The sequence below is a fragment of the Tinamus guttatus genome, unplaced genomic scaffold, assembly GCF_059628265.1.
Source record: "Tinamus guttatus ecotype Peru unplaced genomic scaffold, ASM5962826v1 Tinamus_guttatus_pri_ptg000383l, whole genome shotgun sequence".
Taxonomy (NCBI): Eukaryota; Metazoa; Chordata; class Aves; order Tinamiformes; family Tinamidae; genus Tinamus; species Tinamus guttatus.
In genome coordinates this window covers 6735638-6879816 of record NW_028288917.1, presented here as the reverse complement: position 1 = coordinate 6879816, position 144179 = coordinate 6735638, and the positions used below count along the sequence as shown (strand labels likewise).

General features: G+C 38.1%; 2 protein-coding genes across 3 annotated transcripts; both read right to left on the bottom strand.

Moving 5' to 3' along the window:
* Positions 1–5375: 5375 nt before the first annotated feature.
* Positions 5376–48376, bottom strand: TINAG (tubulointerstitial nephritis antigen). Of its 2 annotated transcripts, none has more exons than XM_010217338.2 (11): positions 47917–48376; positions 44195–44258; positions 43329–43418; positions 41614–41728; positions 32768–32891; positions 31915–32065; positions 24344–24524; positions 23841–23886; positions 20136–20241; positions 6633–6678; positions 5376–5597 (listed from the first exon to the last, which is right to left on the bottom strand). In XM_010217338.2, exons 1-11 carry the CDS (start codon positions 48284–48286, stop codon positions 5487–5489), a joined length of 1404 nt encoding a protein of 467 aa, XP_010215640.1. In that variant the 5' UTR covers positions 48287–48376; the 3' UTR covers positions 5376–5486. The 2 variants fall into 2 exon arrangements, with proteins under 2 accessions (XP_010215640.1, XP_088386740.1); XM_088530614.1 differs by having other exon boundaries at positions 47949–48205.
* A 14459-nt stretch (positions 48377–62835) lies between these two features.
* MLIP (muscular LMNA interacting protein) lies at positions 62836–119386 on the bottom strand. Its single transcript, XM_088530544.1, has 14 exons — positions 119372–119386; positions 118912–118995; positions 112935–113093; positions 110542–110880; positions 103351–104976; positions 98584–98655; positions 91228–91290; positions 91053–91136; positions 90899–90958; positions 90040–90084; positions 88287–88331; positions 80828–80944; positions 75553–75726; positions 62836–63031 (listed from the first exon to the last, which is right to left on the bottom strand). The coding sequence occupies exons 1-14, from the start codon at positions 119384–119386 to the stop codon at positions 62966–62968; spliced, it is 2949 nt and encodes a 982-aa protein (XP_088386670.1). The 3' UTR covers positions 62836–62965.
* Positions 119387–144179: the final 24793 nt, after the last annotated feature.

The window sequence follows — 144179 nt, the reverse complement described above, 5'->3', positions numbered from 1 at the left end:
TGCTGCCCAAAACATGTGTGTGGTAGTAAGGAAAAGCTAATACGCAAAATAAATAGGTAAAAAGGTGAAAAGGTAAAAGGCAAATGCAAGCACATTTAAAGGTGGCACAGCATGAAGAGGCAGAGAAACATCAGAGGAATGAATGAAAATCTATGTTAAAAATAGTCAATTAGTGAAAAGCCATCTGCTCAGACAAACTTCACTCAGATGCAGTAAATTTAGATATGCGATGGAATTAATAACTGTTCAGGGTTTAGAAAAAATAAGAGATTAGTTTCACTTCCTCCTCCCTCCCGTTGCCTCATCTGGGCTTTTTTATTGGATGAACCACCATAGAGTTATTAGCTTGAAAATGCCACAGGGGCAGAATCCCCTGTGGTGATCAGTTATTTTTGTCTAGCAGTGTTGTATGAAACCTTGGTGAATCTACTCACTGGACATGAAACAAGCTTTTTAAAATTCTTTTTTAAAACCTTTTTAAACCCTTCTTCATTGCAGCTGCATCCATCTGCTGTTCATCATAGCTTTGTATTAGAGCCAACAAGGAAATCAAAGTGGAACAGCAGTGAGTTCCAAGCAAGGGCTGGTTATGCAGGAAAACCATTAAAAGAGGATGTTTAATACAATTCCCACCAGTAACACACACTTGCTTGGTGCTTGCTTAAAGCTTGGTCTGGACTTAATAAAGATGCTGTAAACATGGTCCAAATTTTTGTTTCATGTTGAACTGATACACAAAAAAACTTTCTGAGTTTTGCTTCCAAGACAAAAAGTACAGTCTCTTTTTGCTTGCAGGTATAGCATAAATGAGAGATATTCGAGATACTCTTTCTCCCCATTCCTCTCCTTCATTTCCAGCCCTTTTGCCTTCTTCCTAATGCTGGGACTTTTGCAAATTTTGGCAATTTGGCTTCTCTTGTGGTTGCATACTTTTAATTCAGTTTTCCGTAGGCTGTGGATCAAGACAGTACAGATTAGCTGTTTGTTTGTTTGTTGTTGTTTTTTAACTGCCTGTGTAGATGAAATGAATAAAATAAATAAAAAGGAAATATGCAAGTTTTAAAACCACAAAAAACAGTTTCCCTGTTTGCAAGGTTCTTATTGATGAACAGACTGATACCACCTCTGTGAGAATGGTAGCACCGTCACAGTCAATATAATACGACCAATGAATGTGGGTCTTCAGTAAAGTCCTTAACTCTGTGTCAGCCCAGTGCACCAGGACAAAATATCTGTATCTTAAACACAATTTCTCTAGAAAATTTTCTGTGATAAAACATACTGTATTGTATACCAGAATTTGACAGATGCAATGCACAGAATCAGGAGCTTTATGCTGTTTACGCCACAGAGAGAAAAATGTGATAGTCTTCGGAGTTTTGCAATGGAAATGCAATTATGCACAGATTAAGGGAGTAGTTTAAATTCATGAGTTCCTGTCTTTGTGTTTATATGGCTGTCACTGTTGGCACAGATGAGTGAAACCTCCAGATAACCCTAAATTGATTCATATGCAGCCTGAGGCAGTCTATGGCTTTGAGTACCCCAGAAAACTTTATATGACTGAGGATTTCAGCAGAGAGCAGAGTCTGACCTCCTGCTTCAGGATTTTCCCTCTGCTATACTCTGCGAGATTAGCTTTACATGGTGCTGCTCAAGATTTCTAGACACAGAGAGGGGAGTGTCATAGAGGAAGCAGTAACAATCATTGAAGTCATTATTACTGTATGCATATTTGACAGTTATACCGTTATAAAGAAAAATCAGAATTGATCCCTTCCGCTGCATTCATTTTACCTCTAACATGCTCTAACAGGAAGGGACTGCTATATTAAGCAGAGGTTCAGGCTAAACAATCTTCACTCATTGACCTCTGCTAGGCTTCTTGGCTCCAAGTGACTGCTGAATCACGTACGGTGCCTGGATTAAAAAAAACAATAAAATCCCAGAGTAGAAAAAGGGAACAGCTGGAAGTCCCTAGACTGAAGCTCCCTGAAAATAAACAAGGTAACCACGTACTGGCACATCTTAGCTGCAGGGAAATAGGAGCATTTCAGAATAAAGCACCATTGCAAACAGCTTGCTGACAGCTCAGACAACGACTCGGCCTCTGCACTGCCAATAGTTTAGTCCTTGCAGAGGTTGATGGGGACTGGTGCAGTTATGTGGGCAAGTTGTTCAAATAGGGAAATCCTGCCACAGGACAGGTGTGGCATTGATTGCTCTGGTACGGCATCCTATCATATGTCTAGTAAAACATTAAACTAGAAGGGCCTACAAGGAAATCTCCCTGTGTGTTTTTGAAGTGCAGCTCCTTTTCTCTGTGTTTGCTCTCACATCAGCAATTTTCCCTGACCCCTGGGACAACAAGAAAAAACAAACATCTCCTCTTTCTCTCCTCCTGCTGCAAGCTCCTTTTATCTCAGAACTTTCTGTCTCTGCTTGCTTTTTGTTGCATTCCTCCACAATATTTTACCTATCTGTAAAGCTAAGTACTCACAGCTTTGAGTCCCTGTGCTAGCAAGAGGACCCCTTGTCCAGCCTGAAACTCAGAATTTCCCTGAGCTAAGCTTGTTTCTAGAGGGAGTTCAGTCCCATGCATCCAGGACAAACATTTCTCGCCAAACCATAGCCTGCTAACTGAGCATTACAGGCATGAGTACCATACACACAAAAAAGCCTCGTAAAATCCAAGCCACATACAACAGCTTCCAGCTGGAAGCAGGGAGAAGAGTTATGCAGAAGCAGGGAAAAACTCCGGCAGAAGTGTTATGGGGATGGCCCACAGTCTCTACTTCTCCCATAATTTGAAGAGGAAAGAAAGCCTCCGTCTGTGTAACTACCACACTGGCTTAACCTTTCCCTTTGCTCCAAAATCTTTACACAGCCTGGGTGAGTTTAGCTTTTTGTTCTCAAGCAATTGTCCTTACCAGGTGAGATGATCAAGTGATTCTCCTTCCCCCATTAATTTTAATGGGAATACTTACATACTATATTTTAATAATAATGCATGGCTTTGTAAAACTGTCCTCCTCACACATGGGATTCTGAAACAGTTACATTAAATTAAAGACACTATTATGGCACATATCATTGATTTGCACATTTCCTAAAGATAATGAGAGCTGGGGAAATCTGGCCTTGCTAAGTTGTGTGCAGTGATTCCTAGTGAGATAGCTGTGCAAAGGAGCCTTGTATGCCTCCGAGCCCCAGAGAAACCTGGCTGGAACCAGGTGCTCCCCATGACCCAGCCATCTGCATGTGACTCAGATCCCTTCCCTGAGTACTGCCCTCAAGAATTCAATGTTTGCTGGAATTCCCTGTGGAAGCAAAACCACTCACACACCGAATATAAGGAGACTTGATAGAGCTTTCTTTCCATAGAATAGGAAGCAACCTTCACAGCCAGATTTGCTATCGTTCAATAGATAAGAAGTGCTTGTATCACAATGGGATGGAAAAAAAATGGGTAGCAATAGAGTGTTGGCCAAGTTTCTTTATTGGCTTATTAGCTGTTTTTAAAAAGTCTTTCCATTTAAAGCCATCAGAAAAGACAACATTCATTCATCTGCAAGATATCGGCAGTAATATTTAGCAACTGACTGCGGAATATTCTGAAGTCGATGTAAACTGAAAAGGATCTTGTTCTGTCCAGTTAATGTGTGGGAATTTAAACAAGAATCTTTGCATCAGCTCAGGTCCTAAAGCATATACATGTTCATGTAGCTACTTCTGTAACCACCATTAAAGTTTCACAGTTAAAGTGACAGCTCATGAGAATCTCACATACCACATCACCAAAAAGGAATATTAAAATGTGTAATTTGAGTAGATTTTTTTTTTTTGCCTAAATAATGTTACCTAGCTTCTTTTAGTGGAAAAGGAAAGATATGGCATGTCACAGACACAAAGTATGCTTCTGCATTGCCTTGCCTTTCTGGCAGCAATCCTTCTGCTATTTCCACGGACCATTAGTAACACACGTTATTTAAAGCCGATAAGCTCTCTATTGAGTTAGCCTGAGCTATAGCTTGCTTATAGTCTCTTTCTATTCACATGCCCAGGTAACTTCATAGCAAAAATGCCACACAAGAAACTTTCCTATCAGAATTTGAGCAGCTAACCAAAAGTTGCTCTCACTGTTTTGAAAAAGGACTGATATCAGATCACTAAACCATATAGTTTTGGAAATGACTTTTTATGTTCACTGAGCAGGACACAGAAGAAGAGGCCAAGAAGACAGTCAGATATACTGTAAGACATGATCTAGTTTACAGACTGAGGTCTCCAATGGCAAAGTTCCTGCTGCAAAGTTCATTTTGCACTTTCATTCTGGACTGCCTACAATAAAAAAAAAAATTACTCCACTTTTAAGTTATTTATATGAAGTAAGGTGTTCATAGCATTTCGACAGACAGCAACTTTATGATCTTGAGAATGAAAGAGTACATAGATCCTCTCAGAGTACCAAAGAATAACTACCAGGATTTCATCTCAAAATGTGGGGTAGGACAGTACCACTTTGCAAAACAATAAATAGATTTTACATAGTGACATGGAAACACCCATGTTCAGTTTGCTTATACTGATTTATTCAAACCAGGCTTGAGCAGAGTAATGGACTAGTCTGAGCTTTCTCTTCACTGAAGACACTCAAAATGAATGACCATGCCAAGATTTTGGACAAATTTGGCAAGTGAAGCAGAGTCAGCAATGGCCATTGGTGGAAACGAGGACTATAACAACACAACACAACTTGAAGTAAAGATACTGCTTTCAAAGTATCATCCACTTCAGAGCTAAATCTTCCTTTTTCGGAATTTTGAAGATTATGGAATCCATGCACATGAAGTACTTAAGAAGTGGCTCAGTACATTTTCCTCACAAAAGCTGAATTAACTCACTAAACCTAAGAAATGTACTTCTTCTGTCAGAGGAATTTGCTTTTCAAATTACTTGTGTTACAATTTCTATACTTCCAAGTGATGAAGGTTTTTGTGTCTAAATTCAGCATGCTGTGTGACACTAGAGGCCACAGAAAAGCTTGTTCCGGAGCAATGTGATACTAGCATTTTAATAACAGCTCTTTCAGAAGTGCTCTATATAACTTGTAACCCAAGTTTAGTGGCAAGGACATCTGTGGTATACTACCTCCATGCATGCCTCTTGGAGAAAAACCTATTACTCTTTTGCAGATTATACTAGAAGTCAAGTTCTTCATTTCCTAGAGAGAAAGAATGAGGAATAGGCTAAAAAAGAGTCTGAAGCTGTCACTAAAAATTCTCTATTCACTGGAATTTCATGACAGTTTTGTTTCTTCTACCTATGTAATGTAGTAGGGCTGTTTCTCTTTTAGACAAGTTTAGGACCAGTGATTCTTATCGGCGTCTGATATTTTATTTCTTCTAGAAAGACTGGAAATGGAATAGAAAGAATAGATAAATGAAGCAACATACAGTATAATACATTAAGATAGAAGAGTATGGCTATCCCAAAGTGGTTATAATCAGCTTCTCAATATCACATTCATTTTGTCCTCGTAGAATCCTAAAATAACCATTTTCTCCCCAGGATTTTCCCCAGGAATTTGCAGCAATCTAAAGAAAAACAAAGAGAAAAAATACTAATTAGTGATTTTATGTAGTATTTAATAATGCAAGGTGTAAAAAATTAAAATGAATTTTATGTGTTGGTCTTCATTAAAGAGAATAAGAATATATCTATTTTTTAGGATTTCTAAAGATTTGTTTCTTTCTATTGTGATTAAGATTTCAGTTCCAAAACCATTATGAATAAAAATAGAATGCTATTTCTACTAGGTAGTTTGATATGTTTTAGCAGAAATCATTACATAATACAACTGTTGGCTGGAGGAAGTCGCCATTTAAACAGTAATGATCAAAACTCCAATTACAATTTATATGTTAAAGAGAGACCTAAGATATTAAAAAGCTGACTTTTAGTGAATTATATTTCATTCAGGTAGCCATTGACATTTTGAGCAATTTAGTTTCTAATGAAGTCAGTAGGAGTTTTGCCCTAGATGTCAGTAAAACTAAGCTATTATAGCATGAGTCCTGCCATCAGCTATGTAAACTCCAAATTACCTTTTGCTGAACACAGGAATAATGGAATGAACTGTTAATCATAATCAAAGTGATAGAATCTGACTTATTCTAAGTGGATAAAAGCCAATGCTTATTTTTTTCTGATAGCGGGTTGGCCTTTGTGGATGTACTTTAAATAGACAGTTTGGGGTTTTTTAATGGTTTAGCCAATAATAGTGATAAATGTTATTGAGTCTTCTTTGCAGGCACTGAAAAAAGTGGATATTCATGGAAAATTTGAATAAGGAGAGAGTTTCTTTGAAACAGAAAGGATGGCATGGGGAAACAGATAAAAGTGGAAGATCAAGACAAGTGGAAGAGGCAGACTTTGAAATTATAGATGATATTGCAGTTCAAGGGTCATCATCATAAAAGGTTGGCAGAAAAGAGGTAGGAGGAGACTTTATCATGATGGGTATAAAAGTAGATATAGCACGAGAGAATGAAAGGATAGAATTGTCTGATCATCTGTAAGTCGGAGATTTTGTCCTCTGTCTCAAAACACAATGGTAAGGATTCACTTACCCAGAACTTTTGTTTCTGTCCATTTTTGTCATTTAGTACTCCCCACCTGTTATAAGAGATGATATAGGTGATGCATATGTTCACATTTTTTTTGCTTAAAATTAGCAAACAGACAGAAACACTTCTGATATTGGGATGTTCTGATAGTTACTTTTCTAACAGCGAAACTAGGAGGAAAAGAAAGCATGTCTAATAAATATTTCCATGTCTTAAATACTGTCAGCAAACTCTGCAGCAGATGGAAATGAAGATGTATGTCTACTAGCCACAAGCCAAGTTACTGCCAGGGACTACAAAAAATTACCAACATAAGTGTAGCTTTAGTTTGTTACTGCAATAACCTAATGTTTCCCTCCTCTGGAGATCTTGCCAGCTGAACTGAACTGCACAGGAGATTTAAGTTAATGTGAGTGCAGTTTTGCAACTTGAAGACCCCTAGGAACATTTCTGCTAAAGATCGCATCCAACACCTTTACAAAAATAACTGGCAGAGCTGAGACTAAGAGTGTCCCCAGCTGATCCCAGCTCAAATTAAATTGCTGACAGCCTAATCTGTTTTCCTGTGCAGTGTGGGAAATGACCCATAAGCTTACTTGACGTTTCTTTGACCTCCTTTGACATACAGGGCCTCCTTTGAGGACACGCTAGATGTTGTGGCAATCTCCTACATGAAACCACACAGGAGAGGTGCCCCACCTGCTGGGCAATAGCTCTTTGCTGGCTGTGTCCTTGCTCTGTGCTCTGTGCTCTGGATTGCTCAGCCTTTCTATTGGACATACATACGCAGAGTAGATAAAGCTCTGAAGCCTCTTTGCCTTTCTCTTTCTTTCTTTCTCTCTCTCCCTTTCTCTAAGAGAAAGTTGCACTATGCACCTGTATAGAGGTATACATACTAGTGACTTAAAAGTGCTTTGTCTCATTTTGCAGCAATACAATGAATGCATCTTCCCTTATTGTTCATGGGCCATGATGCCTGGGTGCCTGTACAAGGAGACAAATAAATGTAAAATGGAAGATATGACCTGTTATTGTCATTTTGCCATGGTATAAAGATAATCCTACAGTGTATGAAATGCTATTGATAAAGTATTTATCACACACACAGTACTGACACCACGTGATTGGGTTGTATTTGTAATGTTCCATACTCAGAGAGGTGGGCGAGCAGGAGAGGTATCCTGGGAAACCCCATTAGTGTGGATGGGGAAACTGGATGTTCATGGTATCTGGGTAAAAAATCTGAACAGCCATGGTGGCGTTAGCTTGCCTTGGTATGTGGTAGGCTATAATGTTAATTGAGTATTTGACTTCCAGAAGGAAAAAGCAGGAAAGGCAAATTTAGAACACAAGGCGTAGCTTTTTCCAAATCTTTCAGCATAAAAGTTGATATGAAGAGATGCAGAACAGGATAAGTGCACAGTTATGTTTTGTTTTGTTTCTCTGTTTCTACACTGAGAACTGGAGATGTTTCCTGCCTTTTAGGTCTGGAAATTTGCCTACCAGGCATCCCACTGAGGGTGGGACAACCCTGTCATTCCTCTTGTCAGAGCATTTGTGGGGAAAAGGCATACTGCAGTATAATCTATCTTCTTATTTATATTCATTCTAGTTTTCCTGATTAATCTTTCCCGCTTTGGTTTCTTTCAGACTCAAGTGAGTGGTAAAGGTTAGAGTTAAAAACAATATGGCACAACATATTTCTGTTTGTTTTCTGGATACTGCCCACATGCTCTCAATATTACCTGCCAAGAAGAGCGGGAATACAGAATAATTAGATAGAAATGTCCCCTTTGAAAATAAAACTTTCTTAAAGACATGAAGTTTGGACTACAGTTTCAAGGACAAATTGTAGTTATAGCTCTTTGCACTGTCACATGAATGTTCTGTGATTATTAAATTCACCCTTTCTTTGCCAAATATATCTTGGATATAGTTCCTCATGATCATTAATAAAAAACATACAATATTTATAAGCTATTTAATTTCACATAAGAAATTGAGATTTATTTTTTCCTGCTGTTTTTTTTTTCAAAAAATTCATTCAGTTGAGACAGTTTCAGTGTACAAGTCCAATATTTGCATCAGTTTTAAAGGTATATGAAAACTTCCTTGAATTTATATTCATGTATTCCTTCATTTAGCAGTACAGATTATCTCCCCCATGTGCCTGAACAGGATGATGACCATTTTTTGCAGGCTCATGTTGTCACTATACATTTTCCTAATGTTAGTGTTTTCTAAAAAGCTCTTTTTTTGATTGTTTGTTTCATGCATTGATGGGAATTAACTGATACTTAGGAATGTTTCTAATTAGGAAAAAAAAAAAAACTCACAGAGCAAAATGGACAAGGATCCTTTAATATCCTTAGAGCATCTGAATTTAATTTCCTGGGTTTTATTGCTACTTAATCACATGCAGGCAGGAATACTTAACATATGCATTTTATCTTACAATTTAGAGCAGCTCAGTCAGTAATCCATTCCCATATTCATTAATTCAAATACTATTGATTAAAATACAGCAAATTGAAGTACCCAAGACTACAGCCAGCAGGTCACTAAATGTGACTGTTTCCATTTCTGCAGCACCTAGCATTCTGCCTCTGGAGCAGTGTGTAGTTTTGGGCTCCCGCCTCCAGGAACGGCATGAAGAGCCTGGAGCAAGCCCAGGAGGAGTCTCAAGATATGTTCAGGGCTCTGGAGCACACTATGAATGGGGAGGCTGAGGGAAATGGGGTTGTCCAGCCCACAGAAGAGGCAGCTCATAGGAGATATAGTTGCTGTCTTCCGCCTTGTAAAGTGAGGATGGAGAGACGACAGAGCCAGACTTGCCTGGGAGGGGAACAGTGGATTCACAGGAGACCACAGTCACAGAGGGAAATTGTAACTGGAGTTAAGGACAAAAAAATGTATTTACAGAATATCTTTCCTTGAAGATATTCTCTCAACTGGATGAGACCCCAAGCATCCTAAGCTAACTTTGCAGCTAGCCTTGACCCGAACTGGGGGACAGAACCTTCAGAGAGCCTTCTCACCTAAATTAGTTTATAATCAAAGCTACTTCATTTAAATTCTCCCTGCTTTGGGTCTGGAGGATTGGGCCAGATGACCTGCAGCCTAAGTTAGTCTGTGGTTCTACGAATTATTAAATTATTTTGTATTCATTGCATGGACTTGCATGTCAGGTGAATACCCAAATGTGATTGCCATGTGCCAAGCCATTTTGCCATTTTTAATGGCTGCAGCCTAAAGAGCAGATAAGTGCTTACTGAGCAAAACCGCTCTTAAAGACTGAATTGGGATGAAGGCTTAGCAGAAAGAGGGGAACAGACTGACATCTCCAAAGGTGCTGACCCATATGAGCAGTAAGTGTAACCTGAAATCCCAGGCTTTTTATCCAAGCCTTTCCTAGAACTTGGCCTTGCTCTGAAGATTGTCTGAAATTCCATTTCTCTCTCTCTGAGTTTTCATTTCTCTCAGGCTAACCTGCTTCTCTCAATCAGAAACCCACTCAGCTGTAATGGAAACTGCTGTTGTTTTGTGAATTGCTGGATATATATTGTTCAACAATGTAGTGTTTGTGGCCACATGCCAGCTTAATTTGACATCTTGCCTCTGGGAATGAACGCCAGCTCCAGCTGATACCGTTTCTGGAGATTTCTTGGTTCATACTAGCATGCCTTCTAAAGAGGAAGCAATTCTTTCCTAAAGCTCCTGAGTGAAAAGTACTTCTGAGGTAGTATCTTTAGAAAAAGAATATATATTTTGTAAAATAGATTTCTCAGCATAAATATTACACTTTCTTTTTTTTTGCTTTCCCTGCCTATATAGTTAATACTTCATCAGTTTCCATTATTTCAACCTGACTGATAAAATAAATTCATTCTGCACTGTATCCCTCAGTTGTGCCTCTCAAAGATAAGCTACAGCACCCAAGCACAGCACTTTAACTTAATCTTAAATTCATCAGAGAATCAATCCCTAAATATCCTTTAGTCTGCCAAAGCCAAGCATCTGAGGATGAATTTTCTGGTTGTAAAGGAACATATCCTATAAATCAATAATATTAAATTAAGCTTGTGTTCTGACTTCTGTTGCACTTGCTGCTGTAGGTATTGCTTCTTGAAGTATGAACAGGAACCCACTGAGAGGATTGTATCAGAATAATCAGATAATATTCAGTGGTCTGAAAACAAATTAAGGGGAAATATGAATCATCTGAAATTCATAGCCATCCAACAGGCTGACAGAAAACTATAAGGTGTGTTATTTCAACAGCTCAGAGAAATAGTCTCATTTCAACAAAACTCAAGTCCTGTGTTTTTTCCTAAATAGGCAAGAGTCTATGCAAGTACTTTTTCCTGGATCAGGGTCATCTGTGTGATTTGACTTATTTCTTCATTATTTTAAAGTAGATGCTATTGCAAAGGCTTATTGATTAATAAATTAAAAATAGCTCCTCATGGAAGACATAATAGGAGTAAAAAACAAAACTTGTAATAGTGATAAATCATAATATTCCAGATATTTTTTCCTGGAGAAAAACTGCTCAGAGAAGGTACTGGATGGTCCTTTGAGATCTTCAAAAACAGAATGTTTAAAAATTACATTTTAAAAGCAAAAACCAACAAAGATATAGATAGGCAACTGGGATATGAAAACGAAGCCCAAACTATCCATTTTTATTCCTGAAAAGTGAAATGGAAGGCAACAGTAATACGAAGATATTGTTTAACAGTACATGAGAAAAAAAAGGCAGTATAAACTATTAAAAACACAGTTAATACACTCAGCTCTACTGATCTCTTCTGAGATTCTAAAAACTGGTGTTATTAGCCTAATGTAAATGCTAATAGCAGAACTGAAATTAGAATTTGTCTTTTCCCTGATAGGAAAGCACTGAGGAATTTAGTTCAAGATTAAGACATCTAAATGGGTTCACAAGTGTGCTGCGTTTCTACAGTCCCATGGTCACAGCGTACGTGCCTATGGTGTCTAGGGCTAAATGAGAAGTCTTGAGGTGCCTGAGGCATCCACATGTTTCTGACAGAAGACCCATAAGAGATTTGTGCCCTTTCAGAGAAGCAGCCAGGTGGGATGCTCTAGAGCATTTCCCATAGCACCAAATAGCTGTGTGATGGCAAGTAATTGATCCACTAGCATCTGCCTGGTGATTTGCTCCCCAGGCTCCACTACCCGTCTTGACTAGATCTTCATTTCTATAGTGGTAACTTAGATATCCACATATCACAACTAGTTGCAGGCATGTAAGTATCTTAATCTCAAACTGGGTCCTAGCATGACTGAAGCAAAGGAGAAAAAGGGAAACTCTTAGGAAATATATGGCGAATAGAGTATCGGAGTGGGAATTGGCAGACAACATCTGTTCGTGGCCACTAATGGGCTGTAATTATATACATAACTGATTTTGAATCTCCATATGAATACACAAAAGAAAAGAAAATGAAAAACAGCAGCTACAAGAAAAAATATTATTTATAAAAGAAAATGTGGATCTAAGCACTGGCATACATTTTTGTATGACTGCGTGTAAACATGGTAACTAAAGTATGAAATTATAAGGAATTATAATTTTTATATGAGAAAATTAAGGAGAACTGGAGTGATATTTTACTGGAACTACAAAAATCTACCGAAAAATAATTCAATCTCAATCTTGAGTAAACAGATTATTATTTTTTTTTAACCTTACAGTCAGATTTCATCCTGGAATTCTGGAAACCATCAGAATTGATCTACTTCTTAAAATAGAGCTTTACCCAGTCTTTGGAGAAATAAGAAGTATTAGCTGCCAAAAATACACAACTGTAATGTACTGTAATATATATATATATATATCTGTAATATGAAAGATGAGGAGTATTAAGAAACTGCAGACTGAAGAAGATAGATGCTGTATATCTTACATCATCAAGGATAAAATTAAAGAATTTATTTTAAAAGGAAGAGGGAAAGAATGAACATCATAACATGGGAATGATATATATTGTTTCTTCACAATACAACACAAAATAATACATGGTACATTCTAGTCTGAACAAAATTTAATCAGGAGTGATTTGTACTAAAAAGGTTGTTAAACTAATTTGGGTTGCATTTTGTGTTTCATTAGGAGTGGATCAAGAGATGTTTGAGGAACTCGCAACAGGAGGGAAAAGGGATAATATCACTTTAGTTTAATGTTCATTTTTGACAGCTGTAACTTGAGTCTTAGTCGTGCAACAAATCTTTTGTGTGGGCATTTTATGTGGAAAATGATTTAGTTCAGGAGTAATGCTGTTGCCACTATCTACGTTCAGAAAGCAATCTTTCAAAAAAGAAAAGAACTAGCAATTCATTAATAAGCCTGAGAGGTACTGATACTTGGAGTATGGGTAAAAATTATTGGGAATTAATAAATGATTGACAATGCTTTATAAAAAAAACTATGACACCTTCACAGTTGTTAGCTGATTGTATTTCTCTAATACAGTCCATATTATGTTTCCTCCTCCAGTCCTTTTACTTTTTGTGGCAGTTCTGATTCTGTGGTTGCGCTAATTCCAATTTTTCCTAAAGTAAATCTATCCAAAACTACATACTACATCTCCAGGGAAGTCAAGATAGTGGAAGCTGGAGGAAAACTGCTAAGAGACATATTAGCAGGAAATTAGATGTATCTGCTTTGAGTATGTTAACAGCATGAGAAGAAAATCTCAAAAATAGGGATTATAAGTAAGCAAGATCATAGACATTTAGACCATGCAGTATATGACTGGAGTGTTACACTAAATCTGTGAAGCCATTGCCAGGAATAAGCAGAGCAACAAAAACATATTTGTGGGTGGAAATGATAACAGAATAAATTAAAATATTTAGATGTTAACTAACTTCTTATATGTGTGCAGGGCTTAAATATCAAGAAAAAAAGAGAGAATTAAGAGAGAATTTAGTTTCTATATTTAGAATAATGAGAAGAAGTCCAAGAAAGAAAATATTAGGAAAAAATATTCCAACAGCAAAGCAATTTAACTCCCAGGGGAATAGTACCCTCTAATGGAAATGACAGAGACTTTTAAAAGTGAGTTGGCAATTTTTTGGACCACTTCCATTGAAGAACAGTATTTCATTTTCTGGAAGATGATTAAAATAATCTAATAGCACTCTTTTGTTTCTTGCTTTTTAATTATTCTACCTTGATATTTACTTCCAAGGCAAGACATTTCAAAAGCAAACAGATGCTGGACCTCATTATTTGCAGAGATAGGGAACTTATTACGGATATTTTTACACAGTTTTGGATCACCAGTATTCTCAGTATGTATGATCAAACAAAATTTGAGAAGTTCAAACTAATCCCACTTAATATTATGGAACTGAAACATTTGAAATAGGAAAAGACCCGCTTTCTACAATCAAGAGAGGGGGAGGTCCTCTGAAGACAGTTGCTTCATCCTACCTCAACTGACTCTAACAAACTTATTATCATTTGTACAATACTATGTTTTATATGTTAGACATTGTTATTTTATGTCACCTCCCTGACTAAACAATATTTCAGGGAATACAGCTGTGCTCTCATAGACTATATATACACAGAAACAATATGAAGATTAATGAATTCCTCTCACCTTGACCTGGATTATTTTCATATGCAACTTTTGCTTTTGTAAGAGGCTCAGAGAACCTCCTTCTCCAGGTAAAAGGAGATGAGGCAGTAATACACATAGTTTAAGACTTTTCATCTCCCTTTCTTCCTTTGACTTAATCATACAGGTGTTATAATGCTGTATATTCTATATGCTGCATATAATAATAATAATATGCTGTATATTATAATAAGGCAAAAAGAGAGAAAAAAAAGGCATAACTACTGCAGTTTAAATTGTACACAGTACTTTCCTAAGGAGTAGGATTTTCATCTACTAAATTAGACAAAAGTTGAGGTTTTAGTCTTTTACAAAAGGAAAAGTTAGAGCCACTCAGTAGTGTTCTCCACCAGGCTAATCTTAGAAAATAGTTACAGGAGTTTGATATTGTGATTTCACCTGGATTTTTTAGTATATAAAAGATAAATAAAACTATTACTTACTAAGCAGTTACATCATGCCCACAGACCTCCCATGCTAGATTATATTGAAGAGAGTCTTGTGAATTTAACTGTCTGAATCGCCAAACACCCTACAACAGGGTATCTTTTCCCCATGGTCTTCCAATGTATTTCTCTGCTCTGTAAAATTGTTTTTGAGTGCTGATGTTTAATTTTGTAATAATTAAGTCTGACAATGAGGTGGACTTTCTTCCCTCATCAAAGCAAAAAGGAAGTAATTTCAAGGTTTCTTTAGCCAGGAAGAAAATGACTTCTCTTGTTAAAGATGCTGTTTAATTGTAGTTATTCTGAATCTGAGCTGGAGCAAGGGTTAGCAAGGAGGACAGTGTCTTCAAAGGCAAAAACCAGAACATCATTAATATTAGTTACCAATAAGAACTTTTTTTAAGCCTCTGGGCATTGCCGAGGTGAGTCATTTATTTGTATATTAAATCTTAAAGCACTGCAACTCTATCTGGCCATCCCCTCAACAAGAAAACATGGGTTTTTGCTTCACATATCAATTTTATCTCCATTAGTGTGGCTTTTTGTGTTAAGAAGCAAAGAATTCAATCTATGCTTTTTCAGGGCATAGTTATTTGAATGCCATTTAATCTGCTGCATTATTGAATTTAAAATTTCCAGTGAATCATTCATAAAAATAGAAGGGAAATATGTTTCTGGTTGATGTACATGCCTCAAACTCCTTTTATGAAAGTCCTTTTATTATTCTGATCACCTTTTAAATCTCTGAAAAACAATCTTTTTCTTGTGAAACACTATCTAAGGCTTTTAATAAAATGATTCTTGTGCCCTCTATGCCTTAGGGCTACAGTCTATGGATTTAGTTGTAGACCAAGACTTGACCTTTTGAGGACTTTCTGAAATTTTCTGTGCCAAGGGTACAGCAGATAGATACAGCTCTTTGGCTGGAGTTATAGATCAGATACTGTACCTTGGTACCAGTGCTAAGCAGAACGGAAGAATAAGTTTGAGAGAAAAATCTATCCAAGTAGGCTGCAAAAATTAGTGCTGGCTTTTTACCTAATTATGTCCAACTTCAGAAAAGGGATATATTTAAACTAGAACCCTAGCTATTCAAGCCAATATATTTCCTCTAAGTTTAACAGACTTAGACATGATTACACACAAAAATTTGCCTCACTGATTTTTTTTACCTATAAAAACTGCTTTTCTCTCCTGTCATCTTCTCCTACACAGGACTAAGAAAGACAGAGGACTAGAAGGAGAAGGAGGAGGATTAAAAAGGCAAGCACCAATTTCACAGAAAACCTGCTAAAATAGACTTAACATGTATGCTCAGAAATTCTGGCCTAACTGCATAACCTGGAAAGCAAATCTGCTACAAAAACACTTATGATGTGAATTCGATCTGCTTTTATTATTAGAAAATTTAAGATAAAAAGTAGAATTTAACATCTTTTTTTTTTTTGTCAGTTACCATAGTGGTGTGCAGCTGAAAATGTAGAAATCCTCAGTCCCTTTTAGTATTTGCAGTTCATAGTGCCTGGTTAGGTTATTTTTAAGTAAGTGCCTCATTAGTTATTTTTATTCTTATATAACTATCAGTGTTAATTTTGTGCATGTGTACAAATAAATTCATATACATACATATATGGCTTAAGGTCATCGTGTGCATAGTGACCATGAAATGATACAGGTTTCAATTCTTGGTGAAGTCAGGAGAGGCATCAGCAAAATCACTATGTTGGACTTCCGGAGGGCAGACTTTGGACTGTTTAAGACACTGATTCTCTGATTCTATATATGTATGAATTCTATATATGTATGAATATACATATATACATGCAAGGCATCCTTAAGTTATTACCTTGTATGCACTTGTAGGACAATTAGTTGTTTTTTAAGGTATTGCTGTTTAACGTATTTTTCCTAAGCCGCTTTCCATCATCTTGGAGAGGTCATGCAGACTGGGGGAGCTGCTGGAGGACTGGAAGAAAGCCAGCATCACTCCAGTCTTCAAAAAAGGTGAGAGAGAGGACCTGGGAAACTACAGGCTGGTCAGCCTCACCTCGTCCCAGGGAAGGAGATGAAGCAGCTCATTCTAGTGACCATCTCTAGGCATATGAAGGAAAAGAAGGTGATCAGGAGTAGTCAGCATGGATTCACCAAGGAGAAGTTGTATTTGATGAATCTGATAGCCTTCTATAATGGGATGACTGGCTGGATGGATGATGGGAGAGCTGTGGATGTTGTCTACCTTGACTTCAGCAAGGCTTTCGACACCACATCCCATAACATCCTCATGGATATTAGACGAGTGTGGGTTAGATGAGTGGATAGTGAGGTGAATTCAGGACTGACTGGATGGCAGAGCTCAGAGGGTCATGATAAATAGGGCCAAGTCTAGTTGGGGCCAGTGGTGTCCCCCAGGAGTCAGTACTGTGTGCAACTTGGAGAGTTGGGCAAGAGAGGAACCCTATGAGGTTCAACCAGGGATCCTGCACCTGGGGAGGAATAATCCCAGGCACCAGTACAGATTAGCAGTTGACCTGCTGGAAAGCAGCTCCACAGAGAGGGATTTTTTAGTCCTGGTTGGCAACAAGTTAACCATGAGGCAGTAATGTGCCCTTGTGTCCAATAAGGCCAATGGGATCCTGGCCTGCATCAGGAGCACTGTTGCCAGCAGGTCGAGGGAGGTGATCCTGCCCCTCTCCTCAGCTCTGGTGAGGCCACACTTGGAGTACTGTGTGCATTTCAAGGCTTCCCAGTACAAGAGGGACGAGGAATTCTAGAGAGGGTCCAGGGTAGAATGACAGAGATAATTAAGAGACTGGAGCATCTATCATATGCCTAAGAAAGATAGAGAGAGTTAGGCCTCTTCAGTCTGGAAAAGAAAAGATTGAGAAGGGATCTGATCAATATGTATAAATATCTGAAAGGAGAGTGTAAAGAAGCTGGGGCCAAACTCTCCTTGGTGGTGGCCAGCGACAGAACAAGGGATAATGGATACAAACTCTAAAATAGGAAACTTCATCTGCATCTAAGGAAGAACTGTTTTACCATTAGGGTGCCAGAGCCCTGGAACAGGCTGCCCAGAGAAGCTGTGGAGTCTCCTTCTCTGGAGATCTTCCAAACCCACCTGGACACCACCCTATGCCACGTGCTCTAGGTGTCCCTGCTGGAGCAGGGTGGGTTGGACTAGATGATCTCCAGAGGTCTCTTCCAACCTCAACCGTTCTGTGATTCTGTGATAAGGCCTTTGTAAGCAGGGTTCATCTACTCTAATATAGACAAATTAGTGCTAGCTACTACAATTTGATATTAACCATGGATTATTTATAGCCAAGATAGAGAAATAAGGGCTGATTAGGCAATTTAATACTTTAAGATAGATACGTGGGATAGAGCAGGTGAATATCCATAGATTACGGGAAGGGGAAGCATGACAGCCAAGCAGAAGCCTGACATTTAGTCCTGAAGACTTATCTATTGTGAATCTCTGTCTCTGTAATTCATCTTTTTATGCCTGCTTCCCTGCTCTGAATCAAAAACACAGGAAGGTCTGAAGAGACCCTGCTCTTTCTAAATGTCAGTGGAGATCAATGCACTCTACTTTCAGCTTGTAGAAAGTGCTTCTTCACTGTCCACAAAGATTGCTATCATCACATCCAAAATCTTTGCAACCCACATCAGCCTGGTTTGTCCATTCTCATCTCATGCTTCCAGGCAGTTCTCTGTCTTTTCCCACTCACTCCTCAAGCCTGAAACCCCATGGTACCTGCTTGGAGACAGATTTATAATCCAACCAGATGTGGGTTTATAAACAAAAAGCCCTCAGATGCTAGAAAATACCTAGCAATCTCAGCTTGCAGAGCATAAGAATTCAGTTATTGGATTTACAATCCAAGAAATTTCATATGGACATTTTTCTTTCAGTACAAACTGCTTTGGAAAGTTTTTCTGACAATTACCAAGATTTTGTAAGACTCCATTGCCTTATACTCAGTATAATGCATGGCCTGTTTGAAGCGTTTTCAGAAATGTTTTTGAGAGATTACAAATATGGATTCAATACGGCATTCATTATTATGGTTTTCTTCTACAAATACTGAATCTCTTTTAGAGCAATGGTTTGAAACCAAAAATCAGGTTACCGTAAACATCAAACTGCACAAAGCTGTTTTTTTTTGCCCTACGTGCCCCCAACATGATTTTGCCCCCTTTTTTCTTTCCAAATACTACTCCACTAAGCATAATGCACATAATTAACACTTTTATAGCAACTCTAACTTTCATGAGATCTTCTTTTTTTTATTTTAAGTCAAGCAGTTCACATTATTCTTTGCTCAAAAACAACAAGCTATGTATGGGTGCTGAAGGGCTTTTACCCAAGTCACATATTTTATATTCAAATTAATTCAACGATAAAATGATCTAACAAAGTGTCAGCTTGTTCCTGGACACATTAAAATCTATAATAACTTGGCTGCTATGCCATTTTCATGCACATTCCTGTTACACATAGCTTGCAGATTTAATAGTCCTGTCCAAGGACAATCTTCACTAAGATTGCAGTTCAAGAAAACTCCATTTTTTGTTTCACTATATTGTTTTCCTGGACTACGTGTTGAAGACTTTTTCAATAATCTTCCTATCACAAGCCTAAATTTATTTAGTTGATATTCCAAGTCTCCTATAAAATATTTGAGATTTCTCTCCATCTTTCTCTGTGGAACCGTTCAGTTCCTTTAATAAAGGCATCCTCCCCTAGACATTTCAGAGCAGAGCCCAGGGGTGTCTACTGTGGCTTGACTATAGACAGTATTAGACACTTCTCATCTTAATATAGTGTACCTGATAAACATTTGAGAGAAAATCTACTTTTGTATTTCATGTAATCATCTACAGTGTCTTCATTCCTGGGGTGCACATTCCTTGTACATCCCAAACAAAATCAGCAGCATCCCAACAGCAGGTATTTTCTGTTCAGAGTGTAAAGAGCCCAGGGTGCAGCATCAGGAAGCTCTGTTACTTAATACAGGAGGCTGCTAGCAATGTTTATATTCCAATTTGCATTCTGCTTGGTGACATGTTTACATAGAACTGTGTCAATTTGGTTCCTAAGCCGGTGTACACACAGAATGCTTTGTAATTGCTTAGCAAAACATTTTGTTCTATAAACCAGTATATTGGAAGCTTTAGAGTAAATGTTAGAGTGGATTAAAAAGCCATGGATTTATAGCTCTTTCCAGTCCCTCTAAAATTCTTAGATTGTAAAGAAAACTTAAAATAAAAATAATTTAATGTTGGGACCTAACAGTGCTCCACCTCTGACAGTAAAAGTCATTGGGTTCCAGAGTGTATACCAATGTTTTAATAAGCTTACAACCACCAAAAGAAAAGGGTAAAGAAATGTTTTTTTTACTTACCCAAGGAGTTTAACTGAATGAATTTTCCATTGAGATCCTGCATTGTAAGAATGTTTATAGATCCCCTCCTTGTAAAGGAAAAAATCTTCATATACTTTCATTATAGCTAAAAAAGCAATAGGGAAAAAAAAAAGCATAATCAGCAAATACTGCTTCTATTTTAATTTGTTCACTGCATATTGCCAGTAAGATTTTTGTTGTGTGCCAAACTTCGTAAGTGTACTTTGTAATTATAATGGACTCTCTAATGCACAGAAGTTCCCTGTTGGCAGTAAACACAGGGAAATATTCAAAGAGATTTCTCTCTGAAGTCTCTTGTCAAATTAGTTTGTTTCTCTATCATGGAAACTCCTTATCAGGAACTTCTTCCAATACAATAGGTCTTCCAGGTAGGAAGAAAGGTGACCTTCTGTAGGCATGCATAACTTTTTTCAGTCATAGCAAAGGAAAGCCGAGTTCAATGAGAGAAATCTCCTCAAAGTTCCTTCATAAGATCTACTGTTCTGATAAGCATCTGACATACATATATTCAGTTATACCATTTATCTGTATATCCATTTATATAATAACTTTTAAGATATGGCACAGTGATAGGGCTTTGGTGATTGGCATGTCTTTATCTGAACATTACATAGACTTCAGTAATTAGATTGGAATTTCTTTAAGTAAAACTAGGTTTTCCAGATATGTATTTTCAACCTGACTGTCAGCTGAAAGTATTGTGCAGAAGGGGGAAAAAAGATGGTATGTAAAGCCAAAGAACTCATGGAGAGAATAAAAATCAAAATTTGCATTTTAGGTATATACATCAATTAATGGGAATAGCCGTATCTTTATTTTTAAAGAAAATGCTTTATTTTGTTTTGTTTTGTTTTCCACGTTTCTTCTATCACCTTATTACCATTGCTTTGCTATACGGCAGGCTATCAATATCAGAAAAATGAAAACATCTCCAGGTCTACATTACCTTTAAATTCTAATGAATGAGAAAGATAAATACAAGCCCAACTTTAGCTTATATTTAGCTTATGATTTTAACATTATTAGACACCCACACACGATGGAGCAGGAAAATTAATGAAGCTCCATTTCCTAGGGGCTTGTGCCTTTTGAGTCTAATAAAGCTCAAGTTTCGGTGATTTTTTTTTTTATGTGGTCGGAGTGTTTCTAACGTATGTACCTGGAACAGATCTGGGACACCCAGTAAGGTGAACTCATGGTGCAGATTTTTCTTTGTTTGGAGCATTTCCAAATTTCTTTCCCCTGCTTGAGTATTTTCATAAAGTTGAAGGAAATATTATTTATCTTTACAACCTCTTGGCCTCTATTAAATTTGGTTGAAACAGAAAATGTTCATATATTTAATGGGAGGAAGGGGAAGGGAGGAAAAGAACAGCCCAAGACACAACCAAATGAGCTCATTTGCCTAGAAAACATAGCTTAAAATACTCTTTGTTAATGGGGGTCACTCACTTTCAAAATCTATGCATATAGGCACACATGGGGAATAGCAACCCTCATATGACCTGACCATAAGTCTGTGGGAGAGCTAATCAGATAAACAGGAAAGATAGTTAAGTTTAGGTAAGCAGTAATGCTACGATTTTTGACAGAGGTTTCTGCAGGACCAGAGCTAACAGATATTGAGAGCAATAGACCAAGTGGAAAATAATACAAACTCTATTTTTGCTTTCTGTCCACAAGCTCAGGATTTCACTAGAGCTCTCTGGATTTTTTTTCTCTCTTTTTTGTTTTTCTTTTTTCCAGACTCAGTAGCGTAGAATCAGCCAGGATTACATATTTTGCCTATGTATATTGTGTATACATATGTACATATATATATACATATATGTGTGTGTGTATATATATATCCTATATATTGATCATATCCTATATATTGATCATATAAATATAGTAGTATCTTACATTATTCCAGTGTTTCATCATTTGCACCTGAAATGGCTAATTGTTCACTCCATGTACCATGAAACACGAAAAAGTTTGCATTAGAGAAATTGTTGTTTGATTTTTGAAAGATGCATAACAGAAAATTTTCAATTAAAATCCTACCTCTGCAGTTTCAGAATGGTAAGAAAATAAGTGGTTTTCCTAGCTATGAATATGCTAAAAAACGCAGATATATTTCTCATCATATAAGATGACTATCTACATCATAAGCTTGAAGTGGTTTTGAACATTTTCCAACTATTAAAATTTTATTCATACTTTAGATAGGATTGGCTGTAAACACTTTGTAAATTCTGGAGGAATGACGAATGGAGTAATCCTGGAAAATTATTTTCAGTGACTGAAGATCATTTGCAATATATTTTCAAGAAAAACTATATATAGTATATGGTTTAAAAGACAGAGCTGTGCCATGATTGTATTTGTATTGCAGGCAGATAGAATAGAAAACCAGTGAGAAATTATTGGGTGATAACTATGGCATTATTAAAAATATCATAATAGCAAGAAAAATATGGAAAGGGATTTCAGTCTGCGATATGCACTCTCTATTGTATACTTAGCTTCACGTTTTGATTTTCCACAAACAACATTACCTTCACCTGATACAACCATCTTCTCAGTTGACCTTTCAGGAAATTATAGGAATTATTGAATGGTTAAAACTTAACAAATGGCTGAATATAGATTGTTTTTTGAGGGGGCGGATTTAGTATTGATAGTTTAATCCAACAAACTGTGCATACATATCTGAGGAATGCAATATTGGAAAATGGTCTAAGATTTTATCTTCAGGATCCTAACTCCCTCATTTTCTTAAAACAGATAGATCAAAATAGATCAAATGAAACATAGGGAAGAATATTTTCCTTTAGCAAACAAACTTGGGAAGATTACAGAAGACTGCTAGCATTAATCTTGTTAAGGCCAAGCTTCAAATTAATTGCAACTACCCACATAAAATATTCAAGAAAAAAAATTCAACACCGTGATGTATTGAAATGAATTCAAGTTCCCACCAAATGCACCCAAAATTCAATCATCCAGCTCTGGCATCTCAGGAGACCCAGAGGGTGGAGGCAACAGGAGCACCGTCTCTGCCGCCAGCCAGATAGGGGCTGGGCACCCCACGCGTTCTCCCCTCTCTTCCTACCAAGTTCCTTTATTTTCCTGAGAGAGCTGGATTCTTCACCGCAGGTGTCAGATAAAAAATCCAAATCTTGTGAGCCTTTTGTGGCAAATAAAGGTGTACAGGCTATGAAAGAGGAAATTCTGGGGTTATTTCAGCACTGACTGACTCTGTAAACGGTGCAAATGCTCCAACGTTGTCTTTGGGGAGCTTTGGGATCAGCCCAGGCCCAGGTGGCAGAGTTCTGCTAGCATTAAACTTCACCTGCACAGCCCCAAATTGCTATTTCTTCAGTCAATGAAAAACTGTCATGGATAAAAAGTTATATTTTCGGAACATAGATTTTGCCCAAGTTTGCAACAAACCCAGAGGTCTTTTTGCTCATTATACCATTTTTGCCCATTATGGTCCTGATCTAGTACAGCTGGCTCTAGGTGAACTACTTGCACATCAAACATTACATAAATGCCAGAGTCCCTTGATGAACTACATCCTTTGCATCTGTTTTATTCACTGTGGAATCTATAATTTCTAATATTTTGATACAATGTCACTGCACACTTTAATTATTTTAATAAAATATTTATCATCTTTCAAATTTACCATACCTTGCACTGGTCCTTTGTCCTTGATTTCTTTCATTATATCAGTTTCCTGAGCAGAGGAAATAGTAAGAGTGGAGAAGATATCTGCTAAATAAAATATACTATACACATAAATATACATATATATATACACACACTAATTTACTATTGTGTATGTGCACATGTGGTATGAACACAGCACTGTTCCTCTATTTCTGCTACAGATTGTTATGTTTACCAAATGAGCAAAACCTTCAGAAATGTATTTAAGAAGCTGTTAGGTGCAGTTATGATGACATAATTCCTCTTCTACATCTAATTTTTGTAGGACCGCAAAGCAACAATTTAAGGAGATAATGTAGGACTGAGGAACTATGTAGAATTTAAAACATTCTGAAAATAATAGGGCAAAAGGCTTTATAGCAGCCTTAGTTCTCAAGTGAACATTTTCACATGCCACACAATTTTTAAACCCCAAAAGACAAAAAATAAATACAAGAGAGGATGAATACTCAGTTTGAACTTACTCGTGAGGAGACCCGGTAGTGAGGGGCACATCGATACAGCCGATTGGATTGCTCTAAAGAGTTGGGACATGATCCCGTTGTATAGTTTTTCCCAAGTTCACTTGACACATAACAGCGATTTACTCCTGACGGCTCCAGATGCTGATTCCAAAATGATGGATAACAAGCATAAGACACAATCCTGTTCAGATTAACAAACAAACAAACAAAAAGGTTGTTTAAACATTTCTGCAGTTTTATTTCACACTATTTAAACTCTGCAAACATATCAAGTAAGTTTCCATTGTACATTTAGGTATAGGTATGAATATGAATATGAAGTATGAATATGTTCACTGTATTTAGCAGCCTAGTGTTTGATTTGGCTCATATGCATGATGCTTATGACTTAGTTTCAGTTGTAACAGTGTGCTCCCTCCCCTCCCTCAAGGAAAGGTATGGAAGAAAATGTGTTTTAGTACCTTGTTGCTTAGCACATTCATCTCATAATGATCATGATCATCCACACTGGATGAGATAAACAAATTGCCAATGTAGTCAACAGAATCCATTTAGTAAAAACTGCTTGTGGAATATAGATATTTGCAGCAGAAAAAAAAATTAAGCAGAAATTAGGATTTGCTCAGAAAAAAAAAAAAAAAAAAGAGAGAAGCAGATTTTTTTTTCTTTTAGCTGAAAAGTCTCTGGCCTTCCTCTTTTTCCTAAAAAAAATAAAGGGAACATTTGTTCTCCCTCTCTGTAAGAATACTTGTTGAGATAAAAATCCTGTATGCATTTTTTAAAGATTTGAGTGAAAGTGTTTGCTCTCCTGCTGGCACATGAGCAAATTTTCTGGTTCTTCCTAAGAAAGATATAACCTTGAGTGGTTAACACCAACAGCATGTGTTTCTGAATGCAGAGCACTTACTTCCTTGCAAGAGAACTCAAATATCTTGGAGATAAGCAGAAAAAGAAAAGACCAGGGGAGAGGACCAGCCACAGTATTCCCTCTGTCAGCTCCTAGTCATTGACAGTGATGAGGCTCTCTAGAATAAGTGCACGTAAGGATGAAGGGGCAATGAAAATAAGAGATCTCTATGAAAAATAAGGAGGTGTTCTATTTCTTTACCTTGTCAGTACATCAAAAATTAATTATAATCAACTGCTTCTTCACACAGTAAGTTTGCTTCTTTCAAGTACCTCATCTTGAATTATTCAGCAACTCTGATTTTGTCTACATGCCCTTTTAGCTCAATAAATAAACCAAATAGAGCATATATTTAGAATGCACTTACTGATGATCTGAAATATATATAAAAAGGCATCCTGAGTCTTGCAGTTGTTATTTTAACCAAGTTATTAGATATTAGCTCCTCCTAGCTTTTACATTACAGTACTAGATGTTTCCAAAATAGTTTTATAAATTTTTGTTGTGATGTCCTGGAACACATAGGAGGGATTCTTTTAACAATAGACCTAAATAGTTCAATACAGTTAACTGAGGCAGAATATATTAAAATAGATGTGCTTATAAAAAAGAACATCTATTTTAGTACATCAGCAATTATACTGAATTTTATGAATCTGAAGAACTGCAAACTGTATTTCCATGTAATCTGGAGAACAATTATGTTTACCTGGTTTCTTAGTTAGCAGAACCTTTACAAGATGAACACAGATATGTTTCAATTATTCTAGATAAAATGTTGCTTTTTTCCTATCAAGCATTTGGTAGTAGAGCAATTGACCTTGAGGAGAATATTTCAAAATCTCTTTTTTCTTCTTAGCAATTTTTTTCTGGCCAAGCTAGACCAAAACAACCAGGAGCTGGAAAAAAACATAATTCTGCCTAGACACACACACACACAAAAAAAAGACCATCCATCTCAGGTCCATTAGCTCATTTTACTTAGGTCTCCTTTTGCTTAGGTTTTCAATCTACTGTCTGGCAACTCCTTTAAATCCCTGCCAAATCCACAAATATTTTATGTATGCCCAGGCTTCCACTGGGGAATGGTGATTATTTGGGCCAAATATGCATAGGTTGCTATTGCTGTTATAAAAATTTATTGGGCTTTCAATCTATTCCTGGATTGAAACAAAACTTCACAGTTTATATGTATATATACATCTATATGCATGTATGTATGCAGAATGCATCTATTTATATATAATTTCTCTAGTCACGCCGGGTCACAGATTTCCTAAAGAAACAAAGTACTGCTGATAAATGCAATCAGGCCTGCAAGGCAGCTAAGGTGCATAAAAAGAGCTCTTACAGCATAATCCAGTATAAGAGGGGCAGAAGCATGTGATTCCATCCCAGCTTAAGGAACAGGATGGCATCTGACAACTATTTTTCATGTGTCTTAGAAACATTCCAGAGGGAAAAAAAAAAAACAGAAGAGCAATCCCTTCCTGGGATAGGGATTTTTCTTCCCTGCTATCAGCTAGATGGTCCTGAGTCTTCTACAGCAAAAGAAGTGAAGGACTAAGGGATGAGCTGGTATACTGGAGGTACATGGCAATCTGGACAATATAATTCTGAAATAACCCTTACACTTAAATTCTTTCGTTAAACACAGTTTTCACAATATTTTTAACATAATTTAACATAAAGATACGTATCAGTTCTTTGTATTAATTTGCACATTCTGAAGCATATTTCACATTTCAGGAATAACAACAGAAAAGACGCTGCCCGAAGAGGCATAGAAGAATGGCTGAAACAAATATAAATGTGTCTGTGTGTACACGTACACATGCATATGCACATATAATATCAAACAATACCCAGTGAGAAACACGAAAAGTTTATGTTACATTCATAAAACCTTGGTAGAATTTATATGAAATCATTTATGGTTTTTTTTGTTCTGTCCTATGACAGCCTTTCATTTTTATTGCATTTACATGTCTTAATTGAGAGATAAGGACCTAACTTAAAATATTAGCTTATATTATTAGCAAGATGGCCAAAATTAATAACAATAAAACCTTTATAATGCCCTAAAATCTCTGAGAGGCTAAACTATACAGGCCAGGCCCTGACTAAAAGGAGTATTTCCATTCAAGGGAATTAACCTTTTACTACCTGGATCTGATTTTTTCCTCCATTTTTAAAGACTACAAGCTTTTAATTTCCTTTACCAGATAAAGCAGATATTTTCAAACTACATTGATTCCACCCAATTTAACTAAGAGGCTTAAAATTAATAATAATCTGCTGGATTTATTATTTAATTAACTGAGAGAGAAATGGAAAGGAAGTATCAGGCAGTGATTCAGTTTAACCTACAGCAGATTTCACTGTTAATTGGGCACTCAGCATTTCTGAAAGGTCAGATCTCAGCACTGCCCTAACTTCCCTCACTTAGCTCTATGGAAATCTCCTATTGACTTCATCAGGGACAGTTTAGGCCAGCACTTGGTTTTCCTGAAAATCTATCAAACATTTGAGATAAGAACACTTCAGAAAGCAGAAAGCCAGAAGCTTTAAAACAACATTGAAAACCTGCTGTGAAAATTTACACAAGCCCAGAGAAAATCAATGTGCCTTCTCCTTATTGCTGTCTATGGAGATAATGAAAAAAAGAATGATTGCGATATATTGGCTCATAAAATAAAATTTACCTGAAAATGTGAGGAAACAAGTAGTGTTTCACAACGTTAATTCAAGATATACTTCAGACTTTTATCCCATAAATTTCCATTTTTCTGTAGTCAAAAGTAAAGGATTATGGATTACAGTGTATCAGCAATTAAAAAGGTTTAAATATCAGGGCCAGAGAAATAAAAAGGTTAATTTCTTTTTAAATAAACAAGATATCATTTCCTCTTGGTTCTATCAGAGACAAAAGATTGGGATATATTTACTCTGACCATTCCTATGATCTTATGCCCTCTCCCTTTGGATCTTTATCTTAAGGTGTTTATATGTGATTAGGATCCATGGAGGATAAATTGAGATATCTTCTGGATTTGTGAAATAAAATGAGTACTTTGAAGTCTTGTTTATTAAGCAGGGTAAGTAGATATATCTTCATGGGTGATACTTCAGTAGTGAATCAATAATCATGGATAAATATGGATGACAGTTAAAGGTCTTAGGAGTGCAGTGACACCATCCATGTTGGAACTGGCACCATTAGAACAATAGAACTGGATGATTGGACTAGAAGGTCTTGTGTTACAGAAATCTCATAGAGATTCTTCACAAATTCATGCGAGTTCTTACAACTGCCTCATTCTTTATTCAGTGAATCTGCTGCAAGAGTCTGGTGAAGGTGACCAAAAAATAACGCATGTATTTGGGAATTCAGAAACCAAAAGGTCTAATTCTAGGGGTTCTGAGGACCACAGATGCCCTACCTCAATGCTTTCAAACTGATGCCATAAGGCGTGCTCTATACACTTTTCCAAGCTAATACGATATGGTCGGTCATGGAGTATTCTTCTCATTGCCATATCTATATTAGCACAAGCTCTAATGTGGATACAATTAAACAGATAATTAAGTAGATACAGTTTGATACAGTTTCAGCCCACCAAGTTTTCCTTATGGGAACAAACTAATTTCTACATGCTTTTACTGCCTCTGCAGTACACAGCACATCACCAAAAACGTTGCTTTCTAGTATATAAAGAGTTTTATCATTAGGTATTATGGTAGTTACATATGTACGGATGTAACAGCGGAAACAGAAACTTGGGGGATTGTGCTATATCTGCATTCTTGTTTTGAGTTTTTTCTTCCCTCTAAAGAAGGAATTTGAACTGTTATGGAGAGAATACCCATTCAAATGGATCTTTTATCTCATCTACTCTGGCAATTCTTGTATTGCTATACCTAATATAGTAAGCAAGTGAACTTTAGAAGTTTTATTTACTTTCTTAAGAGCTTGACCTGTTGGTTAAAAGAAGACTGCTCTTCAAGCTACAGAAAAACATTGCTTGGAATATTAAACTATAACTTTCATTGCATCATAAAGACATTTGGTTTTATATGAATGATATGCTAAGAGGCTTTTTCTAGGGTAAAATTCATTAGTGACCCCATGTGATTGTTTATATAAAGCATCTACACCTCAAAACCTAGATCATAATTGGTGTCCTTGTATATTTAAACCCTAAGGTAGGAAAACAGAGATGCTTCTGTAAAATCTCCTCATAACAATACAAAATCCTTGCCAGAGCAGAAATAAACTCACTACGCTTGAAGACAACCAGCATGATTGCACTGTGTATGTGTCCATGTGAATGACAGCACTTTGGTCTTAACCTGTAACCTCAAGCTGCCATGACAACTATGATGTCTGATGAGTCATGTCTGACATTCTCTCTCATCTGTTCATAGGTTTTTTTTTTCTTTAACAAACATTAAAAGTTGGCAGACTGCAGACTGAGATCTCTCCTCCTGCAAGCATCAGGAATAGAGGAGTAAGGTATATGTAACTGCAGAAGTGAGAGAGCAGGTTAGTTTTGCTATGGAATGGGAAGTACAAGCTAATTCTCATGAGAAACAGCTGAATTTGATTATGGAATATATAAAATATTGCAATTTCTCATGGAAGCCATTTCCAGACACATGGAGGTCAAGAAGTAAATGGAAAGCAGTTTTACTAAGGAAGAAGATGCCTAACCAACATGATTCCTCTCTTTTTGGCTCCTCAGACAAAAGAACAGGGCATATCATTTAGCAACATTTTAAACACAATCTCCTGTAGTATTCTTCCAAATCAATTGGAAAGATTTAGCCTGGATGGGCAGATTACAAGGTCTGCAGAAACTGAACTGGATTGCCATGCTCAAAGATGGATGGTTCAAAGTGACCATTCAGTAGTGACATGAACAACCTGGGCAGTGGGACATAAGGAACTTTCAGCTAATTTGTGCAGGAGTCTAAATTGGCGGGAAGCAGTCCAGAAGTTGTAGGGGTGGATTCCCATTTAGAAGGATGCACACAGCCTGGGGAAATTAGCTGACTTCATGAAGTTCAATGGTATTACAGCTACTGACATCATCTGGGTATAATGAGGTAAAAATGGGAGACAACTGTTTGAAGTGAACTCAGTGAATGAGAACTCAGCAAGAGTTCTCCTTTCATAGGGTTCACCTATTTTGGGGGGAGTGCTTCACAGTCTCTGAGCTTCCAAGAAGGTCACAGAATCACAAAGTGGTTGAGGTTGGAAGGGACCTCTAGAGATCATCCAGTCCAACGCTTCTGCTCAAGCAGGGACACCTAGAGCATGTGGCACAGGGTGGTGTCCAGGTTGGTGCGGAAGATCACCAGAGAAGGAGACTCCACAGCCTCTCTGGGCAGCCTGTTCCATGGCACCCTAACAGTAAAGTTCTTCCTCATATGGAGATGAAACTTCCTGTGTTTCAATTTACACCTTGTCCTGTCACTGGACACCACCGAGAAGAGTCTGACACCATCCTGTTTACCTTCTCCCCTTAGATATTTGTACGTGTTGATAAGACCCCATTTCAATCTTCTCCAGGCTAATCTGGTCCAGTTCTCTTTGTCTTTCCTTTTACGACGACTCCAGTCCCTTAATCATGTTTATGACTCTACCCTGCACCCTCTCTAGTAGTTCCACATTCCTCTTGTACTGGGAAGCCTAGAACGGCACACAATAGGGCAGGATCACCTCCCTTGACCTTCTGGCAACACTCCTCCTGATGCAGGCCACAATCCCTTTGGCCTTCTTGGCCATGAGGACACATTGCTGGCTCATGGTTAACTTGTTGTCCAACAGGACTCCCAAATCCCTCTCCATGGAGCTGCTTTCCAGCAGATCAACCCCTAATCTGTACTGGTGCCTGAGGTTATTCCTCCCCAGGTGCAGGACTCTGCATTTGTCCTTGTTGAATCTCAGGAGGTTTCTCTCTGCTCAACTCCTCAACCTGTGCAGATTCCTCTGAATGGCAGCACAGCCTGCCAGAGTGTTGACCACTCCACCCAGCTTTGTATCATCTGCGAACTTGCTCAGGTTGCACTGTGTGCCCTCCTCCAAGTCACTGATGAACAAGTTGAACCGCACCAGACTTAGTACTGACCCCTGCAGGACACCACTGGCCACAAGTCTCCAACTAGACTAGGCCCCTTTTATCACCACCCTCTGGGCCCTACCATCCAGCCAGTTATCAATCCACCTCACTGTCCACACGTCCAGTCCACACTTCCTGAACTTTCCTACGAGGATGTAATGGGAGACGGTCTCAAAAGCCTTGCTGAAATCAAGGTAGACAACATCCATGGCTCTCCCATCATCCATCCAGCCAATCACCTCATCGTAGAAGACTATCAAGTTCATCAAACATGACTTTCCTTCTTGCCCTTTTTGAAGACTGGAGTGACATTAGCTTTCTTCCAGTCCTCAGGCACCTACCCCGCTCTTTAAAGAGTGGTTATTTAAAGAAAATGTAAATAAGAGATATTGATAATCCTGACCAAGTAATACAGTTAATCTGACTTAAAATGGAGCTAAATTTTCTATACTGAAAGGTCAGAAGTTATCACTGTAAAATATGTACCTTAATCAAACGCTTCAAGTTAAAATAATCTAAACAAATAGTTAAATATTTACCCATGTGTTTTCAGATATCTCCAAGCACCATCAATGCTTCCACCATTACATCCATTTTGATTCCTGGTATTGCAAGAGATCAAATTCTGTACGGAAAGGTTGTCTGTGATCAGACCTTTGGAACGAATTGCTATTCTGTCTGCTGCAACACCTATTTTGAAAGATTTTTTTTGTTATTAAAAATTAATAATTATTCATGAAAGTATTCTGGTCATTGTTAAAGGTAGCCTGAAACATAATTTCAATATTTTTGATTTATGTAGACATCTTTAAAAAAAAAAGTAATATCTATACAAAATTTTAAGGGAGATAACTGTGAAACTACGAAGATAAATGAACAATGATGCTCTAATATTATAAATTCATAGTTCTACTGGTTATCCTAACATCCCATAGGTCTAAAGGTCAAATGAGACATTTAAATAATCTAGTCTGATAATGCCTACCATGTTTGTTAATGTACATCCACATCTGGTTGACTCCAGCAGAAGATGCAAATACTCATCACCTCTCCATGTATGATTCTCCAATCTCCTATTCGAGAGTCCCTTTTCTTTCCTTTCTATATTTCCTGTCTTTATTTACAAAAAAAAAAAAAAAAAAAAAAAAAAAAAACAGTCCTACCAAGAATTAAATTAAAGGCTGAAAGTATATAGTGTCTTTATCAAATAGGGTATTTTGGAATTATTCATGTTTCTGTATAAGCATAGAATTCATTGGACCATGTTCCCTTATTACAGAAAATTCTACTTCTGAGATAAGCATCTTAAATATCTTAGATCTCTACAAGTTTCCATCACACTTGTAACATACAATGATTTTTTTAAAAAAATGAGAATGAAACTAATATTACTTGCAGTCGAAAAAGCCCAGGATGCTCCACAGTTTCGCTGATCCAAAGGATCATGAATCCACTCAGGCCATTCATAAGTGGCTGCAAAAAACGCAGGAAATTTTTCTTCTGGGAGTGAGTTTCTCTAAAACAAAGTGTACAAGACCCAAGTATATTTTATTTCCATACTGAGGAATGTATTAAGAGTAAATCTGACCCCTGAAAAAACATAATTTTTAAATGGAGGAAATAGAAAGCATTGCCTTCCAGAGCATCCATTTGGAGGCTGGGTGTTCCAGATGTTTGGAAGCCTGAGCCCCCAGCTTGGAGGCTTCTGGCACTTCAACACTCTCACAGGAAATTCAGTTTTGCATATGCCAACCAGGCAGTGCCTGGTGAGGAACTGGTCATCTTCCCCTCTCCTTTTTATCTCAAATAGCATTTCCCTATGAAACAAGTCAGTTATCACCCAGCTGGCATTTTTGGAAGGCAGAGCCTTCTGCTAGGAATAGCATCAAGGTTATGTAGCTGCTATGCTCTTTGCTTTGACATGATTTGCATATGAAATTAATATCTTTCCATGTGACTGGAGATACTAATTACCACAGGGGAGGAATCAGCAGAATGTATCATGGATTCATCTTTTCCAAAAGGTTTTTCAGTTTCCAACACTTAACCCTGTTCCAGAAGGAAAAGCAGTATATTTTATCTTGCTTAACAACCTGACTGTGCACTGATGAGAACTCATGGCCTGCCCAGTACAAATGTTTGGCTATCCTTTTTTTGGCAACTTCATCTCTCAGCCTTAATTTATATCCTCCATGCTTTGTTTAAATACCTACATATGCAAGTGCCATCTGGTGTAACTGCTCCTAATCTGCTCTGTTTGACATACCAAAGCCACCGACCTTTTTTTCATTGTGTTGAACTTTATGGTCTGATTGCTTATGCTGCATAGGGAGATAGAAAATGCCGTGCTGCATGACAATAATGGTCCATCCAGTCAGCAGTGTCTCTCACATGTTGGAAGCATTCATTCCAGGAAAATACAATGAAATCTGCATTTGTAAGATAATCCACTCCCAAGAAAAACATTCTCTGATTCTACTTTATTATAAGCAGACTTACATCCTGAGGCACGATAGTTTCTAGCCTCTTTGCAATACTTTATTTTATTTTATTTTATTTTATTTTATTTTATTTTATTTTATTTATCCTTAGTCTTCTAACTCTGGGTATCCTTGCTGCATCATTTTTTCTGAAGCACTTAAGTCACTTACAAGACCTTTTCCTCAGATGATTTAAACATTTTATCCTTCTTCTTTCAAGCTACTTCAGGACACTCTGGGAACTGAGTTTTAGCAACGTAGCTCTACCACCACTGCTTTGTAGTATGACTTGGGAATCGCTTGAACCTCCATTCAGCCTAGCTTTCCTTCCCACAGAAAACCAAAGGTGGAGAATAAGGAAGGGAGGGAAAGAAGAGGCTGTGTACCTTAAGACTTTATGTGATATTACAGAATCACAGAATGGTTAAGGTTGGAAGAGGCCTCTACACATCCTCTAGTCCAACACCGCTGCTCCAGCAGGGAAACCTAGAGCACATGGCACAGGGTTGCAACCAGGCAGATCTGGAAGATCTCCAGAGAAGGAGACTCCACGACCTCTCTGGGCAGCCTGTTCCAGGACTCTGGCACCCTCACCAGAAGTTTTTCCTCACATGGAGATTAAACTTCCTATGTTTCAATTTACAACCATTACCCCTTGTCCTGTCTCTGGCCTCCACAGAGAAGAGTTTAGCACCAGCCTCCCTACATTCACCCTAAGGTACATGTTGATCAGATCCCCTCTCAATCTTCTCTTCTCTAGATCAATCTGGCCCAGCTTGCTTTGTCTTTCCTCATAAGACACATGCTCCAGTCCCTTAATCATCTTTGTGGCTCTACACTGTACCCTGTCTAGAACCTCAATATCCTTCTTTTACTGGGAAGCCCAGAACTGCACACAATACTCCAGGTGTGGTCTCACCAGAGCTGAGGAGAGGGGCAGGATCACCTCCCTCGCCCTGCTGGCAATGCTCCTCCTGATGCAGGCCACAATCCCTTTGGCCTTCTTGGCCATGAGGGCACATTGCTGACTCATGGTTAACTTGTTGTCCAACAGGACTCCCACGTCGCTCTCCTCGGAGCTGCTTTCCTGCAGGTCAACCCCTAATCTGTACTGGGGCCTGGGGTTATTCCTCCGCAGATGCAGGACTGCATTTGTCCTTGTTGAACCTCAAGAGGTTCCTCTCTGCTCAGCTCTCCATCCTGGTCAGGTCTCTTGGAATGGCAGCACAACCTGCTGGAGTGTCGGCCACTCCACCCAGCTTTGTATCATCTGCAAACTTGCTCAGGGTGCACTCTGTGCCCTCCTCCAAGTCACTGATGAACAAGTTGAACAGCTCCAGACCCAGTACTGATCCCTGTGGGACACCACTGGCCACAAGTCTCCAACTAGACTAGGCCCCTTTTATCACCACCCTCTGTGCTCTGCCATTCAGCCAGTCCTCAATCCACCTCACTGTCCACACGTCCAGTTCATACTTCCAGATCTTTCCTATGAGGATATTATGGGAGACTGTGTCAAAAGCCCTCCTGAAATCAAGGTAGACAGCATCCATGGCTCTCCCATCACCCATCCAACCAGTTACCTCATCGTAGAAGGCTATCAAGTTCATCAAACATGACTTTCCCTTGGTGAATCCACACTGACTGCTTCTGATGACCTTCTTTTCCTTCACATACCTAGAGATGGTCTCTAGGATGAGCTGCTCCACCACCTTTCCAGGGACGGAGGTGAGGCTGACACCGTCCTGTAGTTTCCCAGCTCCCCCTTCTTGCCCTTTTTTGAAGACTGGAGTGACCTCAGCTTTCTTCCAGGCCTCAGGCGCCTCCCCGACTCTCTCCACAACCTCTCAAAGATGATGGAGAGCAGCTGAGCAATGACCCCTGCTGGTTCCCTCAGCACTCTTGGGTGCATCCCCTCCGGGCCCATAGATTTATGGGTGTCCAGTTTGCCTAAGTAATCCCTAATCCAATCCTCCTTGACCATCGGAAAGTCCTCCTTTCTTGTCTCCAGGCTCTGTAGTCCATGAGGACTAGACTCAGCAGTAAAGACAGAAGCAAAGAAGGCATCTAGTATCTCTGCCTTCTCTGCATCCTCCACCACCAAGGCATCCTCCCCATTCAGCAGTGGACTAACATTTTCCCTAGTCTTCCTCTTGCTGCTGATGTATTTGTAGAAGCCCTTCCCACTGTCCCTGACATCTCTCGCTAACTCTAATTCCAAACAGGCCTTGGCCTTCCTCATTACATCTCTGCATTCTCTGACAATGTTCCTATATTCTTCCCCCGTGGCCTGGCCCTTCTTCCATATTATGTACATGCTCTTTTTCTCATTAAGTTTACCCAACAGCTCCTTGCCCATCCACACAGGTCTCCTCCTCACCCTTGCTTGACTTCATTCTTGCAGGAATGCACCAATCCTGAGCTTGGAGAAAGTGCTGCTTGAATATTAGCCAACTCTCCTGAAGCCCCTGTCCTTCTAGGACCCTGGCCCAGGGGATTCCTCCAAGGAGCTCCCTGAAGAGCTCAAAGTTAGCTCTCTTGAAGTCCAGGGCTGCAATCCTACATCTTGCCCAGCTTCCAGCTTTCAGGATCGTGAATTCCAACATTTCATGGTCACTGCAGCCAAGACTTCCCCCAACCCTCACATTTCCCACTAGACCATCTCTGTTAGTATCAGGTCTAGCAGTGCCCCTCCTCTTGTTGGCTCATCAACCATCTGCATCAAGAAGTTATCATCTGCAATGTTCTGCAGGAACCTCCTCGACTGACTGTTCCTAGCCGGGTGGTTGTGTTGCTTGGGGATTCCTCCAAGGAGCTCCCTGAAGAGCTCAAAGTTAGCTCTCTTGAAGTCCAGGGCTGCAATCCTACATCTTGCCCAGCTTCCAGCTTTCAGGATCATGAATTCCAACATCTTATGATCACTGCAGCCAAGACTGCCTCCAACCTTCACATTTCCCACTAGACCATCTCTGTTTGTTAGTATCAGGTCTAGCAGTGCCCCTCCCCTTGTTGGCTCATCAACCACCTGCATCAAGAAGTTACCTGCAATGTTCTGTAGGAACCTCTTGGACTGTCTGTTCTTAGCTGTGTAATTATCCCAGCAGACATCAGAGTGGTTGAAGTCCCCCATAAGGATCCCATAAGGACCAGGGATTGTAAGGCTTCTTGCAGCTGCCTGTAGAAGGCCTCATCCACTTCCTCTCCCTGGTCAGGATGCCTTTAGTAAACTCCCACAACTGTGTCACCCTTGTTGGCCTGCCCTTTAATCCTCACCCACAGGCTTTCAAGTTGCGCTTCATCATCCCCTATGTTTGGCTCCATGCATTACAGTTGGTCTTTCATGTCCAGCGCAACTCCACCACCTCGCCTTCCTTGTCTGTCCTTCCTGAATATTGAATATGCCCTTCTGATATTAGATTGGGATGCAGTTTGGGCACATACCTGGATCACCAGTAACTCCAAACCATTCTAGGGTTAGGCAGTTTTAACCCAGACTTTCAGTTCTAAATGCCACTAGACATTTTCAAAGTGTACTGTAACTTCTTCAGTTGCTTATGTACTTTTGCAAGTCTTACTTCCACCCATAACCAGTCCATAATCTAGTTAATTGCCAAGGTATTAATTTCAGTATTTTGATTAAATCACTTCCAGAAGTCTACTTTCCTCAAAAGCTTGTTAGAAACATGTGACTGACAACTGATGCCCACCACACGCTACCAATAATGCACACAAACCTACTGCTGCTTTTAGACTCTCTTGCTAAGTTATCATTAGGGTCATTATTAATGAGCAAGCACAGGATTTACTTTGAAGATTATTGACAATTTACCAAACAAATAGTTTTTCATTTGCTTGACAAAACTGCTTGCTATCAGATGACAAACAAGCAGCATTTGGCCAAAGGTACACTTAACCTGGATGATGACCAAATGCAATCCTCCAAATAGGGTATCTAAAAAGATTTTTGGTCTGTGCCAATGTGTTACTTTCCCTGATCCTCAACTACTGCCAGTATGTTCAATAGCCTCGCGTTATAAATTCCAGAGAAATTCAGTCATTAACCCTCTGCCTTGTCATTTAAAAAAATATATGCAGATTCACCCATAGCCAGAAACAGAAGCTTTTACTCTGAGAAATTGCTATTACAGCAGTCAGAAACATTACTGTTCTCTGGAAAAAAAAAAAAAAAAACACAGAGCTAGATGGTTGTTTCTGGACACGTGCTCCATATGCCGTCATCAGCCAGAACAAGGCAATCAGCACAAGGATTGGCAAACTTTTTAATACTGCATACATGCTCTATGTCATCAAGCTGCCTGGCCAAAAGGGGAGGGGAAAGGTTTTTAAAAGAGTATCCCACCTGAAGCTATGGCTTTTCTTCAGAAAAATTAGATGACCTATCAGACAAAAAAAGCTGAAAATTATTGATTATGTGGAAATGTATTTTTGGAGGAAATTCAGAAAAAAAGGAAAGAGGAAAATCTGTAATTTCTTTAATTAAAACATTTTAAATGGTAAAAAAAATTACTTTGAAAAGACAGAAGGGGCAGGCATGCCTTTCAGTTTGCAAGAGGAAAGACAAGCATAGCTTCTGAAATTTTTTACTACAGGATATACAACACAGAAAACAATATAAAATAATTTATATTTTAATCCAACAACTGTATACTTCATGTATTCTTACATTGTCTTATGAGGTCTTTGATATTTAATGCCTTTCAAAATGGTGTCTTATTAACTTATGGTTCCATTTTTTTGTGTGTGTGAAACAACTTAGATATGAGAGTCTTCTCAGATAGCACCCATGTTGTGCAGTGATATGCTTGGGGGTTTTAGATTCCTCAGGAGTCATAAAGACTTTAGTAGTGTATTTTAGCTGTCAGTCTATATTGACATCTATCCATACATAGGATCCTCAGCTCAGATTTAATTTTTATGCCACATAGTTTTCCTTAAGATATTGTAGCATGCCATCATGTGGCATCAATATATTAAAGTGATAAATATCACCTTTCGGAGTATGCATAATCTTTTATTAATAGCAGAGCTTTTAAAAACTCTGTGAGCAATTTCAAGAAGTTTGTGTTTTCCCTATACTAAAATGTACCTCTGTCACACAGTTTAATTAGAAGTAACATTATGAAGCCAATTTTAGAATTGGATTATCAGTCACAGAAATAACTAAAACCCTCTTCCTTACAACCAAAATTTCAAAACTATTAAGAGCTAAGGGTTATAAAATGGCTAACACAGAGGGCATTAGATTCTTGAATATTTTTTGCAAATAATTTTTTGCTTTTTTTCAGGCATTCTGAAACCCCAATAAAATTGATTAAAACAACAGCCCCTTCAATACCAACAGTTTTCAATTATTCATGACAGAGTAGAACAGTGGCTTCCAGATAAATCATTTAAATTATTATTTTTTTAATTCAGAAAAAGAAAAGTTGTATTTTATGAATGGGTAGCTTTCATTCTTCATCAGCAAAGCTATCAGGTTTTAATCAGATAAGCACATGATAGAGTCAAAACCCCCTGAACAATAATCATAGAATTTTATCAACTATATAAATGACTTTGGGCAGATGTCTTGCAGTTTCCTCACCTGCAAAATGGGAAAGATGGCAATAATCTCAGAGAATACAAGAAGATTTAATTAGTACCAACTTTATCCATGAAGAGTAAGTTGTACCTTGGCTTGAAAGCAAGTTAGTACTCAACAAAGTCCCTTTAGGGTCAATTCACTCAGATTTTTAGAGTGCTTTTCAAAAATCTTAAGCCATTATTTCTGAATTTCTTATCATTCATATCCTTTTCTGACCTGACTTCTGGATACAGGTGAATCTTAGTGGAAACAATTTCATGAAAATTAGCCTGGTTTTATCACTAGATCTCTGCAAATCTGTTGATGTGCCTTACAAAATATCTGTGGCAAACAATTATTCATGGAAGGAAAGCAGGGGCAAGTTACTCTGAAAAGCTGGTAAGTTATTTTTCTTCAAAGTGCTTGGAAGTTAATTTCATGCTTGCTGTTTGACAAGTGCCACGCAGGCACAGTGGAAGGGGCCACCCTAGAGGAAGGGTTTGCTCTGGGGCTCTCCCCAAGAGCTAATAAACCCTGGATATAGCGGACTGAAGCCACCATACTTGAGGTGCTACGGTCTGATGGACACCCTCCAACAACCCCACCATTAGCATATCCAAAGGAGAAGTCTTGTTAACTGCTGATTCAAGCAGAGTGACTTACTAGCTTGGATTGGCTGAAGTGAAGAAAAACATTTTTCTCATATATTTCTGTAAAGCACTGAAAGTTTGCAAGTAGGAAATTTTATGAGGCAGAACAAGGGAACTATGGAGCTGATGTTCCTTGAAAAACTATAGAAGGGGATTGGATCAGGGAGATTCACAGAGCCTCATGGGAACTTTTAGACAAATATTTTTATTATTATCAAAACCATCCAAGAGCAAGAAAGACTTAATATTTCTGAAGAGAAACTATAGGCAGGAGACAGATTCTTGCAAAATTCAGAGAAATTTTCTGTAAGCTCAAAGCATTCTTTAGAAGCAGAGAAAGTCTTACAAGGATTGTTATTGTGTATTTTTAGGTTTTAAGTAGAGAGGAAGATTTTGCAGGATCTGCAATTCCTAGGACTTGCTGAAGACTAAATGGATAAATACACCAAACTGGATTTCTGGAGAAGAATGAATTGGAGTTTCTGGAGAGTTTGGTAGAGTCAAAGATTATTAAGTTGTGACGCATAGATTTTGTGAAAAGGTAACAGATAGAGAACCTGTGCCTGGAAAATGTACTGGGGAGAAAACAAACAAACAAACAAAAGGATGCGGCAGTTCAACAGTCAGAGAAACCACAGGTAAGTTTAACAACAAAAATTTAGCAAGTGGGTGATCACCTTCCCAAAGAGTAAGGGAAGACAGAAAATTATTATAGAGAATTTCTTGTATCCTTTCACTTCTTCTTATTGTAAGTCAAAAATAGAGGATCATGTTCAATGTTATTGGCAAATATTGGATGTATCTACTTATCCTTGCATTTTTTTTCTATTTTCATCCTCCTTGTTAGGTTAGTTGCTTTTTTTTCCAGACTACAATTTGCATAAATGTCAGTCTTCCAGGAAAGAAACTATCCCATTCAAAACACTGGGGAATCTATTTCAGATTAAATAAATATGGACTTCTTCCTTAATTTTATTAACCTACTCAATTGAAAGCATATATGCTTTGCTGCAGCATATGAGCACATATGTGCATTTGAGCACAAATATGTGATCAGAAAATTAATTCAACTGCCAGAAAGGTGGCCACTGCAAGATGGTTTATACAGCTGGTGGAAGAGAATCATCTCATTTTCCCATGCTTCCCATCACTTTTCTTTCCACTTGGCCTGTTTAGTCTCAGCCATTGTCCTTAAAGAAATGCATCTAGAATGTTTCTGCAGTCATGTGTACAATTGGAATAGATCAGCACATGGTGAAGAAGCAAAGATTTCTACACATCAGTGGTCTACGAGGCAGCACTGGTTAATGGAATATTACTGCACAGTTTCCTAGCGGATATTTCCTTTCTCTCCTCCTAGTTTGATTTATATCAGAACAATATCTATGGCTATGAGAAGTATTCAGGAGGGTTCATATGCACCATGGAAGCAGCTAGTGTTAAATCCCTGAACTGTGTGCTTATTTTCCACATTTATTTTTCCCCCATCATTAAGTTATTAACAAAATTGCACATGAAACTTACTGGAGTTTCTTTCATATTCAGCAAAGAATGTGATGGAGGGAGTGTGCCCAGGCGTTTTTTGAAACCTTCTTTCAGTGTCATTCCCCAGAACTGGCTGTAGTTGTCAGCTTTCCATCTTTCTCATAAACATAAATTAAAGAAAAAAAAATGTTAGAGAATGCTGCTCACATTAAAACTCTGCTCCTTCTTTATAGAAGCACCCCTAACAATAACATCCAGAAAGAGACCCCTCCATGCAAAATTGCTTAGGTTTTAGCACTTCATTATATCTTCATGAAAAAATATTTAGTACTTTTTTTTTCCACTGCAGATGGCTTTAGAATGGAGCAACACAACAGCATATGAAAAGCGGCAATTTGATGTCAGTCCTGTGTTAGCCAGTAGAAAATGAGCATACTTCAGAGAAGTACTAGAAAAAAATGATGCTCAGTCGTAACAGCTACTGTTGTCTTTAATTTATGCTTACATAATGATTCAGACCAAATGCCAACAGAGAAATAGTAGCTTCAAGCAGTAGGTTACATGGCCTTAAAGCTCAGGTGAGACACAGCTGAACCCTGCAGAAAGCCCATCTGGCAATGTTCTGCCTGGGTCTGCAGCTGATAGAAGAGGCTCCATGACTGTCCTTAGTTATTCTGACCCTACTTTCCCTGAGGAAAGTAGAACAGACTTAAAATTTAGTGTTAACTCGGCAAATCTTACATGCAAAAGAAAAAAAAAGCTTGCAATTACACACATAGAACATATTGAACATATTTAGAGCATATTGAAATCGGATTCCCTGCTATAAAATAGCTCAACTACAAGGTAGAACATTCTGTTTATTCTTTCCTTTCTTGCCTATGAAAAAAAATGAGATAGGATTCATGCTGCCCAAATGCAAAGCCTCATTACACTGGGTCTATCTGTCATCAGTGGAGAGTGTAAGGACCTGCAGAAGCTAAGCTATATTTTAGCAGGCTAAAACACTGGAAAGAATGAGAGGCAAAGGCATCCAGGTGGTAACTTAATTGTCTATCTTAGTTCTTTTAGTTTGAATCGCTCTCACAGGGTACAAAATGGTCCGGTACTGAGTCACAACCTGAAATATGGACATCGACACGTGTCATTGGTGAATTTAGTGCCTCAGCTGCTAGGGAGGAAATACCTGAATCTCTATAAGCAGAGAGCAGACTCCCAAGCTACTTCTCTGATAACAAGGGTTTCTCTAACACCTCTGCGTTATTTGGAGGGAACTACAACTCATAGCAAGAAAAACACTAAACTAAATTCTGATATCTTTGTTCCTGTTTGACCCACCCTCTCTTCCAGTGCTACCTGGAGTCCTCTTATGAAATGCAGCTGGGTATGGAGAAAACTGACTTTAAATATCTATATAAAAAAAAAAAAGGAATGGGGAAAAGTCATCTTAATAGCAAAATAATATATTGAATTTGGAAAACACTTCAATAGATGTCTTCTAGAGATGTCAGCTGTCAATTGTTACTCGCATGAGACTTTCAGTATCTTTCCATTTCAATTTCTATCATCTACCAGAGATTTTTAAAGGGTTTTTCACAGAAGTATGTTTGCTATCAGCTAGGAAAATCTCTTGTTCTTGTCTTTGGATGGAATATAGTTGGGAAGGGGAGTATGCCATAACTTTTAATTTGTGTATGCATATTATGAGAAATACAGTGGTTTACAACAAAACCTTAAAATAAAAGGTCTCTCACCCATAATCTCCAGTATTGATGTGGTGAATTAAGTCTGAGCGAACAAGACATACATCATTTGAACACTCCCACAGACTTTGGAAGCATTTGCTGAAAGGGCAAGAATATCTCTAAGCAAAATTTGTCAAGGGAAAACTATGCTCTCTAACAACAGAAGGAAAGTGGGGAAAAAAGCATAAACAATACAAATGCTACATAGTATTAATGAAAATACAATCTTACTTGATACTATTGCATTATTTAATGAATGCTAATTAGAATGAGGTGGGGAGGTTTACTTCTTGCAGGAAATGTGATATTGCAAGCCATCCTTTCCTTTTTTTCCATCTTGGTTAGACCAAGCTGGGGAGAAAAATAAAGTTACTGTAATTAGATGCATTTTGGGTAAGCAGAAAGGAACAATGTGCCCATAGACACCTTGTCCCATGGACCCTCGACTGAGACAAAGGCCATTGTGGGTCCCAGCTCACTTGGCTGCAACAAGTGACATGTAGGTGGCTCCGGGGACAGAAGCTGGAGGCCCAGGAGAGGTGGGGAAGACTGTGGTCACCACGGCCACTTTGGGGCTGGGACTCCAGCCCAATGGGGCCCTGCAGTGTTCAGACTCAGGGCACCTGCCGAGGAGCCCTAATGATCTCCTTTGCTTTAGGGGGGTGTTAATCTGATTCTACAACATCTTAATGCAGGACAAGTATTCTAACAATTCTGAGCTGATTGCACATTTAATATGAATTTAAGGGCAGTCACTTTCTTAATTCTTGCTTCACCATGTATTCTAAATGATACTCAATTTGCTGTCTCTAGAGGTCCCTTCCAACCTTAAGCATTCTATGATTCTATGATCCTATGATTCTATGAAACATTACCAGGAGTTGCAGTTGTCTTTAATTGTTGTTCCATCTTCATAGTATTGGCCATCTTTATAACAACCTGCCAATACAGCATATAAATGAGTGAAAAACATAATCATTTTGAAGTGAACTAACTAAAAACTCTTGCTATTATTTCATTAATTGGTTGGATACAATATGCATACATTATTTTGATGAAAGATGACAGCATCTATTTCTAGTTTCTTCCAAGTAATGAAGACAATCTGATGAATTTTGATTTTTTCCTAGGTACATTGTTATTCACAGTAGATAAAATGAGCAATAGAATCAAAACACACACTGAAAAATGATTCTTTTATATATAAATAGCAAACAACTCTTCAAATAAAATGATTTTCTAGTAATTTCAAAATACTAAATTTCTAATTATAAAATTATTATATAATATAATAATAATTTTATATTAATAATCTGTTTAAAAATTAAAATAGATTCATTAGCCAGATTTTTTGTTACTGAATTTTAAAAACTATCATCCATTCTGAGCCTTTTGTAATATTTTTCCTTCAGATTCTGGTGAGCCTACAAGTAGAGATCATGTTTCTTTACCCACTGGAAAGGCTTGGAGCAAGGAAGACCCAAGTTTTCCTTTATTCTTCATTTTCAGGCAGATTTAATCATATTTCATATAACTATAGTTTCAGCTTATATTATCACTATATCACACCTTTTTCTCTGACACAGTTGTGAGGAAGACAGTCCCTCTGTCATGACAAGGGGCCCTCTGACCAGATACAGATATTTATGTCTCAGCTGCACAGAATTCCATTATTAACAAGAGAGAAATATGCACTTTTATGCCATGAATCAATTAAAAAGGACTGTTTCTTTCTGCTAGTTTTACAGGATATTATGCCAATTACCTCAGATGTAGGTGAGATATAGCCCACCCAAGCAATCTATGGCCCAGACTGACTGCTTAAATTCAGTTTCTTCTAAGAACAGAGACATTTTGTCAAAGTACATCCAAGGCAAATTGCTTCAGTCTCACATTTTTTCATAGTCTACCACAAAATCAGAATCAGATAGTAACTGGAAAGAGGCTTCAAGATGTTTAAAATACAGGAAAGGAAGGAAGTATTAATGCACTGAATGAGCAACAGGATGAGGCCTCACCTCGAGTGTGCCTGGCAGCTCTCACCACCCATTTCAAGAAAAAATACAGATGTGAACAAGTACAGGGGTAGCTTTCTAATAATGCACACTTAGGGAACTGATGACTCAAAGAACATCCCCTTTAGCCTAGACAAATTAAGACTTAGAAGGGCTAAGACTACAAACCTAAAAATGTAGCTAAAGAGTCAGTGCCAGAGCAGGAATAGACATATCTAAGCTAACAGAGGCTGATAGCATAAGAGTAGATGGAAACAAATGGGGATAAATTGGAAATCACAAGGAGGCTTCAAGCCATCAGAGCAGCAGGACTTTGAACAGCCTCCTGAACAGAGTCATGGGGTAAATAGGGAATTAATTCATCTTAAGACAGAGCCTGATTACTTTATGGATGGGATTATATCACATGGAGATTGTGATAGAAATGGAGTGGATTTGATAAACCATCCTAACTCTATATTCTTCTTCACCTTTATGCCACTGCCAGGCTGAGATCCAGTATGTTAATTGTGACAGGATGCACAATCTCTTTTGCACAAAAGTAAATAAAAAAAAAATAGTAAATATATTTAATAAAGAAAACTCTAATGGTCCTTTTATAACAAAACAAACAAGCAAAAAAAAAAAAGAAAACAGAACTCTTATTCAGTATCTATGACAGTTGAAACAGGAATGTGCACCATTTCTTTTGAAATTACTCAGAAGAGACATTGAAGCATATTGTATGCTGGCTTTATAAACACAAAGTCAAAGCAGCTGTCCATAGGTAACTCAGAAGTGGCCTCAAACAATGTACCATGTACTGCCATGCACCATGCCAGTGAATAGCCTGGGATCCAGAAATAAAGCTCTGCTTTATTGGTGTGTAAAGCACGACAGTTTATTATTTTAGTTAAAGAAATATGACTCAGGAAACACTGGGAGCAAAAAGACAAGTGACTGAAAGATCAAAATCTTCCAGGTGAAAAGTAATTTGTTGTATGTGATGATTCTCTAGTGCTTAAATAACCCCTAGACAGGCAGGAGTGTAGTCTCACTTATTAGCTAGCAAGTGTTAGCTTAGTAATTATATTTACTTACATCATTTCTAAAACGCCTCAGAGTTTGCTTATTATTCAGACACTTAGTCTTTTTTCCTTCCAGTACCATTCTCATTCTCTGTTCCTCCGTCATTTCAGTTCCAGAAAGTTCCTTCAGTTACATTTTTTTCTGATGCATTTTGACTGTTTTGACTCTCTCTAACCTATAGGTTATTTGTATAAAAATACATAAATATGTATAATAAAAAATAGGTGGATAGTTAGGTGGATAACTAGATTAAATGTATTAGCTACCTATGAGCTACAGAGCAGTGAACACATATGCAAATTTTGGAAGACAGTAAAAACATTCCCCTTCACCTGATGCCTTGTCTAAACTCTCCACTATGTTTTTACCTCTCAGAATCAGAGCTACCACAGGATCCAGATTTTGTAGTGATTTATTCCAATACTTTACAAAACTAGAACCTTGGGCTGTCAGCTCAGCAGCAGAAATGCTGCTGTATGTTTGTGCAGAGCTTACTATGATAACACCATGCTTTTCTGGAAGCTAATAAGCAACCAGGTAATCTAAATAAATACGAATAAAGGTCTTTATTTTTACATAGGTCATATCGCATCCCTTCAGATGATTAAAAAAAAAGAGAGAGAGAAACGAATTTGCTCTAGAGCGTATAGCAGTTCTGTTGCTCCCTGTTACAATCACTTGTTAGGTTTCGTCCCTATTCTAGGGCTTAAGAATAGCCTTCCGAAGAGCTTGTACTGAAGGAGTGCTGGAATACAAGCATCAAAGTAATTGCAAAGAAGCTGTTAATTTTAAAAAGTATGTTGATTTTAACCTTTGAAAAGTTTGGTACAATCACTTCATTTTCAGTCAGGTTGAGACTACTAATAGTAAGAAACCACAGAGTGTTAAAATCCCCATTCTAGTCTTTAAAAAAAAATAGACTGAGATTAAAGCAATCCTGGAGGAAGTTCCTCTACAATCTGGCTAATGAGGAACTAAAAAAAAAGATACAATATTAGACAGAAATGCCTGTTCTAATCATACTCCTTCAACCATTGCTGTGCCTGAGCTGTTCCAAGGAAAATGATGTCCCACAGGATCTATTCTGGCTCTAAAGTACCACAGTATACCTCAGACTAGTATCATTTAGGATAAATCTCAAATTCCTTGATGGTCTGTTTTTTACTAATACACACTAAAATTTGGAGCTTGACATTAATCTCATATTAATCTGTGATGCTCTCTCAAAACTGATGAAATTAAGCAATGATCCAATGATGTTATCTCATTTTGTAAACTAGGAGCTCTTTTGAAAAGAGTTGTTATCCAGCTACCCCTAAAACATACCCTAGAGACAAAGAAATACTAGCAAGCAAAATTCTTACTCCTGTTTCCATACCAAAGCTGATGTTTGTCTATTGTGTCTTAAGTCACATTTTAGCTTTAATACACTAAAAATTAATGAGTGGCTTCTATTTAAAGGACATTTGTATTGTGATGTGCTAATGCAAATTGATCACAATCTCTCTCGGTACCTGATGTTAGAGGTGGCCAAATCTCATCTGACCTGGTGGGCTCACCAGAGTTGCCACAGACATCCCAGTAATCAGCACAGCAGTCCACAGGGCCAGGAGGACCTGTGGTGCAGAACTGGTCGCAGTAGCAGACAGCTGCTCGGGAAACGATGTTGAAGCTGCAGCCATCGTCTCTTCCTGTGCAACACCCTCGTGTCTTGCAGTACTTGCCCTGGTACAAACTCCTTTTCAGTCTGCTCCACTTCACAGAATGGTAGTCTTCAGCTGAGTAAAGTCCTTGTGAGAAATTCCTTCTAGAGTCAAGTTGCTTTGACATCGAAACTTCACTTGCAATGCAATATAGGAGCAGGAACTCACTTTTGAGCCACATTCTTCTGTCTCTAGCAGACTTTTTTAGGCTTCCAGTGCTTCACTTTATAGGTAAATTACCATTTACTGTATGTGTAATACGTTCAGTTACTGTTCAGAGGGAAACCTGAACAGAAACTTGCAGACTACAGTCTTCTACGAAGCGAAGAATCTGTATGTGTTAATCATTAGTCAGCGATGTTGTTAACCGTTTTATTTGCCCAAGATAAAAAGATCCTGGAAATGGAACTACCACTATGTATCCATCATTCTGAAAGGTTGGCTGCTTTCTTTTCTAAGTGAGAAAGTCTGCAGTAAAGCTGAGTTTCTTAGGCAAAAGATACATGATTCAATATTCTAGCTCTGTATTTTTAACTATATATATATATATACATTCTTTTAAGCTTCAGTCAATAAAAACTTGGAAATTTCTGTAAATAGGGTGATAAATGCCAGTATTCATCCTACTTAAAAATAGTTAACAAAGTTAGCTTTATGAAAAAAAAGGAAAGAAAGAAATACAGAACAGTTACTGAGAGACATACCTAATAACCTTTACTATTTGATTTGCGGTCTTCAGGTTTTGGACTGCAGACCTTAAGAAGTATGCATTGTAGCATTGTATGCATTGTACAAAAAGTTTAAAAAATTCAGAAGAAAAGCAAGAAAGAATTTTAAGATTAATAGTAGAGGCAGTAGGAAAGATTAAATTACAGAAAAAACAGTTTGAAATATGTATCTTTATAAAACAACTTAAGTCTTCTCAGACTTTAAAAAAAAAAGAAGTAAAAAATGATCATTCTTCTTTCCCCATTTTGCAGCAAATGAAAGGAGCCTGAGGAAATTAATGGCAAGCGGTTTTCAAAGGAATGAAGGGACTTGTTCCCTTTGTGATTTTCCCTAGGTCATTGAATCAAAGTTACTTTTGAAAGCACAGCTGGCAGCACAGCTGGTTTGGGTGTATTGCCGTGAATGGCAGACACATTAAAAGGAAACATGTGCATGTGCGTGAGTGTGTGTGTTTATGCAGAAGGGCCAGTAATCCAAATTTTCAAGTCTTTAATACAATTTCTTGACAGCAGTGCTTTTATTGGACCTCCTCCCACACACCCCTTACCACAGCTGATGACTGAGGATAGGAAAGGAAAGGACTGAGGAAAGGAAAATTCCATCAGGCCACATGCGTTACTTTGTTCTCTTATAATCTTCTTTATGGAAGTGAATAGAAAGGGCAAAGTCAGCAACCCACAATCATTGTACATCATGTAATAGGGTATAAATCTGAGCCTTCACTTTTTTCTGCATTTTTTATTTCGTTTTGTTCTTAAGACAAAAATGTGGCAAAGTCTGTCATTGACTGCTGCACTGACAATGCATTAAATGTAACATGAAGAAAGACACATTCATATCTTCAGTGTATTTCTTACTTGAAATGATAATCCATCTCTTTTCCTTATGCCTGTTTGCCTCCATCAGTTTCGATAAAATGACTCTTGATTTGCATTGAAATTAGCAGAATTTAAAACCTGTCTTTTTGTTTATTTCTGGAAATATTTTTAGAAAGTTATGTGCTTGCTTTGGTTAAGAAAATGAAGAAAACAAGCTACCATATGTGATACATCTTATCAGCCAGTCAGGTTAAATGGACAGCTATATTCATGTTTTGAGGCATAGTTTTTTTTCGTTTGTTTTTGTTTGTTTTGGGTTTTGTTCTTTTTTTGTGTTTTTAATCTTCAGCTTTTAAGATCTAAAGATTTTAAGATTTGCAGACAATTAAACCAGAAGCAAAGAATTTGCTTGGAAGGGAAGTGGACTAGTGTGCACAGGAATATACTGTCTTTCAAAGACTAGCAAAAAATGGAATTAGTGCTTTTAAATCGCTTTATTTTGTGACACAGAAATTTTCCTGATACTTAATAAAATCCTATTTCCCATTTGTTCTCATTGGCTTATGTTTAAACCATAACAAAAATATAAATCTATTTTTTTTGTATTTCAGCAGATATTTTGAATTCAGTCGTTTCCTTAGTGAGCAAAAGTATCAGGCATTATTTCACTGAATGAAAGCAGATGTTCACTTATTCATAAGTATTTAGTAGTTAAATGTGATCTCTATTGAAGATCAACCTATTCCAAGTATAACAGTTCTGTTAAGCTTTTGAACTATGCTCCTCATCTTGATTACAATCTTCATTGTTAAGTACAAAAATATCTGACTTGTACCTGTTTCAGCACTCCCTGATGTCTATGCCTGAGTTTAAGAAACACACCACAGATTTTGCAGGAATTCAAGGATTATTAATGTCATTGAACACTCCTTGGAATAACAAAACAAGAAGCAACAGAAATGACCAAGAGTCTCCTTAAAGCTCAAGCAGGATTATTCCACAGCCATTCTTTCAAAATTTTCTCTGATTTCTTTGAACAAGCCTATTGACCACCCTAAAAAGTAATTTCTAATCACATTCATAATAGAGTTGAATATTAGCAAAGAACTACAAGAATCTAAGGTCAAAGTCCATCTCATGCGCTCACAGCAGAATCCTGCATGTCAGAGAACCTCAGTGTCCTTCCCTGTGAGCTGGCCTGGAGATGAACCTTACACCTGGCCCAAGGGTGAATTGCGGTATTATTCCATTATGCTAGGAAAAAGAAGTGACTCACTGCTAGGCTTCTTCCTAACGCAAGACAGGAAGAAAACAGGATGCCAGCCCTCACTGCGCTTGTTTCAGTCGGTAGACACATCACAGTGCATCACAGCACCTTTGTAGTTTCTTATCCTCAGTTTGAATTCTGCAGTGATGAGACACCTCTTTAAGCTCAAATGGAAACTTAGTAGGTGACTCCTTGCCCACAATTCACACTGATTCTAAATGGTTGCAATATTTTATATATATTACTCTTGATTATTAATAAAAGTAAATGGCTACAAGGAAAAAAAGTTTTTAAAACAAAAATATTTCCCCAAGCGTATTATCCTACGCTGTCTTCCCTCTGCCATGTGCTAACCACAGAACAGGTTTCACGCTGGATAACGAGTGGCAAGACCTTGGACAGGTTTACTCAAAGAAGACCTGAGCATTAGAGGGGTCTTCCTTGCTAGCAGTGTTGTCTCCATGCATTAGATTTGTGTCCATTTCAGTGCTTGATTGAATTTAAGGAACATTAATAGATCTTGAGTGGGCTGACCTATCACATTTTTTACAATGCTAATAATATATTTTTAGTATTTACCTGTTAATGTGTGTGCTCTTTTCCTTTTTCTTTTTTTTTTTTTTTTAAGTTTACCTGTATCTGTTGATTTCCTACCCAGCAGGTCTCTTTAGAAGTCACTGGAATGCTTTTCTCATATTTTCTTTTGCCATTTAATTAATGGAAGTGCTGCCCACAGTATCTCCACACTTCTGTTATTTTTCTCTTGAGAGAGGCACTAATTTAAAAAGAGCAACAGTTGTCTATCAACTTGTTTATAACACTCTAAAGCATGCCCATGCTTCTGTATTGAGGGAAGAATGTATATTTATCGTCTATTTATAGAGACTAACTGTTGAACTTTTATTTCTTTCTCATAGTTCCACAGTTAAATAGTTTAAATGCAGGCTGCAGTGCATGGAATTTACACTAGGACCAACAGTGCAAGTGGCTGAGTACCCTTAAGAGGATTGCATTTAATCTGATTTTAATTTTACTCTTTTAATTGATGATAATGCTCTATAAAGCAGTTCATCACATTAATTTTAATGAAAGCAGCAACACTTCTCTTTAAAGAGAGATTAAATGCAGCAGTGTGTCAGGACAGACTGCGACGCACAGGTCCAGAGCAGATACAGATCCATGACGTGACTCATAAATTCAAAGGATCAGGGCATCAGCGAGAAGCTGACTCATGCAAGCATAGGCAAACGGCTTCTTCGATTTTTTCCCGTGTATTTTGCAAGGAAATTGTTTAAAAACAAGTCTGTGGAGGCAGTACAGGGTCAAAATGTTAAGAGCCTAAAATGAAGGGAAAAGTGGTGATTCCTTCCTATCAGCAACCCAGTAATTCTGTGCACACACGGGTTGGGATAGACACAGGCTGGCCAAAAGGGTATGAATATTGCCAAGCAGAAGAGCACAGTGCACTCTGATTGCTGGAGGGGGTGACACTCAGGTGAATAATTCTTCGAGTGTTTCACAAAATACGTGTCTGTACAATGGTAAAATGTTACCAAGATTCACAGTGTGGGAACATCCTGTTATTAGCATTCATTCTCAACAATCTGAAATATGTGGAGCATGGAAAAAAAAAGCAGAACAAACACTTTGCAACAAAAATACTGCTTTATTTATTTTCAACATTTGTATTATTTCTCAAGAAAATATGCTGTGTTATTCTGGACATCTCTTAAACCAGTAAGCGCTTCAAAAAATGATTTATAAATATGCCACATTCACGTGTGTATCTCTGGGGTTAATTACTCTAGTACATACTCTTGAAAGAATATTTGACAGTTATGACTGCTTCACAATTAGTATACTGGAAGCATTTTTATTTTTTTTTAATGGTGCTTTAAATAACATTTGTGCATAACATGGATTCCATCTCAGTATAGGAACAGGCCTCAAAATTTTTATAGTTTTAGCTCCGGATCCTAATTCAAGGCTGCAAAAGAAAAGTTTTCACATGAATGTGAGTAGTCAAAAAGCAGATGGGTAAGCTGTACAAATAGCATGCACTTATGTCGCTTAACTTTCATGACTTATGCAAAGTGATGAGTTGTCTAATAAATGTAACTAGAAAAAAAAAAAAGAATGGCTTGGAGAAATTTTGAGTGCCTTTGTTTGTCCTATAGGTGAGAAGCAAGATGACAGCTAGGAAACCAGAGATACCTGCGAGATGCTTGGCTCTCCTTGCCAGCCTGAGGTAACCAGAGGGAGCACTTAATTTACCACATAGCCGTTACTATCCTAATCTTTAATCTAAATAGCCGTCTCTGAAATTTAGGCCCATTTTCTTTTCTTCTGCTCTCAGGGAAGATGGAGAACTGACTAACATCTCCTTATGTTATGTTCATTGTACAGAGGTAGAAACTGCTGTGCCTCTGCTCTGTCTTATTTGTCTCTATAAGGAAACTGAAACCATTAAATCTCTCCCACTCCTTCATTCGCTTTCCACAGCCAGGATCTCTCTTTCTAAAAATGTCCAAAACAGAAGACAATGCTGCAGCTGATTCCCACCAACACAGAATAGAGATGAGTAGTTACCTCTGTTATATTATAAACATTCGTCATTCCCCTTAAATTACATTTTTCTTTTTCTCAAGAGCGTTGCCTCTTCAACACAGTTTCAATTTGTTGTCCCCTGTAATCCTTGGATGCTCTCCTGCAGTATAACTGTCATTCTATTTCTGTCTGCGCTTTTCAGTTTTCCCTGTGCTTCTCTTCAATTAACTTTATAATGCTGATTTCAAGCCATTTTTCTAATTTAATGACTTTTTTTTTTGGATTCCTGTCTTCCAAACTTCTGGCAAGATCTCACAACTGGGCATTATCTGCAAATATGATAAATTTACTATCTATCCTATTGTGCAAGAAACAGATAACAATGTTTTGTAGCACTAAATACTAGATGCCAGCATTGTGGAAGCCTCTGAGAAATGTTCTCTCATTTTGGCAGTAAATAATCATCCTCAGAGTCCAGCTTTCCAATCAAATGCACATCTACCTTACGTGAATTTCATTTAGTCCATATCAGCTCTGTTTGCTTATAAATGTCATGTAGGACATTGTCAGAAGACACATTGTATCAATCACATCCTCTATATCTGCTTTGCTGTCGAAGAAGGAAATGAGATGTACTTGATAGAGTTTGTTACTCCCGTGTCGCTGTGCGGCTTCTCTTATCTCCTCTCTGCTCTCCAGATGCCTACAAATGGATTGTTTAATACTTTGTTCCAGTATCTTTCTTAGAAATGATGTTAGGGCTGACTTTTCTGTAATTCCTTAGATCTGCCTTTCCTCCTTGTTAGGCATGACATTATGTTTGCCTTTCCCCAGTTCTCTGTAATCTTACTCATCATGCTAAGCACTAGCATTTGGGAAACTGCTTTGGTTGAGACATCAAAAATTTCATTTTTGTAAATTTCACTAGGCTGTGCCACCCTGAATACACCTAATTTATCCTAGTGTTCCTTAAGATGTTTTTTACTTAATCCCTCCAGACTCCTACTCTCAATTTTTAACATTAACTGATTTAAATTTTTGGTCATAGCTAAACCTGTGTGTGTGTGTGTGGAGACTGAAATAAAAAGAATCATTGATCATTTCCTTGATTTATATATCACCTGCTATTTGCTGAGCTCACCTGGTAAGCGCTAATTTGCATCTACACTGACAAGTATAGACATTATAAGTATAGTGCACTGTTTGTGCTCTAGTATTGTTTAACTGTAGCAAGCCATTAATTTCAATGGCACAATGTAGTTAGGTACTCATATATAAAATAATATTAATCTTATCTCAATGCCATTACTATACAAATTAATCCCAGACCACTCAATTCCTTCTACACTTTGATTGCATCCCACTTAGAATTAATTCAATTTTTAGTTTTTTCTATGATGCTGAAAAGTAGAATTATTCTATATTAGTAGTCATTAATAGGAATTAATTCTCCAGACATAGACAGATGATTATTCAAACCCTAAATTGTATAGCTGAAACACCCTATCATATTTTTAGACAAAAATACACACATTTTTAAGGGACACAAAACAGTGGTTACATATTCAAAGTGTGACTATAATCAAGTCATAAAAATAATAATACTCACCATTACAGTTAAATGGAACCTCTTGCATTGGCAGTCTGTAGGAAAAAAAAAAAGAAGGGGGAAAGGATAAAGAGTGAATACAAAGTGGAGAAGAGAATAAAAATTAAGGCATGCTATTTTACAAACATTTTACTAGTGGACAATATCATACAGCATCTGCTCTTTTTTAAAAGAGAATAAAAAAAAATAACTTTGCTTTACTGAACTTGTTAACTTTTCATGCATAGACACATTTAAGGACCTGGGGACTCTAGCAGACAACAAGCTGATCATGAGACAGCAACATGCCCTTATGCCCAAGAAGGTCAACAGTATCCTGGGGTAACAAGATGGATGTGGAGAGACTCCAGTGTGGCGCTACTGAGATGAAGAAGGTGCTGGAGCATCTCCCCTGTGAGGAGACGCTGAGACAGCTGGGCCTGTTTAACCTCAACAAGAGAAGATTGAGGGAAGATCTTATCACTGTATAAAAAAATCTGCAACGAGGGTGTCAAGAGGATGCAGCCAGACTCTTCTTGGTGGTGGCCAGTGACAGGACAAGAGGCCTTTCTCATATTCAGTTCCATCTGAATATGGGAAAAAAAAAAAAAAAAACTCCTTTATTGTGAGAGTAACAGTACTGGAGCTAGTTGCCTAGAGCGATTGTGGAGTTTCCTTCTCCGGAGATCTTCAAAACCCATCTGGAGGCGATGCCGTGCAATGTGCTCTAGGTGACCCTGCTTGAGCAGAGTGGTTGGACTAGACAACCTCTAAAAGTTCTTTCCAACCTTAACCATTCTGTGAGTCTGTAAGTGAAGAGTGGATGCTGTAACTGACTGGACCATGGGGCTGGAGAGGTAAAAGTCAGTGGTTCAAGTCTAATGGGCAACCATTTCCAGGTGGTATTAGACAGATACCAGCATCACTACCATATAGCATCTCCACCAGTGACTGGAGTGATGGAAGAGCACACACACTGAGCGAGTTTGTGGAGGTCATTAATTAGGACAGGAGAGAAAGGTTGGTATGCTGAAGATAGGACTGCCATTTAGGGAGATGTTGCAAAGCTAGAGCAATGTGCCAGCAAAGTATATCTGCCTAATGAAAAACATTCATCCAGCTAGATTTTTTTTCTGACTACCTGCTCAGAGCAAGCCCTTTTCCTCTAGAAGTATTATACATCTCTTCTGCCATTATGGAAATGGAACCAAATGCAAAAACTGTTTCTTAAAGTCAAATAGAATTAGATTAAAAAGACAGTTTAAATAGCATACTGAGTTTTAATACTCCCACTGCACCACATTTGCATGGCATAAGTATTACTACCCTTTTCGACTTTTTAATACAAACTGAAGGATAAGAAAAAGATTCACTGTACATTTTTTATAGCGATCACATCAGAAATAAAATCCTGTAGATGCATAAACTGTGTTTTCCTTGTTAGTGCGTGGTGATCCAATAAAGTCCTGTTGTGCCAGTAGATCATAGCCAAATCTTTTTACTTAAATAGTTACTACTAAAGCTGGCAAAAAGTATTGTCCAAATGTCTGCAGCAAGTATGAATATCAGGTTGCAAATAAAAAAAAATAAAGTATTATTAAAGTATGAGGTAAATATAAAGTATTTCCCTTGATTCTGAAAGGATTCATTTGAGAATTTACAAGTGAGCAGTTTTGACCTGTCTTTCTATTTATAAATATCAGAGAACTTTAAGCTATTGTTCGCTTTTGGCAGCTCATCCATTTATGAGGTTAAAGAATTTGCTACAGTTAACACATGATACTTTTTTTTTTTTTGTATAAGCAGTAAATGTTCTTACTTGCGGGGTCATTAAATTTTCAGTTAAATGAACTGTTCTGGTGATAGGGAGAGAGCCCAGTGCTGCAGTACTTGGCTGGGTTAAAATAAGCTAAGAGCACTGAGAGTATCACTACAGAGAGGGACTGTTCATTTTGTTCCAAAATATTTTGCAGAATTAGAAGTCAGATCTGCACAGTTCTTTTTTTGGAGGTAAGTGGCATCAAAGGATTTTCTAATTTGCAATAACTCAGAGCTTTTTTCTAAGCCTTACAGTTGCCTTTTGCCTCTTTATTTGCTATGGTAATATGCATATGGTATTATGCTACTCAATTCCCAGTTAGTGCAATATTCTTTATGAATAACCTAATGTCTGGTGCTTCCTTAGATAATTCATAAATTCTACAAATCAGCAGTGCTGCAGAGACTACTCTGATGATGAGTCCTAAGTACAAGGAACAAAGAGAGGTTGGCTTTGTCACAGCTGACTATCCTGTAACACACATACTCTGAAGCCTGGCTAGCTATAGAGCTGGCATTGATATTATTATTTTATACCAGCTCTCTACCGATGGAAGGATGAGGCTGTAGTTTTAAGCAAGAAGTAAAATGTGCATAGTGTGGCCAGGGAAAGATCTGTCAAACAGAAGGAGAAGGTCCCTGGACACAGGAGCCAACACTGGAGTCAGAGCTTACTGCAAAGACAGTTCATTCTAGATTCATCAAGTATTTACCATACCCCTGTTTTCTGTTCTTTACAAGTTAAAAAGACATTGAAAAGTACCTGAGTTTTGAATCATTGCACAATGAAAGCATTGCACAATACAATTTATCCTAATATGTAGAATCCATTAATGATTGATGTTGATCTCTGACCAGGAACACTCCTTAAGTAAATAAAGATTAAGAGAAATGTATAACAGAACTTTGGACATGACTGGTATTTTTCATAGAATTTATAATTTCAAGAGCTTTTGCTATTAAAGTTGATTACAGTGGTGCAGGTTATCTTAATTGTTTCTCTTTATCAGAAAGTAGGGCTTTTGCAATAAAAGTCTCACAAATTTACATAAAAGACTCTCCATGCAATTGTCTTTACTGAAGTCAATGAATCAGCATTTTCTCTTGGGGTTTTTTTATGAATGTTTACCTTCCATGAAAAGATGCCAGGACTCAAATAATTATTGCAGATCTTTTAGGAATAACAAACAGATAAGACAGAGTAATAGATGCAGCAAAAGATTATGTGAACCTAAAGGAATTGTACAATAGACTTGGGACTTTGCAAGTTATATATGAATAAAGGCAGTGAGCACATACACTTAGCACCTGCATGCAAGAGCTTTCTGTGACTCTACAGGGACACATGCTCTATATTTTCTCTAAACATCCTGACTCAGTACAGATCCAGGAGTAATTATAATGTCATTTGCACAACATAACCATGGAAAGTATGAGGTTTATTTTAAAGAAAGACAATAACTTTCAGAAATTACTGATGTATCTCTCAATTTGGTTTTACTGGAGAAGTATCACCTAGATCTTCTCAAAGTCATTGCAGAGAGGAGTTTCATGTGAAGGAAAAAAAATGTATTTTTGTTTCCCTGATATCGCAGGAAAGTGGCAAATAAGATTTGGTTTGTGCTATCATAGAAAGAAGCTGAAGTTACATGAAGAACAGAATATTGAATGTTTCTCTGTGAGGAAAACAATATATATAAATATATATTTATATATATATATAAAGTATATATAAATATAAATTAGTATATAGAAACTAGCAACATCTTCCCTTCTTGCCTCTCTCTTCCTCCTTCAAAAAGGGCAAGGGAATGCATACTTGTCACAGAGAATCTGCCTATGAATTTGTTATTTTAGAATTGTATTAATCATACTAAATTTTTCTTACCGTCTTTAGCTCTGAGAGAAGAGCACTAGGGGAGGATAAGTTAAGTATGAGTTTACAAGATAAAGATACATAGATAAAGAAGAACCTAAAGATAGATAAAGAAGAACCTACTGGTGAGGGCAGAAACTGTATGACAGTTTCTCAGTACAGTTCTCATTATACCACAAAGAGTAATGTTGGCCTTGCCAGTTCAGCATTCAAACATGCTATTAATAAAGGATACTCCAAATTAGGAGGAGCTTTGCAGGTTTATGTATACCCATGAACTGTAAATTCAGTGTAATTAATTGTTACAATCCGTATATGTTCCTAAGTAGCAAGGGACAGTACAAGTTCCTGAAAGGTTCTTTTTGAAGTTGTACTCCATTTTCTTCACTGAGCTGAACAGGGAAAACAGCATAACTCACAGTTTTGGAGAACTAACTAGATAAAAATGAAAACAGGGTGTTGTAGTGGTTCTTCAGAGACAGCTCAACAGAACATTCCAAAGAAGATATCACTTTTAGGACAGCTAAAAAAAAATGTTTCCCACATGTTTTGAGTTGCTCCTGGCTCCATGCTGTTCTCCTGCCTGTCTCCAAGATGGAATGTCAAATGTTGAATGAATGTTGAATAAAGTCTCCGTTCACAATATCCAAAATGACTAATTTATCTTCCTGGTATGGGTATGAGATACATACTTCTTTCTCTGGCAACTGGTCTCGCAGGAAATGTATGTCTTTGCTCACTCCTTTTTTACTGGAAATGAGCAAAAGGGGTTGGTCTCAAGATGTGCTTGTCCCTTCCTTGTCACTCCCTTGACACGGAAGGTCATTTTGAGTCTCAACAGGGCCACCGTGATGCCCCTCCCACCATGTCATGATGCTAAAAATGAGATTTTTTTAAAAAAGCAAGGAAAAATAGATAACATATTCTATTCAAATATTTTGAGAAGTTCAGTGGGGAAGACACCTTCTGATTTGTTAAAAAGAAAACAAAAAACGTGTCATCTCTTGAGACCAATTTGTGCTGAGCCTGACACAATTCACCTTCTGTGTCCACACGTAGATTGGAGCATAGAATACCCATGTTTGGGTATGGATATATAGAATATAGAGAGTATAGAATATATAGATATAGGTACTCTATATCATATCTGGATATAGAGTGTGTATTAATAACAAGGCCCAGGGCTTCCATCACAGATACTCAGCTTTGTCGTCTGTACTAAGTGCTAACCATCACTTTTTTGTTGTTTTTTTAAACTCACTATTTTGCTAAAACTATAGTAAGTTATGAATAGCCATCACCTAATAAGATTCTAATATAGGGAAATATGAACAGAATTGGTAACAGCCCAAGTCTTCATTCCACTTGATAGTCTTTGCTTTTCAAAAACGTAACCATAATTTTACCAGAGATGTTTACTCTACAGATTAGAGAATTACCTACAAGAAATAGAGTTTCTGAGTAGAAATGTTACAAGCATCACAGAATCACAAATGGTTGAGGTTGGAAGGGACCTCTAGAGATCATCTAGTCCAACCCCCCTGCTCCAGCAGGGACACCTAGAGCACGTGGCACAGGGCGGCATCCAGGAGGGTTTGGAAAATCTCAAGAGAAGGAAACTGCATAACCTCTTTGGGCAGCCTGTTCCAGGGCTCTGTTACCCTTACAGTAAAGAAGTTCTTCCTCATATGGAGACGGAGCTTCCTGTGTTACAATTTATACCCATTACTCCTTGTTCTACTGCTGGTCAGCGTATATTTAACCTTTTAAATAAAGGAGTTCATAGAATTTTGTTCAAGTAGATTGTTTAAAATTATTAGAAACTTTTAGAACTAGCTCCATACATTTAAGCTGCCTTGGAACAGCCCACACTGATCTCTGACCAGAAGAATTTCCGACTTTCATTGTCACCATCATCATTCTGGTACATGACAAAACCGCACATTTTAAATAACATCTCAGGCCTGGTCATCTGACTTCGGTATTTCATTATGAGTCACACCATTATCTGAACTAGTCTTAACAATTCTGTGGTGAAATTTTGTGTTTTGCTGTTTAAAAGAGCAAATAATAATAATAAAAATCTTTCCACTGGGCCTGCAAATTTCTCTCTCAATATATTGTTTGCCAAGAAGGATGAGAAACATGGATATACTTTCCTCTATCTTATTATTAAAATAGGAAAAACAGCTGCATCAACAGAAGTGATATGCTAGATATATCATTATTGCAGTAGTATTTCAGAAACCTTATGAAAAAGTGGGAATAACAAACTGTTTCTCTGAGAATCTCAGCAATGACGAGTTGTTAATTCTCTGATTTATTTTGTGAAGGCACCTTGGTGCTTATTTTAACAACAATTCTTTTCGAGTGAATTGAGGAGTTGCTCTCAGGAGAAGATGGAAGGGAAAAACACAGGATCACAGAATAGCTGAGGTTGGAAGGGACAGCTGGAGGTCACCTAGTCCAACAAGCCTACTCAAGGAGGGTCACATTGAGGAGGTTGCTCAGGACCCCATCCAGTTGAATTTTGAATATCTCCAAGGATGGAGATGCCATAACCTCTCTGGGCAACCTGTTCCAGCACTCAGCCACCCCCACAGGGAAGACGGATTTTCTTGTGTTCTAGTGGGTTTTCCTGTGTTTCAGTTTGTACCACTGCAAACAAGCAGAAAAGTCAAAGGCAGGGATGAGGGAAGAGGGCAGAAGGTTGGGGGAAAAATTCATATAAAGAGGAGAGCTCGGAGTCATTGATTCTCTGCCCATAGAGACTGGGGATGTGCATGAAAATAAGAGGTCATATTCATATCTCATATTCTCCTAGTGTAGAGCAGTGGTCCACTGATCCACTGGAAAACCAGGTGTCCGCCTTCTTTTTTTCTTCCTAACCTTTTTTATTTTTCAGCAGAAACCTAGATGAATTTTAAGGATAAGCTGCCAGGGTCTGCCAACCAGGCAAAAAGCCAGGCAAACCCTCTGTCTCTAACACATGAAAGTCTTTCAAAATTTCCTCAGTACTTTTCAAAACAAGTCACGCATTTGGTAGTAATTATTGGCAAGCACCCACTTATTTATGTACTCATTTTGTTGCTCTTAGCTAGACTAGACTATAATTTTAAAATGGTAAATGAAAAATAAACTGTATTAATGGAAATGCAATTATCATTCATAAAAGTTCTTATTTATATTTTTAAACTCATAACTTATATTTTTAAACCTAAACTTGTGAAATAATTATGAAAATGGGTCTGATAGCACATGGAGGTGTTAGTAATAAAAATTCATTCTTCCATTGTAAGAGAACATATCCTGTTATTATTGGTAGTAAGATATAGCTTCTGATGTGAATTTCTAAAATAATTCTGAAAAAAAAAAGTATTTTAATTAAAGATTTTCTATTACATTTCAAAGCCTACCACAGAGGAAATGATAGCTAATTGAGTTACATATTCTTATTTCAACATTAAAACAATAATTCAAATTAATCTTCATGACCTGGTAGTAAAAAGACTTGTATGTGCTAGTAGAACTTTTTAAATTTTTATATGCTCGGTCTCAAAAGAAAATTAGTAACCTATAGCAGACAGCTTTAGCTCATACTGAGTGAATTATCTAAGATGGTAACCTTTTTGGTCCAGGACTTAGAGAAATAAAAGATGTAGGAAACTGGCTACTGAATTGAGACTTCAAGAAGATTCAATCTATCTTCTAAGTCCAATAAAACTGATACTGAATTTTGACACTGGGCAAATGCTCTCTTAATGTGTGTTGCTTTATGTTTTTTCAATACCCCTTTATGAAATTCTCAGTAATTTATTAGCTTATGTCCTTCTGGTAGTTGCTGTGCTCAGTAGTTCAGATTGAAGCTATGCCAGTGGCTGCAAAATGTGGAATGTGAGATTTAAATGAGGATGACTACATAATAACCAAACACCGTCTGTTAAAATCCCCAATATTTCAGAAAACAACACCAGAAGCCTCATTTGCACAATGTGTTTCCTCAAATTCAGGGAAACTGGACAGTTTCCAAAACAACACTGTTTTTTTTTTTTTTTTTCTTTTTTTCATTAGTCTTAAAGAATAATGCTTTTCTAGTCCATGCACTGTATCAAAAGCAGATCTGGCAGCTCAGTATATTTTTGTTCATCAACACTACACACACTATGCAAATAAAAGACAATGTCAGCTGGCATGCAAATGCTTATACCCTCTCAATGTCAACAAATTACCTCTTCAGAACTGAGCGTTTCGTTTTCTGGAATAGGCACTATGGGATGACCGGGCTGCCAAGCCAAGATGCCACAGGTTGGAGAGAGCGTGAGGTTAAAAACAAGAAAAACATTAGTTGTCAGTTCAATTTCAGTATAAAACATCACAAATTGTAATAACAAAAGCAATACTCTCAACTCCGCAAAGAGTAGTGAGACAGTGACCTCCTATTTACTTTCAACAGGATTTGTACCCTTATTAGTCCTTTTCTGCATGAAAATATACTTCAAAGCATAGACTGTTTTCTGTTTTACCATATATCCAAAATAAAAAGAGCAGGTGAAGAAGAAATCATTTATTAATTTGAAAGAAACAGCTCGAGTCAAAATTCCAGCAAGATGAAGTGAAAACCACAGCTGATATACACCTATAGCAAATAATGCACACTAAATTATTTAAAATTGTAGTCTTATTTCCACCACTTTGAATTTCTGTCTTCTTAAAACTCCCCAAAAGCGCTCTCCTTAGTCTTAAATTTCAGAGACATAAATCATAGAGGCATTTAACCGAAAAATGCCATATAACAGTAATTAGTACATGTAGAAAGCAATTTTACATCTTGGTAATTTTCCAGTGCTTTTAGTATGATATGATATGCATCTGAGTAATGAAGTTTGATGGATGCAGCAGCATAGAACCAAATCACACCAATTTCAACAAGGTTTTACTGACAACACGGGCAAATATATAAGTCAGACTTCAGCAGTCCATACTAAAACCATTGGTTGTGAGGTTTTAATATTCAAAGAGAAATAGAGACATCATATTTTAGACTAAGTGCCTCTGAATATATTGGGGCTTTGGTATTTTAGGAATGTGGGGAAAAAAAAGGCTAGAAGAAACCAGGATAGTCACCAGTGCAGCTAATGATGGACCTCTGTGTCACCTTGCAAGTGACAGGAGGTGTTTTACAGACTCAGTGAGAGATAAACACCTCATACCCCAACCCAGCATCCTGCAGCTGCTGAGGCTGGGTGATTCTCAACGAGTCACGAAGTTCTAGCAGCATCCAGGGACATCTTGGCAAGGTTCATTTCATGGAAGTGAACTCTAGAAATGAATTACTTTTTGCCTCACTAAAATATGGCATACCCGTTTTCCAGGAAGAATAATAAAGGTTAATCACAAAGAGAGGAGATAATGTATTAATCATTTTCTGTTTACTTTCTAAGCTCCCAGGAAGAGTTGTCCACTGCTTGTAGGAAGGAATACATCACCAGTCAGGTAGACACCTCTGAATGCAAAAGCTGTTTCTCTCAAATTGCATAGAGAGCCACTCAATGAAAAATGCACTTTTATTGTGTTATCTGGTCCTGGTTTTTCTTCCTTATTATCTCCACATTCCCCTGAAATGTCTCTCTGAGTCTTGATTCTGCCTTCTCTTGTCTCTTGAGTATTGGGTCACAAGTCCCTCCCTAGACCTAACACAAATAATGTTTTTTTTTGTTTTTTTTTTGTTTTTTTTATCCAAGACATTAATTTGCTTTGACATTAATTTGCTTTCTTTATTTTGGTAGTATCTTATTTTCATACTGAGAACTCCTGAACACCATCATGTATAACAGCCTTCATAGAGAAGGAAAATTATCTTTTTTTTTTTTTTGACAGACACTCTTAATACTGATTACTTTGCGAGGCCTAATGGAAAGAAAAGTGAGAGGCAAAGAGGGACTTGACTGATTAATAACGAAAAAAAAGTCAATAGGGGCTTAAGATGGGAAGAAAAGCTAAAGTCTTCTGAAGTCTGCTTTCATAACGCTTTTCTCATGTAAAAGCCCTCAACTACAGTCTATTATTTGGGTATGTGGAGGCCTGATTTTACAATGACTTGCTTAACAAAGTCATTTCTGGCTAGATTTACAAAAGACTTTAAAAGAAGTACTTCTGTGAAAATATAGCACACAAGCACAGTCCTGCATCCCTCCTGCCGAAATAACAATCCTACAGGTCCCGAAACAGAAGTTGTCTTTTTTTCCGGGTATCTCACAGCTCTGCCTCTGTGCAGGAGCTGAGTGACTTAGTCTGGGTTCATCTGAGAACATGAGGGCTGGGTTTACCATGGGTTGTTTCAATCGAGCAACATGTTCTGACACGTGTAACTCTTTCTGTGGAAGAAACTGTGTGGAAGGATATGCCTGCCCTTCCACAGCTTAGCTGATAGGAGCTACAGGCTCTTACTCTTTCCTCTCTGATTTTTTCTTATGATTTTTGTGTTCCTGAGTGCACACTACTCCAGTCTCACAAGCAGGATGGAAAATGCTGTCTCAATGCACTTGCCTTTGGTAGCTCACAGGGAAAGGGTCTAATTCTTTTGGAGGAAAGAGAGAAGTTTCAATCACAGCAGGCTTAAAAGGGCATTAAACGCATGTCTCTCACTGCCTGGCCAAGGACCAAGGAAGAGTATCACCACGCACATGCTGTCCCCTGTGCACGGTGCTCAGCCCAAGGTGTTCAGAGCACACTTACCAGAGCATTTAGCCTTAGGCATTAAACTCAGCCTTATACCTGAATCACAGAACTCAGGAACCTAAACAGAGGGAAAATATTCCCAGAGTGTGAAGGCTGTTTCCCTCCAAAGATTTTCAATCAGGACTACTCTGCTTAAAGAATGTCAAAAATGAAAAAGAGGAGGAATGAGGTGGGATTAACAGTTCTTTACTAGACATTGTTTGCCTGGTTATCACCCCTCAGAGACACGCAGGAATGTGCCCGTGTCTGCAACATCTGAAGCATGAATGCAAGTTATTAGACTATGTACTGTGTACTATGTGCTGTCTTAGTGAGGCCTCGTCAAGCACCATCTCAGGCAGCCCACCACCCTTGAGTAAAAGCAGCTGCCAAGAATCCCTATATTTTTTTCTAAAAATTTAAAAGAATCATGTCTGCTTATGGTTAAAGATGAGGATATTGTTTTTGTAATTGCTATTCCTGTTTCTTTGCCGGTTATAAAATTTATTATTTTTATAAGGTTAATTAATTATTCTTAGTTTTTCCAAATCTTGCCTACTTTCCTGATCATATGACATTTTCTTCACCACTTCTAAAGACAATGAAAGAACAAACTAGGCAAATCCATATTTGTGTCTGTGAAAAATTGTAGTGGGGGTGCTGACAGCAGAATGTGCTGACAATATATAAGCATTCACAACATGTTAAGTTCAAAGGGTAATTATCTACTTGGCCTACATACCCTCTTACAGGCTCAGCCAAGGCTCAGAAAAGAGATGGTTATGTAACATCTTGGTTAGACCTTTGTTCATTTAGCTCTGTAGAGCAATCAGCAAGACATATTTGCCTTTAAAAGGTCAGTTTATCTTTATTGTGCTGTGAATCACAGCTGCCTCTGAACTAATATAAAGCTTTCTGAAGAGTTCTCAATGTTAAAATTTTTTCATAAGTCTAAGCCACCCTCTGGAGGGTCTGCAACCTTTGCTAATTAAGACACTGGTTTAAATCTCTCTGCAACTAGTGAGAGATAATGTACAGAAGAAATAACAGTGTTTCAACTATAATAATAAGAGAATATTCACGTATATACTATCCTTTTGACAAACTTAATTAAGTCTTTAATCCACTTTGAAAATAAACGAGGTACTCCAGACTGTTATGAAACATAGAGTCATTCCTCCTATGATAGGAAAAAGAATACTGTTTTTTCATTAATTCTAGACTAAAAGTATTTATTTATACAGGCATAGCAAGCAAACTTTTTATATAAAATCATCATATAAATACCTGCCCTTTCCAAATATAAGTGCACAAAAGCTATAATAAGAATGGTAAAACACTTACAGCAGCAGAACAAATGCTATCTCCCACTAAAGAGGAGGGCAGGGAGAAAAAATATATAAAATGAAAACAGACAGTTTATAATCATGACATATGTAGTCTTTCTGAAATGACACACCATAAAATCAACTTCAAAGAGTCAGTCAGTTAAGTACCCAATTCTTTTGCACCTTTCATCTTGCAATGAAATGAAATATAATGTATAAATGATGATCACAGAATAAATTTATATTGTGCCTTCAGCAATGGTACATACAGTCTGACTCACAGTTCCCATTTATGCACTACTGTTCCTATGCAATTTTAACTTGAAGATTTAAAAACTCCCTCCAGGCATTGATAATTACCTGTTCAAGAGGGATAACCCTCACGCAGATGCTATTCCCTCTTGTTTTTCCCTAGAACAATCCCTACCAGGAAGAGAAGTGGCTGAGTGTTCATATCTGCATATGAGAGGTTCCAGGGGTTACAAGGCTTTGCAATAAGGACTCCTTATCTCAAAGGTCAGTGGTGGTGGTAGGGAGATGCACAGACCTGGCAGTACAGCAGTTTGGCTCTGGATACCCTTCCCCAGGACAGGTTTCACTCCTTGTGCCAAGAGAGAACTGACTGGGGATTTTCCGCCAAAAGGATTTTTCAATGAAAAATAATTGTAAAAGAAAACAAAAATCTGCAAAACAGTTTGATTTCTCTTAAATTCTCTAATCTGTTACTTGAAAATTAAAATGAAAAGTTTCATTATAGGAAATTCTGCCTAGAACTGGTATGCTGTGATTTCTGACCAAATATTTCATTTTGGATGACTTTTAGTAAAAATTAAACTGCATTTCACTAGCTGTCCTCTGTTTTGTGGAAATCAGTGTAAGAGCTCCTATTTTCTGCTCCAGGATAAACGTCTTCTAATCAAACAGATTAGAAGTATCTGCTCTGCATTACTTCATATAACCAAAATAATGCATTTTGATTTCAAGACCATTTAAAACATTTTCACATTTTCATCTATATTGGAAAGAAAAAAAACTTTTCAGAATTTCCACCAGTAAAAAAAATCCAAAATTTTCCCAGCATATTGACCACACCTAGCTTACTAATGCATTCACAAGAACTGAATCACTGCTCAGAAGAGAGCGAAGCCTCCCTTCCCCAGTGTGCTGCCCTGCTCATTGACTCATAACTTCAAAACTAATTGCTCTCGAAGTCCAGGTGGGAGTGTGAAATGGATATAGTTTTCTGAGCTGAACTCTCCTTCATACATTTTTTTCCCAGATTAGCTGCAGAAAGGAATGAGTCCTGTTTTCTGAATAAGGCTTCAATTATTCTGATTCTTCATGAATATTCATATATAACTGTCGCCTACTATAACTTAATTTTTGTATTAAGATTACATGCTGCCTACCTGAAAGCCAGTAGCAAAAAGAGATTAGCAAAAATATTAGTATTATAATTTATAGCTTTTAACATAGGACTTCTTCATCAAAATTTAAAATTCTTCAGCCCTCATATGCCCCAGAAAAAGCCCTTGTGACTTGAACATCTCTGTAACATAGGTAAATACTGTTTTCATTAAACCAAGCTATAAGTACTTACTTGGAATTTGACCAGAACTAATTGTATTTCATACTTTTATTTTTTTAACATAGCTGGAAGTAGAGTTAATTAAGATCACATTTCAAACTACACATTATATCAATACTTGCAATAAAAGTTAAATGAATTCTAATCACACCAATTTGTCCCTTGAAATCGAGTTTCCAGAGGTTCACCAGCTTTCAATGTTTCCTTTTTCTCAGTATCTCTGAAGAGTTATTTACAACCTAAAAGAGCAGTGGGAAACTCTCTAGAAACATTAGGTTAAATGAGGCCTAACATTATGAATTTTTCCTTTGGAATTCATGGATTTGAATCTTTTTTCACCCGATTCTTCAACAAAAGAGTATTCAGATTTCCTCCTTTTTTTCCACTAAATCCTGTCTGACATTTTTCACTCGACATATTTCTGCTTTTGCTGTTAATGATAGTCTTTAATCAGAGTCATTTCTTCAAATACCCTGCCCTTTTTTTTGGTATTGCTATGTTACAAGTGATGACATTTCCCCAGACAGGAGCTCTCACTTGCCAAAAGTATTTTATTTGAGATTAATTCTAACATTTCTATTTTCTATGCTTTCTGATTCCCATGGAAATGGATCAGTGGTACCTCTGTGGATTAGGATGCTAGCATTAGAAGCTGCTTCCAAGCTATGTCAACCTCCCATCAGCAACAGGCACCATGTGAAACCTCCTTTGTAAACAGTCAGACATTGGAAGCTGATGTTAGGAGCAATGTATTATTTGGTCTCCTGTGTTTCCTTTGACTGTTCTACTAAGATGTATGCTTACATATTAATATGAAAATATAGAAGGCTAAAATAAAGACAACTCAAGAATAAATCGTGAGCTGGGTTTGATTTTCTGTTGTATTTGATATTAATACATTAAAAATCCACTGAAATTCACTGTGTGTAGACACAAACACTGAATTCAAGCTTTAAATTTTAATTAGAGACTTTTTAGTATGGACAAGAAACATTTTGAGACACTTTTTATATTTGAGCCTAGTTTAAATTATCCAAGCAGAGATAGCTCATTTAGATGAGCAGTCAGGAATTAAAAGAAGAAGCTGTAAATATTGTTCCAAGGGAAAATCTGGAAATTTTGGGCATAGTGTTCACTGGAAAAGCACATTTAGATTTCCAAGTTTGGAAAGTGCCTGCTGTGGTTTGCTCCTACTATGCTCCAGAAAACAACATGAGCTGTTTTTTACTCACTTTATTTTGCATTTTTATTTTTTCTGCATGTCTTATAAATGAACAGAATTACACCAAAGAAATACCTTGCTCTTTTGATCAACAGCTTCTCCTAATGGAAATAATACCACAAGGTTCTCAACATCACCCAACTGCCCATGCCAAAAGGAGTAAGAAATCTCATTTTTCCTATGGAGGCATAATCTCTGCATGTAGCAGACATCTTTCCTGGCATTGCAAGACTTGAGACTCCTGTGCTGCTAGGCTCTCATATTGAGCCTCTGATATCTGTCTTCATGTTCTGTTAATTTGATAGCCTTGAAGAAAGCAGTTGATTAATAAGCTATGATCCTTCCAACGTGCTTTGGGAGAACCGCCTTTTTTAAAGATGTACTAAGCAAGAACACTAGACGCATTTTTTGCAGGCATTGCCAAACCATGTCGAAAGTGATAGAAATGTCATGTAAGCATGATATGGTCAAGATAGCTCGCTAAACCCAAGCAGTGCCATAAAATGATATAGAATGGAGAAATGACACTATTAAGAATTAATATTTTGCCAACTAAGAGGTCCATTTTGTAGCAAAGAATTAATAAACTGCCTTGTTTGCCTCCAATTTCTTTTTCAATGCTAAAGCAATCACAGATAGTATAAGACTGATCAATCGCAATACACCTACGCAAGTACAGATGTTGAAATTCTGCATTTAAATATCAAAGTTCAAAAGAGAAAGTAACTCTCTTCTAGAAATAAAAGCAGCTGGGATGATGTCTGGGGGAAAAGTGTTTTTCCATGGCAACCTTGAAAGGCTGCCGCATTCATAGAATGTCAATTCCCACTATGCTACTATTAATCAGAATACAGACTCCAGTGAGTGGAAGCTTGGACAATGAGGTAAACATCACCAATTCCATTTAAAAAATAATACAGATTACTTCTAAATATTCTTCATATCTATGAGACTGTAGATTTGCAAAATATTATTGACTCTCCTAACATGACAATGCTTACTAATTTTAGCAAGACTCCTTTAGGTGCAGGAAAACAGATGAAACTGGCTTGAGATCAAACTTGAACATTAGGGAGAACTTGTCTTCTGCAAGCCTGTGACCTTTATTCATGTAAGTAAAATCTTACCAAGCAATGAAAAAAATTTTAGCAGTGTTCATACCTCTTGTAAAAGGTATGTGCCCTCCAGTTCATTTTCAAGACTTTGCTGCTAAATATTTAACTGACAGGGATATTTGCAGAGGGATGTATCTGAACTGCGCTCAACCCTTGCTGACAGAAACAGAAAAGGTACTTTGAAAGTCAATAGGGACTGTGTGCCTGCTGCTGGCTGTGACAGCTACCCTAGCTTGTCCTCTGCCTTTTTCCCTTGAATAGTTAATTCATATTCCCTTCTAAACGACTACCCAATTCCCCAAACCTCCTGCTCTTTGGCCTGACAGACATTTAAGATAATTGTGTCTGCATACACTTTAGAGCTTCTGCAACTGATTTGATGAACAGAAATCTTTGTGAAAACCTCCTTTGGTCTAATACCGGAATGTAGTGAATGCTTCAGGTGGAAGCTCTCAGGAGCAGGATCAAGGGCCATCAAAGGATACTTGCAAAAATGAAACCTGGGCAAGGCAAGGCCTTTGCCAAGTTGAATGTTTCCTTGATCTTTTGCCTCACTGTGCAGTTACTCTGTACAGAAGAAGGTCAGCTGGCTGGTTACAACAGGATGTCTCTCAGGATCAGAGAGGGACAAACTGGCTATCCTGGCATGTAGGGATATGCATGGTGACCATGCACCCTTCAGGGCCCATCTCCTCCCTAGGGAAGCAATACAAGAAGCAGAGGCTCGCTTTCCCTCTCAGGAGAAAGAAATGCCACCTTTTCCTTCTGGGGAACCCCAGTAAACACCAGAAGACATTCTCCTGGTCGGTCGTCCACTTGTTTCCACAGCTCTTCTCCCATGCACACAGCCAACAGAAACATGTTTTGGGATTAACTACAGAGATAAGAACTACTCCCAGCTCTGTATCACTGCAGTATCGCAAGTCCACCTTTCAGAGTTTTGTTTTGTTTTTTTTTAATCCCAATCAAACAGATAGTCCATCCCAATAGTATGACTAGTGACAGCTGGGTCAAAGATAAAGTTTTTTAAGAACTAGGAGTATAAATAAGATCTGCTATGCCTGATGCCAGAAGCAGAAGGAGAGAATAAGTGGGAGGACAAGACTAGCAAGATCAGAACTGCTCATCTGAATAAGCAAGATGCTTTAGCAAGCAAATATTTTAACAAGCAATCGTCTATTCACAGAGGAGAGGAGAAGCTTTCCCTACTTCCCCACAAGCAGACGACGACATACCACCTCGGTACCTGTTATCTCCTCACATCAAAGCTGAGATCAAATTGTGAAATAATCTAGGGCACACACAGTTTATGGATATCATCAGTCTGAACACTTACAATCTATAAATCCTGCCAGTTCTATCCTTCAGCTTCATCTGTGCAATTGCACATGCTTATGAAGACCCAGGTAGATTCAGATAATTCAAACAAAAATAGCCTGAAACTAAGTCCACTCTGCCTAAAAAACACTCTTGTACCCTTTTCCGTAAAGTATTTGAGATGGAGGCAGCTCTTATTTTCTTATGTTCTGAGAGGAAAAAAATAAATGAGACTAATTTTAAAAGCTCACTATATCTAGCATCCCTAATGCAAGACACAGAAAGATTTTTTTCAAAAAAAAAATCGTTTACAATGGAATGCTTTTGTAAGATAATTTTCAAGTGAATGTGCAGGCTAAGAGTAGCAATTCCATTCACCGAAACATCCTGTCCATTCTGAACAGTGTATTTATGGCATGTTTCAAATACAGAAAGATTTTATGACAGTGGATTTTGCCCTCTAGCGGAAGAAGAAGCAAAATACAATATATATCTGCTTCTAGAAATGTAAATTTTTCTTAATATTTTATGGCGTGGTTCTTTCAGATGAAGCTTTGGTTACTTTGACCTACATAAATTTGACGAATACATATAGAGAGATTGATCATCTTAACACTGACCATGGGCGTACTTGCTGGCTGGAAGGACAGCTAGCAAGTTGCAGCACACCCTTATTCTGTGGCGTAAGCAGTAGAGAGGAGGAAACCATGGGGAATTTGCAGAGCTGATGGCCCAACTTTAGTAGAGGTTAGACGTGTTCCAAGATGCCAGACCTCATTACTTTATGACCTGGATGAAGAGACGGAGTGCTGCCTCAGCAAGTTTGCTGATGACACCAAACTGGGAGGAGTATCCAATACCCCAGAGGGCTGCGCTGCCATCCAAAGGGATCTGGACAGACTAGATAACTGGGCAGCGAGAAATCTTATGAAATACAACAAAGACAAGTGCAGGGTCCTGCACCTGGGGAGGAATAACCCCAGACACCAGTACAGGCTGGGGACCCACCTTCTGGAGAGTAGCTCTGCAGAGAGGGACCTGGGCGTCATGGTGGATGACAAGTTGACCATGAGACAGTAGTGTGCCCTCATGACTAAAAAGGCCAATGGGATTCTGGAGTGCATTAAGAAGAGCGTCTCCAGCAGGTCGAGGGAGATGATCCTGCCCCTCTACTCATCCCTGGTGAGGCCACATCTGGAGTATTGTGTCCAGTTCTGGGCTCCACAGTACAAGAGGGATGTGGAGCTGCTGGAGAGAGTCCAGCGCAGGGCTACAAGGATGGTCAGGGGCCTGGAACATCTGCCCTACGAGGAGAGGCTGAGGGAGCTGGGCCTGTTCAGCCTGGAGAAGAGAAGGCTGAGAAGGGATCTAATCCGTGTCTAAGTACCTCAAGTGAGGAGGATGGTGCTGGCCTCTTTTCACTGGTGGCCACTGACAGAACTAGAGGAAATGGCCGGAAACTGAAGCATCAAAAGTTCCATGTGAACTTAAGGAAAACTTTCTTGACAGTGAGTGTGACAGAGCACTGGAACAGGCTGCCCAGAGAGGTTGTGGAGTCTCCTTCTCTGGAGATCTTCAAAACCCACTTGGATGCAGTCCTGTGCCACGTGCTCTAGGTGACCCTGAATGTGCAGGGGGCTCGGACTAGATGATCTCTAGAAGTCCCTTCCAACCTTAAGCATGCTATGATTCTATGATTACTTAGGTCGTTTACAAAGCAAGATTAACAATTTTAGGTTTCAACACCTGATGTGGTGTCTACTATATTTTGTTTTCTGTTACTCCAACTATTAATGTTAATAAACTAAATTATTTATTTAAAAAAAAAAGAATAGCTCAGACTGTACCTCAGTGATACAGAAGATAGGGTTACATGAAGAAAAAAGACCCAAATATTGACATTTAACTCAAATGTTAAATATTGACTGTGTGAATAAAGACAAAATTAATCTCCCTCTGGTCATGAAAGAGTGATAATACAATAGACCAATATAGAAACATTTAAAATTTATAAGGTGAATATTTACTTCTTGGGTAAATAAAACTCCATTTTTATTAAAAGAGTGCATTGCTGCTACCTGATTATTCTGTTTCTCAAAATAATGGGCTACCCCTACCTGCAAGGTGACAATAATTTAGAAATATAATGCATTTTATTAAAGGTATTTACTTGCACAAGAGATGCTTAAAAATCTTACCTACCTCAGAAAATGGAGTTGTCTCACTTTATGTCAGTTAACCTTATCCTCATTTTCTGAGATTATAAAATTATTGCAAATGATTAAATAATTAAAATTATTTTAAAGAGTAAGAAGCAAGCAATGTCAAAATGAATTATATTCCAAGTCTTAAAAATCCTCAGGAAGATATATTCTTCTCTAAATCACGATCATTTTTACCAATTATGCTTTAGAAAATCTAATTTTCCAAAGTTTTATACTAATCATGGTTAACTTCCCTTGGTTACTAATCATTATCCCTTGGTTACTAATCATTATACTAATCATGGTTAACTTACTTAACATAGATTCCCTTGGGTTTAAGTTAAATCTTACTGAATGGAATGTAGTACATTAACTAAATAATGGTGGGAAGAGACTCAGAAGCCCAAAGATGAACTCTTTTGCTTAAAAGACCCTAAAAGATATCAAGCAATTTTTTTTCTGGCATTTTTTTTTATTGCTAATAGCAAATACCCACTTTCATTCCAAAGACTGGCTGCAGTGACATGATCTGTTTGTTTGTTTGTTCTTGTGAATGCCCTCTGATGAACCACGAAACTTGTTGAAAAATACTTGATCATAAAAGCATTACTGCCTAAATAAAATTGTCAGCCTAGTTTAGAAAAAAACAAAACTGAGAAGACTACCCAGCCTAGCAGATTTGAAAAGACATTTTTGTTCAGAATGTCTCAAAAATAGAATGGAAAGCCTTTTTTTTCCTGCCTTTTTTCAATAAATAAAAATCAAATATCAATAAAAGTCAATAAAAATCAATAAATAAAAGGTATCATAAACTCTATAAATGCCACAGGACTGTTGGGGCTAATCCCAAACCCCATTACAAATGTCTACTTATCTGAATTCCTTTTCAAATCACTGTGGAGAGAAAGAAATTCCCAGTTCTTCATAGTCTGTGATCAATATACGTGTTCTGAATCACTCTTCGGAGGTGCTATTCCTTTCCATAGTAGACTAGCCTCTAAATGTGCCTGGCACAAGTAAGGCAGATATCATCTTGGTCTGGTTCCTGCGATGAGGATACTATGGGTAAGAAACAGCACTTAGTGCCTCTTTTAGCCTGTTGTACTCCAGATGAGGTGCACTGTGCATCTCAGAGCGGGATCATGTCATACAAAGGAGAGGCAAAATTATCTCCAGGGCTGCTGAAAGTGCTGGGCATGTGTGAGATCCATCACTCAGAGCACTTGCTGGGACCACCTGAATGCACCCAGGATTTCCAAGGATAAAAGCCTGACCAAAATCTTGAAGTACAGCACACACTGCGCTCAGCTCACCTTGTTGTACAAAGTGTTGTGGCTGTAAGGGCTATAGGAACTGCCCTGAGCGTCACGCAGGACAGAAGGAAAGCGACTGAAAGGTCCGGGGGTTAGACAGGACGCAGGGTGCAAGGGGGGCTTAGTTGAAGGGAACGGTTTAGTTGGATAAACAGGTTGGAGGAGAGCAGTCTCCTACAGAAAAAGAAAGAAAAGCATATAGAAACTTTGATTAGTGAGTGTAAGAAAGGAAGCTTTGGATAGAAAGCAAAAGTCTCATCTTGGATCACACTTACATTTTATAGGGTGTGATGATTAACTAGGAAAGGCACCTTATCTTCATGCCAATATAACTGCTTTACACTGAGCACTTTTATTGACACCTCCCTCGTAACGATTACAGACATGCACACATACGCACACAAAACTGCTGTACATATTCCATTAAAACTGTGACCCTCGGACTGGGCTGCGCCTTCCTCCTGCAGCTCAACTACAGTTGAAGTGCTGGCAAAGGAAAGCACAAATGATCTTGTGCTAGGATACCAGGGCCACAGTTCAGGTGGCTTTCTGAGAGAATAGACTGGAAGTAAGGGCAATCTGGAAACAACATCCTTCAAATACATTCCACAAAAGCAAGCCCCTCTTATCTGTGGATATCCATGAAGCATCTCCATCTTTCTAACAAGCTTTTATCAAGTTCTTTCAAGCATTTAAGAGTTAAATTGGAGGAGGCGCACACACACACCATATTTTATTACTGAAAGTCGCCAGTGCTTAACAGAGTATGCGGAAAGAAAGAAGTCATATTTGAATGGTCTTTTCACCCAAAGCAGATACGATCCATTAAAGCAATTTATTTTAAAAGATCTGGGGTAGATTCAGGGAGGCATTCCCAGTTTTTGGCATAAGTCTCCTGCTTAGGTTTCAGCTGGGCCATGGATATGCATCCAGGATTTGCACCAGGTTGGCCAGTTGAGTCTCAGCCAAAGCAAAGCTCCTCGCCTTGCTCTGCCTTTGGACTCACGACCCACAACATTTGTGAAAAGAGACACAATTAGTTCCAGAAGAAGGCAATGCATTACCCACAGAAAGAGAAGAGCTTTGAAAAGAAAGAGCATAAGTAAATGATGGATCGGGGAGCACGAGCAGCCGGGAAGTACTGGGGAACAGAAGCTCTGCCTTCACTAGCTTGGCTTCCTGCAGCTCTTTATCGGACTCCTGAGTCCCAGCTCCATTAGTGATAAAATTTGGCAAATTGTTCTTGTGGCTTTCATCCAAGTTTAGCAAATGCATCATTAACTCGTTCCTATCTTGCTCTTCCATATCCTGCAGCAGCTTATTTTTAACCACAAAGGAGCCTATGCATGTCCATGAACATTTGTAAATGCATGAATTCTCTAGTGTTCTTTATCATCTGGTTTCATGTTTTGCTATAGTTTAATTCCCCATTTTCAAGTGGAAACTTTCATGAAACCACCATGTCAGTGCTGTTTACAAATTACATATACTTCTGATTTCTTTTATGGTGTTTTTTGTAACAAATTGAAGCATATTTGCAAAATTCTCGGAGCATCACTGAAAAGCACCAGACATGGGCAAAAAATATTCTTTCTCATGATGGGGTAATTAGCATCTCCACTAAGGGAAGCTAAAAATGTGGGAAGCTTAATTATGACAGTTTTGTATCTCTGAAATTTAAACTATGTAACAATGTTTGACAGGGGATATCTACTGAAAAGGCAGTGCTACAAGTATGTACAAGTAGGAAAAGAAAAGGAAGACAACATCAGCTATTATGAGAAAAATTCAAAATAAAATAAAATAAAATAAAATAAAATAAAATAAAATAAAATAAAATAGGATTTTTCCCTAGTAGTTAAAATTTATTGGCACACTAGTGGCAGTTTATATACAGCAGGACCAAATCATAGATATAAAAAGCTAACTATTAGCTATATTTCCACATCATTTGCAGAGGCTCCTTAGCAATTTATAAATCTCTTTTTAACTTGGCCCAAAAAAATAGTTACACATCTTGCTAACATGAAAGTTTATTCAAAGTAAAGCAATATACTATTTTCTCACTTCGCAGAGTATAATTCAAAACAAGTAAAGTATGATGTAGATTAATGAAAAGCTATTCCTACAGATGATATGCATGAAAACAGCTGCCTAATAAAGGCGACTAACAATGATGGCACCCTCAGTCCATCCTCAGAGGTGTCCTGTAGAGACCTCCAGAGTGAAGGAGGGTAGTGAGAAGACTTTGAAGGGCACTTTCAGGCAATGCCATTAGAGGAGAAAGGAAAGAAATGCAGAAATGTAAATCCTCCTAACATCATTGGGAAGATTTCCAAGGAAAAACAGGGAAAATCGGTAATAGAATAAATCTTGCTGTCCTCAGTTACATAGATGCCTGCTGAGTGCTTTCCAAGCGCTAAGGGACTAGCATCAGTCCCTGCACAGAAGGCAGAGAACCCAACTGCTAGGTCTCATAGTTTTGATTCATAGACAGTTTAGCTGCCTTTTGGGCAGTCTCAGTGGGAATACCTCCAATACCTCCCACCCTCTGGAAGTCAGCCAGTAGGCAGCCAAAAATGCAAACTCCCGAACACAGAGGAAGGGGAAGAATGACTATCTTTATGTGCTAATGATCCAGTGGTTAGAGTTAAGCACTACAATTTTCAAGCTGTTGCCTGGGCAATAAGCCCAATTCCATAAATTGTGCTGCAGCCCTATGACAGTCACTAAAACCCGTCAAGATTGCTTCGGGCATGCTGGAAGTTGTCACCCGCATGTGGGCACTTCATTCTCTGCCACTCACAGTAAACTTCTACCAGCACCAAGGATCTACTCTGACAGGTAAGTGCTGAACTGTAAGAATATGCTGCGCTGGTCAGTTCTTCAGTATTTCTTTTTTTCAGATCTGGGTATTAAATACTAATTAATAATGTATTAGATTGCCACTAAAATTATATAACCATCACTCACACAAATAAAATCAGTCTGTTTAAATCAGTGATTCCTTCTGAATAAAGGCCTAAGTAGTGTCATCATTCTTAGAACAGAGATATCCTAATACATATCTCAAAAATAACAAGTATTTTACCACAATCTATTATATGTCTTGGTTTAAGATACAAATATTAATTTATCAAAACTTTAAAGTAGAGCAAATTGTTTCTTTAAATAAAGGAACAAAAAATTCCTTTTTGTATTCAATATAAAATATAAAATATGAAATATAAACTATTCCTCCTAGCAAAGTCAGTGAATTTTCTTAATTCTCTTTAATTCACACTTTCTATACGAAATAATTTTGGATTTTGTTATAACAACCTCATTATTCACTGTTTTATTACATCATCTGTTCTTCACTAATATTTGCCATAAATAATTTATATCATACACAGTTATAAATGGGAGATCTGAAAAACGTCGGGAGAGAAGGAAGTGTGTATAGCTCACAGTGCACAACACGGGCTGATGGGAAGGCGGTCTGGAGGGCTCCATGGAAATCATCAGCTTGGAGCTTAGCCCAGAGCAGGAGTTCAGAACAGCTTCCCCAAGAGCAACAGTTGGGCTGCTCTTCATGATTATCTTCAGATGCAAGGAAGCCTCCGAGAATGGCAGTAACATTAATTACATCATTTTCTGAGGTACCAAATTTGGCAACAGCATCATTCCTCCATCAGCAAAATTACAGCTTGTGAGGCATGTGCCCAGCACTGACAAGGGGAGGTGAGAGCTGCCACAGCCTATATAGCAGGGCCTCCCCAACCAGAGCTTCTCCAGCAATGACCCACAGCTTGTCTGCCCATCTCTGCCCACACAGCAGCTGAGGATCAGGAGGTGTTTCTGGTTTCCAGGACATGTACACTGTCACCCTGAAAAGCTCAGGGACAAATTGTGTTTGCTTCTATTCTCTTTCTTTCTGCTCTTAATAGAACCTAAGAAGGGCATGAAAGACTCTGCCTTTGCACAAGAGGACATCAGCCCAAAAAGACTGAAGCTACTTGCAAATCATGCCCACTCCTTCTTGTCCACATGAGCACGTTATTCCCAAGGGTCACGTTTCTAGCCCTATTCAGCTGAAACAGCTGAGGTGGAGTTCCTGAATGTATCCATTAATGCATGGAGATCTTGGCTTTAAAACCAGCAAAAAAAAAGTGCTCAACGTGGTGCCCAGCCTCAAAGAGCAGAGAGGGTGCTCCACAGAATGGCTGATCCAAGCTACCATCCCATACCTGCCATATCTGCTTCTGATAGGGCTGGTCTCGCTCCTGATCCTTCCTCGACCTTCCTGAACCAGAAAGGATCTTTTCCATAAACCAGCCCACATGCTCATACAGCCTCTCAGGAAAACTTCTCTGCCGAGAGAGCAACTAGAAATCTTGAGGTCTTACACGCATCTTCAGCACTCTGGATGGGTTATTATCACAAAAACTTCAGGAATGTTAATTTTTCTACAGTGAGGATGAGATGTTGAGTGTTTTATCTCCTACTGAAAAGTAACTGTACTTAAAAATGCATGTCTATTTTACAGAAATTCTCTATTCTATAGAAAACTATTGATGTTGCCCATACTTGCTGCTAGAACCCACTGTTACTACAGATAAATTCTCTCCTGTTTGTAACACTCTCGAGAAACACCAGGGTTGTCCTACTGCAAGTCAGAGTAGGATCCAGCCAGTTATGGGGAGGAACAGAAAGTACTAAAATGATAACCTATTTTAAAAAAAAATCAATCATAAGATTGAAGAATAGAGGACCAGCATTGCTACTGTCTGGCTCTAATGTGATTAGAGGGGAATAGAAGTAAGAAAAAATCAATTAGAAAGGCATTGCAGTCCCACTGTATCCTGCAAGAGGGCTATTGCTTCCTTTTCCTACCCTTCAAATGGAAGAGTCAGAACATATTGTATAAGTTAACAATAAGTTCCTATAGGGACATTCAAATTGCATATTGCAGCTAAGGTTTAATCCACAATAATATACACAGACAACTCTGTATAGAATAGGCTGACAGAACCATTTACCCATAGTTTCTTTGAGTCAAAACTTTATATAGGTCAGCAAAGTTCGAGTTTTTTTTTTTTTCAAAGTGGTCTTGCTGAAATCTGTACCCCTAAGTGCACACCCTTCAGTGGATCATCTGGCTGTGCATTCTCAGTACAAGTAACTTTCCAAAAACAAGGGAGCAGGGCAAAACAACGATCCAAGACTATTCTGTCAGCTTTACAGATCGTAGCCAAGATGAAAAAAGAAGTACTTCAAAGTGACAGTCGCTCACCTGCTCAGTATCTTGATCACTGATTTCTTCAAGGTACTTTTTAAAAGGGTTTGGTTGATAGGGCTCCTCCTTTTTCAGTGCTTTCACCAGTACTGGACGAATGACACCAGGTTTGGTCTTGACCTATAGCACAGCCAGGAGAAAAGAGATAGAAATAAAATTAACAGCTTTAAAATTTGTGTAATATTTGTTAGAAAAGTCAATTCCAGTGAGGATATAATGACTAGATTTTTACAATTTTATTTTCTGTTTCACCACCAAAATGATTTGGGTGTCATACTGTTTTTACTACAGACTCTAAAGAGGAATGGTAAGAGCTGTTTTTATGCACAGCAGCCTCATCCCTGGCATCTGCTTGTTTCTGATTTATAAATAGACACTCGCCTGTCAAACTATTGTTTATAGTTTTTGCTGGCTGCTTTTCTAGCTGTTCAGCTGCATCTTGATAAGTTCATCAAGTCACACTTTATGCACAGGCATGTGTCTGCTTATACTCTGCAAATTCCACTCTGGACTCCTCAAAATGTTAACTGCAAGACAAGGATGGTCAATGTGTGATGCCATTACCTTGACTTATATCTAAACAGCAACATGCTAGCAGAAAACACCGTTTATTGTACACTACAACAATGTTTAGAACACTTAAGGAAAAGTACACTTTAATAGACTTTAATCAGCATGGGTGTGTGATATGCTTCATTTCAGACCAATATGGTTATTAAATTAGGAAAAACTTGGTTTTCTACCAACTAACCAGAACACTGTCAATTAGTTTGTTAATTTAGTACATCTGTGATTTTCAGAATTCTTACAGTAAACTGCAACATGTTGGACTGTGACATAAAGTCTAAGCAGAGGCTAGGGAATGGTTTTAAAACAGACCTCTTGTTTGGTAAGCGAAGAAAAGAGAGGAAAACGTACACATTCTTGCTGGAATTTGGTGAGTACTGCAGTCCTGTGAGGGTTTATGACTATTAGCTTTTAAATAACTCAGTTATATTCTTCTCTAACATGGCTACACAGTAGAAAGGGGCAGATAACAATAGCTACTGATTTCTTGCTGTAGTTAGTGCCCAGAGGGGCAATTTGTCCAAATGGAAGTGAGCTGTAGGTACTGTCACAGCTTTCCATGCTCAGTACCCAGTAGTGTATACAAATGTGTACATATATTAGATGAATAGAAATATTTATGTGATTTATACAATGTGCATTTAATTATACCATGCTGTCTATTTGCAAATGCAATTCAGCTAAGCAATCTGTTCGGAAAAAAACAATGAGATGCCGCTTAAGAGAATTTAGCTGTAGGACAAACAAGACACAAAATATCATCGTTCTATATATATAAAAGGAGAGGGACAAAAATGACTTTATACACCTTAAGCCTCCTCATCATACATTCCTGTCCCACTCCTTGTGTGGATCATCTGGATGAAAACATGTTTCTTTGCAAATCTGGTGCTCTGTTGTGGCTCTCTGCACTTGCTGCCTGGTAACTGGAGCTGGCACAAAGCTTTGGAAAAAAAGCAGCATGGGAAGAGCAGGAGGGAAGATGCCCCCTTGCTGCAGCAGCCTGAGTTTGCATTAGCAAAAGCCACACAGCAAAAGTGAATCCAAAAATGTAACAGAAAAATTACAGGTGACCTGACTAAGATGTCTCAAATTGCATTATGAAGTTAAGCACAAGTGTTGCAGCTGAGATGTATAATGTAAAGTACATCATGGATTATCTTGAAATTAAATTTTCAGGCATCCAGCAAGGATAGGGCAAGAGGGGCCTGTTGGAGGGGGAGAACACAAAAGAAAATAAATGTACCCAGGTCTTGTTTTTACCACTGCTTCATCTGCAGAGCAGTGACAAGGGGCTGAGTGGAGGATGATGGAGGTGGGAAGGAGTGGGGATAGCACGTTCCATGTGAGTGGAAGTAGCAAAGCCGAGGCAGTGAAGTATCTTCCCTGAGGTTGGTGCTTTACGTCCTCACTCCTTCCAAGCCTGGGCCCTTTAGTGTGTCTCATCAAATAGAAAAAGTATTCAACTGAAAACAAGAAACAAACTATAAGGTGATATTAATTTTGTACAAACAGTAATGACTGTCAAGTTGCATTAGAAAATGAGGCATTTTGATTATGCTATTCAGTTTAGTGAAAGATACAATGTTCATTTAATCAACCTGTATTTGTGAATTAGCGACTCTTTATTCATAAGAATGACCTTAGAATATATTATTTCTTTTTTTTCTCTTCAAGACTTTCTGGGAAGAGTCGGCAAAAGTGAAAGACTCCTGACTTCCAACACAAAGGTAAATACAAAAATAAAATGAAAGCTGCAGTTGTCAAGTCATCATTATGCAGACAAAGGACCAGCCTCACTCCCCTGCACCATGTAACTAAGCAATTAAAAGCCCATTGAGGTACCTGAAATCATCAAGGATGAGCTACTCTCCTTATGCAGGAAAGCTCTTCCAAAAGAATGCTTTTAAAGAAACATTTTCTAAACAACACTGTGCACTCAAGAGCTGAATGAGTCATACATTTATGTCTGACTCTTCCAACAGAGTGACAGATATCAGCCAGCAGCCAGAATTCAAAATACTTTATAAGCTACCTGCAAAGCGATGTATATATATATCTATATACACACATATATATATATATGTATACACAAATACATGCACATCTCTGTTCCAAAACTAAAAATCCGAACTCTTCCTCTGCTGGCAGATGGCACGACTGAGAGCTCGAAAAAGCAACCTGAAACTTACTATTACCAGGGAAGGTTTTGGCCTTGCAACATTATCACCGACACATTATAAGTAATGATTATTATTTAGCAATAATAATTGCTAAATTCTTACTCTAATGATGCACTGTCATGCCTATGGTCTTTAGCAAATTAAACACAGTTAACTAGTGCACACAATTTGCTAAGGCACAAGCTCAAGCAGTGACTCGGAGTCAGCGTGTTCCCAGCATGGTTGTGGCCCCAGGCAGCAAGCACCCAGTGGCCAGGGCCAAATCAGAAGACAGGATGGCCCAGGGCACCTCATGGCAGTACAGATGTGGTCACCCTCTCTGGGGGTGGATGTTTTGGTGGCATGAAAATGAGCCAGGCTTGGTGCTTTTCTTGAAAGCCAGAGAACTGAGCTTCTGGACAGTGGGTACATGTGCATGTTCACCAATCATTTCCTCCACTGTCATCATGGCACTAGTTGTCTCTCAGAGCTCATTTAAAGCTATTTCTTCCCAAGAGCCATGAGCAATTAAGGTCCCAGGTGCAGCCCCATTTCTCTCAGCTGAGATCTTCCAGGTCCCATGTTTCTCCTACCTGAGTCACTCTTGCTTCCCCTTATTCAGAGCAGATTTCCAAAATAGGCCTTGAGTCCACTGATAAATAGTGAGCACTTCTGCTTTGAAGGAGGTATCTAAAGACTTCCCCCTAAAAGAGCAACCATTTCTAGTCCTTTCCAACAAACTCTTTAGGCAGTACTGGGGAAAGGAAGTCTCAGGCAGATGGGGAAAGCAACAAACCCCAGATGGTGTGGTCACCTTCCGGAAGCACTGAAAAGTCCAAATCATCTGAGGAACCACCAAGGATCCTCTAAACTATCATCAAAGTCATCTGTTTTCACATAGAAACAAACTGGCATCCTGGTCATGAAGGGGCGTTAGTTTTCACAGTCAGAAAAAAAAAATGCTCTTTTATAATTTGTTGTTTGTATTTTTACAGTACAAACACAGATGCTTTGTCTAGTTGAATTATGAATCACTTTAAAATATTACTCTATTATTTCTTTTGTGCCACAAATAATCTTCACAGAGGGAAATATGTAATTGAATGTATTGGTTTATGTTTATGCACCATTATAAAAAAAAAAACACATTTGCAGTAATGCAATAAAACATCCCACGTAGTAAGTCAGACAACAGTAAAGTTCTGCTTTAGTATATTTGAAGGTGTGAAGGCATATGGCTACAGTTAAAAGGATTTCATCTCCCTCTGGCTAAATTGTAAATTATTCACATCACTTTTGAAAAGCTCAGAGAAGAAGGACAATTATTTTCTTCACGTCCATGCTGGAGCAGCAGCAGGACTTGCACTTGATCACCTATTTGAAATTCAGGTTGTGTTTATTTTTGTTCTTACTGAAATACTTGCCTTTCAAGAAACAAAAAATTTTTCAACAAGATGTCTACAGATGTAACACTGTGTAATGCTTTCCACTGACTCACAGCTAAACTAAATCAGTGCTAAAATCAAAGGCAGGTTTAGTCCCAGTCCTTTTCCATTCCACTCACAGAGCAGGGACATGTCTTTCCCTCTTTTAAAAAGATGGAGAAAAGGGAGAGACTCACAGGACTGCCTGCACTTCTTGTGCATATTTAATTTCCACTTGCCTATTAAGATTCTGCTTCATTTTCTACCTTATTGTGTGATGTTTCTGTATGGACCACTCTTCAGCACAGTAGAAACATTTCTCATCAGCAGTGCCTGACCTCAGGGTTTCATGAAGTAGAGAGGTGATACTACAAAAGTACCTCTGGGCAATTGTTCCTCAGTGCTCAAAGGCCATGAATTCCTGTGAGGTAGGTAGGTGGTCAGCAAAAGAGGACATGCACCCCATACCCTGGTTGTACACTGGGACTGCCAACTATATTTGATGCCATTCTGACCTGCAGTGGATCTTAAAAAATGCTGAATTTAGTGCAATTCCACTTTAATGCAATTGTTTCATAATTCTTAAGGTTTAGTATTCTCAGCTATGATTTAATTTATTTCATGGAGCTTTGGGCTCAACACCTTTAAAGACAGGGACCTGAATAATATATGCACTTCAAAATGGATGAATTAGAGAAAAATACTTTGAGCTGTCAAGTCACATCCAAAACATCCCAGAACTGATTAAAATGTAGAAATTCATATAGATATTAACTTGAACACCCTGTGTTTAACTCTTGGATCATGAAGATCTCTACCTATTTTTCTCTCATATTTCTCTTCCCTTTAAAGCATTTAAAATCATTTTATTTCTGGGCTCTGTCCAGCTTCAAGTCCTTATCCACAGTTCCTTGACAGAAAAGAAATTGCCTTGCACTGTTTCTGTTACTTTCATTTAAACATGTTCACAAAATACAGAAATACATGTCTCAGTGCTGTATGTAGATATGACTTCTCTCCTACTATTTTTGAATATACACATTTTTTTGATAAATCTTCCCATTACATATTCAAAACCAGGGATGGCTGACGGAGCATTATGATTAACCAAAAAGACTTAGAAAACCAGTACTAAGATATGGAAGAATTTGCCCTGGATGAATTTCATATACAGAAATGATAACCAGACTACTGGTGTTATTGGTGTTTTGGTATTAGTATTCTAGTCTGGCCTTGCACTCTGCTATCATGAATCACTCATAATCATTTTTTAAAGAGTTTAGGAAAGATCACAATGACAGACTCAGTTACTCACGTAGAAGCTGTATGAAACTATCTTTGGTGACACATGCCAATACAACACTTTTAGTCACCATAAAAAATTGTTCAGAGCCTCCACAAGATGAGAAATTATTGACTGAATCATAAACACTGCAGAATACCTGACTCAAAATATTACTACTGGAGAACCATCCGTTAACAGAGATCACTATGTGCCCAGAAGAAAGCACTCCTACCTGAGCAAAAATCACACACAAGAATTCCACTGTAGTGAACTCTGTTTAAAATGGGTGAAACAGAATACAGGATTAAAGAATAAAAATATTTATTAAAAATAAATAAAAATAAAAGGAGCCTCTAAAAGGATAAAATACTTACATGTGACCAGAATCCTTCTTAAGACATTGAAGTTTCAGAGAAAGCATGTATCAAGTTTAAGAATACTAAGAGATCAGAAAATTCTGGGACGTTTAAAGAGCAACATGAAAGGAGGCAATTAGAAATGAAAAGAAAAGAATAATGGAGAATGAGTTCCAAAGGCCTGTAAGTCATATTCAAATATGGTTTATGGAAAACAGTGGATCTGGCCATCTTAATCAAAAAAACATAATACATCAAGATAAAAATGGCTTTGAGGAATACTCTGCTAAATTGTTTTAGAACTAAAAGCCTGATATGTCACCTATAGGGCCAATAGATAATCAAAACATTAAAAAATGCACCAAAAAGAAGAAAGCAAGGCTGAAAATTATTTTTTCACTTAAGTTTTCTTCACAGGAAGACTTTTCTTCACAGGTTGACAAGGAAACAGCTCAGAAGAACTGCTGCAAGCAGTGTCCTGCACATAGTTCTATGCAAATATTGTTTACTGCTCAAGTGAAGTAAGAAAAAAAATTAATCTATTAGAAATGTTTAAAAGAAATAGAAATTCCAACAGAGGATCTTATCACTCCATGTAAGTAAGTGTTGTGTTCAGAGCTATCCAAGGGCAGCTTATAGTTTTAGTCTCCCAATCCCAAAAACAAAAACTTGAAAAAGAGATAGAAAAAAGCAACAAAATTATTCAAAGAAATGGGACAGTCTCCATGCCCATCCAGGAAAGATTAAGCAATCTTTCAGCATGCAGAGAGGGTGACTGAAACAGCACTATGGCTAATACCTAGAAAATCATGAATGACACTCAGAAAGTGAAGAAAGAGCATTTAATTATTCGTTGTTTCTCTCAGAACAAGAACAAGAAGCTGGTTTAAAACAAAGATGGAAAGTGCTCGTTCACACAATGCATAATTAAAAAGTAAATCTTGTTGCTACAGAGTGCTGTAGACACCAAAGTATAATAAGGTTCAAAAAGCAACTTGAAAGACAAATTGCTCAGAGAATAGTCAACTGAAAAAAAAATCAGGAACTCCCTAAAATTCCATTAGCTGAAATATAACAGGGAAAATTTAATACACATCTCATTATTTCTCTACACATTTTTTAGTGCTCATGATCACTAGGACAGATGTGACTTCTCCTCTGACTCCTGTTTGGAAAGTGCAGCCTCAAGAGGACTAAAATGTGATGAGAACTCAAATGAAAATCTGGAACATATTGTCTCTTTCTTTATTGATTTTCTTCTTGCTTTTCACTGAGCTTTGTATCTTTGATTTAAATCTGCTTGTATGGGTAGCAGGATGTCAGAATGCTGTTGTATATAAACAAAATCGAAAGAAGGGAACAGAAAGAAGGGAAAAGTGTCTAATAAACAGGAGTATACTATTAAGTTATCATATGTCTCAGGATTCAGCAAGGTTCTCTGGTTTGCCATTTGGTGCATTATATTTATAAATAATGTCACTATACTAAAACAGGACTCAGTTCAGAGGAAAGTAATGCAACTCTGTAGGAGCAACTCAGCTGTGTAGGTGGATATTGACTGCACTTTCTTTTGAAGTGTTAAGGAGGAAAATAATAATTACTATAGATTTTTTGCTTCTGTGAATTTTGAGAAAAGGCGTAGCAGAGCTGTGCAATACATACCGTCTGACTCTCTGTCACCATAGGTGCTGATTTGTAAAGACTGGCCTGCAAAAAGGAAATATATACAGTATTACACACAATATTGTAGTGCTTATAGTAACGATGCAAGAATGTAACCCAAAAAGATAAATATTTTCCCTGATGATTAATGATTCCTGAATGACAGCAAAAGCAATGCATTCACAATTGTTATTTCAGCTGTATTTTTCTGAAACATGTTTTAAGAAAAGGAAAAATGCATAGACAAGAGTATGTTTAGGTACAGGAGCTTTTATCACTTATGCAACGACATGCAACTGGTGAGGAGAGTTTAAATATTACCACTCCCAGTTTACCTCTAGGTACAACTAAATACAAATAGAGATTTTTTTTCAAAGTGCAACAAAATTTCACATTTTAATCATTAAAGAATCCTTAAAGATTTTATCATTAAAGTGGGTAGATCTCAATCGTTTTGCTCAGATCCTTGTCCAGTCTAGTTTTGTATATTACCAATAGCGTGAATTCCAGCTCTTTTAGCCGCTCCTCATCTGTAGTGCCCTCCAGCAAGCTAACAATAACTGTTCAGATAACAACAACTCTTCAGATTTTTAAAATATTGATCTGTTTCTGTTATCTGGAAATTTCCAAGGGAGCCTGGAAAGTAAACGTTTATGAAGGTGATTTTGCAGGCAAAAATAAATAAATAAGTAAGTAAATGTATATGCATGTAAGGTTGGTGCCTGAATTTATCCTGTGTAGGTGTAAGTAAGGCACAGTTTTCAGAGCTGGAGATCTATACTTGAGTGGCAGCAGTATATATTTTCTTTTCAAAGACTAGCCTGAAACATGATCTTTTATTTCATTAAAAAACACTCTTCCAATCTCCTTTCTAATTAATATGAGCCTGCACAATCTGTCAAGTAAAAATCACAGCATGCAATAAAATATGCATATCACCACATTCAAGAAACAAAATTGAATTGATCAGTCAAGCATTGTGCTGGCATAAAACTAGAATGTCTCTATTGTTTTTGCTGGCACTGCTTTGATATGAGGTTCAATAGAAAGTCTGAATGATGAATAGTAAGCAGACATTTCTTACCAAATAACTGGATAAGTTTTAAGTAGAATGTGGAACATGCAGTAAGAGCTTGTGCTAGTCAGAATTAAAATGATAATTGAGTTTAATGTTTCCATAATTGAACTGATGACTTAATATAGAGAATTTCTTCATGTGTTTGAATGCCTGTATATGTGACAAAACAGATTCAATTAATAGGGCTAGGCGGTGAGTTTTCAGACAACTCTACACCTTGGAAGGGAAAATTTGGTGAACCCCAGTTTTATATTATCAATAACCAAAGGACTTCTACTGAAACAAGTCCCCTACAGTTAAGACTAATTCCATACAATTAAGCCCCGTAAATAATCCGGCAAATAACTGAGTGCCTGCACTGAGCTCAAAGCAAAAAATCAACAGAAAAATGTAATTTTTTTTTTAACACCAAATTCACATTGAGAAAAATACCAATCAACACACACTGAAGAGGTTATAGATATGATGGATTTAGAGCAATGGTAAAACACTTCTAGTCTCAATTGCCAGTGCTCTGACCTCCTCATCCCATACTAGAGACATGACATACCTCATGTCATGAGAAGATGCCAGTCTGTTATATACTGACTCCTCTACTGTAGCAACAAGATCAGGAGCCATACAAAATTAGATATTTCTGCATACAAAACATAAAGTCATTACAAAAGTACTTACATATCTGGTTTCACGTCCAGCTACTCTCTGCAGCGTTGTTGCTGCCTGCATACAAAATCAACACACATTAACAGCAAAGAGTTTAGGAGAAACTCAGAGACATTTTCATAATTGTGACAAGTTGTTAATTTCTCAAGTTCCAGAAAATTTCAGTTTGAACTTGCCCAGAAAGATTCATGAGATAAAAAAGAATAAGGTTTTTAAAAAATTCCTTTATTTATAGTTAAAATTACTATTTTATTTTTACTACTCAAAAACATATGCCAAAATTTGATTACTCTACTCATAAGCTTAACACCAATATAGAATTGTCCCTGCCTCTCCCTACCTGTTTCTGAGGTATCCAGGATGAACTGATGTAAAAGACAGATTCTGCTGTGAGTGACCAGAATTAAAAGGAAATCAACACTTAAGAGATATTCAATCATTTGAATCATCTCAGTATTTGAAAACTGATACTGAATATGAATAAAATTTTGTTCTGAAAGATATTTTTCGATTACTGATTAATCTTCTGGCACAGAGATTGGACAAAATCTGGGCCAGAGATTCTGCACGACAGATAGCAAGGTGTGGAACATTTCCTGCTTGTGGATCCTATTCTCTTAAACTTTAATAGACAGCTTTTCTCTCATAATATGAAAATTTCTGACTTTGGGAAATATCCTGCAGCAGAGACTGCACTGGCTCCAGGGATAAAGCTCTGGTTACAGTCTTTTAAAACACCAGGCACTTCCAATGGCATTGCATCCTTTAACTGCAACTTTCTGTTATCTTTATGCTCATTATTTGATTTGCTTTGATGACCGCCCAGACAGATTTTTTTTTTTGATGTACAGTCAACATGTCTTTCATTTACCTTGCCAACATCTGACTCCATGGTCGTCTGCAAGAAACTTGGAGAGGATTCACATCGGCGCTGAAAAATGATTTTCAACAGAGCAGAGAATTCATTAATGACAAGCAGAAAAGAGAGGAATAGAAAAGGTCGCTCTCACATACAGGTGGATTACCATGGGCAATGGATCCTGTAGGACCTGATCAATGACAGCACACAACTCTTCTGTTTGTTGTCGGAGTTGGGCAGGAGAGCACATCTGAAAAAGGAAGACACATCACTCAATTAGCTTTTGCTTTTTGCTTTCAAATAGAGATTTAAGAGAGATTTGGAAGTGATAAGAGTACTACCTCTGAATGCGTGTCCAAAGTAATGCCTTCAGCCTCAGCAGGCTTGGCTGGCTCGTCTAATGCCTACATTAAAAAAAATTTCACTGGTATAGTGAGTTCAAAATTAAACAAGAAAACTTTTTGCAATATTACACTTTCATCTATGGACCATTTCATTTGACCAGACAAAAATAATAATTGCAAATCCAGTAAGATTTTTCAGTTTACCATCCTTTCATCCTGATTTTGAGATTTTTTTTTCAGGGAGAGTGAGAATTTCATGGAAAGTGAAGCTCTGTTTTTAGAGACCAGACACTCTAAAGAGATTGGGTTAGTTTTTCCTTTCCTTTGATAATGCAATCCCTCCATGTGAGTGTGTGCCACAGAGGCAATAGTTGTCAGCCTGCTACTCAGTGTTGGAGGAAAGCTGCTGGCCGTAGACAGGGACACAATACCTGGGCCCAAGACAGGGAGGCTTCTTTTAGTTTCCTTCAGCAGTTTCTTTCTTTAAAAAGTGCCAACTAATAGTGATTCAATGTGGGAGCAAATACACTGCTTTATGGTTTTTTATTTTAGTGTAAAATCAAATTTGTATAAGGCGTATAAATATACACATGTTACAGAATTATAAAATATGGCTGGCCTGGAGCAAGTATCTTATATAGTGTACATAAACTCTCCAAAACAAAACAATGATTTCTTTGTGTCTGAATATATCTGCAGCCTCCCAACATCCACACTCTGAGCAAGTTTGAGAACAGTGGGAACCAGTCCACACATCCCTTAGCTTTATCAGGAAACTTGGAACACCTGCAAGAGCCAAACTTCACTTCAGTTCCCAGTCCCCTTTTCATCTTCTTCCAAAGACTGTGAGGCACACTCTCACTGCCATCACCCACTTTTGCTTTGAAACTATTTTCAAATAGACTCCATACCAAGACCAAAAATTACCCTAGAGTCCTGCTGATGCCTGAAACTGGGCTGCAGGGGAGGGATTGGCAAGGCCCCTGCCTTTTTTGCCTAACACATCATGGTTTTCTGAGGTTTCATTTTATTAGTTATATGCAATAATAAATGATAATAGGAACAACAACAACAAAAAAAGCGTTCCTGTAAATCCAAGAACACTCTGCTTTTTCAGGCATGCGGGTATTCTGTGGCAGCAAACTGATCTCAGCGTGGTGCGTATCAAGACTGCCAATCACAGAAGGTATACACAGAGCTGAAAAGAAAATTGCAGAATCCTTAACAAAAGCAAAATAAGCATGCAACGAAGTAATTTTTTTGAATGTAATTTTACTGAGTGCAGTTATTTTTCTCCTTTTCTTGACTAGCTCTTGACAGTGTACCTCTAGGTATTCATAACTGAAAAGGCAGTCATAGTTTACCTTTGTTACTATTTTTAATACTACCCACAAAAAATTCTGCCATCACAGAAACATGTTTATGGAACATCGTGTCTTATATCAGAGAGTGCAGGCAGAAAAAAATGAAGAGGTAGTTTCTTCCCAAATGCATTTCTTCCCTCCCCTCCAGCTCTAGAGAAACCTGCAGCCCTAGGGGCTTAAAATCATTTCCACATGCATAAATCAATTTTATCTTCCCCTGAGACAGAAGATGAAGAGATTATTAATTTCTTCCTCATCTTGTCTCTCTCATTTTTGCTATCTAGCAAAATTCACAGGTCAGTGGATGGATCTGTAGAAGAGGATATTATGGAGGGCTCAATGCTACACTTGGGTATTTTGTCTCCAGTTAAGACTGAATAAAATCCTCCTGAAAACATAAAATGGCATTGTAAAATGTGAAAAGAAGTGAAAGAGTCATTCAAGTTCTTATTAGGGCCACGATTCTTATATGAGACAATAAATCTGACTGTGAATGAGAACAAAGAAACTATTTTGCTAAGAAATTTTAAGCATGTGTAAATGTCACACATTCAGATGGAGAATTCGCTAAGCTTTTCAAAAAAAAAAAAGAAAAAAGAAAAAATCAATAGGGTAATGAGTATAATAAATAAATTGAGAAAAAATATTTATTTCTCTTTATGTTTGCTTCACCAAAACAATGGCAAAGGTTGAACACACATGAAGATAGAAACAGTTGCCCAAAAGCCACTAAGTAGTCTTTCTATAAGAGTTATAGCCACATACAGTGTTAAGAACTCAGTGTTAAGAACTACAACTTTCTGGAGCCTGGATAATTTAAGCATATATCCATTGCTTTCAGTAGAAATTGGGATCCCAAATATCTTTTGGAGCCTAAATTTACAGAAGAACTCAGGTAAATGCAGCAACAAGGATCTGAGTTCAGCAATTCCTCTGAAACACTACCGTGGTACAGTGGCCATTCAAGAAAAATTTTCAGTGTTCTTTTCCTTTTTAGAAACTTTGAGAGAGATTCAAAAGAGAGATCCATCTGGTTTCTTTCACTGTGTTTTATCTCTTATTTTCTATGTGAACAGTATGAGTCCTCCAAATAAAGAGAAGAAATAGAAAGAATTAGATTTCAGGCATAAATATTGTCTCTACAAGAAATGGTTCTGTTGGAACAGCTACATGTTGGTAGCTTTAAAACACAATTCAATATTTTTCCACCAGTGCATCCTTTTTACAGTTCCACATAGAGAAAAATATGATATTAGGAAAAGTACTACTGGTATTTCTGAACTCATTGTTGGACTTATCACACAACAGTCACAGAGTCACAGAATCACAGAATGGTTGAGGTTGGAAGGGACCTCTAATGTTATGATAAATTTAGAGTATTAGTGTTATTGGCCATGCTACTGATTATGCTATCAACAGGACTTTGCTCCTTCTGCTGATGGTCTAATAATACCAAAAGCAGAACATTCCTGTTTAGAGATTCAGTTTTTTTGATTGTGTATGAAAAAAAATAGTTAGACCACAATTTAAAATAATAGTGTCATTTAGAAAATAAAAATGTATTTACAAGAGAATTTAAAAGTGCAGATGAAATGGACACTTGTTGAACTATTAATTTTATCCTTGCAAAAGGTAAATTTGGGAGTGTAATGCATCCACGCCATTGACATCGGTGATGACCACAATGCCTGTTCCTTCTTCCCGCAAGCTATTTGATCACTAAAGCTCTATCAGGTTAGAGGTATGACTGGTAAAAGATCTGAACAAAGTCTCCAATATATTGGTAAAATAATGAAAGGTTTTGACAAAATGTGGAAAAGAATGAGCTTTCCATCCACCAGGGAAACATGTCCATCACAGGAAAAATAATAATAAAAGTTGGATCTGCCACAGCTTCCTTCTTTCTGTGTGACTCACCAAAACCCCTTAGTGAACAAAGCATAGGAAGTCTTTCTGACTTATTTTTCCTGCATATTTTTCCCATCAAAATCTTTTCCCAAGCCCTCAGCACATGAAAAAATTCCTTCTGTGGACTTCAGTTACCATCAATTCCCTTAACTATTCCTTAAACATTACTTAAACATTCCTTAAACATTCTACTGAAAAAGTCTGACCACTTTTCCTCTTATGAACTAATTAATATTAAAGGCTACTACACTTTTATAAGAAAGTCGGAGCTCAGAATTTGCGCCTACATTGGCAAGCTCTGTGATTGTTACAGATGAACTACGTACAACTAAAGTCATCCAGGACTCCACAAATGATTGCCTTTCTTTCTTACTACTAGACTTTGCTCTCAAGAAACCAATATGCAATAATCATGCAAGAAAATCACATGCACACAGAAGTAACTGTGGAAGGACTGTGAGGAAGAAATCAATCTACTTGTATCAAAATATTCTTTACAAAATGTTGTCAGAAATGGTTCCAAGTCCAGGATCAACTTGACATACTTGATAATAGACAACAGTACAGCAGTGCCCCATGTTATGTGAGATGGGGCAAATCTGGTGTCCAAGTTCCTGTTATTTGGTTTCAAGGAGGGACTTCATCTGTGCTTGACTTGACCTATACCAGAGGGTATTTAGTAATACAATAGAAAAAAACTCCCTCAAGACAGGAACTTGAAGCTGGGCGTCCAACGCAGTGATCACTGCCACGTTTGTTCAGCAATTTTTCTCCAGCATAAGGAGGAAAATGCATTTCAGATCCTCTGCAATTTTGATGAGAGAAATACAAAACTGGCAGCCAGTCTTCTGTTTAGAGAATGAGATGCATTTCCTAGATATTTGAAGCTTCTATGGAAATGTAAAGTCATCTGGCAAGACTGTTTTAGACTTTCTTGAAGTTAGCCAAATGGTAATTTGACAAGAGAAAAGATAAAGTACAGCCACAGAGAAACAAAATCAAAGATGTAATATATTTCTTCTTTAAGAAAGATTTCTTTTTTTCTTCGTTTTATATAAATCTGAAATCACAGTAATCTACTTGTTCTTAGTTAATAAATACAAGCCAGATGAGCCAACAGTGCTTTCATTTAACTCTTCCACCCATAGCTATTTATACCTAATGCTTTCAGGAGCCTTGGTACGCCCAGGGCAAGTCCAGCCTTTAAGTCAGGTGTATCATGTAGCTCACAGCATCATCCTGGTTTTACCACGGTCTAGACTGGGTGAGCTTTGAGCAGGCCACCAATTCCCCCCCACTACATGCCCAGATTTCCTTAACATCTATACGAGAAGGCAGGTGGGACTTATATCTGGATAAGGGCAGCAAAACCTCGTTGTCCCTCACAGGCCTCACACTAACTGTTCAGAAAATACTTTTCTATTTGTAACTTTATTTGTACTTTCCTATTTGTAATTTGTAATTGGCCAAGAAGGCCAATGAGATCCTGGGGTGCATTAAGAAGAGTGTCTCCAGCAGGTTGAGGGAGGTGATCCTGCCCCTCTACTCAGCCCTGGTGAGGCCGCATCTGGAGTATTGTGTCCAGTTCTGGGCCCCACAGTACAAGAGCGATGTGGAGCTGCTGGAGAGAGGCCAGCGCAGGGCCACAAGGATGATCAGGGGCCTGGAACATCTGCCCTACGAGGAGAGGCTGAGGGAGCTGGGCCTGTTCAGCCTGGAGAAGAGAAGGCTGAGAGGGGATCTGATCAGTGTTTATAAGTACCTCAAGGGAGGCAGTGAGGAGGATGGTGCTGGCCTCTTTTCAGTGGTGGAACTAGAGGAAATGGCCAGAACCTGAAGCATCAAAAGTTCCACAGGAACTTAAGGAAAAATTTCTTAACAGTGAGGGTGACAGAGCCCTGGAACAGGCTGCCCAGAGAGGTTGTGGAGTCTCCTTCTCTGGAGATCTTCAAAACCCGCTTCGATGCAGTCCCGTGCCACGTGCTCTAGGTGACCCTGCGTGTGCAGGGGGGTTGGACTAGATGACCTCTAGAGGTCCCGTCCAACCTTGAGCATTCTATGATTCTAACCCCCGCAAAGCACACAGTGCAGTTTTGAGGTTACACCTTAAAAATGACATAATTCTGAAGACAAAGCAGGAGTTGGTTAAGGGACCGTCTACTTACAGTTAGGAATTTATCTCAGTTCCATGAAATCATAGATACTTCATCATAATCCATTTTGTGTGAAAGATATTTCTACAGGCATTTGATAGATACATTGCCTAGATGATACATATATTACTTTTGAAAAAGGAAATAATACCTCATTAGGACTGGAAATTTAAATTAGTTTGTCATTTTACATATATATATATATGTATACACACACATATAACTATATAAGACACTAAAGAGTGAATGCCAGTGGAGGGATGACTCATTGATTCAACAATACCAAGCCCAGAAGGCTCCATAATGATCACCTAGTTTGACCTTTTTTATAAACCACAGAACCTGGAATTACTGTCTGAAGTGGCAGAAAAGTGTTCTGTCTTGATTTTTCAAGGTTTGTGATGAAGAGCTCATTTTGGTCTTTAAAAAAAAATTGCAATGCTTAATTAATCCTCTCTGTTATTTTTTTTTTTTTTTTGCTTAATTCCTTGATTAAAATTTTCCCTATTCCTCTTCTAGCAGTGGATCCTGTTGCCTTCAGGGCTGAAGTGTTCATTATAGTAATCTTATCCTTCTGTGGCCTGAGACCATAGTTAGTCAAAATTGGCCTTTTAGCTACACTTCAAGATCCCCTTCACCCACAAAAACTATTGAATCTTTTCAAGGACATATTTCCAGGACAGAATTTCCTAATCAGTGAGCATAGCCTAAATTCTTTCTGATAGTACATGAACAAATAGGTTACACTCATTTATTGACTCATGATATTTCTCAAGGGAGATTCACAATTTCTACTCTACGCATAACAGACACGTGTCCATTTATGCTGGCTTTAAGGAAGAATTGAAGTCTCTTTATTAAAGGTAATACAACTGAAAAAAATACCACAGTTTATTATGGCTTAACAAAATTGGATAAATAATATTTTGGTTGGTATCAATGTCAGTTTTCTATTATGTTATTTAATTCATACTCCAAAAGAATTGTCATCCTGACCTTGCACACCAGAATTCTGATCTTTTCTCAATACAAGTCGAATTAATGTCACTATATTAATTCATGCCGCTGGTCCTGAGAAACAATTAGAAACCATTTCTTCCACTTAAGCAGTAGGAAAGCACTGACTTCTGAGAACGTGCATTTCCAGTTCAGCTGCATAACACAATACTATTCCTAACCATGCAATTCAGTAATATCTGTGCATTGCAGAACTGTCTTCCTTACTAAAAGAAAGGTAGTTAAAACTTCTTCTCTGAATAGCCTTTATCCCAAAATTACGTGGTAATAAATCATTATTTATGTAGTTGAAGCCATTCATCTGGAATCTCTCTCTCTCTCTCATTCTCTCTTTGATCCAATGTTTGCACAAAATGTCTGCACCTCAACTACTTTCATTGAGCTACAGTATGACATGAGTTCCTTCCCAGTTCTCTCCCTTGATGCCTGAACAGAATACTTGGATATTAAAGCTTAATACAATGGAGCTCGTGTGTGCCCTTGATGCCCTAACGCTTCCTTTAAGAGCCATTCTATAAAGATAAATCAACTAACTCAATTGGATTAGTTTAGGAGTGGTCTAATTAGCTGTCAGTGCGAATCAACAGATTAATCCATCGTCTTCAAGATGAGAGAGAGTAGGAAAGGGGTTATACACCAGAATTATCCCAGTCTCCCATGATATTACCATAAATGACAGTTCATTTAGGAGAGAATTTTCCTGAAACTTTAAAACAGAAATTCATATTAGTGAAGACTTTGACCTTCAGTAAAAATGCTTGACCCTAAAAAATTGTTTGAATCCTGAGCAGTTAGTTCACAGAGTTTGTATTCCGCAATATCCCCGACAGAAGCGTTGGAATATGTGCATAAAGAAGTCGAACACTTTCAAATACGTAATGCAATTTCCATGTCTCCGAGCAAACACTAACCTTCTGTTCCATTAGTAATGTGTTTGTAGGTATTGCTGCAAATGCCTTGTAGCTTGTCTTGATCTTGTACTGCTAAAAGGGGTAAACCAGAAAGCAGGAAAAGAAGTAAAAAAGGACAGTAGAGGCAGAAGGAGAGAGAGAAGAAAGGGGAGGGTATGATAGAATGAAAGATGATTGTAATTGTCTCACAAGCACCTTGCAATGATACAATGCTTACTGATTACTTGGAAAGGTTATTTCAGCCTAGTGTTTCTGTTCAGAATTTAAAGGCCTGTAACATACAACTTTTGTGTTTAGGAATGAAGTGAAATCTTTGTACCCATTTATGTTTTTTTCCAGTGATTTGGACTGCTTTCTACTACTATCCTTGAAGGAAAATCAGGACAGGCTATAGGGTTTTCCTAAGTGCAGTCATGACTTGAAATGATAACAGAAAGCTACTTATGGCAATATCTGCATCTTAAACTACTGCTGTACCAGGTGTGTCTGGGCTGCTGAAGTCGGAGGCTTTTCTGTGGCTAGTTTAGTGAGAGTGATTAGGATCTTTATTTTCTGAATTACTTACATTAGTGGAAAGATAATTTAACTCATATGGTACTGCCTTTTACCTTGTGAATAAGTAAATCTACCCTAGAAATGTTTCAAGACAGCTATAGAAGCTTTTATAGGTGTCCGAGCTGACAAGCTACACCATATCAAGTGTATGTTTTGGGAAGCAAAAATTCTGAGATCAAGTTTAAAAATTATTCATTTTAAAGAATTTATATTTCAGACTATGTTAATTTGCCCGGTGATTTCTAACTCTTAGAAATCATACTTATCTCTTCTTCTTTACAATCATAGGTTATATATTCAGTTTAAGTGAACATTGAGATATTTCTATACTTGCAAGAGTCCAAGAGCAAAGACTCTTAATCACATGACTACTGGAAAACTTTCTCTTGTAAACATTAAAATATATATTTGCAACACACTTTCCCTTTTCAGCAATATTCCAGTGAAAAGCTTTGGTCTTGGACTACTTTAATGTTAATCATACTGGTTTATGAACTAAACTAAGACATATTAAACTATTAAAATATAAGGGTTAGTATTCTGCTCCAATTTGCCTTAGTACTTCCATGTACTGTAGAACCTGCAAGCAATGTGCAGTTATCAAAATCAAGATGTTTAAGATTAATGGAAAATAATTAATTAAATAACTCTTCTATAGGAATTCATTTCTTGACACATTATGTTGCCATACTTTAAATGATTAGCATAACTAATTTAATTTTCTTTACTTTGGTATTTATTAACCCGAGTCTGGTTACATTCACATGGCAATCAATTGAAAAATATTGACTATTGCAAATAGCAGGAGATCGGACCCATTAAAAATTGTTCATACTGTCTTTGTGGATTGGCACTGACTTTTGGAACCACTAGAGCATATACAGTTAATGGAAATTGTATTCCTCTCACCTCTTTCAGCAGCCTAAATACTGGCACATAAGTATAGTCAACTAATAAAATTCAACCTGCAATTCTGTCCATAATAATTATTCTATCCATAATAACCAGACATTACTTATTTAGCCATTGACACTATTCTTTAATAGCAGGTATGCAGCATATAAAGTTAAAGCACTCTGCAAATTTTTTCAGGACCCAGGAGCCAATCACCCATGCATTCTTCAATGCCTAAATATACTTAATAATTTGGTTCCTAGGAATACAGCAGCATTTTTAAATGGCCACAAACAGTCATGTCTGCTGACCTGCACTATGGCATAAACAGCAGCAAGCAATTCCATAGCTAAATCTGGGGCAAATATCAACCTGGAGAGCTGTTGCAAAAATGTCCTATATGCTGTGCTCAAATGAGCACTAATGACACCCACAGGGCATTGCTACAGAGTGCCAGACACAGACCTGTAAAGGCTTAAAAGCAGCGACTAACCATGGCGGTGTCGAGATCCTCATGACTAATCTTTCCTGCTTTGTGGTAGGTTTAGCAGCTGTGCTGAGCTGTTGCTACAATTAGTTTGTTCGCAATCTGGTTTGAGCAGCTCTGTATGCACTCCTGTGCTAAATGTAATAGGAAAAATCAAAGAACATATAGGAATGACATCCCATTTTTAAAAAGTACAACGCTGGTAAACATAAATGTCCTAAAATATAAAGCATCTGAAAGTATATGCATTTATATACATACACGGATGCAAATACTTGAATAAGTTCATAGGCTATACTTTGTTTTCCATGAACTGGCATAGGCATAGACATCCATATATAAAAGCTCTCCATGAAAGAATCCTTTCTGCAAGCCATGTGAAAACGTAGTTGCTTTGACATTGTGCTAAGGAAACAATTTATGTGAATGCTGAAATGTACATTCAATGTCAAAACTGTAGTTTGAAAGATTCTGATTTAATAGGTGCCTTCTGAATTTTGTCTCAACAGTAGCTGAAGCAACAGTAAGGTTGCAAAATTACACATGTAAAAGTCAAGCACTTTTAAATGTTACACTTTTCCCCTGACGTTCACTTGGCGACAACGTACACATAAAGATTTTGTCATGCATCAACAGCCATCTGACGGAGCAACTGGCTCTTCATCTAGAAATATAGTGAGATTCATGATTGCAGAGTAAGCAGAGAGTCTGGTAACATTAACAAATGAGCAAAACAGAAGTCTGTTGCACTCTTTCATAAACTATGCATGCAAATAAAGGAGAGCAGAAGGAAAGGGGAGTGTTGAATGCATGATGTTAATCTCACAGCCTCATATTTTAAAACCAAAAGGGGTCTATTCTGCACCGAATATCCTGGCTGCGTTTGATTTAAAGGTTTCAGATCTTTTATATGCCCAGCAGAGTCAGATTTGGCCATATAATTAAAAATTGCACCAGACTAACCATTGGGATCTATTAAAATAAAGGGTGTTCTCCCAATCTTATAGGGATAGTAGGGTGGTTTTGAGTGTCACTGTATCATCTTTGGAGCATAACTAGTAGGAAAATTGACAGGAGAGAGGACAGAAAGGGTGGCTCTGCAAATATAAATGTAGGCAGTTGATGTGTGTGTGTGATGTGTCACAGCTGGAGCTCGAGCAACTCGCACCTTCCTTCACCGGAGTCTGGCAGTGCACCATGCATTGACTGTGGCAGAAAATGTAACTGCTTTGCACACTGCAGGCCCAGTCATGCCTCACAATTTTGTCTCAGAGCCTTTTTTTTTTCTTGGAATTTCTACAATTTCATTTCTCTTTTTATTTCATTAAGTAATACTGACAGGGTGTAGCGACACGGTGCAGCTGTGCGTGGTACAATGGTTCCCTTTGGGTTTTTTATTTTATTTTAAAGAACCCTTTGTGACAATTGCTGCTTTGTGCTGATTTAAGCCTCTCATTTTCAATTAACATTTTGCAAGCAGTTCAAGTCCCTTCTACCATGACCAAGCTGTTAGGAACACATCTGACACAACTTGATCTGGCAGACCAGGCTATGCAGTTGTGCTGTTACCAAATAAATCAATGAGCTATGATAGGCTTTCTGTGCCGGGTAGTACCCCCTTTCTGCCAGAGGAGAGCTCAGATATCAGCATGAGGAAATGTAAAGGAAGCAAAGGCAAGACAGAAGAGGCTGGAAGGCTTCTGCAGCTCAGCTATCTTCTGCCACCATGCCCTTCTTCATGCACAGCAGTTCCTTTTGCTTTCACAGGGACCTATCTACTGCGTATTTTTACCTGCTTCTCTTTCCTTCCCCTGTACATTCTTAAATTTTATCTTTGCATTTAAAACATAGTTGGAGCCCAGGCCCTCCTGCAGCAGTTGCCATCATTGCTTATTCTCACCCGGCTGGACTCTCCCCTGTTCCTCATGGATGACAAGCAGCTGGAGTGTGGCTCATTTGCCAAGTGTGAGACTTTCATATTTACAGTAGTTCATGTCAGTGGAAGCTTGTGCTTTGGGTTGGTTTTTTGCTCTCTCTCTAGCCCAACATGACAACAGCACTGAAGCAAGTCAGTACTTGGCTGCCAAGATAGTGTAGGAGCAGGCGGAAGGGGGGCAGCCAGGTGGCCGGAGCAGGGTGGCCGACAGCTCAGAGCATGGCCAACAATGCCTCAACCACCTCCTGCAGCAGGACACAAGACTAGGGGCTGCAAAAGCTGGGGATGCAAAGCAGAGCACCTGGTGAGGCTGAGCTTGGCAGGAGAGGAAGAACTGATGGGAGATCCCGTTCAAGCCACCTCCAGGGCAGGGGACCGCGCTGAAGAGAACGGGCACGGCCACAACAGGAGCTGATATCATAGCAGGCAGCTTAAGCTGCTTCTAACTCAACCCTGCTCCTAAAAAATCACCATATTTTCACTATTTCCAGTGGAAATGCATATGGATTTACATTAGCTTGGGGAGTACAGAAAATGTTTTATGGTTTTCTTTTTAGCACACTGCTGTATTAGGTGAGCTTCAAAAATAAAAAAGTGCATGAAATGCATTTAAAGTCCCACACAAATCCATCTACACTAATATCTCCTTCCACTGATCTACTATGCATTTTATTTTTATGCTAGATCATCCCTACAGTTTCTTCTCCATAATGCAGAATGTGTTGCTAGCAACTTGGTATAGTAGCATTTAAAGTCTTCACTATCAAGATAGCAACGGTTCTTTTTTTAACACTTTTACCCAGCTCATTCATTTTTCTATCATTGTGCAATATGGGTGTCGTTATTTCCTATGGGGACAAAGCACTATTAGAAAATAAGCATGCACTAAGAGTACCTTGGGTCTGATGTTTTCATGGTCAGAAGGCAGGGAAAAAGATTGTGGTGAGGTCAGCTCTCTGGGTCTTGATAGCAGTGTGCATGGTGACTTGTCTGAGACAGGAGACCTGCAGTTTAGTACTGGTGAAGTGGCAGACTGCTTAGGTCTTGGAGAGTAGGAATTAGACCTATAATTTGTGCATCTTGATGAGGAATTAAGTTGCAGTGGCTGGGAATGAATACTATAATTCTGGGGAATAGGTAAAGTCGTATCAGGCCGTGAGGGAGACAACTGGTTGAAGATATTTGAAGGGGTAGGAGATGAGGGACTCAGCTCCTGATTAGACCTGTGGGATGAATTTGATTTAGATCTGGAAGTCGAAGTTGAAACACTTGGGGAGAGAGATGAGTGCTTCTCCAGACTGGGCGAGACCATGCCACTCTGACTAGGAGAAACAAGCAGAGGATATGACTGGCAGGTAAAGATGGGTGAGTAAGTGTGCACCCTTTGTGACCTCTGAGGTCCTTGTGATGTGGAGAGGGGATAAAGCAACTCTTCTGGATGAGAGGGAGATGAGTGTGTCAGGGCACGAGGAGGTACAGCAGAGCCAGACAGCATAGGCTGTAAATGTGGAGATGCAGCTGATTTTCTGTGGGAAACGATAGGGGATGACAGAGGACTTAATGAGTCTGGAGAAAGCGTTCTGTGGGAAAGGTGTTTTTTCGGGGATGGTGACCTAGCCTGAGGAGTGGCATGAGGCTGGGAGGATAAGGACACATGGCGAGTGAATCCTGAAAGCCAGCTCTCCTCCCTGCTTGGAGAACCAGGCTCAGTAGAAGGACTCAAGGCGTATTTCTTTGGGGTTGGTGGAGTTGTTTTGAACTTCTGATCTATTGCGAGTGTTGAAGAACCAAGGGATCCAGGAGAAAATGTAGGGCAGGAAGCAGGGGAGAGAGGTCTCTGCTGAGAAGAGCCTGACCTCAAAATAGCTGTTAAGAGAGTCAGTCTGGTTGGCAGAGGGGGTTTAGTTCCTGACTTTACTGGATTTCCTCTAGATGACATTTGTGTGTATGACTCGTTCACACTAGCTATGGTTGAAGAGGAACCATAAAGAGAGGGTGGGGACAAAGGTTTAGGGCTAGGGGATAATGAACATGTTATTATATGTACAGGGATGGGGCTCAAAGCATTCAATCTTTTGGAAGATTGTGGGGATAAAGGCTGAGCAGGTGATGCTTGAATTTCAGCTGAACGTGGAAGACCTGAGGAGGGACTTGGACTTTTTACTGGAACAGAGGATTTGGTGAATTCCCTTGTTTCATAAATACAAGCAGAGGTAGGGAGACTTGATGTTTGTAGGTTATTATATAACCAAGAACTGGAGTAACAACTGTTTGATGCAGAGGAGGATATATTAGACATGGAAGAAGGTGGGCTGTGGAAAGTAGACTGAGAGTAGAGAGATGAATCTTGTTTAGAAGACCCAGGTGGTGACTGCCAGCTCTTATGGGAGTCTTCCAGTGAAGAGGCTTGATTCAGGTTAACCATGTCACCACACGCTACTTTCAGATTAGTTGGAGAAATTAAGTGGAGAGCAGGCGTTTTAGAGGAAAGATGATCAGAGGTAGAAAGAGTAGAAATTAACTAGAGAAAAAAGAAAAACAAAAATGTTAGCATAGATGGACTCTGTGGAACTGTTAAGCATCCCACACCTCACTTCTGTGATCGTGCATGTAAAGTTTTCATTAGTATTGTTCTGTGTGTTAAAAGCACAAGGCTGTCTTAAACTAAGTGACACAGCCTGATGGATAACTCTCTCAAGGGAGTTCAGAGAGCACAGCAAAGTTACGTGTCACATTATTTTTATGAGATCTTTGTTTTGATGATAGGAGCAAGGTTCAAGGCTGCTGTATTTTTTATTTTCAGTAAAACCAAGGCAGCCATGCCATTAGTGTCCAGAACTCTGATACCACTTACACTGTGTAAACATAGCTTTAGTTATGTACTATCATCCCATCACACTCTACCCTATCTACTTTCAGCAGAAAGTAGCCCTTCTGTAAAGGAGATTCAAGTCAAGTACTCATTTTCTTATTCAGTAAACAACACATTTTGCAGCACTGTGATATCAGAATGAAAAATTTTCTCAGAAACAACTTAAATCAGAAAATGCAGTTTGCTTCTCATCATTCATAGAGCGAAGCTTTCGACAGTTTACAGGCACATAAGAGCCCTTGTCCCCTTCCCCACAGTCTTACAATACAATAATAAAACAGTAATTATCTCTTTCATAAGTGCCTTTTTTTCTTATGTCTGCTCTAATTAGGATTTGGGAAAACTAATTATAGTATGCAAGTATATTATCAACCCTTGCACAATTTTATGCTTTTGAAGAAAGCAATTATCTCAAAATATTCCAAGTTATTATAATACCGAGGTTAAAAACTAGGGAATACACAATTTGAATAAAGTATATCAATGTGAAATAGTGTGCTAAGTTGAACTGTAAAAATGAGAGGCTACAAATTATTACCAGCTTTTGACTGAGCAATTTGAAAGCAGGGAAATTGATTCTATTCCCTACAAACTTCATGTGAATAGAAAAGTATCTGTTATTCAACACCCTGAAAAGATGATGCCACTCTGTAAAACGAAATCATACCATCCAGTTTCCACATACATGACTTGCATATGGCTTTGGATGAAGTTATAAATCCTGATTTTTAAACATAAGCATCTGCTTCAGCAGAGTGAAGAATTGTTATAACTTGATATCAGCATGTCACAATACAAAAATAAGTACTAAATGTATTTATATTCTCAAACGCTGGAAGAAGCCATGACAACAAGACATGCAGGTTTTTAAGGGCTAAAAGAAACCCAAAGGCTTCAGGAAACCCTAAATATGCACAGCAGAAACCTGTTAACCCTTGTAGCTTACAAAGAGTGAGTTCTTCCTGCTGAATGATGCCATACACATTGCAGCCCTTGTAAACTGAAGAGATGTTTTTATAAGACACCATCAAAAAGGCTAAGGGATTGCCATCACTTACTGGAATAAAAGCCAGTCTTCCTTAATCTGTATCTCTGATAAGGAGTCTTAAATTTAAAGTGTTAAGCCAGTGAATATACACAAGGTGAGTATTAAGATTGTATAAATATATGTGGTACTATCATAATATATATTCTCCTGGACTGAGAAATTATGACGGCTGTTGAAAAAAAAAAAAAACTCATAAAGAATAAGGAGAAATACTGGAAATTATTTGAAAGTAATTGTCTAATATTTAACCACTCTGGAAAAACATTATTAAGTATGTTATGAAATATAAAGTTATTGAACAAGTTAAAAAGGAGGAAGGTAATATTTCTGATAAATTGGAGCAGTCTGCTGAATTTAATACTGAGTTCTGGAAGCTCATCAACTACCAAAACAAAATTGGAGGAGGAAATCCCTGCATATGAAAATGGAGTAGATAAATTTCCCTTACAAAGGCAATGGATTAAAAGAAAATGAGAATGAATATCGATTTCCAGAATGAAAGGACAGAAGGTGAATGTACTTATAATTGGATAAAACTTAATAAGAAAGATTTAATAGCAGCTAGGAAAAATTTCATGGTAGCAGATGATAACTATGCTCCTGGAAGCATGAGAAACATTTTTCTGTAGTCTTATTCTAATTTAAATACCATTGAACATTTATGTGCTGAAATAAACGAGCTGTTATTCAAGCCTTCTAAAAAGATTTTGCCACTGTTTTGCAATGTTAACTACAATAGCAATACTGGCATGAAATGACTTCTAAGCTCATCTAGCCCAGCCTCCTACTCAGAGCAGCACTGTCACTGATACCAACAGGGCATGGCCACGTCTAGCCAAGCCTCAGAAGCCCCTAAGGATCGCGGTCCCCCCCATCCCTTGGGGCAGCCAGGGAGGTCACCTACAAGAAAAAAATCCATGCTGCTCTGACACTTACCGAGGAAGCTTTCCTTATAGCCAGACAGGACTTCCCAGGCCTCAGTTCATGACCACTTCTGTCTGCTACCATGGAAGAGATTTTGGCTCTGCCATCTCTCCTTCCTTCAAGATATTGCAGGCTAAGTACCTCTTTAGCTATCTCTTTGCCAGAACAAACAAGCCCAGCTCCCTCAGCCTCAACTCACAGATGTCCCTGGGCATCTTGGTAGCTTTATGCTGGATTCCCAATAGTTCTTTGAACTGGGAGAGAGAAGGGCAGACCTGGCACAGTATTACAGATGGGGCTTCATCCATGATGAGTAGATGGGATCTTCCCTTGATCCGCCAATCACAACTCTCCACAGATAGCAGTTTACTTCATTTGTGGTGACAACACATTTCTGTTCACCTCCAGCCTTCCCAAGTTCCTTTTAGCTAGGCTGTTGCACAGCCTGTGACTTCCCAGCCTGTACAGATGCTTGTTTTTTTTTGTGTGTCCAGGTGCAGAGCTTTATACTTCTCATTGCTGAACTGCATGAGTTCTGCTCAACCATCTCTCAGTGCCCCTCTCCTCTCATTCACAGAGGCTCTCAAACCTATTGGCTGACATTCTCTGCACCCTTGGATGAAGCCCATCCAGTCCTGTGAATCTGAGTACAGCCGGCTTCTCTAAATGTCACCTAATCTGTTTCTCTCCCACTGCTAGTTGCCCCTCTCTGCTCCAGACTGATACATGAGGAGGGCTGGAAACGAGCTTTGGCTGTGAAGATTGTCACACACACAAAAAAAAAAAAAAAAAATTGAGTAACTTCAGCCTTTTCAGTATTATCGATCAATAGGTTTCTTACCCCCTCCAAAACAAAGGAGCCACACTTTCCCTGAACTTCCTCTTTTGTCCCTTTTTCCTCCTCTTAGCCAGGCAGTCTATAATGTCCCCAGTGTTACTTCTCCCTCTGATCTTGACCCAGAGAGTTTCAATGGAAACATGTCCTGCCTCTAGCTTGAACTCCACACTGTCATGGAATTCTAACACAAGGTGCAACTCTACCTCCTCTTCATCCCTGCTCATCCATCTTAACATTCTCTACCCATCACACAATACATACATACTATTCCATGTCTTTTTAGCTACCTTCTTTACATTTACAAAAAGCACTAGGCTTTTTAAAAGACTCTTATTTTTCAAATTCCTTCTTTTCTTCTTTGTACACCCATTCCCGAGCCACAGGTGTAAAGAGCCATCTCACAGACATGGAAGGACACAGAAGAAAGGGCTATTTATACCAGCAATGCTCATGAGATGGGCTGATAAAACACGGAATGGACTGGTGAAACAAGAAAAGGGCATAAAACTAGCAAAAGTAGATGCCCAGAAGGGAAAAATATGTGCTGGAGAGGATGTGACTTGAAGAAGTCTGTCCTGGTGCCTGTTATCCATGCTTTGATCTCAGTAGAATTTGATTATAGAAAGGAAAAAATAAAGTATTTTCACTACATGAACCTGCAAACTGAGAGCCAGAGAGACAAAGTGCTGCAGATTGGGGAACTCATAAACATCATCATAAAATATCTGGGCATAGCACTGTAAATCAGACTGAGTGGAGACCCAGCTATTATAGATGCCATCCATAATTGTCTATGTTTTACAAAATTACTGGGATCTGCAGTAGTTTGTAGATGTTTGACTGATTTATCTGGAAAAGTCAAACCAGATGACAGGCACCGGACAAAGAAATATACTGGTATTTCCATAAAGAGTAATTCAGAAAAAGTAATGACTGAGAAAACATCGAATAAGAACATCGATGACGAGCATAAAAATGTCCTTGCCTGAAGATATTTAGAAAATAAAGACCGAGGAAGTCCTAAGGATTTGTGACTTATGAATAAAGGTGAAAGATACATCAGCTATATTGTATGCTACTTCACTTCACTTGCAGATGAATCATTACTAAATTCAGATTTTAATCCCTTGTTCAGTGCCATTGCATCTGTATTTTCTGTTACATAACCAAGAAAATCTCTGTTTACCTGTCAAGTCATCAAAAACTTAAGAAAGATATGACATATATTTATTTTTTCTATATAGTCCTAAAAAGAAATCCACCAAATTGTTACAGTATCGTTCAAAAAATCACCCTACATCTTGAAAGCTGCAGAATTTGTATTTCCCTGAGACAATTACTCTTTCAAAGGCTGCTTCTCTGAAACAGTTATATTTCCCTTTACTAAGTTCTTACTGACTTTGCTGGGAGTTTGAAAGAAGATATGAATATTTCATAATTCTATTAAGCTGGGAACAGAGCACCTTTCTCATTCAGGGTCTCCTGAATCAAAACTGACACTGTGAATTTGATAAAGACACTGAGTAACATAAGTATTTGAGCACAAGACAGGAAGTCATATTCATTTTCAGAGACAAAGTAAATGTTCTTTGTTTTTCCTTAAAATATCATTGTAGGATTGCATTTTCAGCTCCAGGGAAACTCCACTGCGGTCAAAGAAAATGCCCTAGTCTGCTCCATGTGAGAAAGATGCTTCTATTTTGCTTAGGTTTTTTTTTTTTTTGATCACATATGCACCCCAAGGAAAGGGTATCAATGCCCTCTCCAAAATGTGAGACATTAGCTTTTTATACAAGTAATCAGATTCATACGTCTTCCAAATGACACATTTCTAAGACTGCTTTTTGAATTGTCTCCTCTGGGGATTTGAAATTTCAATAAATCTGAGGTTGTGTGTCCAATATAGATCAACATAAAATAGATATTTCATCTTCGTTAGTCCTTTACACTTGTACAAAATCAGTCCTAACTAGCAGTTAAAATAATAGGATTTTCCACCTCTTTCTTCAGTGTAAAGAGCTGCACCTGGTGCTGAGAAAAATGTAGGCGTGGGAAGCTGATAATTCAGCTGATCTCTAGGCTCCATTGATTTCAATGACCTGGGCCAATTTATTCTAGCGAGGAATCTAACACCATCTGATTAACTTTCTGTCATGATGAGCTGCTCAAAAAGGAAAGAAAGAAAAATAGATCTGCATTACCTCTTCCATCTATACATCAGAACTATAGATGTCATAAGCCATAAGGGCAGGGACTATTCTATTCTGTACTAAAGAACTGACTAATGAAAATGGTAATTAAAAAAAATATATATATCAAAGTTGCTTCAGAAAGTGACTCAGTGCCCATACCCTGAGAACTTTGGTGAGGAAAGGTTAGCTGTGGAGTTCAAGGAATAGGTTACCTGCTGTCTGTGGTTCTGGGCAGTGCTCTGGCAAGCACTTGAGCTGTGCAGATCACCAGGAGCTCTTCTGGCCTCGCCACCAGCAGACACGTGGGACGGAGCCAGCAGCTGGGCACTGACAGGCCCGTAGCCGTTGGGAGCCTGCTGAGTGCTGTGTGAGGCAGCGGATACTTCATCTTCCTCTCCAGAGTCTGTAATCAGGATAAACTCAGCCTTAAAAAGGTCATTCTCCTGCATTTCTGCTTTGTTTGAGTTGAAGCTTGGGGGCTGGAGAATCCTGTGGGCACTGTCTTGCCTGGCTCCGCTCTTCAAGGCTGGCACATCAGAGGCTGTGTTTGACTGCAAAAGATGTAAAGACAGAAATCTAAATCAGCTGCATTTCTCATGAACTGAGGAGTAATTTTGCCTTGCAGAGGTGGCTGACACCAACAGCACAGAAGGCCTCTTCTAGGCCCTCTGTCTCTCCTGGGATGCCAATGCTCTGGGTTTGTTTCAGAGGTATCCTCTGTCTGCTGCAGCAGCAGGAGGCTTGGAGCTAAATCACAGCCCAAATCTGGTGCTGGAGCTGAAAGAGGGGTGCAATCAAGCTGAAGGAGCTGTCAGACCCGACTACACCAGACACGATGAGAAGGAACCCGCACTGTGGAATCCACGGAGGCAGACAATACTCCTCAGAGGAGTCTGATGGAAAAATCTGGGGCAAAATCTATACATATTAATGAAGAAACAAAGGCCTGGGAGCCAGGGAATTCTCTGCAAAGGGCAGACAAAGAATCTGAGGTCAGAGAGTGTTACTGTATGCTTAAAAGCAAGCACTGCAGCACAAACCATGGTTGTTCTACTTATTTTTGTGCTTTCCCTCACCAGCATGGAACTTCACAAGTACACTTGGAATAAGGGCAGGAACAGTGCAAACTAGGCATCACAAATCATTTGATACTGAACATGCCAGGGCAAATAATATTTCTCTTGAAGGAGGAATCGAGCTAAGGAAAAGAAATGTTGTGTACTGCAAAAGAAATCCTGTAGATGGGGCTCTTATTTGAATCCTGCTTGAAGAACATATCATAAGGACAAATTACCATTGACAGTCCAGGGATTCCTGAAACTTTGTTCCATTTAAAAAAAAAATACATAAAGGTAAATACTCCAAGGGTGGGTTTTGGAGGGTGTTATTTGCATTAGCTGTTGTGGGGGTGTTTTTGTTGTTGATGACGTTTTATTTTTGTTTTTTTTTTTCATTTGTTTGTTTTTTGAAATATTGTCCAGGCTCTAGACAGTTTAAATAAAGAGAGCAAAACGTGCTGTGAAAGTCTCAGTATTGCACTGCCCGTTCAGAAAGTTTCCTCTATCCAGACACATGCTAAAACAAAAATTGTAAGACAAATGTCAGTAATATCTTTGTTTTACCTGGGACACTGCTTAAAGCAAAGCCAGTACGGAGCAGCTGTAATGTAATTGATGAATGCTTTCATCCCGAGGATAATATTTCAGTGTATGCCTATTCAAACATGTCTGCTTTCTGCCCAGACTTAAACCCTTTTTAGCAAGATTGGCCTCTGGAAGTGCTGAAACATATTGAGATTCAGTGTCTACAAGCTCTTGGGCAGCTCCGTTTGTGTGGGAGTGCAACAAGAAGTGCAGCCCCAGCTATGTGCCAGGCAAGGAGCTCTCATACAAGAGCAGAAGAGCACCATACACATTAAAATTAACCTGAGGGCTCTAGTTTCCTTTTAAATAGCATGGAATAAAATAGGAGATAACATGTCATGTGGTGTGAGACAAGCAAGAATGGAGGCGTAGCAAACACCGTGAGCTGGCTAAAGGCAGGAGAACCAGTGATGTGGTTCTGTTGGTCTTGGGTTTCACTGTCACAGGAAGTAATTGGGACAAGCTTTCCAGAACAAAAAAACAGTCTTTCCCTTTGACTGATGTATCACTACACAGTTATGAAAAGGATTAGCTGACAGCCACAGTGCTAGCATTTAATGAAAGCAGGATCCAGTGACCAGACCAAGTCGTGATGGATTCCCGTGGGATAGTGCTCCCCTCACAAGACTTTGCACCTGGAGAGATGAGGAAAGCATCCCCCCTCTCTGCCAAGAATATGGTACTGCATGACTGACAAAGGACACTATTGGAAGGGGGTAGTGTTTGCTTCACCTCCAATATAACCTCTTTTGAAGGCAAAGTGTTAAGCAGGTATCAGCCCTCCCTTGGGCAATGTTTCTGCATCTCTGGTACACACGGGATTTAAAATCAAGCACGAGTCAAAAATTAGTTCAAGGTAAAGAGCATGAGCTCAAGGATGCTTAGGACAGATTTTTCCATATCTTTTCAGAGAGTGGCAAAATAAACACAAGTAAAGAAAATATATATAAGTAAAATTCTACCTTATATGTAGTTTCTTGACAGCTCAAATCCTTTGGGTCCTCTGGGAGTCTCACAAGGAACTTGGAGACATCTACAACTTCAAAATGGGTTGGAAGTTGTCCAATGGATGGAACAAACGTGAAGGTCAATGGCTTGGTTCCAGATTCATGGGAAGAGATCTATAAAATGTACAATTAATTAAACTTTTTTGTATGGGTAAAGACTTTTAAAATATGAAATAACATACAGCTTTTTATTAATGAGTTCATCTACATAACCTATGAGTCTATTATTAACTTAACAAGTCAACAGGTTTTGCATCAGATCAATATATATTTTATACAAAACATAAGATCTTTTTTACTTAGACCAAAATACCTATATTTCTCATTCCTGATCACATTCATCAATACTGCATATATTCTAGTAGCATGGTACAGAGGACAGGAGAAAATTTATTGGGTAATTTGGTATTTTTTCCATCTACCTGATCAGAGAGAGAATCAAATTCTGTGTATTTCATTCTGCTTTTATCATTGTTTAACTGAACTTTAGGAGACCAACATGGAGTTTACCATTACTGCTGTGTTTGGAAATAATGTAGTATTACATTGTACAAATACAAATACATTAAGCATTTTGCTTAACAACTTATAACAAATTGGAAGAACATTTAACCAGGAAACTTGTTCATGCCTTGTTATGTAAACACAAGTAGTTCTGAGCAATATCTGGATGATATTCTGCTTCAAGGAAAAGATTTCCCTCTGTTTTCTTTAGGCTGTTCAGCCACCATAAACCAGCTATGTAAGTGTCTGTCTTCTCATTTCTTCTTCCTCACCCTACCTTCCCCTTAGGACAGTGAATACCCAGAGTAGAAGAGAGACCAAGAGAAGGTGTCTTCATCTGGACATTCAGTCAACATTTACAGCATGCTCCAATCCCTTCTACCCCCTTCATAGAAGATATCAGCCTGGAAAAATAAGTCAGTGGAAAAGAAAACCTTTTGAGGTGTTTTGCCAGTTGTGAGGGAAAGGAACTGTGAAGGGTTGGACAAAGTAAGGCACACCACAGCCCACCTCAGACTACTGAACCAGACCCACTGATTTTCTCACTGCTGATTGAAGTATAAAATCCTCTTTCGGAGTCAAAAGTACTGCTTTTTTACCATTTTTCCTTGTTTCATCAGCTGAGTCTGTAACTGTTAATTTCTGTTCCAAGAACTTCTAAGATTCAATTACTGTGTTACAACAGAACTCCATTGATTTGACTGATGGTAGATCACTCCTCCCAGAGTCTAAAATGCCTAATTTTATTGCTTTAGTGGAAAAAATGAGAGAGCACAATGAAGAATTCCTTACTGCATTTGCCCTAAACACATCATAGAAACAGTCATCAGAATTGGTTCCAAGCTAAAACAGGCTGATACTTACGCCCTTGAAGAGCTGAAAGAAATGATGAGGATGTACTTACAGATTTTAATTATGCTCATTAACAGCTATGCTGACATATATGTGTAAATAGTACAGAAATATCCTTAAATTACAGCAAAGTATTTATGCAAGACCTTGAAATTTTTCCTCTTTCTCTGAATCAAGAAACAACAGTAGAAGGACACAATGCCAGAGATTCCCTGCTGTTGTAATTCACTTCAATCAATGGTTTTGCTATAGTTAGAAAATATAATCTGTATGTCTATTCAAGTTAATATTAATGACTCCTGTTCTATATTATATGTTCTGCTTTATGAAATAACTGCTTGACTTTAATTTTATCCTTTCAGCTTATTTATTTCTTTGAAGGCTATCAATTAAAGGAATTAATATAAATAATATGTGAATATCCATTAGGGGGATATAAACTTCTGCATGAAATGCTGCTTGCGTTTCAACAGGAGGAACTTATTCTAGATGACTTCCATGACTTTCTATGCCATCAATTTACAAACAGGTTTGTTGCATAATTCATGCCTTCAATTTACGATTGGCCTAAAGGTAGCTAATAAAATTACGCTAAGTGTTATTTTTATTACCGTGGCATCTGAACTCCTTACTTGTAAAGCACGTTTATTGTCTCGGGTACTTTATGAAGACAAATGACTGCTTTTACTTAATTTGCTCCGTCTTTATGCATTCAGCATACTGGCTGTTTGACCATTGAAGCTGAGGTTCTAGCATGGATTTCCTTCTGGAATACAGATTGTTCACATGAAATTGAATCTGCTGGTTCGCATTACTGCTTCTTCCACTGATTTGCTAATGCAAGTAATTTCACTAATAAAATAACGCCCTGAAAAAAACTCACTAGTGGGATACAAAGTGCTTCCTTTTGAGGCTATTTATTCACTTACCTAAAGGACCAAAAAGGGAATACGTGCATAAATAACAGCAAAATAATAAGTGCATGAATCATGACATGGAAATGTGCTGACTGACGTGTGGTTCTGATCAGGGCTCAGGTTCACATGCCTGCAATTCCTGCGGGCTAAACATAGTGCCGACACGCAGAGCACAGCTAAATCCTCACGCAGAGGCAGCAAGGGCAGCCCCCAAAGCCCATTCTGCCCTGCCACCCTCCTCTCAGCCTCCTTACCAGCTTCAAAGCCAACATGAGCCACACAACAGACCCAGAATGAGGCCAGTCCATTACACACATAATATCAGCTAATGAAGTGTAAGAGTCTTCAGCATATTTTCATCTCCTGACTTATTACAGCACGGCTATTTATAGCAACATCATACCGATTAGCTGATTACTTTAATATAATATATATCATAATATGAACTCTGGATTATCTCAAACCTCCTGCAAACAGCCACAGATTATCATCTGAACATCAGCCTTCTAGCTCTGAAACTTCAGTGCAAAAGTTAAATCCATTCCAAAAGTCCAGGATGAAATTACAGATCTGCTGCAGTTTGTGCCAAAATTCCCACTGACAGCTGTGATCCAGGATGTTTCCCAAGTTTCCCAAGCTGCTCGCCTAGTTCAGTTACATACACATTGTACCATCTTGAATAGATCACTTTTAGCCTCTTTCCTTTAGCCTTTTTTCTTTAGCCACTTCCTCTTAGTGTGTTAGCAGAACACACTAAAACTCACACAGAAAAATATTCTTTTGGAAATTAATATGTATAAACTTCTAGAAAGAGACCATGAAATATAGTATAAAATTGCAATCTGTTATTTGAATTGCAAGAGTTCGTGCAGTGAAATTCTTCTTTTCAAGAATCATTTCAATTAGCTCTTCAGCACAGCACACTTCATATAACCATAATTGCTCTTTCAAAGTAGCCTGCACAGATGCAAGTAAGCATGGTGTAAAGTAAGCAAATATAACCTTTAATTTCCTCCTCTGCAGTGGGGGAGTAAAATATCCTGACTGTCACATTTAATTAACTTAATTAAGTTCAGCTTGACTACAGGCTTGTACAACAGCAGGTCCTAAGGGGACATGGATATATGTTTTCGGTACCACCAAGGTCCTTAAAGCCCTTCGTTGCTCTAGTCTCCCCAGAAGATGTTGCTCCTAGGAAGCAACATCTTGCAAGCTAAAAACAACTCTGCAGCAACACCCCACACACACTCACATAGGTATACACAGTATATGCTTGTACAACACGGTGATATTCTTCTGGCCACCCAAAGGACTGCAGCCTGCTTAGCATCCTCAGCCAAGTAGCAGCAAGGTGCAAGTGATCTCAGGCTCCTAGTACTTTGCAAGATAAATCCACCTCAATTATGCAGGGAGAAATCTAAGATTAACCTGAAATGATGATTCTGCTATAAGAGCTGCTTGTGAATTCAGCCCCACAGGAGTCCCAGACTGCTGCTCTCCTATTCAAAGCCCTCTCTGAGCACAGTCTGGTAAATGTGTATGACAATTTTCCTTATTTTCTTTTCCCCAAACCCACCTTTTTCAGTAAGCAGATCTAATTACCAAATCAAGTCTTGGGATACAATGCTAACAAGGAACCTCAGGTTTATGGCAGTACTCACCAGCACACGTCCTCTGGTCTCTAAGCGGTTGAATGCCTGTGGGATTCAGTACAGCACACCACAGCACTCGCCCCCAAGAGTGTGAGGTGGTCCTGCCCTAACAGACAGCTTCTTTAGCCCACCTGAACTGTGCAAGGCCTCTGCTCTTGTATTGCAAGGTGTCTGCTCCTGTACCCCACCTCAGAGGCTCGATACTAATTTGAATGGTGCAGATATGAGGGGTACTATAAATAACGCCAGGTTGGAGATGATGTGTGGAATACATCAGAGACTTTGGTGAAGATGTGCTGGGCTACAGAGGTCTCTCTCCAAGATATGGCTTACAGCGAGCTCATTGCTAGCATAAACTCTTCAGCATTTTTAGACTGCACTGAGTTTAGACTGCACTGACAGTCTCTGATTTCCCCAGGTATAAACTTTTCTGCCATCCCTCAGCACAGATTTGAAGTGCCCCTGTGATCCAAGCCTGTGTTTTCCACAACAAGAAACAACCAGTCATGGCCCGTCATGCCACCATCACCTGGTACGGGAGCTCTTATCCAAAAAACAAGATGCTGCTCAGATCTGAAAGGCCAGAAATTGGGGTCACTTTCACTGTCACAGAGCTTTCAGCAAAGCCAACTGCCCCTCTCCAAGAGGGGATGCAAGGCAGGGTTTAAAAACAGGTAAACGCACTCCTCACACTGGGAGTCCAGCTGCCTCCAAGTGACTTGTTCTCTCTGCACCAGATTAATAGTTTACCCCCAGTAGTTCATCCCAAAACATATACACACACACCCCCAAAAACAAACCCACAGATCCACCTGTGCTTACTTAAGTGAGCACAAAAAAGCAGAGATGCTGTTACTCCTGTCCATCCTGTAGATGATTATGCATGTGCTTTCCATTTAGAGCACTCTCCTCCTATATTTTAGCTGTCTCTTGTCCTGAAATGTTCCCTTTTCTCTCATTTCCCTCTTTTATTATTTCTGCTTATTCTCAACTAAATAGTGAAAAAACATATTTAATTTTTGGATATCTTTCCTAGGTCCATTTGAAAAAAAAAACACTTTTCCATTCTTGAAAACTTAAAAAAAATTGTTAAGGGTTAAATCATTTTGGTCCAGTTTTGTAGAAATTTTTGATTTTAAAATAAGTGAACAGACAGAGGAAAATATAAGGTTGATGTGATTTGCTCATGACAGCACAGAATCTATCAGGTTGTCTCCTGTGTTCAGGTTCTTCCACTCTTGCAAAACTTGCATTTTCATTTCTTTTAAACCTCTGAAGTGTGACATTTTCAATGTCATGCCTCCAGTACTCGCATGCCAAAATGTTACATCTTGCATCTGGGCATTTTTCTTGCTAAGGAGCTTCATTTTGGAGCAGGGAAGCAAGGGTTATAAAGAAAAAGGTACAGCTGTATAGTTTATATCTTCCAAGGTGATGTATTTGACACTCACATATCTATGATGGATAATAGCCCAGCTTTTGCACTTACAAGTTATCACCCTAGTTGGTCATGACATACTCTCAGATATAATTTTCAAGAAACCTGGTATCTGGATATTTCAGCATTTAATCAATGAGAAAATAGCATTAAAAGAAATCGGATGCCTAAAAAGATTTCATAAAATGCAAATTAAAACTTTAATCTTTATGCATTCTTAGATGACGTGATCGAGGAGTTCAGTCTACCTTTCACTGTCCCCCCAGACAGCCATACAACATCAGCTAGCCCAGGTCGTGAGACTCCACTTCATGGAGAAGAGTACTGAACCTGGAGATGTTCTAACTGACATTGTATTGGAGATTTTGGAAATATTTGTAGAAATATCAATGGATAAATTTCCTGTTCTTTAACTGACCATAGGTGGAAACAGCTGGTATTTTTATCTGTTAAGGAATGGGTTAGCACCCCTGACTAATTAGGAATAGGCTTCATATGACATTCCACATCACCCTGTGAGTTACCTGTCCAAGGGATTTGACAAGGGGTTGATAGGAGCCTCTTCTTACCTGTTCTCTGCCAGGAAAACTCAGTGGGTTGATAATACGGATGTCTCTTTCCTGCGTCTGCTGTCTGCAATGTGTAGAGTGCAGCTTGGAGGAAAATGAGAAACTAACTTTTTAAACGGTGTAGAAATGTGTGTGTGACAAAACTGAAGAAGAAGTCCTGTTTTTTTTTCCTCCTCAGCAATGATTTTTCAGAAGACCTTTTACGAAGCTATTTTTTGAGTAGGTCTGTGTGGGCCCTGAAGAATGCTGGCTACAAAGAGTAATTATTCAAGCACTCAGCTACGATCATACAGAATTGTAAATATAACTGGCTGTTTGCTTCTTCCATATGTTCACAGGATGGGTATGATAAACTTAGGATTTTGTTTTCTTTTCTTTGATAATCATTAAAAAGCAGCTGTCTCTAAACATTTAACCTGAACTTTAATTTTCCCAGATCCCAAATATGCTGCATGTTTACCAGTGCCAGGGTCATTTTCACAGGAATTCACATCTACTCGGAAGAATAACTATGCTTGTCCTAATTAAGTCCTTTTTCTTTTTTTTTTCAACAAAAGAATTTGTATGAAGAATTGTCATTTTACAAACTTGACTTTGTCTCTTCAAAAAAAAAATTATTTTCAGCTTTGAACAGTGGAATAATCAGGCAGCTAAATACAATCACACACCATTCCTCAGATATTTTAGAGAGTAGGAGAAAGAATAGAAGCAGATTTTCCACGGGAGACTGTACATTTTGTGCCAGGAACAAGTATAATGTCCTTAGTCGATAAATCTGGGCAGCCTGCAAACTCAGCTCTGCTTCTGGCTTCCTGGGCAATCTTGAGCGAGTGCCTATAGCCTTGTCTATAGTAAAATATTTTGGCAATCCACTGTTAACAGCAATGTCAATTTTCACCATATATTCCTGAATATCCTAAACTCACGTAACATTTTTTGATAACTTTAGATGAATATATCATACGTATTAAGGAAATGCTAGCCTTACAGTTTAGAACAACTTTAACTCCCTTATCTAAGAATGACATAGGGCATCTATCATACCCCCTGTTTGAACACGACCAGAAGGCTTTCAGAACTAGGCCAATTCCATTACAATTGTCTTCTCTAGCTTTTTCAAGTTCTGGTTTGACCCTTCAAGTTACATTCCTGCAAAAGCATAAGCGTAAATGATTTTGTTTACTTTCATAATTGCTTTTTTCTTCTGTCTAGCCTAAACTCTTGTTCTTATATTTCATTCAGTTAACCACTCGGTGGTCAGTTAACATGGCCACTTACTACTAATTACTTCATTTCTCTTTTAATGTCATCCATCTCTTATTACCCAGGTTTCCTCTGGTCACTTTTCACTTTCAGTTTGCAAACTACATTTAAATTGCAGCATCTAATGTCTGCAACATCTGAAACAGGCCTGAAGAAAGTGAAAATAGACAAAATATTCTGGCTTATTTTCATGATGCTGCTAATGCCAGGCTCCTAAAGAGCCTCAAATCTTCTAGATTTGAGCAAAATCCAGTCAAGGTTATTTTTCAAAGTATTATTATAGCTAAAGGTTTTTCAGCCAAAAACATGCAAGTAACATTGCCCCAATAGATACTACAAAACAATGTAAAGGATCACAGAAAGGGCAGAGGACCTGTTTTTAATGAACAAAAACTACATATACATTGTCATTTAGCTACTACACAGATTTTCTTCTAAGTTTTTGGCATAAGCATACAGTGGACAGTATAGCAGAAAACACTTTTTCATGTGGTAACAAAGAAGGATTCTGGGCTTAATTCCTATGTATTTAAACTTCAACGTAGCATATTCACTCTAAGCAACTGAAGCAAGTCATGGATAGAATAATCAATTTTAAATTAAGGAAGAAATTAAGTTCATTTATTGCCAGTACTGATATTTGGGAGATTTTATAAGCATTTTCATCTGATTAAAGATTTCAGAGTTCACGTAATACCTCAAAATAAACCTAGTGCTACCAAAGCAGACCGTGAAAGCAATTCTAGTCTGATCTATACAGGTCCTTAATCTACCTTCATCACCAGGGAAAACTTTTTGCCTTCAAGTTGTGCATTGCCAAATCTATCCCATGGGATGAAGCTTCTTCTCCATCTTATTTAGCATTTTGATTCTTTCAGACATGTTTTTCAAGTCATTCTTGAGCTATTTCTTTGTATTAGCTGAAGCCAAAGACAAATATCCTGTGCTTCTTATTGCAGTTTTTATATTCCAAAATTCTGCAGCCTCTCAAGCATTTATTCCGTTCGCCTCCAGTAGTGGATGATCTTGTGATCATAAGAAACTGAGGACGCCTTCTGCCTCTGTCTGCCAAAAGACAAAGTCTGCCAAACCTCAGAAGCACCAAGTTCTTACCATTCGGGGTAGCTCTTTGCTGAGAGTTACTTGCAGTAAGGCAAACTTTACCTGAGAACTGAGTAAAAATGTGTATGATTTTTGACTGTAACCTTAGCCTTAAAAAGGAAAGAAATATATCTTGGATGCCAACTAGACATTATTTCTCTCACGTTAGAGAGAGAAGTGCCATTTATCAGTATGCTCACAATTACATGTACTTTATTACAATAGGGGTTTGATTTGATTGAAGAACAAGTAACAGCCCCAACTCTAAGGAAGAGTCAACTTCAAAAGCTCTGAAAAATGACATCATATTTGCACAATTCCTTGCCAAAAAAGATAGCTTGCTATTTTTCACCCATCTCTTGAAAACCATGTTTTAGATGGAAATGAAGATTGTAATTCAAACAGTAGAAATTAAGGGGTAAAGTCAAATATTAAGAAAACATAAAATGTTTCAGTTATCCATTTGTTATTTTGAGATATTATTCAAAGTTTGTAATTGCCATTAGCACAGATCATTAAACTAGACATCGAAAATAAAACCTTCATTTAAATTCAAGAGTAAAGACCCTATAACTCATATATTATTTTCTCATCCAGCCTTTTGAAAACTCAGATTTACAGATAATAAATGTATTTAGATTTAATAAAATTCTGCTTCCTGTGTTTCAGCCCAGAACTCTTGCTAGAATTCTTTCTCCCAGATATTATATAAGACCTATAAACAATATTAAAAAATCATAAATGCTTGTAATAATGTCTTCCCATCTGTATGCACAAAGTATCATGCAGTCTGAAAGCTCCATAATCAATGTCTTGTGAAACAGCTTCTAAAAGTTTACACAATGTCCAGGCTCAAAGTATAAGTAATAAAAAGACCCATAAAACTCTAAGGCATGCATTAAGAACATCTTAGCAGTAAAGTATTGTCAATTCAATGTAATTATATTTATGTATGCTTTGTAGTAAAGCTTCAGGTTATTTAAAATTATCTTTCTTAGCTTTTAAGAAAAGGGCTTTGGTATACTGTTCTTAACAAATGCTGTCTTTTTCATAATAGTAGATTTTACATTCCTTCTGATTATAACTGTTTCCTTGGGAGGAAAAAAAGTAATTAGGAGTTCAGTCTTGCGCACTTTACCCAGCTGAGGTACCATTCACAGCAGAAGTAATGGGAGAGCTCAGCCACTCAAGAAAAGCAAAAGGCACAGGATCAGTCATTTTCTCAGAAATGTCCTTTCTCTAAATTTTAAAGGAAATGTAATAAATGGCCACTGTAGGTTATCATAAAAGCAGGTACTTCATATTGATAGGTCTTTACAACTGTAGTTTCTGATTTAACATTGCCTTTTTTTTTTAGGTCTTGTTTGTTGAACAGCCAGAAATTAGAACTGATAAAAAAGTTTGAAAATTAAGGAAATTAAACATGTTATTTTTGGATGTGAATCAAAAGCCCTTTTGTACCAAGTACTTATTTTCCTTCCGCTTCCAAGAAAAGGTCCTGTACAAAATTACTGAATATACAAGTAGCTTGCAACATTTCAGACATTTCTAAGATTGCTTTTAATTTCAGTAAAAGATGTCAAATGCTGTGTTCACTGTATGCAATATTGCCTCAGCTGACTCCGTATTGCCATTATATGTAGAAAATCTCATCTCCCTTGCAGTACAGAACTGAACCAAGAATTTTTCATTTGAGTATTTGCTTCCACATAAAAAGTCTGTTTTCTTGGACACCAGTCTATTAACAAGATATGTCTGTTTTTACTCATTTTTTTTTACGTGGAAGAATCCTTCAATATAGAATGGACCGAATAGTTGGGACTGGGTAGGAGGAGAGACAGACAGAAATGACTACTTCTGAATATGCCTCTGTTTGAAAAACAAGGAGGAGACATGCCCAAAGATTCCTACAGGGTAGATGGACACCCCACTACTTGGTAATCAGCTGTTTGCTGTTGTCCCTTTCTCAGAGGTGCTCTTCAAAGTAAGTTGTAAAAGACCTCGTCCTTAATATCAGAAAACAAATTAACAAAGGTTAAACATTTCTGGTGATATAAAACTCTTACCCTAGCTCAAAATATCAAACCCAGCCACCACTACAATGGCAGTATGACCTCGGAGACTGGGGAAGCAATCAGTGCAGAAATCTTTAAACTGAGACCTTGGATGGAAGATGCACATTTGAGAAGCAATCAAGCAGCTTTGCAGCTCTCTCGAAAGGACATCTTTTGTTCTGCAGCACTAACTGGTACCCACCTTGTGCTACATATCAGCTGAGACCCAGCAGGGCACCCAGAGTTCACAAATGAGAAGGCGGCAGCTGAAGTGTTTAAACTGAGAAGCTGTCATCAGCCCACTACAGCTTTATTCTTCCTGCAAAACAATGCGTTTGAGGAACACGCATTGTCACAGATAGATTGAAAGTAACTATCAGGGGACTTTTGTTTTGCTTCTTACTCATGATAAATAAACACGAAAGTTAAGGGTGTACATACCCTTAGCTGTTCTGTCAGAACTCAACAGGAAAAAAAAAAAAAAAAGGTTGTACAGGGATTTATGCAATGAAAAGAAATTCACGTCTGCTTCAGAGCTCCTTGTCAGCTAAGCAGGACACAAACAATTTCTTATTCATTGCATTTTCCCCATGGATTACTAGAACCTCAAGCATTCATCAGCGCCTGCAGGATTATGTATGTGTGTGTATGACTGTGTATGTGTACCTAAAATGAAGGCAGGAGAGTGCAAAAAGGGGGGAAATGTCAAGAATTTGGGAATTGCTCTTGCTAAAACCACATCAGCAGATTGTGCATTCATAGGAAGTCTTATTAAAATAACATAGGCTTAGTTAATATGAAACTCTAGAGTTTGGGATTTTGTTTTTAGTTACCAAATTAACACTTAGATTTTGAGCCTATTTTTATGAAATTTTTGAGTTCATACCAAAAAAAATGTGAAGGCAAAAATGTTTGCACGTGCCTGCTTGAAATACACCCTTCATTCCAGGAAGACTAATTAAGGACACAGTCCTACAATAAATACACCAATTCATGTCAAAACATCCAGTTCTAAGTGACTAGCATGTTTCAACTTATATAATTACCTAAACAGCACACTTCAGAAGCCACTTTTGTCATCCAAATTCAGCTTAGCTATCTTGGAGCAAGTTCACATGACTGTGAGTAAATAAGTCTGTTTTGAAAAGTTACTATCTGTCAGCTGAGGGACAGATAGGGAACTCACCATCTATGTATTTTTGGACATCTGCAGCTGCAAAAAAAAAAAAAAGAAAAAAAAAAGAAAGGAAAGGAAAGGAAAGGAAAGGAAAGGAAAGGAAAGGAAAGGAAAGGAAAGGAAAGGAAAGGAAAGGAAAGGAAAGGAAAGGAAAGGAAAGGAAAGGAAAGGAAAGGAAAGGAAAGGAAAGGAAAGGAAAGGAAAGGAAAGGAAAGGAAAGGAAAGGAAAGGAAAGGAAAGGAAAGGAAAGGAAAGTATTTAAATAGCCGACGTTTACTTCTGCCATAGAATGGTGGAAACTGTGTCTCCACCACCAGAAGGTAGCTCCTTGGAACATGCTCATTGAGCACTTTCAATCTTGTGACCTCTTGTAGCTTCTAAAGCAAATCTGAAACATCACAAAGGACTTTCTTGCAAGGTTTCTCGCTCAGCAACACCAACCATCAACCCTGCATCAATTTGACCTGATATATTTGACCTTTTTTTGGCTGTTTTTTACCACTTTCAGATATATGATATGCAAACTCACACTTGGGAAATATATTCTCTGCAAGAATATCTTGCTGCATACTTCATCATCACTTCTTACCAAGATAAACAAATCCTTCTTTTTTTCTTTTTTTTTTTTTCTCCTCATATTAAATTCACCCCTCTACAGCATCTGTGCAATGTTTGTGAACTTAGTCTTCACACGGAGACTTTCTGGAAAACTAAACAATGCCATCTCCATGCACGGATATGAAGCCTTTTCCTCAGAAAATAACAATGTGAGATTATAGAGAAATTAAACCTGAAAGGCAATAAAGACACAGCATTTCTGAAGAGTATGCATATCCAGTATCTATTATTTAAAAACATGAAAGATACTCTGTGCCTGATAATAAGAGACTCTAATTATGAAAATGGAGAGATCTGACTTCATGTCCCCATCTGCTTGCTCTGTTCTCATACTTTTCTGTAAGCTTTAGCTTTTGACCACAGTCTGAGATGATAGGACACAGGACAAAGCACTCTGGTTGATCCTATATGGCACTTTTTATTCTCTTAGAAAACTGGTATCTAGTTTAGACTCCTAAATTTGGAAGGAATCATAGCAGAGAATGCCGAAGCGAATGAACTGCTTCCCCTTGGCCCAAAGGTGGACATTACAGGACAGGATTTTGGCTCTTCTTTTCTGTAGCTGGCATCTCCTAAGGGCTCCCCAAGGAAGCTCCTATCACAGCTCCATGGGGGAAGCCTTCCTTGCTATCTCCTGCAGCCAGATGTGAGTGAGTCATACCTAGGCTGAGCTCAGGAGACATATGAAACTCAAATCCTGTAATGAGTCCCTTAATAAGCATGCCAGAGCACTGTGTGAATAAAACCATCCGCCTTGCAGACCAGACTGGCTCACATTCAGAGGCAGGGTGGACAGAGGTGCTTGCACCCATCCTTTCAAAGACCACTGCCCCTATGGCTCCATGTGCCTTCGGACCCCCAAGCTCCCAAAAGTTCACATTGCAAAGGCAAAGCAGCAGTGACGTCAGGCGGTTCTGCCCCCAGTGACCTAGGAGCACATGCACCTCTGGGCACCTTCCAGCACTCATAGATCTTCTTTGTTCAAATTTCTTATGCTCCAACATCATATCTGCTCTTAAGAAAATCCCACATTTATTTTACTTTTCTTCAACAGCCACATAGTGGAAATGAGTTTAAAATCTATGATGTCCAAAGAATTTCAGTTTGCAGTACGTATTTTCCAGAATGCCCCTCTTAATTCAGCTTCATAATGCCCTTTAATGCCCTTCTTAATTTAATGCCCTTCTTTAATGCCCTTCAGCTTTAATGCCCTTCTTAATTCAAAATATGGGATATTCAGCTTTACAAGGCAGCATCTTCTAATTAATTTTAAACTGCTGTTGAATGACTAGCACATTTTGAAGACACAGAATCCTTATATTTTATAAGTAATACTGAAATTCCAATGTTGTTAAAAAATATACTTTTCCAGCTGTTTAAACCTAATAATTCAGATGTAAATTCCTGAAATTGTTTTTCAGTTCTTTGGAGGAACAGGAACCTTAACTGCTGAATGTTTGTAACATCTTGAACTGTTGGCAATTAATTGTATGGCATTCTCATAAGAAAAGGTTAACCACGAAGCGCTTCATAACCAAACCAGTAAATGTCATCTCTACTATTTAAAAATAAATAAATTAATAAGCATCAGACTCTTGCCTTCTAAAACAGACATTGAGGGCCATGCCAAATGTGAACTGTAGCAATACACTGTACAATAATCTTCTTACTGTCAAGGAATAGATCATGAAGAAATCAATGTGGAATATACATTAATATATACTAAATTTATTACAACATTAATTCAAGAGTTCTAGGTCATGTTTTGAGTAATTGATGATAAAAGTGACACTAGTAATTGCAGAATCACTTATCAAGATGCATTAATGTCAGTTTGCTTCTGCCACTGTCAACAGCTAAAATGCAAAGTGATAACGTAGTACATATGCTATCTAAGTCTCCCCCAGCATCAACTTAACTCTCATCAAGTCTTTCTAGAAAAGGCTTACCAATATGCTTTTCTACAGAAAAAACAGGTTATCTAGATTATCTAGCTTAAGAAGGTGAGAAATAAATAAATAAATAAAGCCTGCAAGGCTGCAAAGACTGCAGACAAATTAAGGTTTTGCCAAGGTTTCAGATATTATAAAAGACTAGCAATTATATGAGTTAGACGTTCAAATCATTTTTATATTATAAAAAAATCTGAGCTTCATGGTAACCCATATAGTACCTATTACTGTCATAAAGTTCAAAATGGCACTGTGGTAGCAATATTTGATTGCGTACAAAAGAATATTGAAATCATTTTATGGATTTGTCCTTATGAAGTTTTTTAAAAGTTAAAGAATGCCGACAGAAGCATCCAGGAGACACATTTCATTTTTGTGAATAAAGGAGAACCATCCTTTGGAACCATCATTCTAGCTTAACTCTGGTTTCCAGCTGTGACAGCTTTAATAATTTCCTTATAGCGTTTCTTTATAAAAATAGAAGTATCATTTAAAGAACCAATATAGCTTTTCTGAACCCAAGATTCACCATCAGAAAATACTAGTCTCTAAATTATTTTAATTTAAAAACACTCTTTAACAACTCAGAAATACCCCTGGCTATCTCACATCTACTTAAAGCTGTTGCAATGACCTTTGACTACAGTGGTGGTGACTGACACTCGTGTCATGGTCACTGAACACCAGATTACTGTCTCAGAGGGAAGAGTATGGATGTTCCAAAATCTATGAATGGGTTGTAAGATGGCAGAGAGGTGGTACAAAAAAGCTAGGATCAGCAGTGTCTCTGAAATTTTTGGTAACGATTTTAGTAAAGAAAGCACATCTCCCCAAAGTGCTTTAATGAAATGTTCATGCAAGGTCTGATAGAGACCTATTGTTCTTGCTTTCTCTAGTAAGAGTGAAAAAATAGAGTGGACTTGGGCTGTGCTCACGGGTGTGATTTCTCCCTGCTTACATACTAAGCTTTCTTTAACTGTGAAATCATCGTAGTGGGATCTTCTAATAGAAACCTAGACAAATCATAAGCAATGTCCTCTCAAATCATGAAAGAGAAGACTACACCTAAAAAGAGCTATACATTACTAATATTAATATTATTATTATTAAGCAATAATAGGCACCAGTTATAGTATATACAGATATATGCTATATCCTGCTCTTTGCCAGAGACTGCAGGACAAGGTTTTTTTCTCCTTTTTTTCCTCTCTTTTTCATGGATTTTCATGGATGTTACATAAGCAAACCTTGCAGAATGCTACAGGATTTTATGTATTATCAATAAAGGTTTTAACAATCCTATTGCCTCAAGAAGTTGATGCTTTAAAGTGTTTAACTTGAGCCAGTTTTCAAGACACTTTCTCTAGGCCATCCAAAATCAGGAGCATCATGCCTCACGGCAACTCAAAGTGCACCGTAAGTATCATAGATGGTCAGAAGTAATGGATTAATTTGTCAGACTCTAATATGGCTGCTTAAGTAACCACAACAAAAATCGCTTATTAGGCTTGTACAAATTAATTACATCACTAGTTTTTACACTAAGTGCCATCTAAGGGGTTTTGCATTTATAGTGATTAGCATAAGGTTAATGTCTGTCAGTCATCTGCAATTGTAATAAATCTACTGAGAGCCCTTGAGCTTAATGTATGCTATACTACAAAACCAATTACATTTCCCTGCCTATTATGGAAGGGAAGTTCTTCTGAGGCCAGGCAGCCAAGTTCATGCCTGGTGACGTAAGATGCCAATGGTATAAAGGCAATAGCCTCAGGGATCCATCTGACCGTTATATCCAAACAGAAGGACTTTAATGTTTATTTATATACAAATGTATTTATATATGCATGTTCATATTTACCGCACTCTATGAACCCTAATCCTTTAAAATCATTTCCAGAAATTGTACTTGGTCCATGAAATAAGTATCACAACAACACAAAATTTTAAATTAAACCAAATTACCACAAAACTAATGAATGACCCTTGATGCTGAGAAAGGGAAATGCTAATGACACTGTATTCTTCTATTCAGGCACCATAATCTATAGGAAATTCCTAAGCTATATATCAAATATATGATAAGAAAGAAAGTGGCAAAAAAGGACCTAACCAAAAAAATCACCACAGTATTAACTCCTCTGGGATGGATAAGTCCCAAAAGAAAGACATCCGAAGAAAGACACCCGTCATTAACACAAATCACTAAGAATATCTGATGAGGGTCAATGTTAAGCTACTGCTCACCCAGCCAACATTTTTTTTTTTTTATCTTTCTATGCTATGAGGTGATATGAGGTCCCATACACATGATCATATACCATAGTGCACCATTCCTGTACAAAGTCATGTTATAGAGCAGAAATTCCGGATCTGATAAAACATTGCAAGCCTCTTATCCCTTCCTTAAAACTCTCTGATAAGTAAGCAAAAAAATAAATCTGATTGATAGTTTTATTAGAAGAGAGCATTAAAATGTTGATGGGACAGACTTTATGAGAACTATAAGTGTGTAGTTGGACTCGATGACTTCTAAGACTTCAGAAAGGCATAAATAGTTAAAGCATCTGAGGAGAGTTCATGAAAAAAGAGAAAATTCATCCAAGGCAGGATGGAGGTACTACGGCTGCCTCAGGTGAGGGGAACCGGCACCACTCTGCTTGCCTCAGTGTGATTTCACTGCTCCACGTCGCAGAAACAACAAACAATTTTCCAGTTGAGCAGGAAAATAAGTCAGCTGTGTATCAGGAAACACTTCCCAGCAATGAAACCTATCACACTTTGAAACAATCTCTCAGGAGAGTAGTACAAATGCTGGGCTAAAATAATCTAAACCCAGATCGCAGGGATCAGTTTCTCAGTAACATAGGAAAACAGATAAGAAACAAATAGGTGCTTTTTTATATCAGGCCTTCACAAATCTACAGTGAGGGCTATCACTTATTTCTTAAAATGTTTTCCTTTATATCCTATTTCTAAATACCATCCAAAATCTTATTTAGTATACCATGCATAACCTTCATAAACTATCTATAACTTGTTTGATTGCACACGTATTGGTAACATTCAAGTATTCTTTCTATTGTGCCAAAGACAAGGCTGGCAGTATAAAGATGGTTGTAGCCCTAAACATTAAGACAGATGTTGTGATAAAGGGAGGTTTTAGGAGTTATTGCTTCCTGAAGAACCTTAAACTTGTACGCTCTCCAAGAACCAGGCAAGAGGCTGTTCCAGGGAAAGGTAGATCTTGTTCCTTCTCCTAGAGGAGCCACTTGATAGTTCAGAAAATAATTTAGCATTTATGAAATATTCAGCACTTCACCATCCCCTGACACTATCAGTAAGAGTTGAGATGTGGGTTTCAGGATGCATCTTCAGGATGCATCTTAGCCAATCTTCATACAATTTATTCAAACAACTGGGTCTCCAACACCATGGAGGAGCTCTCCCTCTGGTCTACTGAAAGGGGGCAATAACTTCTCGCTCCCCTTTGTGTTGAATGGAAATGGCCCCCTGATGCATTGCCTTTCTGTAAGGCAGGCTTACACCGTATACCTGTAAGACCAGATCAAACACATCAAAATAAGTCATACTTTCTGCAGTCGCAACGGGTCTGTGGTTTCAGATTGGTTCCAAAATACTCAGGATTATAAAACTGATAGTGATGATTGGAAATTTTTAATATGAAAAAGTCCTGAATTTACCTCTGTTGAAAGCACTCCAAGACTTGAGAAGGACTAAAAATTAATTTTTAAAGAATCTGGACTGAGACATTTAAATTCTATGTAAATCTTACTTTGCATATGAAAGGCTTTTTAGCTTGGGTCCTGAGTAAGAGAGAATTTCTTGCCTTGCTCTACAGTAAGTCAGCTCACAACTGTGTGTCAGTAAAAGCCGTTTACATTTCTGTCTTTCACCATTGCTAATTAAAGAATTGAAAATAAACAGGAAGGCACTAGATTTGTTTTAGAAGAAACAGACTAAAAATAATCTGCCTACCATGGTATCACGGGGGCTCCTTTGATAAATTGCTGATACATCATGCTAAGGTTTATAATCTTTAGAATAGTTTTCTCATCTTAAAAAAAAGGGGGGGAGAAAATTGATCTCTGCAACAAATCAATCTGTGGACACAGTCTGATGTGAGAAGCATGGAGCACTTCTGAGTGCTGCAGTACAGCAGGTCCAGGAGAAGCTCAGTACCTTGTGCCCATTAGGAAACCCATGTACACCCCGAGATAAATGCTCCTGTGTCTCTCCCTGGCACAGCTGATCTCAAAGCCCTGTGCAGGGGAAGGTCTGTGACACTCAGTAGCAGAAAAGTAGTTCAACCAACCTAGGCTAATAAATAGCATTTAATGCTATTTGCATCTTCTTCACCTGTGCAAGTTTGCCAGGAGATTTTGCATGCCTAAGAATCCCTTCTCCAAAGGATGCCAGAGCTCCTTATTCTGTGTGTATGTCTAAAGAAGTGATTTCAAGCATAGCCACTGAGGGCCACTTTTGCAGCTGTCGGGTGAACAGTTACACGTTTGCAGTTTGGTTTGAAGTGTCAGAACCGATAGGCCTGTGAATCTGCTGCTGCAGTGTTGCCTTCTCCTCTTCTAGATGTTTCTTTCTCCTAACGTGTCCCACAAAATTTTCTGTAGAGCCTAGAGTATCTCCACATCAGATTTCATCAATTTTTAATAGGTTCTGACTGAAGAAACTGAGGCTATATGTACATATATACATATGCATTTACATTCCCACCTCATCCTCCTTATCCTCAAGCAATTACTTGGCTGAGTGAACTTGATTTGCAGGTGCTGGCAACCCAGCGAGCAATGAGGGAGTAAGCTTGTGGTTGAGAAATCTGCATTATTAACAATATAAATTGAATGTTTTCCGAATTATCTTGTCTTTTATTGTACAAGTGAGAGACATAAAAGAACACTGCCAGTTTGCCAAATATATTGGAAAGTATACTCAGGATGTGGTAAAAAATGTATCCAGGTTGTGTGAAAGAATGATTTCAGAAGACATAAAAGAAAGACAAAAGTCTGTAAGACAATAAATTCCACTAATTTACTTAATATGTTGAAAGTTCTCTTTCAGATTTAAAACTCTGTGCCATCCATTAAGTGATGTGGCTCTTAAAATATTCTAATACTTTTTATAGGAGTGGGAATATTACTGGCTCTTCACTGAGATTCAGCCCAGATTTCAGTCTACATTTTCCCTATACTTATATTTGTGCATAAACTTTCTACCTAAAACATTTCGCGTGTCAGCTGATACCCCTGTTTCAAACCAAAGGCAGCTCTGAGTGGTGAATAAAGCCATTTGAAAGACAATAGAGTAGCCTCACGATGGTCTGAACAGCAGAATTTCTGCGGACTTCTGCACATTGATGTGGTTTCCCTGTGTTCAGCTCACATTAGGTGTAGTTAAGGAAATGTAAGCACTTACCACGACTACATTTCAGCATGTCTGAGGCTCCCTCTATAGTCAAGGAAGAGAGAAGGAAGCAATCTCAACATGAAAGAGCATGTAAACTACCTCAGGACTGCACCTTAGAAGTACCCATTTCCATCCACTGATCATAGTGGCAGTCCGGACAACCTCTTCAGATGTAAAACATGACACTGCAGCTGTCTAAGCTTCAGTGAGATGAATCACCCCCTATTGCTTAGCCATGCCATTGAAAAAAAAAAAAAAAAAAGCATTTTTATATTCCAGCATTAAGGAATTGAATATTAGATAAAATAGAGCAAGGTCAAACTCTAAAGCAGTAGAAGAGAAAGGATTGCAACTCTGGGCCTACCAGCTCCCCCTTTGATTATTCCTGAAAAATGGTAAGTAGAATAAAAATTGAAAACTGCTGTAAGTCTCAAACACTTGGCATCCAACTCTGTAGCTCATAGCATAGGTCTATTTATTTATGCTTAAATGGTATTCTAGTAGTTTTATTTTTCTTAAAACATATAATTTATATATCTAAAATCTCATGCTGGCACCTGAAATTTCTAAGAGAAGGAATGCTAAAACAAAAATAGAATGACCAAGGAATGAGCATGAATTCCTGATGTTTGTTTTGAAAGAAGTGTAGCACAAGAATACTAGAAGGCACTGCTAGAAATAAAAAGGCATTTGCTCTTAGTTACAGAAAATGCAAAACAAGAATAACTCAAAGGCTAGAGGTTCTTGAATGCTTACACATAGGCTCATTTAAGATGATTTATGTCCTTGGATCAATTTTCTCTACTATCTTTTCACTGGAAAACAGCTAAAATCAAAATCATTTCCAGTTACCCATCAGAGTCATATACTAAAGGTTTGACATGAGGATCAGCAAAGATTTGACATCAAAAGTACAAAATCAATTGCAAGGCAGTGTTTGTGCCAACATGTGGCATGGCAGTGACAGATTCCTGTGCTGCCAGTGAGATCAAATTTTTGGAATGGATGTGGGATGGCAAGCTCTAAGCTCAAAGAATGTCACCAGAGCTTTTGCAAGCTGATGCTCGCTATCTCATGGGTACAGAAACCAACTCCCCCCACACAGGACTCATCTCTTATTCACCAACCCTTTGCACTGCAGGTGTTTGTGAGGATAACATATCGCTTCAGTTAAAGAAGCAATTTTTTTTTCAATTTGCCTTGGCTTTTTTCTTCTCTGTTTTCTTCCGTTTTGTTGTCTGCCAAGCACAAGCAAGGTAGCATTAATCATAAAGTTCTGAGTGACCTTTTAAAGAGATGCAGTACTAGGAATCTCCTTTATAGTCCAGATGAAACACTTGCATCATCCTAGAAATGGCATCTCTTGAGATTATAGATAAATCTCTCTCAAAGAAAAAAGAAATCATGGACACAGATGATGTCAGGCACTAAGAAAAAAAATCTAGTTTTATGAGTGAATTGGATGAAACAATGGAATGAACTTCCCTTGCCATTTTTCTTGCTACGGCACTAATACCCACCCATTTGCCTAAGCAATCTCAGAGTAAGGACGATGAGTAAAATACACTGTAGCTTATTTTCTGGTGAGTATTTTCCTAAAGCCCAATCATTTCATGGAATTATGCATCTTTCTTCTTCCTTAGTGACTGACCTCAGTAAGACTGATACTCGCTCAAACAAGCTAAAGGTCTACACAGTAGATATCTATATCTGAGCTATGCTCTCTTCAGAGACAGCACAGAGACATAAGCACTTCTAAGACCCATTTCATCCTACCCAAGGTATAGGTCTAAAAGAGATCAGATAAATCATGCTCTAAAATTTGTGGGTTTTTCGTTTTGTGTTTTTTTGTTTTAACTGACTGCAAAATATAAGGTGACTTGCTCAGACATCTAAAATAGGGGAAATTATTTCTAGTCTAAGCATCATTAATTGCACAATTCATGCATAAGATTCCCTGTAAACATTAGCCTGTAATACCTCGGACAACGCTATGCCTACTGCAGCACTTTGTAGAAAAATACAGCTTTATAAGTACAGTTTTCACTTTGATGCCATGAACTATTGGTATAAGACCAAAATTGTCATGAAGTACCACATAAATTTATTAGACAAAAGACTTTTAGGCTTTTGTATTACACATAATTACATTATGAAGCCCATTGCCTCAGGAAGTTTCAGGTGCCAGAAAAATAACTGAAGTCAAAAGCAAGAAAACACATACATATAGGTTCATCAAGTTAAAACAGTAGCCCAGATCCAACTTCCAACTTAGAAAGACCTTAGCCACTGTCATAACCCTGGGAGGATATAGGAGGAAGGCATAGGAGTATCTATCCTGTTTTCTATGCCTTTTTCTTCGACTATGAACAGCTGGTGACTTGAGGACAAGACAATGGCTAGATGGACTCCCAATAAGTCAGTAGGTCCATTCATATTTTCTAACCTCAAATTGCTGACACATTCCCTATGCCAGAGCGCCCAGCAAGGAATATTATTAACCCTGCCTCTCACCTACCATTTTTCCTATGAATGCCGAATGTGGGTTAAGTCTTACTCTTAGAAGCAAGAAAGACATGAAATCCTGAACAAAAAATGCAAGCCATCATCCCATCTATTTTTACAGTACGATTTCAAAACCCTTTTTGGGGGTCTAATTCTCTACGCTCACCATGTTATTTTGGTATAGATATTTACTTGTGAGGACACTGGAAGCCAAACACCTACTTGACATTATCTGTTCTGTTTGTCATCAATGTGACTCATCAGCAGCAGTCTCGTCTTCTGTCTGTTTGGGCAAGGCTGAAGAATTGCTAAGAAAAGCGGCACAACTTGACTGCAGAGTGTTTTTCTGAGGAACTCACAGTGTGACTAATGCTACTAATTATATTTTTGCCTCCATCTTGTTAGAGAAGGATACAAACAGCAAGAGAGAAGGTGGCTTCTTACTGTGCTCTGTGTTGTTCCCATCCTTCCACTTCAAGGCAATGACATCATTACCCAAACCCCCTCCTAAATCTCCTGCAGCATTTTTTTATTTTTCTGAAGAATCAGTCACCTGGGGGTTTTTCAATAAAATTGTGGAGCTCAGTGGTGAGCTATCACCACAAAACAAAATAGCACATAAGCATGTTTTGTATATTCTTCCCCCGCCTCCATTTCCTGCCTTTCTTTTAAATTAGCCATCAGATTTACTACTCTGTAATAGCACTGACTGTTGTTATGCATAATCAAATGTGAACGTTTATGACAAACTGAACCGGATTGTATTTTTTCACATTAAATACTTCTTTTAGATTCACATTAAATACTTCTTTTAGTCTTCAAAAAAGGCAAGAAGGAGGACCCAGGCAACTACAGGCCAGTCAGCCTCACCTCCGTCCCCGGAAAAGTGATGGAACGGCTCATACTGGCTGTTGTCTCCAGGCACATGGAGGACAAGAAGGTGCTCAAGAGTAGTCAGCATGGATTCACCAAGGGAAAATCTTGCCTGACTAACCTTATAGCCTTCTATGATGAAATGACCGGCTGGATAGACGAGGGGAGAGCGGTGGATGTCGTCTATCTCGACTTCACCAAGGCTTTTGACACCGTCCCTCACAACATCCTCCTGGGCAAGCTCCGGAAGTGTGGGATAGATGAGTGCACAGTGAGATGGATTAGGAACTGGCTGGATGGCAGGGCCCAGAGAGTGGTGATCAGCGGTGCAGAGTCTAGTTGGAGGCCTGTGGCTAGTGGGGTCCCCCAGGGGTCAGTCCTTGGTCCAGTCCTGTTCAATTTATTCATCAATGACCTGGATGAAGGCACAGAGTGCTCCCTCAGCAAGTTTGCTGATGATACCAAACTGGGAGGAGTAGCCGATACCCCAGAGGGCTGTGCTGCCATCCAGAGGGACCTGGACAGACTGGACAACTGGGCGGTGAAAAACCTCATGCAATTCAACAAGGCCAAGTGCAAGGTCCTGCACCTGGGGAGGAATAACCCCAGACACCAGTACAGGCTGGGGACCGACCTTCTGGAGAGCAGCTCTGCGGAGAAAGACCTGGGTGTCATGGTGGACGACAAGTTGACCATGAGGCAGCAGTGTGCCCTCGTGGCCAAGAAGGCCAATGGGATCCTGGGCTGCATTAAGAAGAGCATCTCTAGCAGGTCGAGGGAGGTGATCCTGCCCCTCTACTCAGCCCTGGTGAGGCCGCATCTGGAGTACTGTGTCCAGTTCTGGGCTCCACAGTACAAGAGGGATGTGGAGCTGCTGGAGAGAGTCCAGCGCAGGGCTACAAGGATGATCAGGGGCCTGGAACATCTGCCCTATGAGGAGAGGCTGAGTGAGCTGGGCCTGTTCAGCCTGGAGAAGAGAAGGCTGAGAGGGGATCTAATCAGTGTATATAAATACCTCAAGGGAGGGAGTGCAGAGGACGGGGATGGTCTCTTTTCAGTGGTGGCCACTGATAGGACTAGAGGAAATGGCCGGAAACTGAAACATCAAAAATTCCATAGGAACTTAAGGAAAAATTTCTTAACAGTGAGGGTGACAGAGCACTGGAACAGGCTGCCCAGAGAGGTTGTGGAGTCTCCTTCTCTGGAGATCTTCAAAACCCGCTTGGATGCAGTCCTGTGCCACGTGCTTTAGGTGTCCCTGCGTATGCAGGGGGGTTGGACTAGATGATCTCTAGAGGTCCCTTCCAACCCTAAGCATTCTATGATTCTATGATTCTATGATTCTATGTTAGAGAGAAGTAAACAAAGGCAGAAAATTTATGACATTAACCTAAGACAATCTTTTTTGAGCCCTCTTATATCAGTTCCACAGGAAAAAAAAATAATAATGATGAAAAAAATAAAACAAGCTTAGGAATCACAACAATATTTTGCACTAAATAAATAACTTTCATTCCATTCATCACATACTAACCCAGAAAGCAATGAATGACTATTGACTTCTAGCATGATCAGTGTAAGTGGCTGGGTGACCATAAGTGAATAACTCCCTTCCTCTCTCCTCAAAAAGACAAGACAGAGGAATGTTCCAGCGCTCCCAAAAATGGAACTAGTTACAGTAAGAAAATCCTTCAAAACAAAACCAAAGATAGCTCTTTTCCGCCCATTAGGACAGACAGCAAAGAGAGCAGTTAAATTTGGAAGCAAGGTGGCTAATGGGTAAACCTGTGTTCAATAATGGTACACTTTGGAAGAATATTGGAAGTTTGGGCTGTTTTTATCAAAACAGACCACAAGTGTCTCAGTTGCCTTGGTTGCCTTGGTAGAAAGGGAAACATAAGGCTGAGCACCAGCAGCTAACAGTGAGAACACCATTTCTAGTGACAAATGCAGTCAGAGCACTCATTCATCTCTCTATTAGCAACCATCACACAGCAGTTACAACAAGCCTTACATGGAGTTATCAAATTTTTCAGCCACCAACTCTGATCCCTACAGAGATTAAATCATAGCAGCAATCCAAACAAAATCAGTGGAGTGCTTCAAATTAAGTGTGTGCATAGACCTGTGCAAAGTCTTTGCCTTGAGTATTTATCAGGCAGCAATCATGCCAGTAACCAGACACACATACACACCAAATAAATAAATAAAATGTCAAAAATTAAAGACTCTTTCAAACTAGCCAGTTTGTCATTATTGCAAAAGATAGCAGAAACCTGAAAGCAAGATGAAAGAGAGCAAAAACATAATCTTGCAAGATCCCACAAACAGGGCAACTGCCCAATTTAATTTATGTTATCTGAAATTACTCCAGGTTTGTTTATGCTGAAAAAGCAAGGTTATCTCTAAACTCAAATAGAAAGCAGACCGCTGGTCTGCAGAGAGCTGCAAAGCTGTTAGAGGACGACTCGTATGCACAGGCTGGGCAATACCAGCTCTATGCCACAAAATCCTGTAAACACTTCAGAAGACACAGGGGAACAAGAGGTCAACTGAAAACGTGACATATTGCCTTGTGCTGATGTGCTGATGAGTGAGAAGGCAAATTCAGCACTGAAAGAAGAGCAACAAAGGCGGATTGTGTCCTGATGCCAGAGAGAAATTAGCCATGGGAATAGCAAAAGCAGAATAAATCAAGCAAAGAGCTAAAGCATTCTCACTTGAAGATACGATGGAAAGTTTCACTGCTGACTTCCTGAGTAGAAATATGTCTTCTAGTTATACAGACATCCTGGGATGTAGAAGTCTTCTTTATATCTATCTTTAGCTATAGACATATATGTATCAATATAAAATCATTTGTGTCTAAAAAGATCCTGAAGACTGAGTAACAAGTGCAGTCAAGTGTTTTATATAAAAGTGCCAGAGGGAAAGGAGGGGAATCTTGTTTACAATTCAGCTACGAGCGTCAATGGCAAAACTTGTTCGTTCGGAAGGAAAAAAGCTGTCTCTAGTATCAGTGTCAGCCCACGCGGAAAGCTGTGCTAATGAAGCCAGCAGCAAATTCCTGCAGATTCGACAGCATGAAGACCCATCTTGTGAGATATGAAAGTACAGCTGGCTCCGCTTCTCAATTACACTTTGACTTGTAAGTGGGCTTCAAGTGTCTAGTGGGGCTTTAACAGACGTTATAAGGTTGGTATAAACACATTAGTGGAATGAGGTACTAGGTGATATCAAGCCATGTTTAACGTAACCTTTATGGCAATTGATCTGCGAATTCTACAAAATTATTTTTAAAATGTGAGAGGAAATTTAGTACTAAGTACGAATGGTGAGGTAATAGATCAATTGTTAAGTTTCATCCATTCACTTCACACATGTCAGTATGACAAACAATAAGGCTGTGGAATATTCAGTCTACTCAACCCCATACTTTTATTCTTTTTGCCCATATTTCTTGATTTTTTCTTCACCCTTGCCTATTTAATCATACCTTTTGCTCTTTTAGTGTTTTTACTGTATTTTTAAATATGACTTTTGTTTTCATTTCTTTGATTTCTCCCTTGCCTCGCCTCATGTGTGCAATACAAATCCATCTGCAATGTGAAGTGCAGTGCTAAAAACCACTGCCCCTAGCATACTATGTGGCACTTTAACCAGATTAATTCATCCACTAGCACTGGAGTTTTCCTGTCATGCCACAGCACTGCTGCATCCCCCAGACTCGAGCCATTTCTCCATCACCAGTGCTTCTCCGCACAGTACTGATTTTGCTGGCTGTTTGGCCAACCACTGTTGCTTCCAGAAGCAACCAAGCTTTGAAGCTCCCACCAGAAAGAATTCAGCAGTTCTAAAAGGGCATTTACATTTGCAAAGTACTCTGAGTTTCAGCTTTCTTACCCCTCATCCTGAATTCATTGCCCGGAACCTTTGAGACCTCACACTGGAGACCCCACAGAAGCCTAAATTTGTGGGATAAAACCTCCCTAGGTACCTGTACTAGCACCGATGCTCATCTGAAGGAGCTCCTACTTTGGCTCAGCTCCACACCAAGGTGATTAACTCTTGCCATGATTTATTGATCAGGTGTCCCAGAGCCATGTCTCCTCATAAGCAATATCAGGGATCTCACAGCTGCCAAAGAGCATGTGTCACACCATGAAACCAGGTGTTGGTGGAAACGCCTAGAAGCCCGAGGCGTTTTTCTAAAATATTGTCATTGATATTCAGCTGGAGGATGTCAGAGCTTGATAAAACTTTACAATAATGGACCAAAAATTTAAACTTAACAGATGGGAATATAATGGAGCAAGTGCAAAAACTAACTGACAGTGTTACAAATTATCTGCACTAAGAAATAAATGGTTGTGCTTTTTCTACCTTTCAATGTTAAAAAGTTGATTTAAGTTTTTTTGTGAGTACTTACCAGGTCACGTAATGCCTAACTGGTCTTTTCAGACACTTCATAAGGCATTGGTTTCAGCATACAACTAACAAACAGACCTAAACGCACTTTGCAAACTTTTTTCTGTAAGTCAGATATATTCAGTCCTTTTCAGCATGAAAATAGCTGGACAGCATATTTATGTTAAAATCCTTCATTAAAACTGCAATAAAACATAATGCCTCATTTTCCAGCACAAAAACATAAAGAAATTGCAATTTATGTCAATACTTTGTTTATAAAATTCTACTTTTTTAATATATGCATACACACATTTAAAACACTTATACACATATTTTTAAAATAAATTAGACAATTATTTCTTGAGGATAAGAATATAACAAATGCAGGGATGTTTGGTCATGAATCAGAGAGAAAAAATAATCTGTTTACAATCTTCTGAAATTTGATTCAAGATCACATGAAATAGTGCTTTTTCTCTATATTCAAAAGAGGATTCAATAAACGTGAACTTGATTTGAAAGGCAGCTACAAAAAATGTATGCAAAGGAATGAGTCTACTGCAGCATGTACAATGCATTTTGGAGACAAGAGTAGTCACTGGTTACATATTTGCTCATACCCTTGAGCAAACAGGCCCTGGCGCAGGTGATTCATAGGTGAAATTACCACATGCGTTATACAGAATTACAATAATGGCAATGATAACAATGATGTTAAGAATATTACCACATAGACTACACTATACCACAACTTCTAGATAAAAAGGACAATACAGGTAGAACATGCCCCAGTGTGACAAGGTGCCTCCAGAAGACCACACAGTCACACTCGGCAGTGACATGGTCTTTTCTGAGTGCTAAAGCTATGGCGCTGCCATCAGAAGTTTCCGACAATATTGCAAAATACTTTTCAGTTCTGTTTACATGTTGAGAAGTGGTTCATAATAGAGCTTGTCAGCTCTACTCATACTTTCTTCCACAAATGCTTCTCTAAATCTATATAAGCAAACGCAACAAAATTATTCTTTATGTGTTTCTGTCTGCATTCTACTGGAAGGCAGTATTTCAGGCTGGTGCCCTATCATGAGTTTACCTACTACAGTCCATATGCAAAAGGATGTGTATATACAGAGAATATTGGATTTACTGGAAAATTATCATCCACTCAGACATTAGTTGAAATGAGCTATCTGCTTTTGAAAGGAGTTAAATTTGGGGGGTTCATTAACTAAATATCTAAAGCTCTTGTATTCAATGAATATTTGATAAGCTGTTGGAATCCATATTAGCTTTTGGAAGTCTATTTAGAAATTGTACCCTCTCACAGACATTAACAATAAGATAGCTATTATAAGACCATAATATATCTCTGCACTTAGAAGGAAAGACATGCAGCTATGGAATTGGTAAGAGAGTGCCTTGGATATCTCAGTAAAATAGCTACTGATGACTTGGCACTTTATTCAAATACCATTATTTTGAAGATAATTCTTCTATAAGGACAATTTTTTTTTGTTCATTATGACCAAGAAGTCTGAAAGACAAGTGAAATATTTAAATCTTCTTCTCATTAAGGAGGGAAATTTAAATTTTTAAGATTTTGTATGAAAAATAGTAATAAAGTCAGAACTCAGGAATGTCAGCTGTAAAATTGCAATAAACAGTTTCAAAGAGAAATGTTTTGCAAGATACAATATGTAATGACAATACGCCATCTAAGTAATTCTGTTTTTAACAAGAAAGTTTTGCATATATACGTAGAAAAACAATGCTTTCAAAACAGTAGGATCAAATTTTAAATAAAGTTCTATTTTTAAGAAATTTGTGGTATTCATTGCTACGATACAGTATATTCTGACAATTCAACATCAGCCATCAAAGTACATCCCAGTATTTCAATGTCTGATTTCACACACAATCCAACACACACATAGATGATCATGGAATTTATTTCCAGACTTTTTCATGATGCTCACATCTACATTTTTTCCACAAAAAGAGTTACACAGTGTTCCTATGAAGTCAAGTGGTCTGATTGTTTCTATTTTTGGACTAAAAACTAGGGTTAACATAAGTAATATTCACAAATTTTGAACCAGCTTGTTCCTCATATGTTCCTTATTTACTAATTAGTAGAGTGCCACCCATGCCCCTTCTAGCCAGTGGCTAATGTGTTAGACCACTTTGCAGTGTATAGAACCGTTTTTCTGAACTCATCCCTTTGAACGTAGTTGTGTGGGAGGGTAGAAATGCCACATTTCCTTTTCTTTGGACATCTCAAGACTCTGACTTACAATTCCTGCATTAGACAGGAAAAAAAAAAGAGTCCTGAAAATGCAAAAATATTTAATTGGGAAGAGAATGATAGAATGATGAAATATTATGTTTTATTTTACTATGTTTTATTTATAAAATCATTGAGCATAACTGCTGCTTTGTTCTACTCAAATCCTATCCTGATGTAGCTGGTGGTTTCTCCTAAAGCAAGCTCGCAACAGTTATTTAAGAAGGAGGACATATACCAGTTCCTCTTATTAACACTGGTGTCATAGCACTTCTGCATTAAATGAAAAGAAAATTAAATTAGCCCACATAATCCTAATTACCAGAACTTAAAGTGCAATTCTTCAGATTCAGATTCTTGGAAGCTATAAATACTTGAGCTCCTGAAAACTCTCAACAGCCCATCACACAACACAGCACTGAGTCACCACAAGTCAGTGTCAAGACTGCAAACCTTAGGCCCAGGGCACAGACCTCTGCTGCTTCGAAGCTGGAGAAGAACCGCAGGGTGATGTGATTACAACATAATTTATCCCTGAAATTCTTCATCAAACAGACTTTCTGTTCCAGGAAGGATGCTATAGATGAAGACAGCTTGCAACAAAACTCAGGTGCTGTGCAGTAAATACACACGCACATACACACACAATCTTTCTCAACTGCTCCCCTCCCAACAAATAAACCATTGAAATTTCCTTGATATTTTTATTATCTGCAAATATCAGTGTTAGTTTACCTAATAGGGTGTAAATGACAAATAGCTAGAATGAAATCTTCTGCATTTTCAGCTGAGATTGGTTTCACTAACGTTAGTGAAAGGATTATCAATAAGACAAATTATGTCCATTTTTCTTGCTTATTTCTAACACAAATACTTACCTTTGCATTTTGCTACCATTGTCTGAAACTGACAGAGAGAAAATAGCTTTGGCTTAGGAATTTTGACAGGAATAACCTGTTTGATTATCATCGAGGTCTGCTGATGTCTAGATTTTGATTTGGATGTATTTCAAGGTGTCTTTTCTACAGAAGAATATTACATGATTTAGATACTGTTTGTGGCTGAAAATCTAATGCTTTTTTGCAGCAAGTTAATTATGTAAAATCACCACCAACAGCTACTTTCGTAAGTAGCAGTAAAATGGTGATAAATGTGCTGTCAGTAATTTTTTGAGAGATGTATAGAGACTCTATGAAAGCAATTTTCAATCTAGCCTATAGGGAAACAAGTTTTGATGGCTCTTTCCAGAATCTCTAATTGCAAGCAGTTCAAATGAATCCAATTGATTTATTTCACATAATTTAAAAGCATAGCATTTCACAATCCCTGTCATTTTCCCCACGTTTGATTTCCAAATGTTGTTTCATAATCAAAACAGAAAACACAAAAGAGCAAAATCAGACTGCTAATGCACGAATCTCTATTCTATAGAGGGAAATGTGAAATCATTATTTTCAGATTTCTGTAAATGTCAGTTCTGGAGTATTAATGCATTCATTTGTGTACAAGCCAAGATATGGAAAGCTTCAAACTGTTGCTTTCACCTTTCAGAACTCTGAACAGCCTACAAGCCATGGTGCAGAGTTAAT

Excerpts from the sequence above, each read along its gene's own strand:
- MLIP (XM_088530544.1), bottom strand. Across the intron at positions 91,291-98,583 it reads CATTACTAATGGAACAGAAG|GCATTAGACGAGCCAGCCAA; the intron begins GTTAGTGTTTGC and ends TTTTTAATGTAG. Across the intron at positions 91,137-91,227 it reads CTTTGGACACGCATTCAGAG|ATGTGCTCTCCTGCCCAACT; the intron begins GTAGTACTCTTA and ends TTCCTTTTTCAG.
- TINAG (XM_010217338.2), bottom strand. The coding sequence starts at position 48,286 with ATGTGGCTCAAAAGTGAGTTCCTGCTCCTATATTGCATTGCAAGTGAA. Across the intron at positions 41,729-43,328 it reads ATCAATACTGGAGATTATGG|ATGGAAAGCTGACAACTACA; the intron begins GTGAGAGACCTT and ends TTTATGAGAAAG. Across the intron at positions 6,679-20,135 it reads CATTCAGTTAAACTCCTTGG|GTGGGGAGTACTAAATGACA; the intron begins GTAAGTAAAAAA and ends CTCTTATAACAG.